The sequence below is a fragment of the Hemitrygon akajei genome, chromosome 27 (genome assembly GCF_048418815.1).
Source record: "Hemitrygon akajei chromosome 27, sHemAka1.3, whole genome shotgun sequence".
Classification (NCBI taxonomy): domain Eukaryota; kingdom Metazoa; phylum Chordata; class Chondrichthyes; order Myliobatiformes; family Dasyatidae; genus Hemitrygon; species Hemitrygon akajei.
In genome coordinates, this window is record NC_133150.1 from 8,547,043 (window position 1) to 8,664,161 (window position 117,119).

The 117,119-nt window shown below is 41.6% G+C and overlaps 1 protein-coding gene across 2 annotated transcripts; it reads left to right on the plus strand.

Moving 5' to 3' along the window:
* Positions 1–8,066: 8,066 nt before the first annotated feature.
* On the plus strand, positions 8,067–111,099 carry LOC140717108 (zinc finger protein 76-like). 2 transcript variants are annotated; one of them, XM_073030337.1, is made up of 15 exons: positions 8,067–8,194; positions 53,592–53,677; positions 55,052–55,132; positions 56,715–56,795; positions 72,692–72,891; positions 74,539–74,613; positions 76,826–76,942; positions 82,305–82,380; positions 83,270–83,395; positions 89,139–89,318; positions 91,637–91,870; positions 94,477–94,628; positions 95,028–95,192; positions 96,767–96,901; positions 110,506–111,099. In XM_073030337.1, the coding sequence occupies exons 2-15, from the start codon at positions 53,602–53,604 to the stop codon at positions 110,608–110,610; spliced, it is 1,803 nt and encodes a 600-aa protein (XP_072886438.1). In that variant the 5' UTR covers positions 8,067–8,194; positions 53,592–53,601; the 3' UTR covers positions 110,611–111,099. The 2 variants fall into 2 exon arrangements, with proteins under 2 accessions (XP_072886438.1, XP_072886439.1); XM_073030338.1 differs by lacking the exon at positions 74,539–74,613.
* The last annotated feature ends 6,020 nt before the right edge of the window (positions 111,100–117,119 follow it).

Below are 117,119 nucleotides of genomic sequence, written 5' to 3' on the forward strand. Positions count from 1 at the left end.
GAATTATATTTTGCACTTGGTGCCTTGGGGAATACCTGCAATATGTTGTAGGGCTGTGATGCTTGAGGTCCAATAACCATAAATATCTACTTTTATGCATCAAAAAACCCTGGAAATGCTGGTCAGGGGCATCAAGGGGAAAACACTCTATGGTTGACTTCAGTGGTTGGTGAGTCAAGGTGCTGTACGTGAGGCTGCTAAACAAGATAAGATCCCATGGTATTATATGAAAGGTACTAGCATTGATGTAAGATTAGCTGACTAGCAGAAAGCAAAGACTGCATACTCTCTGCTTCCATAATATGACCTATCCCTCCATCTATCTTCCTATCATCCACAAATTTGGCCACAAAGTCAACATTTCCCTCATCCAAATCACTGACATATAATGTGAAAAGAAGTCCCAACACTGACCACTGTGGGACATCACTAGTCATCAGCAGCCAACCAGAATAGGCCCCCTTTTCCCCACTCTTTGTCTCCTGCCAGTCAGACAAGAAAGAAAGAAAGAAGGAAAAGATCTTTCCTATCTATTATAGTTAAGGTACAAGCATGGATAATAGATTGGCTGAAGGGCAGGAGGTAAAGAGTGGGAATAAAGCACTGAAGAAGAAATCTGATTAGACAGCCTCTCCTATCAGATTTCTTCTTCTTCTTCAGTCCTTTACCTTTTTCCACTATCACTTCATCTCCCCTCCCGCACCTACATACCTTCCCCCTCACCCAACTTCACTTATCACCTGCCAGCTTGTACTCCTACCTTCTTATTCTGGCTATTTCTCACTTCCTTTCCAGAGGGTGCACAGTAGCTTGGTGGTTAGCACAATACTTTATAGCACCAGCGACCTGGGTTCAATTCCCGCTGCTGTCTGTAAGGAGTTTGTATGTTCTCCCCATGACTGTGTGAGTTTCCTCCGCATGCTTCTGGTTCCTCCTACAGTCCAAAGAAGTACTGGTTGGAAGGGTAATTGCTCGTTGTCAAATGTCCCGTGATTAGGGTAGGGTTAAACCAGGGGTTGTTGGGCAGCGTGGCTCACGGGGCTGGAAGGGCCTATTTCATGTTGTATGTTAATAAACAGATAAATGAATAAATGGATAAATGAATGAATGAATGAATGAATAAGAAGGGTCCCAGTCCAAAGTGTTGGCAGCTTATTCCCCTCCATAGATGCTGCCTAATCTGTTGAGTTCCAGCATTTCATGTTTGTTACTTAGGTACTGAAAAAGCTGTGCCAACCAACTGCTAGAATATCAAGGACATCTTCAACCTCTCACTGCTGCCGTCTCAGGTTCCCACCTGCTTCAAATGGGCAGCAATCGCTCCAATGCCTCAGAAGAGGAGGGTGAGCTGTCTCAGTAATGACTATCGCCCAGTAGCACTGACATCGATCGTAATGAAGTACTTCAAAAGGCTGTCTAGAATGCTCTCCTGCCTGATGGAGGAGCTGAATCTGCTGCAACTTATCTATGACCACAACAGATCTGCAGCAGACACAATCCCACTAGCTCTCCAGTCTGCTTTGGGCAGTATATGACTGCAAGACATATCTCAGACAGCTTTGTTTAACAATTACAGATCAGCATTCATCACTATCATTCTCTCAACACTAGTAACCAAGCACAAAAACCTAAGCCTCTGTACCTCCCTCTGGAACTGGATCCTCATCTTCCTTACTAGAAGAATAATAATCTGATCTTCCAAAATGGATGACCTTGCATTTACCAACATCGTACTTCATCTGCCAGACCCTTGCGCACTCACTTACCTATCCATATCTCTCTGCAGACTCTCTGTATCTTCTGCACAATTTGCTTTTCCACTCAGTTTAGTATCATCAGCAAACTTAGATACACTGCAATCAGTCCCCTCTTCCAGATTGTTAATGTATATGGTGAATAGTTGCAGGCCTAGCAACAACCTGTGGCACACCACTCATCACTGATTGCCAACCAGAGTAACACCCATGTATCCCAACTCTCTGCTTTCTATTAATTAACCAATCCTCTATCCATGCTAATACATCACCCCTAACTCTATGCATCCTTATCTTATGGATAAGTCTTTTATGTGGCACCTTATCGAATGCATTCTGAAAATTCAAGTAAATAACGTTCCACTTTATCCATTGCACTCATCATATCCTCAAAGAACTCCAGTAAGTTTATCAAACAGGATCTGCCTTTGCTGAATCCATGCTTCATCTGCCTGCTGGATCAATTTCTTTCCAGATGCCTCTCTATTTCTTCTTTAATGATAGCTTCAAGCATTTTCCCATCTACAGATGTTAAACTAACTGGCCTGTAGTTACTTGCCTTTTGCCTACATCTTGTTTTGAACAGTGGCTTGACATTCACCTCTTCCAATCTGCCGGGACCTGCCCAGAGTCCAGAGAATTTTGGTAAGTCATCAGCAAAGCCTCTACTATAATTTCTGCCATTTCTTTCAGCACCCTGGAATGCATTCCATCAGGACCAGGGGACTAGTCTATCTTCAGAGTGGTGTTGCAACAGCAACCTCACACTCAATGTCAGCAAGATCAAAGAATTGATTGTGGACTTCATGGTGGGGAAGTCAGGAGCACACACACCAGTCCTCACGCTGGGGATAATAAGAAGGCTGTGCAGTTTAAAGTTCACAGAGGCTCTACCCTGATCCAACATATCAATGCAATCCTGAAGAAGGCATATCTGTAGATCTCCTTCATTAGGAGTCTGGGGAGATATCGTATACATCAAAGACTCTTACAGATTTCTATTGATGTACAATGGAGAGCATCCTGACTGTTGCATCACAGCCTGATGTGAAGGCTCCAGTGCACAGGATCAAAGAAACTGCAAGAGAGTTGTAAACTCAGGCAGCTCTATCATCGCACAGCCTTCCCAAAATTGAGGACATCTTCAAGATTCAGTGTCTCAAGAAGGTGGCATTTATCACTAAGGAGCCTCGCCATCTGGGACATGCCATCTTCTCATCACTATCATCATGGAGATGAGCTTGAAGGCCCACAATCAACAACTCAGAAAGAGCTTCTCCCCCTCTGCCTTCTGAATGACCCATGAACACTACCTCATTATTTCTTCTTTTTTACACTACTTTTTTTTTAGAGATTTTTGTCTTTGCACTGTATTGAAGCACAAAACAGCAAGTTTCATGCTACATCAGGTACTATGTCTTTGTGGGTAGAACTCAAAATTAAGAAAAGTGCAATCACCCTGATGAGATTATACCAATGACAATCCCCCGCCCCCCGCCCCCCCACTCCACCACACGAATAGGTACTGGGACGATGAGAAACAGTTATGCAGGCAGATGAGCATTGTTGTAAAGGATGACTCCAAATCTCCTTATCTAGTTTGGGACCGACTTAGTGCAAGAGGTTTCATTAATTCACTCAACTTCCCTTGCCCCAGCACTGAACTGCTCCCACAACTATAGACTCACTTTCAAGGACACTTCATCTCATGTTCTCAATATTTATTATTACTATTATTTTTATTCTTAATCAGCTTAAACTGGTAAAACCTGAGGTACAGGTATAGCTAAACACACTCATTTCTCAATTGCTAGGAAATTTCGGACTACTCTAGTGGCGTTTAGTAATGTGGTTTTCTGGAGATTTACATAAATATTGTTGTGTAGGTCTAATTGTTTAATGCTATTGCGTAATGACTTTGGGATGATACCAGTTATAGATAGTACTATTGGGACAATTTATAACCTGCTCATGTTCCATAATCTTTCAATTTCCTCTTTTAATTCAGCATATTTCTGGTGTTTTTCACTTACTGACTTCTGTACGTTATGTGTGTTTGGACTGGCTACATCTGTTAAGTAAGTTGTTCTTGCTTGGTACATGGAGCTTAGAAAAACAGAGTGCTATGGGTAAGTCTAGGTAGTTGTAAGGTAAAGACAGGTTTGGCACAGCTTTGTGGGCCGAAGGGCCTGTAGAGTGCTGTAGGGTTTCTATGTTTCTGTATCTTGTGATATTATATCCAGGCCCTATCTGTTGTATCATTTTTAGGACTCTGACTCTAAAATTGGATCAGGCTTGTATGGTTGTAAGGTACACAGGAGGAAATCTGCAGATGCTGGAAATTCAAGCAACAACACACAAAATGCTGGTGGAACGCAGCAGGCCAGGCAGCATCTACAGGGAGAAGCGCTGTCGATGTCTCGGCCCGAAACGTCGACAGCCATTCTCCCTATAGATGCTGCCTGACCTGCTGTGTTCCACCAGCATTTTGTGTGTGTTGCTTGTAAGGTGTTTTTTTTAATGAGTTTGTATTTTAAAGCAAGATTTTAGTGAATGATGTTTGCCAATTAATTGTCCCTGTGTAAGTAATCAGATTGAGTTAAACTGCTGCGAGATTCTGAAATGTGTTGCATTGTTCTGGTTTCTCCTGGCATTTTGTGTTATATGTATCTTTGATTTTTTTTGTGTGTTAACCACCTGGTCCTGTATTGCCACAAGGAGTCCCTCTGTTTCTGGGAAGAGGTCTCCAACTCTGAGCCAGTCAGTCGGCACTTCCTTGTCAACATCTAGTCTGCTCAGATTGTGGGATGTCTTCCATGGAGGGTCATGATCTTCCATTGGTTAACTTTTTCTTCTATAGTGACAATTTCTTCATTTTTCTGAGTTGTGCTTTCATTTAAGTTTAGTGGTGTGTACTTAGCAGAAGCTGGCTTGGATTGGGAAGATATTATGCCAAAAAATACATTAATATAAGTATAGTGAAAAGTGTTTACGGCCTTTGTTATGTTTTAACAATTGAGTTCTGTTTGGCAGATTTTCTTAAGCCTTGAATTCAATTCTGTCAAAAGTATTCCCTTCATCACACTATGATCTATTGTCTTTGCTTGTTGATATCCCAGATTCGTATGTGTTTCGTATTCATCCATCAGCAGTATTGTATCCTGCTGCTCTGGTTTATATTCTACTAGATCTATTGCACCTTTCGTTATGCTTAATGTTCTGCACTTATCTAATCAAAATTTCATGTTTCTATCTTTAGAAAATAGCTCTACTATTTGAAATAGTTGCTTTATCTTTACTGATGGAGCATGTAATTTTAAATTGACAATATATTGGCGTGTCAAGGGATAATTCATTTAATTGTGTCTTAGTTGACACACTATTTTTCTCTGATAGCTGTTATTGGCCAGATCAAAGGTGATGATGAATTGGCATATAGGAAGGAAATTGAAAATCTGGTTGAATGGTGCCACAACAACCTCTCACTCATGTCGGCAAAACCAAAGAGCTGATTATTGACTACAGGAAGAATAAACCGGAGGTCCAAGAGCCAGTCCACATTAGGGGATCGGAAGTGGAGAGCTTATTGGAGTTAGCGTCTCAGAGGATCTATCCTGGGACTAGCACAAAACTGCCATTACAAAGAACGCATGGCAGAGCCTCTACTTTTAGAAATTTGCACAGATTTGCCATTTCATCTAAAACTTTGACGAACTTCTATCCATGCACATTGGAGAGTATCCTGACCAGCTGCATCACTGTCTGATATGGAAACACCAATACCTTTAAACAGTAAAGCTTACAAAAACCCCATCCACCACACGCAAAGCCCTCCCCTCCATTGAGAACATCTACAAGGTGTGCTGTAAAGAGACTTAACAATGTTGATGATTAGAGGGATATTGGGGTCCACGTTCATAGCCACACAGGTTGAATGGGTGGTAAAGAAGGCATAGGGAATGCTTGCCCTTATTATTGAGGTACCAAATTCAAGAGTTGGGAAATTATCTTGCAGCTTTTAAAACTCTGGAAAATTGCATTCATTTCTGGTCGCCCCTTATAGGAAGGATGCAAGGCTTTGGAGAGGGTGCAGAAGAGGTTTACCAGAATGCTGTCCGAATTAGAGGGCATGTGCTGTAAGGAGAGGTTGTACAAACGTGGGTTTTCTCTAGAATGGCTGAGGCTGAAAGATCTGATAGGGGTTTATATGATAATGTGAGGCATAGACAGACAGCCAGTAACTTTTCCCATGGATGAAATGTCTACTAGAGGGCATGAAATGTTGGTGAGAGGGGGTAAGTTCAAAGGAAATGTGCTGGTGGAGGAAATACAATAGAGGTGTTTAAGAGGCTCGTAGGCACAGTAAATGAATATACAGAAATGGAAGCATATTGGAATTGTTTAGGCAGAATGGTTTAGTTTATTGGGTATCTGACTACTAGTTTTCTTAAGTTTGGCACAGGATTGAGGGCCAAAGGGCTTGTTTTGGTGCTGTAGTGGTCTATATTCTATGTTCCTTCTATCAGTCAGTGATGATAATCTGATTTTGAACTGCCTTGACTCCTTCCTTCAGCCTCTTGCTCACACTGATCCAGTCAGAGGCTCTCTACAAGCTTTAACCCAGTATGGTGTGATATCACTCACCTTCTTTCACTGACCCCCAGAGTCCATCAGGGGCACAGACATAAATCAAGACCAACTCTGACTGGAAGATACTACCAAGGGGATGTTCTGTCTTCAGTTCAGTCAGGAGCAAGAAAGAAAGTCTGGGAGGCAAATTGTTATGATGACGATGGAGAAGAAATGAAGGCAAGAGCAGGAAGGCTGAAAGCAGCAGCAAGGGGAGAAGAGGTCCTCTGCTCCAGCTCACCGCTCTCCGTAACAGCTGTGATTACACACTCCAGTGCAAGGGGCAATCACCTACTTCTAGAGGAAACTTTCCTCCTGCCTTTCTGACAAAGGTTCAGAATCTGCAACCTGCTCCTGTCCCATCTGCTTAAAACCGGCAGAGACTGAATAGAATTGACTACAATGGGAAGTTATCACCCAGAACAATCTTGTTCCTTGTGCATTGATACATCCTCCCTCTCTGAAACTTTCTAGCAAACTACCTGAACAAACTAAATAAACTCAGAGACTTTGACACTTCGTCTTAATACATTTTAAAAGTCAAGGAAAAGATAACATATAGATTAAGAAAAATCCTTGTGAAAGCGTTAAAGGAGCATGCGTCATCTGATACAATGTCTTTATTTAAAAGGAAGATCAAAAAACCAAGGAATTGATAACCTGTTCAAGTCCACATGTAGGACACCATATATTTCTTGGATAACGCAATTAACTTATTGCTGAAGATTTAAAACTTAAGATTCATGCTAAGATCACCATCAAGATTACTAAAATTTAGACTCAGAATCCACATCAGCCACTTTAATTCCGTAAATTTCAGTCCTAACGCTGACCCTGCAATTAAATTTCCCACAACAGTATTTAGCAAAGGAATCAAATGGCTTGAGGAAGAACAGTGATTATGAAAGGCACTCTGGAAACTCAGGTGTACAAAAACGAATTACTACACGACGGAAATCTGAACACAAAACATGAGGTTGAAAAATTACTCAGCAGGTCAGGCAGAATCTGTGTGGAAAGGTTTGTTTCAATCTTAAACTCCATCGATGTAACCTACCCTGCCGTGGTTTCCCAGCATTTTCTATTCTATGTATCTGTAGTGTTATTATTACTAATGCGAACAGTTACTTTTTAAATAAAATGGGGGGAAAAGCGAAAAGCCACCGGTTAGTAAGACGTCCGACCAGGGAGCTACATTATGATTCTGCCCAGGCCCAGCTGCCAGCAATGCACACCTTCGGAGTAACAGCAGCAGCCTGTTTCTCACTAGGCCGACGTTGTATTTCCACCCGTTCCCGAGTCCGCAAATATGGCATAATTCCTACACAACCGAACATTTCATTCAACATGTTAATTCGCGTTCAGAAGAAAACTTTGTCCTGGACCCTGATTGACATACGTGAACTCAGTTCGGTTACTAATTTATCTATACAGGTTCAGAGGCGATTCGTCGGCTTTGTGACCGGTTAGCTGCCCAGGAATCTGAATAGGTCAATCTCTTCTCTCGCCAATGCAACTAGTACGAGTTCAAAGTGCTAGGTTAGGGGCACACCCAAAAGGCGGTCGGGACCCCAGGCGCTGAATGTGCCAATCGTTTTGTCCGCCCTGTTGCGCGTGAAGCATTTGGAACGCGACTAGACGCCGGGGCGGGGCAGCCAGTGTCAGCCCGGGACTCTGAATTAACGCATCACCAGGCTTTGCCGCGGTGTGGATGACAGCGGTCGATGCTTGTTCGGGGGCCGGCGATTCCCGCCACAGCGCTTCCTGCCCTGGTGCATGGCGGTCGCACGGAGGAATTGTTGGAAAAAAAGGTTAGTAAAAATTTTTCCCAGTCTGCGTTGCAGCAGCCGCTGGCTCGGAGAGGCAAAGGGATGGAAGGCGGGCGAGACGCGGCCGGCCCAGGCAGCCCCACCTCCCGCTGCCCTTCACATTCAAATCCCCAGCTGACTCGGGCCTACCTCAGGCCAGTCCACGCGGCTCTCCCCGCTGCCCTGCGCTAATGGATCAAATCTTGTGGGAGAAACTCCCACTCCCCCCCCCCCCGCCCGTTGTGAGTAATGTAAAACCCCGCGTCGTTGGGCCGATGGCGACGGCGATACTGAGGCCAGGTCGGACAGTGGTGGCAGGCGAGTGTGCCGGTGACTGACCCGGCACGTCGGTACGAGGTGAACACACGGGACTGTCGGGGATACACTGCAGGCCGCTCAGTAGCTACGGAGAGGGAGCAAGCGCCTTCATGTGTGGAGGGTGCAGCCTGCGCAAGGGAATGGGTGCTCATAAACCATTTTACTGATTGCTGCCTTCAGACAATTGCTTTTAGTTTTCAATTTACTGAACACGGTGTTGACTCTCAGCTTTGCCCTTTATCACCAGTCACTAGGAGTTAACGAGGTTGGGGTGTCTTTCATATTAGAAATGCATGAGGATGGTCATCTAATGAGTTTTATAATACGCTTATTTGTACCGATCCAGTTCTAGCTTGGGCATGCTTTATTTCCCCATTTCTAGCTTCAAATTTTCAGCTTTGTCCAAAGTAGTGATGTAAATTTCTTGCAATGCTGTGCAAAATTAAAAATTGAAAGTGCATTCTAACCAATGTGCCAATGCAAATTTACAATAAAGTTCAAATACCTATACATTTTTGTGTAGTCTTCTATAGATTTTAATATTGGCACTTCTATTTGTGACCTGATTATCCTGTGAATAATATTTGGCATTTATTAGTTGTGTTTTTTACTAAGTTATGTTAGTTGATAATTATATTTAAAAATTGTAATATTTTTACTTGGTATTCCTGCATCCTTTGATTCTTATAGATGGTAGAAACTGGAGTATTTAGTATACAAAGTCTGATTAGGTCTTTTCACCAATTTAAACATTAGAATCTTTGTACAGTGAATCCTTCAATACAGATTTTCTAAGGAATTTTTTCAGATTAAGGATGCAATGTAAAATTACTGCAGGAATGGGTAGCATTAATTGTGCCATCTTTAGCACATCAAAGCACCAAGGCTTTTGTAACCAGATATTTTTTCTGGTTCGTCAGGAGGTAGCACAGTAGCTTTGTAGCTTTGTGATCGGGGTTCGATTCCTGTTGCTGTCTGTGCGGAGTTTGTACATTCTCCCTGTCACTCACTGCATGGGTTTCCTCCCACATTCCAAAGACCTAGGGGTTAGTAAGTTGTGGCCATGCGATGTTGGTAGTGAAAGCATGCCGACACTTGTGGGCAGCCCCTAGCACATCCTAGGATTGTATTGGTTGTCGATGCAGGCAGTGTGTTTATGTTTCGATGTACATGGGACCAATAAAACTGATTTTTTAAAACTATCTTTAATTTTTAGGGAGCAATATACACTGATTTCGGTAGGTGAAGTGCAGTATATTAAAGTTGGTCATTTGCATGTATTGTTCGTAGGTATTTACCTTTTAACTTTTTAGGGTTATAAGGGTTAAATGGGATTTAAGAAAAATTGTACTTTAAAGTCTGCATTGGGGCCAGTAGTTAATTGTATTTACATATAGCCTACAATGTTGAGTAAAGATAAGAATAAATATGGTGCAGGAAGCGAGTATATTTTGTTCATGTTTTACCTGTAGGAATTAACATAGGATGGTGGTGAATGCTGGTAGTTCGGGTTGAGGTGTGTGATGTTGCGGTGTGTGATGTTGCGGTGTGTGCCGAGCTTGGCAATTAGCATCAAGTGTTTTGTCGCCAGTGCGCAGTTGGTGTTTCTTTCTGGGAGAGCTCATGTTTGCCTTGTCTGTTGTCTTTAATGGTACCTTGGTTCTTGAGACAAGCTTTCTTAAAGTTGCTGTTAGTTTGTGTGCAATTGTGATGTTTGAGCTGTCATTTCTTGATGCAAGGTTGTGCGTTTCATTGCATGTTGAGTACGGTCTGCGAGACCTTAAAAACAATCAACAAAATCAATGTGGTGTACAGGATCACCTATGGATATTGCAATAAGACCTACGTAGGCCAGACAGGATGTAAGCTCTCAACTTGTTTATGGGAACACAAACTGGCAGTAAAGAGATATAGTCCATTGTCACTGATCTCTACTTTAAGACCAAGAAGTATGCTACTTGAACTGGGACAATGCAGAAGTTCTGGTGCAGGCAAGCATGAGAATTCTTAGAGTTGTGGTTCTCTTCTGATAACTCTGTAAACAAACATAACAAAATTGGCGTCATCTATGAACCCCTAAGAGCCAAAGAAACGTGAGCCAATAGAACTCGGAGGGCAACTGAAGGAGTAGCCAATCAGGACTGAGGCAAGCGAACGGGGTGCTGTATAAACACGAGCACTCCCAGATAGAAACACCAGCAACTGCGCACTGAGGATGTCATGTCTCCAGGCTTGGTGAACACTGCAACATCATAAGAGGAGCTACTGGAAATAATTGAAGCTGTGGCTGAATTACAAGACTTTTTGAATTTGGGGAGAGATCAGATGTCGAGGATGCGGGGGTATATTGAGAGATTAGCAAATAAGCTTAAAGATGGACATCTGGAGAAGGGTGCAACAGTATGGAAGGTAGTGTAAAAGATTGCAGATTCAAAGATTGAATTGCAGCAGGCCAGTGTACGTAATTGATAATTTGTAAGCAGGTTAATAAAGAACAAAAGTGGTACAATGGATTGTCATGTAGGAGTTAGCATAACGAGCTAAATGAGCCAGTTAGCGGGTGACAAGTACTGAGGTTATAAATAAGATTTTCTGTGGGACGGATGGAAGACAGTTAAATTCGTATTAGATGGTCTTGATTATGGATTACAAATTGGAGATCAACAAAATGTGTCATGGTACATTGAACAGGACTGGGGTTGAACTGAGGAATATAAGTGCATAGAAAACTTCAAATACACAGTCAGTGAGTAAAACTTTAAGGCTAACGTGATCTCGAATTATCAACAATACAAGAAGTGTTAATTTATTACAAGATACTGGTTGCTGGTGCTGAAACTATTATAAGCAGTTCAAAGTTACACTAGCTAAATGTAGGTAGGTCATGGCAAACTTTTGTTGCATTTTACATTTGTCCACATAAATTTCCTATCTTAACGCCACAGTAGTGTTGCGGTTTGCACAACGTTATTACAGCTGGGGGCATCGAGTTCAATTCTGACACAACCTCTGAGGAGTCTATACGTCCACCCTGTGGAGTGTGTGGGTTTTCTCCAGGTGCTGTGGTTTCCTCCCACAGTCCAAATATGTACAGGTTAGTAGGTTAATTGGTCATTGTAAATTGTCCTGTGATTAGGCTGTGTGAAATTGGGGGTTGCTGGTTGGTGCAGCTGGATGGGTCATTTCCAGTCTGTATCTCAATAAAAAAGTGAATAGGCTTTCATTGGCAGACAACAAACTGACTGGAGGAAGTTTTGCAGCTTTAAGTAACTAGTTGCAGAATAACATTGCTAAATGCCAGGTGGTTGTTTGTGTCATTCAAGGATGATGAGCAAAACGGAGCAATGGAATAATTAAAGGCAAGAGAAAAGTAATCTTCCCTGTCCAAGCAAACTGATGTTCCAAGCAATAGACGGGTTCTTGACCAAACAGACAAAGCCTTGCTCCTCGTTTCAGTGCCATTCTTGGGTCTTTAGAAAAACTATTGTACATGAGTCCATTTAATACATATACTGGCTAAAAATATATATTCATCTAAACTCAGTTTTAGAACCATTGTCTCGCATTAATAGCACATCAAATGCTCAAATATAAATCGAAAAATATGAAATTGGGAAATCAAACAGTTCCCACGGGAGAAAAATTAACAATTCAGCTTCTGTTACTGATTGGGTGAATACGATACTCTCCATTGCACTTCTACTCAATAGTCAGGGGGGTTTTAACATCTTTTCCTGTCAATGCATGAATTAAACTACAGAATGATCTGTTGAATGCAAAAGCTGGTAGGATGGAAGATGTTGTCCAGGGAATCTCAATGTCTTCATTCTATCCCAGAGATAAGAGCAGAGGTATGGGAAATGAGTGAGATGCAGTGAAGAGCTTTTAGTGCAGTTCTGAACTGAAAGTGTCGAGCAATCTAAAAGGGATGGCTGTGGTGCCATCCCTTTTTCCATAGCATCTGGGCGGGTTATTACCAGGAATAACTTTGGGAAATGCTTGGGTAAAAGGTGTACATGACCAGGAGGCCATGTGGAATGTGGCCATGGATAGGCATTCAAAAGACTGGGATGCTGCAGGTTCACCAAGTGGACTCTACTGTTACCGGCATATTCACTGCTGTGGTCACAAGCCAGTATTATTTGGGATTGACAAGAGAATGAATTTTTCACTTTTTGGTCACAATATGCATGAATAGTTTAGTGTGATTTCATCAAGGCTGCAGCACCTTTCTGAGTAATTCCTGAGGCAGGTCCTGCAAATTCTCAGATAAACATTTAATTCAGATATGACGAAGAAGCTGTCAATGATTGGCCAGTTGTGCAAGAAGGACATCAATTCAGGGAACTGAGCTCAATTGTTGTCAGCAAAAAAACCTTGATGCCTTTCGGCCAAAATGAGTTGTATGTTAGAACAAGAGAGGATACTAGTGAAGGTTTGATACCTGAAAATAACAGATTGATAATGACGGTTATCTTTTTCTTTGAAGCTAGATTTTAGAATGTTAAAGATCTTGCAGTGCAGTTTTATTTTCTGTAATTGTATTGTAGCTATAATATAGCACAGGGAAAACTGGTCCTTTGTTCACAACATTAAGATCCACATCTAAGCTAGTCACATTTGTTTGTATTTTACTTGTATACCACTAAATCTTTCATGTCTATGTACCTGTCCAAGTTAAATAATGTTACAGTAACTGCCTTAACCACTTCCTCTGGCAACTTGTTCCAGCTCTGCACCACCACCTAGGTGAAAAGTTGTCCTTCAAACCCCTTTTAAATCTTACCCCCTCTAATGTAAACATATGCCCTCTAGTTTTTGATTCCCTTTCTTGAGGGAAAAGACTGCGCTCAAAATATACAGTGTATTCTGATTAATTTGGACCAGTACATTTTGGCCCAATTGAGTCGCTGTCCCAATTAGCCAAAGTTTCATGGAAATAGTTAGTATTCTTTTTAACTGAGTAACAAATTATCTATTAAATGAAATGCAGAACAAATTTTTAGCAATATCAGTACTACTACAGGACTATAAAACTATTAATTCCTAATAATTATCGATGGAAGAATTAATCCAGTGTACGCTGCCATGTTACTTTGGCTGTAAATGAACAAATTCAGGACAGACACCTAGTGCAGATAATGAACTGCTTTCGACAATTGCATCCTCTGAATCTTCATTGTAACATTCAGGATGATTGTTGATACCTTCAAATTTTTTTCTGAAGTTCCTAATTTGTTGAAGTAGTGATATCATTTCATTTTCATTCATGAGCATGTCTTGCATCTCCAAGCCTGAATGCTTGAAACTGCAATGAGCAAAACAGTTCTGAATTGTCTTATTGCTTGTTTCTCGCCAACTATCAATGACAAAAATCGCTGCATTTTGAAAACGAGCATGTGCAACTGATACTATTTAAAAGCTGAGCAACACACATAAAATGCTGGAGGGACTCAGCAAGCCAGGCAGCATCTATGGAAATCTTCCAAAGCTGTTTGCTGTAAGCAGGGTGTAGTGTCTAATGACCACGCAAATGCACTTGACTAATGCTAATTAGAAACTTTGATAAATCTCCTGTTCCAATTAAGTGGCATAGTGTTCCAAGTAAATGAAGCGAATCCTGACTGTTCTCGACTAATTTTTGTTCCTAAGGGTTGTCCCAAATAAGCGGCCTCCCCAATTAACTAGAGTCCACTGTAAATACCTTGAGCACTTGATCAATTTTGTAGTATATAGTTCTGAAATGTTTAAGTTCCATTTAACTTAAATTGAAGAAATACATTTTAAAAGCTCAAATAGATTTCAGCCATATTGAATCAGGCTGACATTACCCTTGCTAGTTTTTCATTTTAAGTATTTAATTCAAAATGTATTTCTAATTTTTGTGATATGTTAACATCTATAGAATAAGGTTAAATTGAGTTTTATCAGATTTTGTGCAGTACAGTTCATAATTTATCAGATTCAGTGACAAGACTAGTATTAATGAAGTTTTTTTTCGACTAATTGGGTGGCAGAACCATGAATATCTTTCTGCTCCTATTGTTTTCCACTCCGTTCAAGTCAGGGGAAAAAGATACAGTAATTTTATCCCTAAACATGATTGCTTATAAGGGCAGCATAGTGATGAAAATCTTCCTTTTAAGTTTTTGAGTGGAATAAAACATTTGTTTTTCCAAAACCGTTGCTTGTTTTCTTTCTGTTAGCATTCAAAGGATCCAAATTACAATCCAACTAAATTTATATTTGTACTTAGTTTTTCTCATTAAAGAATTTTATCTCAAAGAAGTTTTAACAGATCATGTAATTTCAGTTGTAGAGTACATATAAATTGTGCAAAGTATATGGTCTCTTAACAAAATATTGTTCAGAATATCCACCATTTTTAATTTGGGTACAGTACTCTACAGTTGCCACTTTAAATGTGTATAATGATTGATAACAGAAAAAAACTGATCATTTCAAAAATGTGGAAGTTAAGAAATTTCATTAATGACAATGACAACCACTTTCTACACAGTGACCCAGACAGACAGACATACTTTATTGATCCCGAGGGAAATTGGGTTTTGTTACAGCCGCACCAACCAAGAATAGTGTAGAAATATAGCAATATAAAACCTTAAATAATAATAAGTCATGCCAAGTGGAAATAAGTCCAGGACCAGCCTATTGGCTCAGGGTGTCTGACACTCCGAGGGAGGAGTTGTAAAGTTTGATGACCACAGGCAGGAATGACTTCCTATGATGCTCAGTATTACATCTCGGTGGAATGAGTCTCTGGCTGAATGTACTCCTGTGCCTAACCAGTACATTATGGAGTGGATGGGAAACATTGTCCAAGATTGCAAGCAACTTGGACAGCATCCTCTTTTCAGACACCACTGTCAGAGAGTCCAGTTCCATCCCCACAACATCACTGGCCTTACGAATCAGTTTGTTGATTCTGTTGGTGTCTGCTGCCCCAGCACACAACAGCAAACATGATAGCACTGGCCACCACAGACTCATAGAACATCCTCAGCATCGTCCGGCAGATGTTAAAGGACCTCAGTCTCCTCAGGAAATAGAGACTGCTCTGACCCTTCTTGTAGACAGCCTCAGTGTTCTTTGACCAGTTCAGTTTATTGTCAATTCATATCCCCAGGTATTTGTAACCCTCCACCATGTCCACACTGACCCCGTGGATGGAAACAGGGGTCACCGGTGCCTTAGCCCTCCTCAGGTCCACCACCAGCTCCTTAGTCTTTTTCACATTAAGCTGCAGATGATTCTGCTCACACCATGTGACAAGGTTTCCCACCGTAGCCCTGTACTCAGCCTCATCTCCCTTGCTGATGCATCCAACTATGGCAGAGTCATCAGAAAACTTCTGAAGATGGCAAGACTCTGTGCAGTAGTTGAAGTCCGAGGTGTAGATGGTGAAGAGAAAGGGAGACAGGACAGTCCCCTGTGGAGCCCAGTGCTGCTGACCACTCTGTCTGACACACTGTGTTGCAAGTGCACATACTGTGGTCTGCCAGTCAGGTAATCAATAATCCATGACACCAGGGAAGCATCCACCTGCATCACTGTCAGCTTCTCACCCAGCAGAGCAGGGCGGATGGTGTTGAACGCACTGGAGAAGTCAAAAAACATGACCCTCACAGTGCTCGCCGGCTTGTCCAGGTGGGCGTAGACATGGTTCAGCAGGTAGACGATGGCATCCTCAACTCCTAGTCGGGGCTGATAGGGGAACTGGAGGGGGTCTAAGTGTGGCCTAACCATAGGCCGGAGGTGCTCTAGAACAAGTCTCTCCAGAGTCTTCATGATGTGGGAGGTCAATGCCACTGGCCTATAGTCATTGGAGCCACTGGGACGCAGCGTCTTCGGTACAGAAATGAGGTATGATATCTTCCACAGTACAGGAACCCTCTGGAGACTCAGGCTCAGGTTGAAGACATGGTGAAGCATCATAGGATTACCCTTTTGGTATTGGAGTACAGCTGCCACAATTAGTACTAGAGAAAATATATTTTTCATATTAAATTTACGTAAATCTAACCAGGGTACTTTGTTATCGTAAACTTCATTTACCTGATAACCTTTTTAATAACTGTACAGTTAGAATAATTAAGCCACTGTTTATTCCCTAGAGAAAGTTTCTTTGGGAGTAAACAAGTATTCATACACTTATTTCTTATAGCAAGGGTTGATTTTCTCAATGGATAAAAGGCAGCACAAGCCATCATATTGAATATGTAGCAATCTTTATATGAAACCCTATTTCCTGTTGGGGTTGAGGCCTCCCGTCCCATGATCCTTTCCCTTCTCCAGCTCTGTATCACTTTCGCCAATCACCTTTCCAGCTCTTAGCTTCATCCCACCCCCTTCGGTCTTCTATCATTTTGCATTTCCCCCTCCCCCCACTACTTTCAAATCTCTTACTATCTTTCCTTTCAGTTAGTCCTGACGAAGGGTTTCGGCCCAAAACGTCGACAGTGCTTCTCCTTACAGATGCTGCCTGGCCTGCTGTGTTCCACCAGCATTTTGTGTGTGTTGTTTGAATTTCCAGCATCTGCAGGTTTGCTCGTGTTTCCTGTCAGGGACCAGTTTTACTGCATATTTTAACAACTGATGTGCATTGATTCAATAACGCATTTTTTTCAGATTTCAGGATGATTAAAAACAATGTAATTCCCAACAGACTGCCATTCTATAGGCATGGAAATAATTGGCAAATTTTCATATGCCCCTAGGATCAGGAAATTAGGAAGTACATTGTAGTCTCCTTCCCAGTTAGAAGTGATGTCATATCAGATGCACAGAACCATTCAAAAGAGATGAAATAATTACCTTGAGCCACAGGCAAGTCAGTTTCTAATTTGATTTCATCTGTAGCACAGTGCTATGGTACTAATTTTGTTACTTTTACTGCTTAATAAATATGCAAAATATATTCAGTGGCTGGTTAAAATATTGTGCAAACTTTGAAGTGGATATCATAGTTCTTTTAAGTGAATATTTGAATTGTTTTCTGCAATAAATAAACATGATTAGAAAAGATGCATTGTGGAAAGCACCATTGTAATCCAAGAGGGCTAAATGGCTAGTTCCAACTAGCCAACGTGAAAAGACAATAGATGGGGAAACTCACTAACTAATAGAAAACTTACTAAATTTTCTTCCCAGTACCAGAAACTATTCTAGTTACAATGTGCATGCTTCACCTGGGCAGCCAGTTACTTTGATCCTGTTGCAGTTGAAGTATCAGTAAAGTAATTCTGGCAGTATAGAATCTTACTGCAAATTACATAGAAGTGTGTTGGATATACAGCACAGTAAAAGATGTTTGGCTAAATGAGACTTCATCATTATTCCTATTCCCCCTGCTTCATCTAACACTGTTTAGTCTTAGTTTAGTGTTACATAACTTTTATAAGATGTCAAGGACATTTGCCTTGAATGCTCAATGTGGTAATAAATTCTCTAGTTTGATAACAGGAAAAGGTTCTTCCTTATTGGCTTTATATGACTGCTCTATAATTACAATGACTTGTTTGGACTCCATTCAAGTGAAAACATCTCTTAATTTAGCCTCTCAATGCCATTTATAAATTTGTATGTTGTTGATGTAGCCAATTTAACCCTCTCTGGATAAAAATAAATTTACAACCCAACAGTATTTCCTGCTGTAAATTTTTTTTTGTGTTTTTACCTGTACCTCAATATCCTTTTCATTACCAGAATAAAACTGTTCAGTTGATCAATATTGTCTAATCAAAATCTTTTACATGATTCTTTTAAAGTGTGCCCTCTCACAGTAGACTTGTAATGAGTTGGCTATTACTGTAGCTCAACAATGCATGGGAATAACAATGAAAGGTTCACTTCCAGTAATAAACACGTCAAGGGTAAATATGATTCTGGTAAACACAAAGAAGTTTGAATATTCCTTCTACGGGAAAATAAAGCCAATTACTTGTTTGAATATTAGCACCCATAGAAATTTATTGTTTGCTGTGAAATAATAATATAACTCAGTATGGTATAAACTTAGATTGAAATTATAGATAGATACTTTATTGATCCCAAAGGAAATTACAGTATCACAATAACATTACAAGTACACAGATACAAAAAGTAAGTTACCTCAAACAGTCTAACAGTGGGGGGGTGGGGGGGGCATCACTTTGCTAGCTATAAGTTGACTCATAGAGTTTAGTGGCTGAGGGTAAGAATGCCCTCATATAGCGCTCTTCGAAGCAGCACAGTTGTCTCAGTCTATTGCTATAAGTGCTCCACTGTTCAGCCAAGGTGGCATGCAGAGAGTGAGAAACACTGTCCAGAATTGCTAGGATTTTTATAGGATTCTTTGTACTACCACAGCCTCCAGTGTGTCCAGTTTGACTCCTATAACAGAGCCACCCAGCCTTTCTAATCAGTTTATTGAGCCTGTTGGCATCACCTGTGTTGATGCCATTGCCCCAGCACACCACCGCATAGAAGCTTGTACTGGTGAGAACAGATTGGTAGAACATGTGAAGGAGAGGTCTCCATACTTCAAAGGACCTCAGTCCCCTCAGGAAGCAGAGGTGAATCTGGCCTTTCTTGTACACAGCCTCTGTGTTGGTGCTGCACTCAAGTCTGTCATCCAGGTGCATCCCCAGGTACTTGGAGGTCCTCCCCACATCTTCACCATCAATAGTAACAGAGAGCAGTGTAGATTTAGTCTTGACAAAAGTATATTAACAAAAAATTTTAAACTATGACGAGCACAATAATGCTATATAGTACAGAATAAAGAAAATGCTCATCGTATACAATGGCATTCAAAAGTTTGGGCACCCCTGTTCAAAATTTCTGTTACTGTGAATAGTTAAGTGAGTAGAAGATGAATTGATCTCCAAAAGTCATAAAAATAAAGATGAAATATTCTTTTCAACATTTTAAGCAAGATTAGTGTTTTATTTTTGTTTTGTACAATTTTGGAGTGAGATAAAGGAAAGGAGCACCGTGCAGAGGTTTGGGCACCCCAAGAGATTTGAGCTCTCAAATAACTTTTACCATGGTCTCAGACCTTAATTAGCTTGTTCGGGCAATGGCTTGTTCACAGTTGTCGTTAGGAAAGGTCAGGTGATGCAAATTTCAAAGCTTTATAAATACCCTGACTCCTCAAACCTTGTCCCAACAATCAGCAGCCATGGGCTCCTCTAAGTAGCTGTCTAACACTCTGAAAATTAAAATAAATGATGCCACAAGGCAGGAGAAGGCTATAAGAAGATAGCAAAGCATTTTCAGTTGGCCGTTTCCTCAGTTCGTAATGTAATTAAGAAATGGCAGTTAACAGGAACGGTGGAGTTTAAGTTGAGGTCTGGAAGACAAGAAAACTTTCAGAGAGAACTGCTCGTAGGTTTGCTAGAAAGACAGATCAAAACCCCCATTTGACTGCAAAAGACCTTCAGGAAGATTTAGCAGACTGGAGTGGCGGTGTACTGTTCTACTGTGCAGTGAAACCTGCACAAATATGACCTTCATGAAAGAGTCATCAGAAGAAAATCTTTCCTGCATCCTCACTGCAAAATTCAGCATCAGAAGTTTGCAAAGGAACATCTAAACAAGTCTGATGCGTATTGGAAACAAGTCCTGTGGACTGATGAAGTTAAAATAGAACTTTTTGGCCACAATGAGCAAAGGTATGTTTGGAGAAAAAAGGGTGCAGAATTTCATGAAAAGAACACCTCTCCAAGTGTTAAGCATGGGGGTGGATCGATCATGCTTTGGGCTTGTGTTGCAGCCAGTGGCACAGAGAACATTTCACTGGTAGAGGGAAGAAAGAATTCAATTAAATACCAGCAAATTCTGGAAGCAAACATCACACCGTCTGTAAAAAAAAAAGCTGAAGATGAAAAGAGGATGGCTTCTACAACAGGATAATGATCCTAAACACACCTCAAAATCCACAATGGACTACCTGAAGAGGCACAAGCTGAAGGTTTTGCCATGGCCCTCACAGTCCCCCGACCTAAACATCATTGAAAATTTGTGGGTAGACCTCAAAAGAGCAGTGCATGCAAGACAGCCCAAGAATCTCACAGAACTAAAAGCCTTTTGCAAGGAAGAATGGGTGAAAATTCCCCCAGACAAGAATTGAAAGACTTAGCTGGCTACAGAAAGTGTTTACAAGCTGTGATACTTGCCAAAGGGGATTTTACTAAGTAATAACCATGCAGGGTGCCCAAACTTTTGCATGCCGCTGTATGTAAATATTAGTCTATATTGTGCATGTAATGTTGGAGCTCATTGTTGTGTAATTAATTCAGTTTACTTCACTGTGCTTTCTTATGGCTTGAAAAGGTTTTGTACTGAAGGAAACAACAAATATTCTTGGAATTTCCAAGGGAAAAACAGTCTAACTTTCTTCAACGTCATGTTCTGACAGGTTAACTAAAAGCTATCTGCACATTTTCCATGAGACATTCCGTGAAGATTTTCCAACAGAAGTATCTGTCCTTCCAAATGGGTTCTTCGATCCCACGCTTCCTCCAAAAACAAAACATTAACACAAAATCCGCTTTGGCTAATTCAATATGCCTAACTTATCAATTACATCTTTTATTTTAAACAGCAAAAATGAAATGCTCAATTATATAATGTAACTAAAGAAACATTCTTTACATTTTCAGAAAACAAAATATGTAACAGCATAACTATCAATAAAATAAAGCATGGTCTTAAACCAGGGTGTTGCATTCTCTCCCACCAAAATAGGCACGTCCTCGTGACTTTGTAAACCTGTGATACTTATCAAACATTATTAATAACGGAACACATACTCAGTAACAATAGCAGTTTTGTTCATATGTCTATGGAGGTTCTCAGTCATCCAGGTCATTGTATATCAAGCAGTAGTAAATCAAGGCAACTGGACTTGCTGCGTTGTCTAGAAGATGTTTTGCCACTCATCCGAGAGGTTATTGATCAGTCCCTGCATCTGTGCAGTTCTCAATGTAATGATAATGTATATCGTTGAGTCAAAACACCCACTTCACAAATGGATGGCCCAACACAGGTCAAGATTCAGTTGTATATCAACACCTAAAGGATAAGGGACACTCCTTTGATAATAATGTGCACATTTTGGACAGGTGGTTTGAAAGAGGAGTTAAAAATGCCATCTTTGTCAAACTGTCCCTGGCCAGAGGGGTGGGGTACTAAAACACCTATCAATTACTTACAATGCAGTCCTAACATCTTTACCTTGGCATCTCCACAACAGTTTACACCTCCATTCACGCAAAGATAAGAATCAGAATCAGGTTTATTATCACCGGTATGTGTGAAATTTGGTAACTTAGCAGCAGTTCAATGCAATAAATAATCTAGCACAGAGAGAAAAAATAATACTAATAAATAAAATAAAACATAATAAATAAACAAGTAAATCAATTATATATATTGAATAGATTTTTTAAAATGTGCAAAAACAGAAATACTGTATTAAAAAAAGTGAGGTTGCGTCCAAAGCTTCAATGTCCATTTAGGAATCGGATGGCAGAGGGGAAGAAGCTGTTCCTGAATTGCTGAGTGTGTGCCTTCAGGCTTCTGTATCTCCTACCTGATGGTATCAGTGAGAAGAGGGCGTGCCCTGGGTGCTGGAGGTCCTTAATAATGGACGCTGCTTTTCTGAGACACCACTCCCTGAAGATGTCCTGGGTACTTAGTAGGCTAGTGCCCAAGATGGAGCTGACTAGGTTTACAACCTTCTGCAGCTTCTTTCGGTCCTGTGCAGTAGCCCCCATACCCGACAGCGATGCAGCCTGTCAGAATGCTCTCCACAGTACAACTATAGAAGTTATTGAGTGTGTTTGTTGAACTCCTAATGAAATATAGCCGCTGCCTTGCCTTCTTTATGACTATATTGCTCACTCTCTCCACTTTTGATCCCTCTATGAAGATTGGTATGTGTTTCTTCGTCTTACCCTCCTGAAGTCCACAATCAGCTCTTTCATCTTACTGACGCTGAGTGCCAGGTTGTTGCTGCAGCACCATTCCACTAGTTGGCATATCTCACTCCTGTACTCCCTCTTGTCATCACCTGAGATTCTACCAACAATGGTTGTGCCATCAGGAAATTTGTAGATGGTATTTGAGCTATGCCTAGCCACACAGTCAAGTGTATATAGAGAGTAGAGCAGTGGGCTAAGCACACACCCCATGGTATTCCACACCTGTGAAGTCTGATCACCTAGTTGTACTTCTGTTCCCTGAGACTGAAGACTGCAGTGCCAGTAGTGAGGACCAAGAAGGTTTGGATAAGAGAAGCACAGGAGCGCCTCCAGGACTGCTTTGAATCGGTGGATTGGACTGTATTCAGGGATTCATCTTTGAATTTGGACGAATATGCTGCAGTTAATTAAAACCTGTGTGGATGAGTGTGTGCCTACAAAGATTTACTGTACATTCCCAAACCAAAAGCCGTGGATGAACTAGGAGGTATGTCATCCACTGAAGGCTAAATCTATGGTATTCAAGTCTGGCAACCTAGGCCTGTACCAGAAAACCAGGTATGATTTGCAGAAGGCTATTTCAAGGGTGAAGAGACAATTTCGAACGAGGTTGGAGGTGATATCAGATGCACGTCAACTCTGGCAGGGTCTGCAAGACATTATTTCCTACAAAGCAAAACCCAATAGCATGAATGGCAGCAATGCTTCACTACCAGATGAACTGAACATCTTCTCTGCATGCTTTCAAAGGGAGAACCCTCACATTACCTCTATGACTCTTAACGACCCTCATGGGATTACTATACCGTTAAACAACTCTCAGGGAAGCTACCCACCAAGGATTAAAACTGAAGGAGCCTCTTGGATGAGTGGCAAAGCATCTAGACAACACAGCAAGTCCAGTTGCCTTGATTTACCACTGCTGGAGATGGTTGTGTTTATACTTACGTTGTGACAGTATTCAGTCATATGGCTTACAGAATTCAAATAAATTGATTACAGAATCTCCAATCCATTTGTAAATAGAAGTAACATATCTGACCATTGGGATTGACAGAACAATGCGTTTGCTCCAGGATGTCAGGCAGTTCCTTTACTGAGTCCCTCTGTTATTTCCCATCTTTTTCTTTTTGATTAACCATTGGATTACTTTTTGAAGATTTTCCTGTCCCTCACAATCGCATTTGAAATGTCCAAGGTCTCCACATTTGTAACAGAAAATACCAGGCCTATCCTCAGTCAAGAAACCCTCGGCAGCAGCATTCCTCTGCTTTCTGATTTTCACAGGTGGGTCGGGTTGTCCAGTGGATGTGTCACGTTTAGCCGCAACGTTAGCAGGCATCAGCTGGATTGTTTTTGACCTCATTTCTCAAAAGTTCTACTTCAGTGGCATCAGGGGTCACTTTAGCAACAGAGGCTACAACTGAAGACATTACTCGGCTTTTGGAAACATTTCACTCCTCAATCATATTTTTCTCCTGTCATGTAACCCGTGACCGGGTTAAAGAACCAGCAAAAATGGAGAATACACTGGAGTCTGGTATTGCTATAAACTAATAGTGTTTATTAGTAAACTACCCAATACAGTACTATAAATGCAAATATCTTAAACAGGTTAGCAATGATATATCTGTACATAAGTGTGGAAATAGGAACAAAACTAGGCTCTTTCAAATACGATGATGAAGTGAATTCAGATCAGTTCGAGGTAGTTATTTGAGTAGTGTTGGGGGGAGAGAGAGAGAGAGAGGAGTGCTGATGCTGTTGATCTTCCCGTTGTTTTCTGAAGTCCTGTTGTGGTCACTGACTATGACCATGATACGTACGACCGTTCTTTAGTGGTGGAATTATCACCCAGGTGAGGGTGGACACACAAATAATTCCCCACCGGTCGCACCTGTTCACACTGTGAGAGCAACTGATCAATTTCCCCAAATCGATCCTCCAAAAACCCCACCTTCCTGTGGGTGCAACTAAGCCCATTCGGTGTCCGAAACTGCGTGTCTGTCTGTGCATGAGCAGACCTGGTTTTATCTCCACATGTTGGACACTGGCTGTCCATCAACCTGCTCCGTCCTCCTCTCTCTGCAGGAACTTTTACAAGCAGGCAAGTGTCCTTGTGGAAAGGTAAACAACTTGCAGAGGAACCATAACATCAATCTTTCAAGCAGTTTCTGTCTGTCTCTCTCTCTCTCATTGCATTGGATGCCTCCCTCGCTCTCTCTTTGTAACAGCTCAAATAGTGTCCAAAAGCCAGTCTGATTCTCTGGACTGATTGTCCACAGAAAACATGAACCCTAGGGGTACATAACACTCAAACTTCTCTTGGTAACGCAGCAAAAGGTGGGGATCACACATCTGTGGGTCATTCAAATAGGTAGAGCAACCATATCTTATGACAGTGGACCCTTTACAACTTGCTCCTCTCGCGCGGTTTATCTCAGACAGTTCAATGCCCCGTTTGCAGCACAGGCAATGCGGTAGTTTATCCAACCGACCGGAGGAGGAAAGCAGAGAGCTGCTCTTCTTCCTCCTGGAATACGAGTCTGAATTTCACTGTGAGATAAGCTGAACTTTCAGTAGTGCCAGAAGTATTTTCCAGAGCTAGCTAATGTGACTAAAGGATTTTCTGCCTTCAAGAACCTCATCATACAGTGACAGGATCTTTAAATTTTCTACCAGTCTCTACTTCTTTGTATTGTCTGAGCACTGCCATAAATCCAGTAAATGAGAAGTCTGCTCAGCCCAAGCCTCATACTTAATGTTGCAGCTATACAGGACCCTGGTCAGACCCCACTTGCAGTACTGTGCTCAGTTCTGGTCACCTCTGGTCACTACAAGTAGGATGTGGAAACAATAGAAAGGGTGCAGAGAAGATTTACAAGGATGTTGCCTGGATTGGGGAACATGCCTTATGAGAATTAGTTGAGTGAACTTGGCCTTTTCTCCTTGGAGCGACCTGATTGAGGTATATAAGATGATGAGAGGTATTGATCGTGTGGATAGTCAGAGGCTTTTTCCCAGGGCTGAAATGACTAACAAGAAAGGGCACAATTTTAAGGTACTTGGAAGCAGGTACAGAGGAGATGTCGGGTAAGTTTTTTTACGCAGAGAGTGGTAAGTGCGTGGAATGGACTGCCAGCGACGGTGGTGGAGGTGGATACAATAGGGTCATTTAAGAGATTCTTGGATAGGTACATGGAGCTTAGAAAAATAGATAGCTATGGGTAACCCTAGGTAATTTCTAGAGTGAGTACATGTTCGGCACAGTATTGTGGGCCGAAGGGCCTGTATTGTGCTGTAGGTTTTCTTATGTTTCTATATTCTTCTCCATTTGGTGTGGGCTTGACTCCAGAGAACATTCTCAGCTTACAATAACCTTGGATCTCAGCAGCTACAACATCAGTTAGACTTACCCTTCATTATGATGCCCTTTAAATTGCACAAAAAAGACACTAGTGTAACGCTGGCTTGATCACAAATAAACAGACTATCCAATCCTTATACAGGCACAGAAATGCATTCATACAGCATTCATCGAGGACGATGACCCCAAAATGTTTTCTTGTAATGAGTTAGCTATTACTGTGAACTCAATCTAGCAACAACATAACTCAGCAATGCATGGGAATGACAATGAAAAGGTAATTTGCAGTAAATAAACATATCTAGGGTAAATATGATTCTGGTAAACACAAACAATGAATACTAACACAACCATGCAAATTTACTTCTCATCTGGAAACAATTTAACTCACACCAGTATAAACTTGGATCAAAATTGTATTGACAAAAAATTTTAAACTATAACAAACACAATAGTATATAACAAAATAAAGAAAATGCCATCATATATACATATTAGTCTATAATGTGCATGCAATGTTGGAGCACTTTGTTGTGTGATCAATTCAGTTTACTTCACTTTGTTTACTCACAACATGAAATGGCTTTGTGCTGAAGAACCTGCCCCATGAAACAAATAGTCACGGAAAAAACTTAGGGAACAAGTAGTGGAACTTTCTTCAGCATTGTGTTCTAAATAGCTAACCAAAAGTTACCTGCACATTCTCTTTGAGACAACTGTCTGTATGAAGATTTTCCAACATCAGTATCTGCCATTCCAAATGAGTTCTGTGAGTGTTTCACTGTTCTCCAATGTCCATTGTCCATTTCCGTTCTCCTTCTCCCTCCTTCAACCCCGCACTGTCTGGAAAATGGCTTCCATTTCTACTATGTAACCTGAAATTCTATGTAACTGTTTCTCGGATCCGGGTTAGGCAACAGCTAACACTAGTGTCAAAAAGTACAGCACATAAACAGGCCCTTTGGCCCATCTAGTCCATGCCAAACCATTTAAACTGCCTGGTCCCATCAAACTGCACAAGGACAATAGCCATCCATCCCTTACTTTCCACCTGCTTATCCAAACTTATCTTAAACATTGAAACTGAGCTCGCACTCACCATTTGCACTGACAGCTAGATGACACAACTCCGAGTTTGAACTTTCCTCTCATGTTTCCCCTTAAACTTCCCACCTTTCACCCTTAACCTGTGACCTCTTGTAGTCCCACCCAATCTCAATGGAAACTGCCTGCTTGCACTTATCCTATCTATACCCCTCATAACTTTGTGTATCAAATCTCTCCACAGTCTTTGACATTCTAGGGAATAAAGTTCTAACCTATTCAATCTCTCCTTATAACTCGGGTCCTCCAGTCTCTGTAACATCCTTACATAATTTTCTTTGTACTCTTTCAATCTTGTTTACATCTTGCCTGTAGGTAGTAACCAAAACTGCACACAATACTCCAAACTGGTCTACACAAACTTCCTATACAATTTTGACATGACATTCCATTTCCTGTACTTAATACTTTGAATTGTGAAGGCCAATGTGCCAAAAGCTTTCTTTAGAACTCTATCTACCTGTGATGCCACTTTCAATGAAGTACGGACCTATAGTCCCAGATCCCTTTGTACTACCACACTCCTCAGTGCCCTACCATTCACTGTGTAAGATGTACCCTGGTGGCTGGTCCTCTCAAAGTGAAGCACCTAGCACTTGTCCGCATTAAATTCCATTTGCCCTTTCTCAGCCCATTTTTCAAACTGGTTGAGATCCTACTGCAAACTGATAGTTTTTCTTCCTGTCAAATACAGCCCCCAATCTTGGTGTCATCCACAAATTTGCTGACCAGTTAACCACATTACCATCCAGATGATTGCTATAGGTGACAAACAACAGTGGATCCAGCACCGACCCTTGAGGCACACCATAGTCACAGGCTTTAGTCAGAGGGCAACCATCTACTACCACTTTCTAGCTTCTCCCACAAAGCCAATCTCTAACCTAATTTACTACCTTTATCTTGAATGCCAAGCACTGGACCTTCCTGACCAACCTCCCATGTGGGACTTTGTCAAATGCCTTGCCAAAGTCCATGTAGACAACATCCACTGCCATGCCTTCAATCAACTTTTCTGCCAACTTCTTTGAAAAATTCTATAAGATTGGTTGGACACGTGCAAAGCCATGCTGATTATCCCCAATCACTCCTTGTCTGTCCAAGTATGTTCCATTCCAATTTGTAGATAAATGTTAATCTCACTTCTATAGACTCTGTGTCCATCTCCCGAGTCAATACAGGTGCAAAAAGTCCATTTAATATATTCTTCCATCTCTTTTGGTTCTACACATAGATTACCATTCTGGTCTTCCAGAAGACCAATTTTGTCCCATGCAATCCTTTTGCTCTTAACATATCTGTAGAATTAGGATTTTCTTTTACCTTGTCTGCTAGGGCAACTTAATGCCTTCGTTGAGCCCTCCTGAATTTTTTCTCAAGTGTTCTCTTGCATTTCTCATTCCCCATAAGTTCCTACTTGCCTATACCTGCTATGCACCTTTTTTTTTCTTAACCAGGGCCTCAATATCTCTTGAAAACCAAGGTTTCCTAAACCTCAGTCCATGGCCTCTTCTACTGCTGTGATGAGGCCGTGCTGAGAATGGAGGAATAACATCTTGTATTCTGTCTGAGTAGCTTCCAACCTGATGGCATGAACACAAATTTTTCAAACTTCTGGCTCCCCCTTCACCGATCCCACTCCCATTTCCCTTTCTTACCTTAACCTTTGTACTCTCAAAATTTCACTCTTGAAGGCCTCCAACTTACCAAGTATACCCTTGGCAGAAAGCAGCCTGCCCTAATCCACACTTGCCACATCCTTTTTGATATAATCAAAATTGGCCTTTCTCCTATTTAGAATCTCAACTTGTGGACTAGACTTATCCTATTCCATATTTAGTTTGAAACTAATGGCATTATGATCACTTTATGATGCTGTGTTCTCCGACACAAACGTCTATCACCTGCCCTGTCTCACTCCCTAATAGCAGAGAAAGTACCGCAGTCTCTCGTTGGGATGATTAAGGAAACTTGAACATATTTGACAAACTCTATCCCAACTACTCCTTTTACAGTATGAGAGTTCCAGTCAATGTGTAGAAAATTAAAATCACCTACTATAACAACTTTATATTGCTCCCAACAGTCTGCAATCTCTCTGCAGATTTGTTCCTCTTAAACCTGTGGACTGTTGGGTTGTCTATAATATAGCTTCATTAATACCTTTCTTATTCCTCACTTCCATCCATAAAACCTCACTAGATGAGTTCTCCAGCCTGGCCAGACTGAGCACTGCTGTGACATTTTCCTTGACCGGTAATGCATCCCTCGCCGTTTAATCCCTCCTGCTCTGTCACATCTAAAACAACAGATCCCCAGAACCACTCCCCCTCCCCCCAGTGCAGCTCTAGCAAACTTTCTTGCTAGATATTAGTCCCCCTCCAGTTCAGGTGCAAACCATCTCTTCTGTACAGGTCCCACCTCTCCTGGAAGGGAACCCAATGATATCTGACGCCTTCCCTCCTACACCAAAGTTCAAAGTACATTTATTATCAAAGTATATATGCATTTTACAACCTTGAGATTTGCCAAAACAAGGAAACCTAGAGGAACCCCTTTTTTAAAAAAAAAGACGACTATCAAACACCCAATGTGCAGAGAGAAAAAGAATTGTGCAAATAATAAAAAATAATAAAAGTAAACAAGCAGCATTCAGAACGGAAGTGAGTCCACAGACATAAAATCAGGCATCACTGTAGCCAAAGCTTCCACAGCCTCAGTTCAGTGCAGATCCGAGTAAAATTTGTGGGGCAGTGAGCAGAACCAGCCTGAATCTTGCCTGTGGTCCTAACACCCTGCCTTTGCAGTGTTTAAATCGTCCAAACATTGGGTCATGCCTCACTCTAGGACCTGGTATCTGTCACTTTGATATACTTCGGCCATGTATTAACCTACCCTCACTAGCAATCTTGAGATCACAACCCTGGAGGTCCTGTCCTTTAACTTAACACCTAACTCCCTGAACTCTGAAGAAACTCATTCCTTTTCCTACCTATGTCATTGGTATCTATATGGACCACGACCTCTAGCTGTTCACCTTCCCATTCAGGACTTGATCTGAGATGTCCCAGACCCTGGGACCCTGGCACCCTGGAAGCAACATACCATCTGAGCATCTCATTCTCAACCACAGAGCCTCCTTGCTGTTCCCCTAATGAATGAATCTCTTATAGGAGGTTCTGATACAGCTCGCCTCTTCTCCCTCCTTCCCTTCTGAACCACAGAGCCAGACTCAATGTCAGAGGTTTGACCAATGTGACTTACCTCTGATAGGTCATCCTCCCCACCCAACAGTATCCAAAATGGTATCCCTGTTTTTGAGGGGGATGGCCGCAGTGGTATTCCGCACTAGCTGATTCACCTCTTTCATCCTCCTGACTGTCACACAGTTTCCTGTGATGTGCACCTTGGGTGTAACTACCTCTCTATGCATCATCCCCCTAGCCTCCCGAATGATGCGGAGTTCATCCAGTTCCAGCTCTAGCTCCTTAACGTGGAGCATTAGAAGCTGTAGTTGGATGCACCTCTTGTCAGGTGAAATTGTCAGGGACACTGGACTTCCCATATCCCACAAGAGGAGCGAGCATTCAACTATCCTTCCTGGCATCCCTACTGTTCTAATTGTGCAAGTATAAAGAAGTAAAACAATAAATAATCTTGGGGGAGGGGGAAATTACCTGCAACTCTTTTACCTTAACCCACTCAAGCCTCTCCTCTCCTATTCCAACACTATCCACTCCAGCAACGGCCACTCTACTTGCTCTTGCCTTACTTTAATTTGTTCTTGCCATTGAATCCCGATCACTGCCGTGAATCGATGCCTCATACTCAGTTGGCAAACCTGACTGAGCTATGTCTTCTCACGTTTCGGATCACTGATTGCTGCCACTAGAAACACCGAATTGCTGTGGATCGACACCTTATGAATCGGCGAACCTGAGTGAGCCACGTCCTCACACTCTTCAGATCACCGACTGGCCAGTGCTCAAATACTAATTCTACAGTTTTCCATGTGGCTCTTGCACATGTATAACATGCTTATTTATAGAGGCAAACATGCACAGGAAATAGCATTCATTGCAAGTCTAGATGGCAATTCCATAAATGTCATTCATATACGTACTGTATGATGGATTCATGCAGCAACCATGTCCATAAGGTGCACAAAATGTGCTTTGGTGGGAAATATTGATAAACTGAACAAGTGTTGTTCTTTTAAATACAACTTGAACCTCATGAGCAATAGAAATTTGCATCTGTAAGCTGTCACAAAATAATTATATTGGCCCACTGTGTGTTGCATTTCTAGTGTGTCATTCCAGATGTCAAAGAATTTGGATGTCAGTGTCTTTGTCTATGACCTGTATAGTTAATAGATACAATAATGTAGCAGTGTGCAATATTCAGTAGATTTTTTCATAATAACTTCTTATATTTAAGCGTACATGTGCATTTTAAGTACAAGGAATTTAATTGTTCGAGTTTGTTTCTCCTTTATGAGGTCCATGGAAGAATTCTTGTTTAATGTTGAGATAATTTAAAGGAAACATGAAAAGCATGAGAATTATCTTCTTTAACATAGGAGGAGAAAAACAGTTCAAATTGCTCATCAATATTATTCAAAATATTACTTAGTACATCAATATTTTGATAGACTGGGTATTCATGATTATATTGATATTTTTTGTTCTGGACATCACCAGCAAGACCAGCATATGTCCTTGAAAACATGCTGGTGAGTTATCCTTTTGAATCTCTGCAGTCACTTATATACCATTATAATATATTCATACTGCACAATATAGCAGCAGTGAATAATGCATAATTATCAACGATTTGGAAAATAAATGGATATTTTAACAAATGCAGAACATTGTTTTGCAAGCTCTTTAAAAGCAGTTTTCTTTACTGTTGAAAAGGTGTTGCCAACTAAGAATTGTGTAGTGTGGATATTTATGAAGATCGGTGCTGAAAAATAAATATTGTAATAAGCAACTTGAGCTACTGTTAAAGTAAGTGGTTTTCTGACTAGATACATTTCAGGATATCTAGAATAATGCATTTTAAGGGATTTTAATAATTTCTAGCATACATATATGTATCATCAAACTATTGATAAGAACTTGTTTTTGCTTGATGCCTTGCGTATAGTGGTCTGGTGTATGACATTTTGAGAAAAGGTTTTCAGTATTAAGTAATGAACATATAGAAGGAGCCGTGTTTTCATCAGATACTTGTTTAATTCTGATTATTTTAATCTGAGGTTCTTTAGGAAGTAAGGAATGGGGCATAAAACTTGTTGCTTCATGATTGTTTTATTAATAGCTATAGAATAAAGGAATTGAGAAAGGGGAGTAGCAATAAAGATGATGTTGGCAGGAAATAGCAAAGAAGGAAAAAATCTGGTGAGCCAACGTGCTCTGTCCTTATGACAGATGTTCCATTCTAATTTGTAGATAAATGTTAACCAATCAAATTGCTCCTATTCAAGTAATGTGATACCATGAACTGTAACACTAGGGATACATTAAATAATTTCATATCCATAGGTAATTATATAAAATACAAACAGACATAAGAAATTCAAGCTACAAAGAAAGCAATAATTATACAATCTAATCCAACATTCTCCCATTTGGTTCTAAATCACACACTTAGAATAATTACATCTGAAAATTCAGAGGCAGAAAACTATATTAAGTATAAGATAATTAAAAAACTACCTAAGTTATGGAAATATCAAAGGGTATTCATAGGAGGTTTCTTAAGGATGTTATAGCCAGGGGTGATAGTGGGGATAAGCTCCCACTACCTATTAAATGCTACATGTGTATCATACCCTCTGACAACCAAGTCCAGCTCCTCTTTGCTTTCATGTGTGACTTAGCTACTGATCCCCACGGAACCATTTCTACTAACAACAGAAAGGGCAAAGGTGAGTTACCAGTGCCTCAAAGCCAGTTGCTTTGGTCAGATGGGGCTCACTGTCTGTGGTTGACAGCTCACCTAGGAGATGGAAGACTAGGATTTCAAACCTCTGCTATCTTTCCACTTATGGGGATGATTTCAGGACTAAACCTCCAAGGAAATATTTGGAGCTGGAATCCCTGAGGCAGTCCCACATCGAGTTCAACACTGACTGGCAACTCCTGTGATGCTGCTGGTGCCAGACGGTGTCAATCTCTGCTGTTCCTGTGGATTCATCAGCTGCCTGGAGAGGGGGAGCCTCCTACATAGACAACAGCCTGCTCTCCATGTCTTACTGCCCTGGGTTGGGTACCAGGGACACAGCCGGGACACGACATCCATGGGTTACCTCAAAAAACGGAGGACAGCATTCATGAGATTATGTTATTGTTATTACACTTACCTGAGTTTGAACTACATTATTAATGATCACCCATATACAAATAAAAAATGTAAGTTATGATAAAGCATATCAGGACAAATATTATGATCCATAATATTGAGTAACTACAGACTTAGATGAATCCAGTCAAAAAAAAATCTCATCCATCTGACTGATGTATTTTAGCTGCTTCTATATAAATAAGATCAGCCAAATTAGTTCTGTCTTCAGATTTGTCAGGTATGTAAGTACAACATTCCGTGTATTTAACTGCATATGTTGCCCCGTCAACTGCTAAGAGAAGATCTAATGCCATGTGATTTTGAAGAACTATCTTATGCATGGCAACTATTTCTGGTGTTTCTTTCTCCAAGGCATCACCCATGTAATGTTTACCCTTTCTTAAAGCTGCAGCAACATTTTTAATCTCCTGTACTCTTTGCAACACCAACAAAATGGGAATACAGTGGATGCAAAATAAGCTCCCCTGGGTCTAATAGCAGGAAACCCATACCCCAACTAACAAGTTCCTAACCAATTACATGGAAACCCCATTCCTACACACACATCAAATACGTATTGTTTCATGAACTTAGACCATTCTTATTATTTGGCAGGAACCTTGTTGGTCTGTAGTACTTTTCTGATGGTTATCATCAACAAATGTTGCAGTCATTACCCCATTTAGGACAATGTAAACTTTAGGACAATTGCATGAACTATGCCCTACTGGAATGGTATCTTCTGAACTCAAGCAGAAGTTAGTTTTTATAGTGAACACACAAAAAGATTTAATAGCTTGTCATGGACATTAGTTGCAGCTATAGAGATATCATGGGATAAGGCGTGAATTGGGTCAGGTTTAGCATGATTCCCTAAATCATGCTGAGTATATCTTTGCAATGCCCTGGTTAAGAACATGTTTTATTGTATTGCTACTGTTAGGTATTGTTACGAACCCCGTAACTGGGTGACTTACCAGCAAAGATAGAAGTATCAGTTGAAGTCTGATGATACTATTTTTAACAGTATTTATTAGTAAAAATACACAAAAATAATATCAATGCAAATATACAGATAATATACGTCATCAATACTAAACCTAAAAGTGCGGGTATAATAATCATCAATAAGAAATAAGCTCTATCGTTGTCTAGGGGATAATGAATTGTCCGATGGAAATATAAAGTTCAGTTCAGTTCATACAGGCTGCAGTCGTTGCTGATCACCGTGTGGCAATTGTTGGAGAGAGAGAGAGAGAGAGAGAGAGAGAGAGAAAAAAACTTGCTGACTTTCCCTGTTACGATCTTGATCCGTATCCGTCCTTTAGCTAGACCATTCCGTGGAGGACTCGTCACCCAGGCAAGGGTAGACACACACACAAGCCCCCACCGGTCTCGTAGCGTCTCTCCTGGTGCGTCCGAGGGGTGTTTCCCCAGACCCTACTTTTATCCCCACTCACAGGGTCTCAGGTGTCAATCAGGTTGGGATGATGCAATCCCTCAACCAGACCACTCTGGCTGCCCCCTGAGGGGTTTCAATGAATAGTACAATACTCAATACACAATTCCTTCTCCAAGAGACAATAGCAGTAATCAGTGGTTCCGTTCCGCTTTTGTTAGAAGGAGACATTCCACTTTTTGTGTATTCCTGCGTTGTCAATAACAACTGCCTTTTCTGTTATCCTGTGTCTGTCTCTCATTACTGACATGATGTGTATCTCTCTCATTTCCTGGGTATCAGACCCGAAATAATAGCGATCTTGCGATTCTCAAAAAGTGGGGGGGGGGGGGCGGGCATTGGCGATTCTGTACCCTTCTGCCCATCAGATTTGCTCCTCCTTCATTACAGTATTTTGTTTTAGCAGCTTTTCTGCAAATGCAGTGTGTTCTGTTAGTAAAGCTTCATGGACTGGTGTTTTGGCTTCGGCTAAGATAAGGAGCTGTTTGCTCAGTTTAGGAATGTTGTGTCAGCCAGTCAGGTTTGTCTTGGTAATGTTCTGTAACATTCTGTCTGGTGGGATGGCATGGGACATCCAAGAGAGCTGGGTGGGATCAGACTTCTGAGGGACAGTGTTCTGGGTTTGGATCTTTTGTCGGAAGGTGTTGGAAGAGAAGGACATGTGGAACCAAGCACCAGGGAAGATGTTCGCAGAATCCCATCTGAAGGAAAGACCTTGATGTAAGAAGTGCTTTGTGCAAACGACTGGTTCCAAAGAGGAAGTGCCAATACTCTGAGTTAGCTAGTTTGTTTGAAATAGTCTTTGAGGGAAGTTTGAACTGTGGCTGGTGCCTTTCATGCAGAACGTGGGCTCAGTGTGTGAGTAATTAAAGTGAAGCGCCCGACTACTCCAGAAATGAGCTTCAACATTATGTGCACATTTAGACTGGTTTACCTGTACCAGATCCTTTTCTTTTTTTACTATTAACCATATGCTAAAGTTGAGATATCTGTAAATATGCTTCTGCTTTAAGATTATGCTAGTTTAAGGTCTGTTATTTTCTGGCAAGCAATAACTTTGCATGGGGCAGCAGCGTTCACTGTAATTTCCGTTCCTTCATCAGAACATTCCAACTTACCTGTTTAACTTTGCATGGAGCAGCATTTATACAGCATTCACTACATTTTTTGTTTCCCCATTGGAACATTCCAATATTCCTGTTTAGTTGAACCTGAATCATCCCGACCCTAGACGTGTGTTGCTTATTGAGGGTGGCCATCTCGCTGTTAATCATCTGATGCTGAGCCGTCTGCCTGTTAGCCAGAGATAGTCAACAAGCCTGCTTTATATGAGCCACGATGAGAGAGCTAAATCTGCATACAAATCCATTTCAAGACGGTATGAAGTGGGCATGATCATCGTGTATTTTTGTCTCCCTTCTGAATAATAAGAACATAATTTCAATATCATTCTTGCTGGATTGTGATAATGAACTTAAGAAAGAGGACGGAAGTTTATTTTGGATCTGCAGGAATGCCTAGCATTGGTGAATATTTTGAATTTGAAGCATTCAACAGCTAGAGGCATTAACAGCATCGGCAAGTTCATTTGATATTGGCAAGTATACATTATGATTCATCTCAATTGTCATATTGTGAGTAAGGAAAATTGGCCAAAATATAACAAGTAATATTAGCATAAATTTCATAATGTCCAGTAGCTGTCGACTCTGCTTGAATTCTTCTGGCTGGTTAGCAATTTGCTCACTGTAGCCCAGCAGCATAGGCACTGAGTCAAGGGTTCCCATCATCATCGGCAGCTGTCGATCATAGGTTTGCGTCTCTGGTGGACTGTGTCCTCTCCAGGGCGCAAGCCTGGGTGGGAAGATTTGAAGAACCGGCTGATGTCCATGCAGTGGGTTCCCGCTCTCCACGTCACTGATGTAGGCAAAGGGAAGGGCAAGTGCCGATACAGCTTGGCACCAGTGTCATTGTAGAGATTGCCAGAATGAAGTTGCAAACAACATCAAACTGCCTTAGGGACCCAAGCACCAGATTTCTTCTTTGGGGTTTACTCCTGAAGCCTTTCCCATGGGTGGGTATGGCTGCAAGGCAGCGGAGGTTTAAGATCAGAGTCTTCCTTCTCCCAGGCGGGCTGTCATCCAAGGCTGATGAACCCCACCTGCCCGGAACAGCTGGTTTTGAGGCAGCAGTGGTCCGCCTTTACCACTTCTCTTGTCAGTAGAAACAGTTCCGGTGGGTCTAGTAGCTAAGCCACACGTGAAGGCCAAGAGTTGGACCTGGTTGTCAGAGGCTGTGAGAGACACATGCCATTTGGAGCACTTTATAGGTAGTGGGAGCTTATCCCCACTACCACCCCTGGCTGTGACAACCTTAGGTACCGAGTCAGGGGTTACTAGCACATTAACTTCAATGCTTGCTGTCCTTGTCGGGTACCTCTTTAGCTCGCCTGCATTGGCTAGCAAGTATCCACTTACTTTCACTGCCGAGTTAGTAATTAACAGCACTTGATAAGGACCTTCCCACTGAGCTCTCAGTAGGTTTTTAATCAGGACCTATTCATAGGTATTGGGGTGTGTCCTCCTCCTGTTGCATCAGTCCAGGCAGCAGAAACCTGCTGAGAAGCAGACTGTACAGCTTGGGGTAATTCAAATAGTTCCATTTATTATCAGAGAATGTATACAGTATACACCTTAAATTAAGTTAGAACTCCAATGCCCCCTTTCCCTCCCACCCACTTCAGCAGAAAGCATAAGATAATATTTAACTGAACGGTCTGTGACAGACAGTGGGAGTGTTATGGCGCCCTTCTTTTAGTCTCATCCACTATTATTGTTGACCATCAACTGTTAAGACCAACCAAGGTTGACGACATTCAGACACAGACCAGAATCTATTTGCCACTTGGGGGATGGCTTCAGGGTGTTGAAAATAGTTGATAGATCTGCCAGTAGAGGGGTTAGCTTGTCAATGCATTGATTAGCAACCCAGTAATCCATTGCCAATTTCCTTTCATAGGTTCCATTTTCTGTGTGTCTTCACTTCCTTAGTATTTATTGGAGCAAGCTGTGCTCCAATTTACACTACACGCTGCATCCGCTAAGCAAACAGCATTATGAAGGACCCCACGCACCCCTCGTACAAACTCTTCTCCCTCCTGCCGTCTGGGAAAAGGCACCGAAGCATTCGGGCTCTCACGACCAGACTATGTAATAGTTTCTTCCCCCAAGCTATCAGACTCTTCAATACCCAGAGTCTGGATTGACACCTTAATGCCCTATTGTCTTGTTTATTATTGATTGTAATGCCTGCACTGTTTTGTGCACTTTATGCAGTCCTGGGTAGGTCTGCAGTCTACTGTAGTTTATAAATTGTAAATATGTTGTTTGATTAATAATTATTTGTTTCATTAATTCATTATGAGTATTATGTAAAAGTATGTGAATGGCATACATCATCATGCCGCCATGTCATATATGCGCTCTCCACTTACGTAAATCAAAGTACATACGCATCTCTCAGCTCTGTGTTTTTCTTTCAATTAGCTTTATGTTTTGGAGCCACCATACACAACAGTGATGACTACTTAACTATGGAAGTGTAGCAAGATATTCAAGTTGAAAAAAAAGCACAGTAAGATGTTCAAGTTTAAAGAAGAGCACAACATGTTTGTTTCTTTGCAAGAGGAAAAGAAAGATGGGCGAGTTTAAAAAAAAGGCTGAAAATGGACATTCACTGGCTCATAAACAGTGAGTGCTGGGTGATAATTATAAATTTTTTTAAAAAGTAGAAATGGCTGGCTACATTGGACAGATGTGTTCAATTTCACAAGAGATAACTGGATATTGTACACTGTACAAATTGATCATTATTTTAAAGCAAATGGAATAACCATTGAGAAACAAGTGCAGCATGCATTGGATGGAAAGGCATATAGTTTCCTTAGAAACTATTCTTAGAAGTTTGACTGCTCCAACTAAACCAGCTGAAATGCACTTTGCTGATATCATGAAAGGTATGCAGGAACATTTAGAACCAAAACCATTGTTGATTGCAGAATACTTTAGGTTTCATAAGCGGAATCATAAGGAAGGGGAGGCAATTTCAGTGTATGGCTGAAGGAATTGCTGGTTCAGTAATGGGCTTACGGATGCTCTGAAAGATAGTTTAGTTTGTGGAATCTTACTAGAAAGCATTCAAAAATGGCTCCTAACTGAAGCTCAACTCACATTTAAAAAAGCAGTTGAAGTTGCTGTATCAATAGGAACCTCAGACAGAGATGCAATTGAGTTGCAGTCAGGAATGAAAGTGAGCACGAACAAAATTGCAATGGCTAAACAGAAACCAGCCTGGCCGAATAAATTGTGTTGCATTTGTGGCAGGGGCTCATGTACACCAGACCAATGGAGGTTTAAAGGCAAAACTTGCAGAAAATGTAGGGTAAATACAAAAATAAGTGGACTGCACAGGGAAGAGAAAAAAGATAAAAAGTCAAGTAGCAGTTTCAAAATGAGCACTGCTGTTGATGAAATATCTGATAATTTTGAGAGTGACACAGGACTGGGATCTGCAATGTGAAAACTAACAAGAGAGAAGCACTATGACTTACACCAGAAGGGAATGGCAAATTAATTAAAATGATATTGGACAGTCATTCCATAAAATGAATTTGAATGGCATTTCAAAGATACTGAACTGAAGCCTGTGGATATCCAGCTAAAAAGTTATAGTGGAGAAAAGGTAACTACCGTGGATGCCATTTGTAACAGTAGAATACAGCAACCATCAAGCCACATTGTGTGGTTATGTTTGGCTGAGACAACTTGCACTCCCTGCAATAGAATCAACTCAAGTGAATTAAGGAAGTTAGTGGATGGTGCCACAGCAGTGTTCAAGGATGGCATTGGAAAACTCAAACATATCAAGGGTAAAATAGCTTTAAATGAAAATGCCACACTCAAGTTTTACAAAGCCTATCTAGTTCCTTATACCATCTGTACTAAAGTAGCCAGTGAGCTAGATGACATGGAAGCTGAAGGAATTCTTTCCAAGGTTGACTGGAGGCCATGGGCAACGCCAGTGGTCCCAGTAGCCTGTAGTTTCTCAGCATCTGTGGTGATTTCAAGGTCACCATTAACCCAGTACTGAAAGTAAGGCTATGGACCAGGGGCTGCAAGACTGCCCAAGCACTCAGTGTTACCTAGATGCATACTGGTGAGGATGATAAGGAACATGCCCAAAATCTCAAAACAGTGTTAAAGAGATTAGACCATTATACGCTCAGAGCATGAAAGCAACAAATGTGAATTTTTAAAAACCAAGCATCGCTTACTGTGGTTACACCATTGATGCACAAGGCTTACTCAAGTATGTTGAGAAATTTCAAGCAGTAGTGAGTGCCGCAAAGCCAAAGGACATGTCACAATTGCAGTACGTTTTAAAATTTATCAACTTCTATAGCAGGTTCCTGCCAAACCTTGCCACTGTGCTCCACCCCTTGAAATCATTACCACAGATCGGGAAGAAATGGCAATGGACAAAGCCGTGTGAGGTGGCTTTCCAACAAATAAGGCCAAAAAACATGAGAGCAAAATTAGGCCATTCAGCCCGTCGAGTCTGCTCTGCACACTCAACCCTATTCTCCTGCCTTCTCCCCATAACCTTTCACACCCTGACTAATCAAGAGCCTATCAACCTTCACCTTGAGTACACCCAGTGACCTGGCCTTCACAGCTGCCTGTGGCAATGAATTCCAGAGATTCACCATCCTCTGGCTAAAGAAATTCCTCCTCATGGATGTCCCTCTATTTTGAGTCTGCGCCCTCTGGTCCTAAACTCCCCCACCAAAGGAAGCATCCTATTCACACCCACTCTATCTAGGCATTTCAGCAGTTGATAGGTTTCAATGAGATTTCACCCCCCCCCCCCCCCACACATTCTTCTCAATTCCTAGAGTCTTCTCAGGCCTAGAATCTTCAATCACTGCTCATATGATAACCCTTTCATTCCTGGAATCATTCTCATGAACTTCCTGTGAACTCTTTACAATGTCAGCGCATCCTTTCTTAAATAAGGGGCCAAAAACTGTTCACAGTACTCTAAGTGAGGCCTCATTAGAACCTTAGCATTGCATTCGCCTTCCTCACCACTGATTCAACCTGCAAATTAACCTTTAGGGAATCTTACTTGGGGACTCTCAAATCCCTTTGCACCTCGGAGTTTTCTCCTCATTTAGAAAATAGTCTAAGCTTTTATGCATTTTACCTAAATGCATGACAATACACTTCCCTACACTATATTTCATCTACCACTTTTTTTGCCCATTCTCCTAATCTGTCTTAAGTCCTTCTGCAACTTCTTTGCTTCAACACTACCTGCCCTTCCAGCTGTCTTTGTATCGTCTGTAAACTTGGTCACAAAGCCATCAATTTCATCATCCAAATTGTTGGCATACAACTTGAAAAGAAGCAGTCCCCAGACAGCCCCCATGGAGCACCACCAGTCATTGGCAGACAACCCGAAAAGGATCCCTTTATTCCCAACCTTTGCCTCCTGCCAATCAGCCAATGTTCTATCCATGCTAATATCTCGCCTGTAATACCCTGGGCTCTTACCTTGTTCAGTAGCCTCATGTGCAGCACCCTTTCAAAGGCCTTCTGAAAATGCAAGTACACACCATCCACCAATTCTCCTTTGTCTCTCCTGCTTGTTATTTCTTCAAAGGATAAAGGAAATGGTGATGTCAGATTCTGTACTCACGCATTATGTTCCACATTGTCCAGTGACGCTTGCCTGTGAAGCCTTGCGTTGTGGTCTAGGTGCAGTCGTGGCACATGTTATGAGTGGTGGAAATGAATGCCCCATAGCCTTTGCATCACGTTCTCCTACTACTGCAGAGAAAAATTACGCACAAAGAGGGCTTGAGTCTGGTTTGAGGTGCAAAGCGTTTTTGTACTTGTATGGGAGAGACTTCATCCTCATTACTGATCATCAACCATGAGGGTCCATTTTCAATCCACAGAAGGGTGTTCCACTACTGGCAGTAACACAAATGCAGATAATGGCTCTTTTTCTTGGAGGCCACAATTCTAAGATCGAATGCAAGAGGACAACTCATGGAAATGCTGATGGATTATCCCATTCACCCTTGGAAAATGAAATACCTGAAGAAATTTACAAAAGAGGATACTCCTCTTGATATATTCCCTTCTATGCAAATTAGAAGTCTCCCTAGTACAGCGTAGGTGATCCAGAGGGAAACCAGACAAGGTCCCCTTCTGTCTCAGTGGTACATAGCAACCCAAAATGGCTGGAATGTGCAGCAGAAATTCCAGTTTACTCATTTTTACCATCGGCAGGATGAACTTGCCCTTCACGGGTGTTGCTTTTATGTGGGGTTTGAGAGTTGTTGTACCATCCAAGCTGAGAGCTAAAGTGTTGGAGGAGCTACATGCTGGTCATCTAGGCATGGTTAAAGTGAAGGTGTTGGCTCAAAGTGGTCCGGTGGGCTGGGATACAACACCAGCTCGAGTGACTTGCCATGCATTTTTCAGGATGCTAACATAGCTAGAAGATGCCAAAAGCAGTACCTCTCCATCTCTGGGATTGCCCTAACAGAGGATTCATGTAGATTTTGCTGGACCAGTCATGGACACAAATGTCTTGGTAGTAGTAGGTACAGCGAGAGTGGCCAGAAGTGTTCCCAATAGCCTCCACTACACTCTCAAACACTGTTGACGTGTTGAGAAGCCTCTTCTCCAGGATTGGTGTTTCAGAAGGCTTGATTAGTGATAATGGACCACGGTTTGTTGTGGAGCAGTTTCAGTCATTCCTGAATGGTATAAGACATTACATCTGCACAGTACCACCCAGCTACAAATGGCTTGGCAGAAAGGTTTGTTCAGGTTCTAAAGAATGCACTGAGAGCAATGTCAGCAGAACACATTACGCAGACACTGAATCAGAATCTCGACAATTTCCTCCTCGCATATGGCAATGCAGTTCACTCCACAACTAACAACTCACCAGCTATGAGTCATGGGTCATTCCTTGCGCTCACACTTAGATCTGCTGAAACGCAATGTCAGAAGCAATGTGCAGGACAAATAGCTGAGACAAGTTGAGGGCTCCCCCCCCCCCCCAACAAGAAATTTCAATGTTTCATTCCTGGAAAAGCGAGGGGCTACAGAGATGATCGAAAGTGGGTACTTAGAAAGATTAAGGACAGAGATGGACCACTTTCTTACACAGTGGAGATTGTGTCTGATGTCAGCTGGAGACGTCACATCAATCATTTGAGGAGAGCAGACTCAATTGTTAGAGAAGAACACTTTCAGAACCATTTCCTTTAGTCCCAGAGTAATCTACAACCACCACAGAGAAGGCCCCAGAACAGCAATTAAATCCTTAGGCCTGAATAGGGCAATTTAAAATTTATTATGATGTGGATATCTATATAGTAGATTTATTATAATACATATTTATTTTTTGTTATAATATATATTTATTTTTTTGTTTTGTGTTTGTGTATCTATGTGAGTGTATATGTGTATAAGTTGAGATGCATTCTGAGTTGGAATTTATGGCTAAGTAGGCAGGAGTGTCCTGCATTTCAAAATTCTGTAATATTTGTGTAATATTGTATTTGTATTGTTTGATTAAGCATCCATTGTTTAAATAATTAATCATGGGTTATAAGTAAAAATATGTGAATGGCATACGTCATTATGCCACCGTGTCATAAATGCGCTCCTTACTCAAGTAAACCAAGGTACACTTGCTTCTCCTGACTCCGTGTTTTTATTTCAATTAGTTTTATGTTATGGAGTTATATAACATAACAAGCCCGTATTCAAGTAATGTTATATGCAAAAAGCTTCCAGAATAATACAAAGAATTGTATCCACTAAAGGATGCACTGAACAATTGCATACACAAAGGTAATTATATAAAATACAAGCAGGCATACGAAATTCAAACTACAAAGAAAACAATTAAACTGTCTAATCAACATAATATTCAATTAAAGTTGTTTGTAAATGGAAGGAGCCATGATATCTTACATCTGTAATGCACCTCATCTTATAGATACAGAATGGCTTTAAATAGTAAAGGTTTGCTTTAAGTAGGCCTACCAAATCACCACATAAGACCCCCTGTTGAGTGGCCAATGTAATTGGGTGAAGTATTTCATTGTAAAACAGTTCAACAATGTATTAAGCTGAACATTGTGACAAAGTATTACAATTAATATTTTATAGTATAAATATTGTTGAAGAACAATTGCCAGTGAACTGGACTGCACTTAAATGTGACTGCTAATCCTGAACATCCAATTCATTTTAGTATAGATTGGCTGTGAGATTCCATCATGATCAATTAGCAAATGACCAGGTGTTTTTTGGCATGCCAAAGCTGTCTGAAGCAATCGTTGCAAGTCTTGACATCATCACTAATGCAATTGAGTGCCTTCATATACTACACTAATTGAGCGCAGAGCTTCGGCATCTGTTAAAGAACACTCTTCATTAACAAATGGCATTGCCAGAAGTGTAAGTGTTGACCTTGTCTCTGGTGACAACTGCTGGAGAGGTTTGCAGTACAAGGGAGCATGTTTCATGTTTCTTAGAGGTGAAACTCGACATCCTGATGGATCAGGCAAAGCACAGGAGACATGGTGTATGTGCTAGGAATAACAGGAGAAAACCTAGAATAGAATTAAAAAGTGGCAGCAGAGGTGCGTTCCATGGATAATTCACACTGCAATTAGGAGCACTTTTGCAAGAAATTCTGTGACCTTTGAAGGTAAAACCCTGACTGAATTGCATCTTTCTCGTTCCTTTCAGACCTCAGCTCACACACGTCTTTAACACAATGAGTAGCTATTGCTTTAGCTGCCCTCTAGCATCTTTCAGTAGTAATCTCAGCAACACAGGTATATGCACTTAGAAAAAAAAACTTTCCCTCTTGTTTTCAGGCTAAAGTTGCCCATCACAGGAAGGAGATCCCACCAATTACAAAAAAAAACTCAAGGATCCCCTGCTAGATAGAGAATCAATGTGACGGAGGTTGTAATTATTGGCATAGCTGTAGACGTGATGGATATACCAGTTATGCAAAGATCTGCACCTTGACCACGTCCATCTTTCTAAGCACCAATTTTATGCATCTTCCAATGAGGTGGCCACTTTGCCCGTCAATGCCATGTGTCACCAAAGTTTATATTTGCCGTTTCAATTTGTAATTGGTCAGTAAGGAAAAACACTCACTTACCATGTCTGGCACTCTTATACTTTTTAGACCATTCTTGGGACTTGGTAAGATCTATGAAGGGAGAACATACATGGAAAAGCTGATGCAGATCCATGTTGAAATACTTGCTGCCTTCTCGAACTGTCAGACAGTATGTAAAATAATTCAAGTAGTTTGAGTGATCTGTCGCCAATCTCTTGCAAAGCTTCATCTGGAACCAGGAATATTTTTTCCAGCATACTTGGATATGTAGCATCAACTATGTATACTGACTCAGTAAGGAGAACCTTATCATGATGGTGTTCTCTGGGCAGAGCTTTCCAGTTACTAATGCTTGATTGTAGATCTGCCTGCAGACAGTCACAATTCTCTAATTAATAATGGGAGCATGACTCTCAAACATTACAGGAGAGTACAGTCTGAAGATTTAAGCTCTTCTTTCCCTGCTCCTTTGAGTTACTGGTATACCTGTCTAGCCTTCTCATGCCTAGGCTGACTCTCCAGCTAGTCCAGTGCATCAAAACAGACAACACTGAGGCAAAATGCCAGTACAACTCTTATGCTGTGGCTTTAGAGCATAAGACCATAAGTCATAGGACCATAATTAGACTACTTACATTCTGTCATTCTCATACCGCTCTGTCATTCCATTATGTCTGATTTATTATCTCTCTAAACCCCCTTCTCCTGCATTCTCCCCATAAGCTTTGATGCCCTTATTAATCAAGAGCCTATCAGCCTTTGTTTTAAATATATCTAATGACTTGGCCACCATAGCTGTCTGTGGCAATGAATTCCAGTGAATTTTAGACAACCCCCTCTGAATCACCAGCTCTATTCTAGAATTCTTTGTAGAAATTCTTTGTGAACATAAGAAACAAGCAAAAGTAGACCATCCAGACCCTCATTTAATGAGATGATAGCTAATCTTTTATCTCCATATAACCATATAACAATCACAGCACGGAAACAGGCCATTCCGGCCCTCCTAGTCCGTGCCGAACTCTTAATCTCACCTAGTCCCACCTACCCGCACTCAGCCCATAACCCTCCACTCCTTTCCTGTCCATATACCTATCCAATTTTACCTTAAATGACACAACTGAACTGGCCTCTACTACTTCTACAGGAAGCTCATTCCACACAGCTATCACTCTCTGAGTAAAGAAATACCCCCTCGTGTTTCCCTTAAACTTTTGCCCCCTAACTCTCAAATCATGTCCTCTCGTTTGAATCTCCCCTACTCTCAATGGAAACAGCCTATTTACGTCAACTCTATCTATCCCTCTCAACATTTTAAATACCTCGATCAAATCCCCCCTCAACCTTCTACGCTCCAATGAATAGAGACCTAACTTGTTCAACCTTTCTCTGTAACTTAAGTGCTGAAACCCAGGTAACATCCTAGTAAATCGTCTCTGCACTCTCTCTAATTTATTGATATCTTTCCTATAATTCAGTGACCAGAACTGTACACAATATTCCAAATTTGGCCTTACCAATGCCTTGTACAATTTTAACATTACATCCCAACTTCTGTACTCAATGCTCTGATTTATAAAGGCCAGCGTTCCAAAAGCCTTCTTCACCACCCTATCTACATGAGACTCCACCTTCAGGGAACTATGCACTGTTATTCCTAGATCTCTCTGTTCCACTGCATTCCTCAATGCCCTACCATTTACCCTGTATGTTCTATTTGGATAATTCCTGCCAAAATGTAGAACCTCACACTTCTCAGCATTAAACTCCATCTGCCAACGTTCAGCCCATTCTTCTAACCGGCATAAATCTCCCTGCAAGCTTTGAAAACCCACCTCATTATCCACAACACCTCCTACCTTAGTATCATCAGCATACTTACTAATCCAATTTACCACCCCATCATCCAGATCATTTATGTATATTACAAACAACATTGGGCCCAAAACAGATCCCTGAGGCACCCCGCTAGTCACCGGCCTCCATCCCGATAAACAATTATCCACCACTACTCTCTGGCATCTCCCATCTAGCCACTGTTGAATCCATTTTATTACTCCAGCATTAATACCTAACGACTGAACCTTCTTAACTAACCTTCCATGTGGAGCTTTGTCAAAGGCCTTGCTGAAGTCCATATAGACTACATCCACTGCCTTACCCTCGTCAACATTCCTCGTAACTACTTCAAAAAATTCAATAAGGTTTGTCAAACATGACCTTCCACGCACAAATCCATGCTGGCTACTCCTAATCAGATCCTGTCCAGCCAGATAATTATAAATACTATCTCTAAGAATACTTTCCATTAATTTACCCACCACTGATGTCAAACTGACAGGTCTATAATTGCCAGGCTTACTTCTGGAACCCTTTTTAAACAATGGAACCACATGAGCAATACGCCAATCCTCCGGCACAATCCCCGTTTCTAATGACATCTGAAAGATCTCCGTCAGAGCTCCTGCTATCTCTACACAAACTTCCCTCAAGGTCCTGGGGAATATCCGGTCAGGACCCGGAGATTTATCCACTTTTAAATTTCTTAAAAACGCCAGTACTTCCACCTCTTTAATTGTCATAGGTTCCATAACTTCCTTACTTGTTTCCCACACCTTACACCATTCAATATCCTTCTCCTTAGTGAATACCGAAGAGAAGAAATCGTTCAAAATCTCTCCCATCTCCCTCGGCTCCACACATAGCTGACCACCCTGATTCTCTAAGGGACCAATTTTATCCCTCACTATCCTCTTGCTTTTAATATAACTGTAGAAGCCTTTCGGATTTACTTCCACCTTATTTGCCAAACCAAACTCGTAACTTCTTTTAGCTTTTCTAATCTCTTAAGTTTCCTTTTACATTCTTTATATTCCTCGAGCAATTCCTTTACTCCATGCTGCCTATATCTATTGTAGACATCCCTCTTTTTTCGAACCAAGTTTCTAATATCCCTTGAAAAACTACTCTGTAGTACTTTCCCTGCCCTAGCCCCATGACCCAATGATTTCTTTAGTATATAAAAAAAATCAGTCTGTGTCCAAATTTCCCTTTAAATTATGCAGTTGCAGTTAAAGGAGTACGATGAAGACATTCTTCACAATCGGTGAATATTGATTTGTTTAGAACAAATAAAAGTGGCCAAATTTCAACTGGTAGTTTTTCAAACATAAATTGCATTAATGTTGCATTAAAATTTACGTCAATCTTCATGCATCCAAAGTGTTAGACATCTGAAGCACGTTGGTGTGTAACACGGCTGATCATCTTGATATGGGCCAAATTTCTCCAACTTCAGTTTTGTAATTTACTCTGAAAAGCAATGATTTTCATTTGTGGAGGCTAAAAAAAAATAGCACTGCATCAGTGGGTGTTTGTTTCTTAACTGTGGGGTCGGGGGTGAAAGAGGGAGAAGCTGTATTAATAACTAAAGCATTCAAGCCAGACAAATCGAGCAGAGGATGTGGGAAGTAAAAAAGACAGAAACTACCGTACTATAAATTCATAAGTAGTTGCAAATGAAAAGCAATTTATGAGAAAAACATTTAATTACTTTTGATGGACCATATTAAATTAATTATTCCAGTTTAATAAGTGTGAACAGAAATGTAAAAAAAAAGGCTAGGAAAGTTTAATTCCCAATCAGAGGAAATTTGGACACATAATTTCACTTTTTTTCTGCACCATGCCTCTGAAAATAGATTGCTTCCCAAACTGCAAAGCAATTGCAAACACTTTTTTGGCTAAACCAAATCACTGGATTTGATTCATGACCATTGACTTGATGTATTTTTGTATATCAGAACAATTAGTAGCCCTGATGTCTAACTACCTGTACCTCTGTATGATGAGCCACTTGCCTGATCTGTGCCACCCACCAACTGCAAAATCTCGCCATGTAACCTAATCCCTGTCCCTGCTCAACTGGTCTTCAATCTAAGCACTTTCCTGAAAATGTACAATGATAAGAGCTTCAGTAGCTACTCAGTCCTGCTGCACTATACGGTTTGATACAGTTTCTTCAAATCCACATCCCTGCCATCTCCCGGTAACCCTCAATTCCCTTACTATTTGAAAATCTATATATATCACAGTTTTAAATCATTTAAGGATTCAGCATTTCTCAGCTTTCTGGGGCTCCAAGTATTCACAACCCTTTGAGAGAAGAATCTTTTCCAATTTATAGTCTTAAATGGTTGTAATCATAATCTGAACTATAACAGAGTGCAGAATAAAGTGTTTCCTTACAATGAAAGTGCAGTGTAGATAAACAGTAAAGGTGCAAGATCACAATGAGGTAGATTGTGAGGTCAGGAATCCACCTTTTTTTTTACTAGGGGATCTTATAACAGCAGGATGGAAACTATCTTTGAGCCTGTTGGTATGGACTCTCAGGCCTTTATCTTCTGCCCAATGGGAGGGTGGAGAAGAAAGAATGTCCTGGGTGGGTGGGATTGTTGCCTGCTTTATTGAGGCAGTGAGAAGTGTAGTTCACCAAAGGGAAGCTGATCGCCGTGAAATGCTGAGCTGTGTCCACAACTCTCTGCAGCTTCTTGCCTTCACATGTGGAGCACTTGCCTTACCAAACCATGCTGCATTCAGCTCAGATGGTTTCTATGGAGCATCAATAAAAATTGGTGAGGATCAAATGGGACATGCAAATTTCTTTAGCCTCCTAAGGAAATAGAATTGTGAGCGAGGTTCCTTGACTGTAACTTCAATGTGGTTGGACCACAAGAGACTATTAGTGATGCTCACTCCTATGAACTTGAAACTTCAACACTCTCAATCTCAACACTTGATGTAAACAAGAGCATGCACACCACAAACCCTTCCTGACGTCAATGATCAGTTCTTTTGTCTTGCTAACATTACGGGAAAGATTGTTGTCATGGCACCATATCACTAATCTCTGTCTCCTTCCTGTGCGCTGACTCATTGCTATTTAATAGACAGCTCACTACACAGCCTTGTGGGATGCTAGTGTTGAGGGTAATTGTAGTAGGGGTGTTGCTTGCCTATCGATACTCTTTGTGGTCTGTAGGTCAGGAAGTCAGGGATCCAGTTACAAAAGGAGGTGTTGAGTTCCAGGTTTAGGAGATTGGAGATGAGTTTGGATGGCTTTATAGTATTGAAGATGGAGCTTTAGTCTAATGTAGGTGTCTTCACTGTCCAGAGATGTAGGGCTAGGGAGATGATGTCCACTGGACACCTGATTCAGCGCAAGGCAAATTGCAGTAGTTCGAGGTTCTCTAGGAGGTTGGAGATAATGCATGCCATGACTAGCCTCTCAAAGCTCTTCATGATGATGGATGTCAGAGCTGGTGGGCAGTGGTTCTTAAGGCATATTACTTGTTTTTCTTGGGTACTAGAATGATAGTAGTCTTCTTAAAGCAGGAGAGAATTTCAGAACAAAGCAGTGGGAACCTCAAACTGAAGCAGGAAGTAAAAAATACCTGCATATGATCTAATGTCATGGCTAGGTATATAAGCTGGGCCAGATGCTTTAACAGATTCACTCTCTGGAAGACTGATCTTATTTCCACATTGGTGACTGTGGTTCAGGTGTGTTGCTGGTGACATTTCAATCCCCTTCTGTTCAAAATGAGCATAGAAATCATTAAGCTCATTGGGAATGGGATGTGCAATTGTCAGTGATGTTGCCTGATTTTGTTTGTAGCCCGTTATAGTATCTAAGTACTGTTCTAACTGATGGCTGGTCTGGGACTATATTTTGGACTTGTGTTGTCTCTTAGCATCCTTGATAGCTTTACAGAGGTGATATTTCAATTTCTCGTAAAGGTCAAGGTCACCTGATTTGAACACTGCAGTGCTAGACTTAAGTGGAATTTCTGGTTCAAAGTAAGTTCATTACTTTGTGCGTATATGTCACCATAAACAAGCCTGATACTCGTTTTCTTGCAGGCATACACAGTAAATCCAAGAAACACGATAGAATCAATGAAAGACTGCACCCAACAGAATGGACAAACAACCAATGTGCAAAAGACAACAAACTGTACAAATACAAAAGGGAAAAAAATTATTAATAAATAAGCAATAAATATCGAGAGCATGAGGTGAAGAGTCATTGAAAATGAGTCCATAGATTGAGGGAACAGTTTAGTGGTGGGGTTAGTGAAGTTATCCTCTTTGGGGGTTCAAGATCCTGATGATTAAGCGGTAATAACTGTTCCTGACCCTGGAGGTGTGGATCCTGAGGCTCTTGTACCTTCTTCCTGATGGCAGCAGCGAGAAGAGAGCATGGCCTGGGTGTTGGGTGACCTTGATGATGGATGCTGCCTTCCTGCTACAGCACTCTATGTAGATGTGCTCACTGGTGGGGAGGGCTTTGTGTACGATATCATTTGTGTCCATCACTTTTTGTAGGCTTTTCTATTTAAGAACATTAATGTTTCCGTACCAGGCCACAATGCAACTCATCAATGTACTCTCCTCTGTACACCTATAGGAGTTCGTCAAAGTTTGAGATGTCATGCTGTGTCATTTAAGTGTGATTCTAGTCTTTGGAGAGTTCTCCCTAATTCCCACTGTATTGTATTTTACTTGTACTTTACAAATTTCTAAGGAAGTAGAGGCGCTGCTGTGCTTTCTTCGTAATTGCATCTACGTGCTGGATGGATCCTCCAAAATGATAACACCGAGGAATGTAAAGTTGCTGACCTTTTTTTCCTCTGGTCCCCCACTGAGGACTGGCTCTTGGACCTCTGTTTTCCTCGTCCTGAGTGAGTAATCAGCTCCTTGGTCTTGCTGACGTTGAGTGAGAGAGAAGTTGTTATAGTCCATCCATCATTTCTGGTTTTGAAACATCTGGATTGTAACACAGACTTGCTGATAAAGTCCGTGATAGTGATGTCGCACTCATGTAGAATCAGAATCAGGTTTATTATCACCGGCATGTGTCGTGAAATTTGATAACTTAGCAGCAGCAAGTCAAAGCAATACATAATATAGAGGATAAAAAAATCAATCAATTACAGTTTGCGTATATTGAATGGATTAAAAATCGTGCAAAAACAGAAATAATATATATTAATAAGTGAGGTAGTGTCCAAGGGTTCAATGTCCATTTAGAAATCGGATGGCAGAGGGGAAGAAGCTGTTCCTGAATCGCTGAGTATGTGCCTTCAGGCTTCTGTACCTCCTACCTGATGGTAACAGTAAGAAAAGGGTGCTGGGGGTCCTTAATAATGGATGCTGCCTTTCTGAGACACCGCTCCTTTAAGATGTAAGCACAAAATACACTGCAGATGCTGGGGTCAAAGCAACACGCACAACATGCTAGACGAACTCAGCAGGTCGGGCAGCATCCATGGAAATGAACAGTCAACGTTTCGGAACACACAACACACTGGGTCTCGGCTCGAAATGTTGACTGTTCATTTCCATGGATGCTGCCCAACCTGCTGAGTTCCTCCAGCGTGTTGTGTGCATTGCTCCTTTAAGATGTCCTGGGTACTTTGTAGGGTAGTACCCAAGATGGAGCCAGCTAAATTTATGACCCTCTGCAGCTTCTTTCAGTCCTGTGCAGTAACCACTACGCCCCCATACCAGACAGTGATGAAGCCTGTCAGAGTGCTCTCCACGGCGCATCTATAGAAATTTTTGAATGTTTTTGTTGACATACCAAATCTCTTCAAACTACAAAAGAAGTATAGTTACTGTCTTGCCTTCTTTATAGCTGTATCGATATGTTAGGACCAGGTTAGGTCCTCAGAGATCTTGGCACCCAGGGATTGAAACTGCTCACTCTCTCCACTTCTGATCCCACTATGAGGACTGGTATGTGTTCCTTCATCTTACCCTTCCTGAAGTTCACAATCAGCTCTTTCGTCTTACTGACGTTGAGTGCAAGGTTGCTGAAGCAACATCACTCCACTAGTTGGTATATCTCGCTCCTGTACACCCACTCTGAGATTCTGTCAACAATGGTTGTATCATCAGCAAGCTTATAGCTGGTATTTGAGCTATGCCTTGCCACACAGTCATGGGCATAGAGAGAGTAGAGCAGTGGGCTAAGCACACACCCCTGCGGTGCACCAGTGTTGATCGTCAGTGAGGAGGAAATGTAGGCTGAGTGCTAAGTCTTTGAGTATGGTCTGGTCTACCAACTCAAAGCAGTGACATAGAACTTTATCTATTTCCAGAGATCAGCATTGTACTGGATCCTCATGTTTCATCTTGTTTGTATGCAGGAAGAAAGAGCACAGCCTGGTGGTCTGAATTTAAGTGCGATTCTAGTCTTTGGAGAGTTCTCCCTAATTCCCACCGAATTGAATTTTACTTGGTACTTTGCTGTACTTCTATGCATTAACTTGCTGTACTTTGTCTTGGTGTTGAGATTATTTACTCCAACCTCAACTCTGAAATTCTGCTCTTTTGTCCAATTTTGAATCAAAGTGGAAATTATAGAAGCTAAACTAAATATTACTGGACAGCTCTTTGGTGATTAAGTGCCACTACATTATATTTCTTGAGGTTTATCTTTTAAAAGCAGTGAACAAGTAAATTGTTCAGAAGTTGTAACTGTTAAAAAAAGTTTTGTGTTTTTGTTTTTAGGTTATACTGAATGATGGAGAGCCTGAGCCTGCAGGCAGTAACCCTTACAGATGGCTCTACAGCCTACATCCAACATACACTGAAAGGTGAGCATCCAATAATGAACTAAAATTAAAAGAAATCGTTCAAGCATGAAGCGCAGAGACATGGCGGGACAGAGTTTTGAATCCTTACTCCACCTAGTTGTTAATGTGAGGCAGTGGGAGACTAGAAAAAATCAGAAGTGTCACTTTTGACCCTTTGGTTAAATTCGAAGAAACTTGGAGACCATTTATTCAATGCTTTCATATGATGTAACTTGACCTTTTCCGAATCCTTTTTATTATCCTTAATTATTTGGACAGAGGAGTGAGTTATTAACATTATTGATCGTATCTGATGTAATATAATAGCCTAGCTTTATTTAGTTTAGTTTTGTTTAGTTTAATTTTTTTTTTGATTTCTAATTTGGGGTTTTTTTTTAATGTTTTTTTTTCTATAATATTTAATCATGTCAAGAGTTTGGGAGGCTTTGTACATTTGTGTTATCTATAGCTTATACTGGTACATACTGTTTACCAGCAATGTATTCCCAATCTCTCTGTGTTACTATTGTTATTATGCCTATGTATTTGAAAATTAATAAAAAGATTTAAAAAGAAAGGATGTACATGGTTAAGGAAACTCACGGAAAGCAGCTTACCGTAAAGCTGATTAGATCAATATTTAATTCCTATCAATAATTAGCTCTTAATCTGAATAGCTTGTTAGATTAGAGATCCATTAAGATTCTGTCACACTAGTGGGTCAATAATGGTGCAAACCATATAAGTAAGGGAAAGTTTTGTAGCCACCTGGTCACCAGAAACTTATCATACCTCTAGAAGTGAAAAATACACACAGAGGAAAACAACATTTACAGTACATGTAAAAGCTATGTATTTTCCAAATACATATCACTAGTTACATTTATGTTGCATTATAGGAAGGAATGGAAGTCTAAAGCAAAGTTTGAAAATGCTGGAAATACTCAGCAGGTCAGGCCTGGTGTGGGGAGAGAATGGGTCTGAAGAATGGATCCCAACATGAAATGTTGATGCTGTTTCTCTTATTGTTAATGAAAGCCTAATCTGCTTATTATTTCCAGCATTTTTTGTTTTTGTTCTACTTACATTGGGGTTTAGAGTCTGGAGACAAGCATTAATCCAAATTCTTACATTTTTGATATGCTTAATCTAAGTGTATCAGCAGGTATTGTATATTATAGGTTACATATAATAAAAACCATATTGTACAATGTTAATTTTATTAGTGAGACTGAAATTATTTCATCTGAAATTCAATAAAGCAGCAATTTCTGTGAAAATAAAAGTGTACATAAACACATTCGGTATTCATGTTGTATAATCTAACTTCAGTGTATCAGTGCTGAGTGCTTCCAGTTTTTTAACATCCTTTTAATTTACAAATATATTTAACAGATGCAAAGTTGGTTGAGGGGCAAACCATTCAGCTGGAGGATGGCACAACAGCCTACATCCAACAAGTTACAGTGCAAAAAGGTAATTATAGACAGGACCTCTGTTAATACTAAATAATAGCCATTCTATCCCCCATGGTTCAGTCCCTTCACACCTGCATCCATGACACTTCACATGCTTTTGATCTTTTCAACAAACTGTCTACTGATATCTTTTATAAGCTTACTAATTCCCACAGCTATCTTGACTATACCTCTTTCCACCCTGTCTCCCATAAAAATGCTAATCTCTTTACTCAATTCCTTCATCTCCACCGCATTTGTTCCTTTTCAGGGCATCAGATATGTCCTCCTCCTCCAAAGAACAGGGTCTACCTTCCTCCATCATTAACGCTACCCTTATCCCCATCTCTCCATTTCCTTGACATCCATCACAAGTATCATGCCACCTTAACAGGTATAAAGTTCCTTTTATCTCACCTACCCCCCAAGCATCTCCACATCAAACACATCATTCACCACAACCTCTGCCATCTTCAATGGGATCCTACCACCAAACCCATCTTTACCTCCCCACCCCCCACTCTCTGCCTTCTGCAGGGATCGCTCCTTCTGTGATTCCCTCGGCAATTTGTTCCTCTCCACCAATCTCCCTCGTATCCCTGCAAGCAACAGAGATGATATACTTGCCCATTCACCTCATCCCTCATCTCCATTCAGGGCTCCAAACAGTCCTTCCAGGTGAGTCAACACTTCACCTGTAAACCTGTACGTCTACTGTATTGGGTGCTCCTGATGCAGCCTCCTCCAGATTGGTGAGACCTGACGTAAAGCAGGGAAATGTTGAGCATCTCCAGTCCATCAGCAAAAAGCAGAATTTCCTGGTAGAAAATCATTTTAATTTCTATCCCCAATGCTGTTCTGACATGTTGGTCCACGGCCTCTTCTTCTACTACAATGAAGCCACTCTCAGGGTGGAGGAACAACATCTCCTATTCCGTCTAGGTAGTCTCTAACCTGATGGCATGAACTTTAGTCTCTCTTTCTGGTAATTTTTTGTCTCTACACTTCCCTCTTCTTCTATCCCTCACTCTGGCCTCTTAACTCATCGCCTCACCTGCCTATTACCTCCCCTGTTTCCCCTCCTCCTTCCCTTTCTTCCATGGTCCACTCTCCTCTCCTATCAAATTCCTCCTTCTCCAGCCCTTTGCCTTTTCTACTATTCACCTCCCAGTTTCTTACTTTGTCCCCCTCCCTCCCCTACTCACCTGGCTTCACCTATCACCTCTTAGCTTGTCTCCTTTCCCTCCTCTCACCTTTTATTCCAGCATCTTTCCCTGTCCTTTTCAGTCTCAGCCCAAAACATAGACTGTTTATCCATTTCCGTGGCTACTGTGTATTGCAGAGGAACAGGCTATCTGCCCAGCCTTTAACTGAAGTCAGGAGATGCAGGGTGACAGTGGAGATTAGAATTGTTCAATTGGTACTTCTGAAACTGTAAGCTAGATGCCAGTTTCAAAGATGTTTAAACTTGAAATTTTTACCTTTTTTCTATATTCAGGTGCTGCCTAACCTTTTGAATACTTCCAGCATCTTGTGTTTTTATTTCAGATTTACAGCAATTTTTTAAATTAATCTTTATTGATTTTGATGTAACATTTCAGGTGACTCTGTCCCATTTGAAGATGGACAGGCTATACAGCTGGAAGATGGCAGCACTGCATACATTCATCACACTCCTAAAGGTCAGTAACATTACAATAGAACACTCATCTCAGTAACATTACAATAAACATTCATCTCAGTAACATTACAGTAAAACACAGAAGAAGATACAGATATGCACATTTACTTATGTAGTTACAAAATTCGGGACTCTGAGAATTAAATAAAGTAGAACCAATGAGGTCTTGCAGTTTCTGATCAGTTATTACAATCAGATAATTGAAGGTTCTGTATTTGATCTCCTTTCTCACAATGAAAGCAGATTACAAAATACTGGAAGTGTAGATAATTAAGAATTCAGCTGTATTTACTTTTGTAGTTTTAATATCTAATTATTGACAAATTATTTGATGTGCATGAAAGGACAGTGGTTCATGAACTTAGACAAACCAAAACAGAAAATGCAGGCAATAATCAATATGTTAAGAGGAAATAATTGATACTCCAGGACTATTTAGAACTGGAATAGAACTCGTATAGACCTTTAGAATTGGTATAATAAGTGGATTTTGCTGATCTTTCATACACATTGAGTGGGTTTTACAATTTGTGATCGTTAGATTTGCAGAGAAGTAAAAGATGAAAAACAGTTATTATAAGAACAAATTCTTCCTTCCACTCTACGCTCTTCTTACCAAAGCATCATCTCATATGTCATTATACAGCTGGTCCCTGGTATGTTGTCATGAGATATAATGGAACATAAAGCACCCCACATTTTTAACGTATTATTAGGAAAGATTGTCATTAGTTTCTTGGCAGTAGAATATTTCATCATCAATTTGTTGGGTTAATAAAAAAACAAGGGCATTTTTAAGTTGGTCTAAAAGAGGCAGTTGATAATTGTTTTCTGTCTATCCAAATTCTGTACTTTTTTACTTAAAGCTATAACACTTGTAAGTTTTGGGGTACTTAGTGATTTTCTCACATTATGACAGTCCCAGTCCCAGCAATATAGAAGTAATTGATTAACTGAATTGTTTTGAGGCATTCTGAAACTGTGAAGGACAGAATGCATGCTTCTGTTTTGTTCAAAGAGTTGATTCTCATATGCACAAGTCCATGTATGCACAGGTGCAAAGACAAACGTACTTGGAGCAGCGTGACAGGCACATAGCATCATATAAGCAGCACTCACAAGAAAAACACAAACATAACTTTTTACTAAAAAGAAATGTAAAAGAACACGTAAGAAGGAAGTCAGGAGGATGAAAAGAAGGTATGAGGGTTCTACATACAGTATAAAGAGCAAATGGATAGCAAAGGACACTACTGTAACGTAGCGGTTAGTGCGACAGTATTACAGCTCGGGTGTTACGAAGTTCGGAGTTCGATTCCGGTGCCATTTTGTAAGGAGTCTCTGTACATCCTCCCTGTGGAATACATGACTTTTCTCTTGGTCCTCAGGTTTCCTCCCACAGTTTTAAGACATACCGGGTAGGTTAACTGGTCAATTTAAATTGTCCTGTGATTAGGTTAGAGTTAAATTGGTTTGTCCAGGGTTGCTAGGGTGGCCTGACTCAAAGGACCGAAAGTGCCTACTCAGTGCTATTTATTTAAATATAAATAAATAAAGGACAAAATTGCTCCTCTTGAAGATCAAAGTGAACTTCCTGCATGGAGCCGGAAGTGATGGGGGATATCTGCATTTGTATTTACTCAGGAGATGGACAGAGAAGCTATAGAAGTGAGTCAAAACAGCAGAGAGGTCATGTTTCGTATACAGATTGCAGACAAACCAATGTTTTCTGTCTTGAGGCAAATTAGTATGGATAAATCACTAGGTCCTAACAGGGTGTTCCTCGAACCTTGTGGGAGGCAAGTACATAAATTGCAGGGGCTCCAACAGAGATATTTAAAATGTGCTGAGCAACAGGTGAGATGCTGGAGGATTGGAGTATTGCTAATGCTGTTCCTTTGTGTAAGCAAGGCTCTAAAAGTAAGCAATAGAATTAACTTGCCCTCTACTGAACCTGACATCAGTAGAAGATAAGATAGTGGAAGGTTTTCTCAGGTATCAGATATATAAGTATTCGGCTAGACAGGGACTGATTAGGGATGGTCAGCATAGCTTTTTGTGTGGTAGGTCATGTTTAAAGAGTGTTTTGAGGAAGTTACCAGGGAAGTTGATGAAGGCAAAGCAGTAGATGTTGTCTACATGGACTTCAGCAATTCCTTTGGCAACATGTCGCACAGGAGGTTGGTCCAGAAGATTCAGTTGCTTGGCGTTCAGGATGAGGTGGTAATTAGATTGGACATTGGCTTTTCGGAAGAAACCAGAGAATATTAGTGGGTGGTTGCCTCTTGACCGGAAACCTGTGACAAGCGGTGTGCTGAAGGAATTGGTGCTGGGTCTGTTGTTGTTTGTCATCTGAATTATAAAAAAGTAAACTAGAACAGCAAATCTGTGGAAGACACCAAGAATGGGGTGTGGTGGACAGGAGGAAGGCTATCAAAGCTTGCAGTGGTATATGGACCAGCTGGAAAATTGGCAGATGGAATTTAATGCTGACACGTGTGAGGAGTTGCACTTTGGGAGGACAATCCAGGGAGTTCTTACACGGTGAGTGGAAAGGGCACAGGGGAGTGCAGTAGAACAGAGGGATATGGGAATACAGGTCCATAATTCTTTGAAAGTGGTGTCATGTTAGATAAGATCGTCAAGAGATTTCGATACATTGGCCTTCATAAATTGAAGTATTTTAACCAGGGCAGTCTGAAAAAATCACTAATCAGCTACCATCAACAGATCACTTACAATAACAGGAAACAACACACCGGACCATTGCTACACCACCATCAAGAATGCCTACCGTGCTATTCCACACCCTCACATTGGGAAGTCTGATCACCTGGCTGTACTTCCACTCCCTGAGTATAGGCAGAGACTGAAGACTGCAGCACCAGTAGTGAGGACCAAGAAGGTTTGGACAAGGGAAGCACAGGAGCGCCTACAGGACTGCTTTGACTGTATTTGACTGGTGGACTGGACTGTATTCAGGGATTCATCTTTGAATCTGGATGAGTATGCTGCAGTTGTTACCAACTTCATTAAAACCCGTGTGAATGAGTGTGTGCCCACAAAGACTTACTGTACATTCCAAAAGCTGTGGATGAACCAAGAGGTACATCGTATACTGAAGGCTAGATCTGTGGCATTCAAGTCTAGCAACCCAGGCCTGTACCAGGAAACCATGTATGACTTGCAGACAGCTATTTCAAGGCTGAAGAGTCAAATTTGAGTGAGGTTGGAGGCGACATGGTATGCATGGCAACTCTGGCAGGGTCTGCAAGACATTACTTCCAACAAAGCAAAACCCAATAGCATGAATGGCAGCAGTACTTCACTACCAGATGTACTCAATGTCTTCTATGCATACTTTGAAAGGGAGAACACAATAACAGCTGTGAAGATCCCTACTGCACCTGATGACCCTATGATCTCCATCTCAGAGGCCGTTGTTAGGCTGTCTTTAAAGAGAGTGAACCCTTACAAGGCAGAAGGTCCCGATGGAATACCTGGTAAGGCTCTGAAAACCTGTGACAACCAACTAGTGGGAGTATTCAGGGACATTTTCAACCCCTCACTGTTACGGGCTGAAGTTCCCATTTGCTTCAAAAAGGCAACAGTTATACCAGTGCCCAAGAAGAATAATGTGGGCTGCCTTAATGACTATTGCCCGGTAGCACTCACATCAACAGTGATGAAATATTTTGAGAGATTGGTTATGACTAGACTGAACTCTTGCCTCAGCAAGGACCTGGATGCATTGCAATTTGCCTTTTGCCACAATAGGTCAACAGTAGATACAATCTCAATGGCCCGCCATACAGCCTTAGACCACCTGGACAACACAAACACCTATGTCAAGATGCTGTTCATCGACATTTAATACCATCATTCCCACAATCCTGATTGAGAAGTTGCAGAACCTGGGCCTCTGTACCTCTCTCTGCAACTGGATCTTCGATTTCCTAAACAGAAGACCACAATCTGTGCGGATTGGTGATAACATATCCTCCTCGCTGATGATCAACACTGGTGCACCTCAGGGATGTGTGCTTAGCCCACTGCTCTACTCTCTGTATACCCACGACTGTGTGGCTAGGCAGAGCTTAAATACCATCTATAAATTTGCAGACGATACGACCATTGTTGGTAGAATCTCAGGTGATGATGAGAGGGAGTACAGGAGTGAGATAGGCCAACTAGTGGAGTGGTGCTGCAGCAACAACCTGGCACTCAATGTCAGTAAGATGAAAGAGCTGATTGTAGACTTCAGGAAGGGTAAGATGAAGGAACACATACCAATCCTCATAGAGGGATCAGAAGTGGAGAGAGTGAACAGTTTCAAGTTCCTGCGTGTCAAGATCTCTGAGGACCTAGCCTGGTCCCAATATATCAATGTAGTTATAAAGAAGGCAAGACAGCGGCTATTCTTTATTAGGAGTCTGAAGAGATTTGGTATGTCAACAAATACACTCAAAAACTTCTATAGATGTACCTTGGAGAGCATTCTGACAGGCTGCATCACTGTCTGGTATGGAGGGGCTACTGCACAGGACTGAAAGAAGCTGCAGAGGGTTGTAAATTTAGTCAGCTCCATCTTGGGTATTAGCCTAGAAAGCACCCAAGGCATCTTCAGGGAGCAGTGTCTCAGAAAGGCAGTGTCCATTATTAAGGGCCTAGGGCATGCCCTTTTCTCACTGTTACCATCAGGTAGGAGGTACAGAAGCTTGAAGGCACACACTCAGCGATTCAGGAACAGCTTCTTCCCCTGTGCTATCCGATTCCTAAATGGACATTGAATCTTTGGACACTACCTCAGTTTTTAAAAAAATATATGGTGTTTCTATTTTGCACATTTTTTAATCTATTCAATATATGTAATTGATTTACTTGTTTATTTATTATTATTCTTATTTTATTTATTTATTTTTTCTCTGCTAGATTGTGTATTGCATTGAAGTACTGCTGCTATGTTAACTAGTTTCCCGTCACATGCCGGTGATAATAAACCTGATTCTGATTCTTCTGAATTCAGGAGTTGGGATGTTATGTTGAAGTTGTATAAGATTTTTTTTCCTTTTTTTTTCTCGGCAGCTCATGCGAGAGGAGTGTGTATTGGGTCAGAACCCCACGGAAGTCAGGAGAAGAAATAAAAGGAGCAGATTCAGAGAAGGCCAGTCATTTTGGACTGCACAGGCATGGGAATTTTTGGCAACAGAGGCCTAACCTCAGTTGCAAGTAAAAGGAGAGAAGGCTTAACTAGAGCAGTCATTGTCGGAGAGTGCTAGTGATAGAGTGTGAAGGCTTTCGCTTAACAGGCTTCAGCAAGAACAGGTGAAAGCACAGTTAAGAAGAGGCAAGCCTTTTTCTTTATTTGGTATAGTTAGGATGGAGTGCTCCTCCTGTCAGATGTAGGAATTCAGGATGATTTCCTTGATGGATACAGCTGTGGAACGTGCACCCAACTTCAGCGTCTGGCTGACCGGGTCAGGGAATTGTAACTGGAGTTGAATGTACTCAGAGCCATTCGGGAATTGTAGATGAGACTTTTGAAGAGGAAGTCATACCCAGAGTACAGGCTTTGGACAGTAGATGGGTGAGAAGGATTCGGTGCAGGGTTCCCCTGTGGCTATTCCCCTCAGCAATAAGTATACTCCATTGGATACTGCTCGGGAGGATGACGCACTAGATCACAGTAGCAGCAGCCATTCTGATGGCACTGTGGCAGCTCTCAGCCTCGGCAGGGAAGGGTAAAGTCAGGCAAGTGCGGTAGTTATAGGGTAACAGAGAGGAGATTCTGTGGCTGCAAAAAGGGACACCAGGGTGGTGTGTTGCCTCCTGGATACTAGGGTCCTTGATGTACCAGAGGGGCTGCAGGAGATCTCAAGGGGGAGGGTGAATAGCCAGAGGTCATGGTGCATATTGGCACCAATGACTTAGGCAGAAAAGGGAAAGAGGTCCTATACAGTGAGTATATAGAGATACAGGCACTGTTATCAGAGAAATACCAACTGTTCAGAGCACACCAGAACGATCCCACATCACAAGCAAAGATAGATGCCTTCGCCAGTGCAAGACGGAAAGTGCAGAAGAAACTCCATGAGATGCAGGATGTCTGGTTCAGCAATAAGGCCGATGAGATCCAGGGCTACGCAGACAGTCATGACACCAAGCGTTTCTACGGCGCTTTGAAGGCTATGTATGGACCTCAGTCCTCTAGCTCCTCCCCCCTCCACAGTGCAGATGGGACTCGGCTGCTGACAGAGAAAAAGCAGATTTTGGAGAGATGGGCTGAACACTTCAACCAGGTCCTCAACTGCCCTGCCGAAATCAATGATGAGGCCGTTGCTCGCCTACCTCAGGTGGAGATCAACCTGAACCTTGACAACCTCCCCACAGAAGAAGTCAGAAAAGCCATCAGGCAACTTTCTTGTAGCAAAGCACCAGGATCAGATGCAATCCCTGCTGAAGTCTACAAAGCAGGAGGCCCATTCACAATGCAGAAGCTGACTGAGCTCTTCCAGTCTACGTGGAACGAAGGAAAGGTCCCGCAACAGTTGGAAGATGCCAGCATAGTCCACATCTACAAGAGGAAAGGCAACAGCCAGTCTTGTGACAATCACCGAGGCATCTCCCCCCTGTCCATAGCTGGGAAGATCTTGGCTCGCGTCCTGCTTAATCGCCTTCTCCAACACCTTGAGCAAGGTCTCCTCCCAGAAAGCCAGTGTGGCTTCCGTGCAGAGCATGGAACTGTCGACATGATATCTGCTGCACGCCAACTCCAGGAAAAATGTCAAGAGCAGCACAGCGACCTCTTTATGACCTTCGTCGATCTGACCAAGGCATTTGATACGGTCAGCAGAGATGGCTTATGGAAGATAATGGAGAAGTTTGGCTGCCCTAGCAGGTTCATCACGATTGTTCAGCAGTTCCACGATGGCATGATGGTGAAAGTTTTGGATGATGGTGAGAAGTCAGAAGCCTTCCTAGTGACGAATGGTGTGAAGCAAGGATGCGTTCTCACCCCTACACTCTTTAGCATGGTCTTCTTTGCTATGCTGAATGATGCCTTCAGCGATTGTCAAGATGGTATACACGTCAGATACAGGACTGGCGGTGGGCTATTCAACCTCCGGCGTCTACAGGCTGTTACAAAGGTAAAGGAGACCATCATCAGAGACCTCTTATTCACTGATGATTGCACCCTCAACGCCAGCACAGAGCAGAAGATGCAGTGAGAAATGGACTGCCTCTCACGAGCCTGTGACAACTTTGGACTTACAATCAGCACCAAAAAGACCGAAATTATGTACCAGCCCGCACCCGGAAAGCCCTACTAGGAACCACACATCACAGTAAAGGGGCAGAAGCTACTGGCAGTCGACAGCTTTACTTATCTGGGCAGTACTCTATCACGAGCGGTGAACATAGATGCAGAGATCAACAACAGAGTTGCCAAAGCCAGTGCCGCCTTTGGGAGACTCCATGAGAATGTATGGGAGCAGAGAGGACTCAGCCTTACTACCAAGCTGAAGGTCTACCGAGCAGTGGTTCTCACCACCCTCCTCTGTGCCAGCAAGACCTGGACTGTCTACAGCAGACACGCTAAACAGCTCAACCACTTCCACTTGAGCTGCCTCCGCAGACTTCTCCACGTACGATGGCAGGACAAAGTCCCAGACACGGAGATCCTGGAGCGGGCTAGCACCCACAGCGTCTACACCCTCCTACAGAAAGCTCAAGCCAGATGGGCTGGCCGTGTCGTCAGGATGTCTGACAGTCGGCTACCAAAACAGCTGCTGTATGGAGAGCTGAGCCAGGGCAAGCGCTCAGTTGGAGGGCAGAAGAAACGTTTCAAAGACTGCCTCAAAGTGTCCCTCAAAGAGCTCAACATCAATCCCAGTAGCTGGGAATCACTTGCTCTGGACCGCCCAACCTGGTGGAGCAGGACCACTAAAGGAGCGAATGCAGCAGAAATCAGACGCACCGCAGAGGCTCAGAGGAAATGCGCCGCGTGCAAGGCTCGAACTACCTCCACTTCCACTGCAGCACCTACCCTCATGTGTCCCACATGTGGGTGAGCTTTCAGGGCCCGGATTGGCCTCACCAGTCACCTCCGGACCCACAGTCACAAACCCTCCACCTGACAGAAGTCGTGGTCGTCTTCGACTCCGAAGGATGAACAACAACATACAGAGTTAGGAAAGAGGCTGAAAAGAAGGGCATCCAAGGTAGTAAATTCCGAAAAACTCCCTGTGCCACGGGATAGTGCAGGTAGAAATGCACGGATGAATGAGTGACTGTGGAGATGTTGCAGGGGGCAGGGTTTCAAGTTCTTGGATCATTGGAATCTTTCCTGAGGAAGGGGTGACCTGTATAACAGGGACTGGTTGTATCTGAACTGGAGAAGAAACAATATCCTCGCCGGGAGGTTTGCAAAAGCTACTTGGGAGAGTTTAAACTAGTAAGGAAAGGATCGGACTGGAAGGTAGATGTCAGGGAAAGTATTGAAAGGCAAAATCAAAATAATTGGTCTGATGGATCAGATAGTTTGAAGTGTGTATATTTTAATGCCAGGAATATTATGGGTAAGGGTGATGAACTTAGAGCAAGTCCATGGAACTACGATGTTGTAGCCATTACTGAAACTTGGTTGAGAGAGGGGCTGGGATGGGTGATTAATATACCAGGTTTCTGAAGTTTTAGAAAAGATAGAGGAGGTAAAAGAGGGGTGTGGGAGGTATACTAACAATCAGGGACAATATGACAGCTGCACTCAGAGGAGACATAACAGAAGGGTCAGATACCGAGTCCATTTGGGTGGAACTCAGGAAGAGGAAGGTGCAATCACACTGATCAGTATGTCAGACCCGCCCAGTAACCACTGGGACATTGAGAAACAGATATGTTATCAGATTAAGGAAATGTGTAAAAATAATAGGGTTGTTGTCCTGGGAGATTTCAACTTCCCTAATATAAACTGGGACCTTCTTAGGGTAAGGGGTTTAGATGGGGTTGAATTTGTTAATGTATTCAGGAGGGTTTCTTGAATCAGTATGTGGATGGTCCAATGTGAGGAGGGACCTGCAGTTGGGTCATGAGCCTGGCCAGGTGACTGACCTTTCAGTGGATGAACAGTGACACAGCTCCTTAACTTTCAGGATAGCTACTGATGAGGATAGGCATGGTCTTTGTGGGAGAGTTTTAAATTGGAGTCGGGCAAATTATGAGGGCATTAGGCAGGACCTAAGAAGCATTAATTGGGAACAGCATTTCTCTTGCAAGTCCACATCAGACATGTGGAGGGTGTTAAAGATCAATTGCACAGAGCACAGGAAAGGTATCTTCCTGTTAGAAGGAAAGACGGGGAAGGAAAGATAAGAGAACCTTGGATGTCCAGAGAGGTGATGAATTTAATCAAGAAGAAAAAAGTAAAGTATGTTTAGCTTCGGAAGCCAGAGTCAAACAGAGCACAATGAGGAGTCCAAAGAAGCCAGAAAATAATTAAAGAAGGGAATTAGGAAAACCAGATGGGCCATGAAAAGTCCTTGGCAAGTAGGGTTAAGGTGAATCCCAAGGCATTCTATAGAGCAGGAGGATAACTAGGGAGAGGGTGCAACCTCTCAACGATAAAGGGGGTAACATTTGTTTGGATGCAGAGAATGTGAGTGAGTACTTTGCTGCAGTATTCACCAAGGAAAAGGATATGGAGGACCAGGAAATCATAAATACATTAGGACATTTGGAGGTCAAGGAGCAGGAAGTGTTGGGCCTCCTAAGGATAAGGTGGATAAGTCTCTAGGACCTGATAGGATTTATCCCAGTGCATTGAAGGCAAGAGATGAGATTGCTGGGCCCTTGAGCAGCAAGGCATCTTTGTGTCCTCTCTAGCCACAGGCCAGGTACTAGAGGACTGGTGAGTGGCTAGTGTTGGACTTCTATTTGAGAAGGGAACAAGAGGAAAATCCTGGGAACTCAAGTCAGTTGTAGGAAGATTGCTGGAGAAAATTCTCAGGGATAGGATATATAAGCATGGTCTATTTAGGGAGAGCCTGGATGGCTTTGTATGTGCCAGGTTGTGTCTTACCGACTTGATTGAGTTTTTTGACAAGGTGACAAAAGAATTTGATGAGGGTAGGGCAGTGGGTGCTGTCTGCATGGATTTTAGTAAAGTGTTTGACAAAGTCCCTCATGTGGATACATGGGATCCATGGCGAATTGGCTGTTTGGATTCAGAACTAGCTTGCACATAAAAGACAGAGGATAATGCTTGAAGGGACTTATTCAAACTGGAGGTCTGTAATTAGTGGAGTTCTGCAGGGATCTGTGCCGTGAGCTCTGCTATTTGTAATGTGTATAAATGACCTGAATGAAAATGTAGATGGGTGAGTTAGTAAATTGATGCCAAGATTGGGTGATAGCAAACACGAGGAAATCTGCAGATGCTGGAAATTCAAGAAACACACACAAAATGCTGGTGGAACGCAGCAGGCCAGGCAGCATCTATAGGAAGAAGCACTGTCGACGTTTCGGGCCGAGACCCTTTGTCAGGACTAACTTCGTTAACTTAGATAAATGTGAGGTGTTGCACTTTGTCAAGGCAAATGCAAGGAGACAGTACACTGTTCAGGGCAAGGTCTTTAACGGTGTTGCTGAGCAGAGAGATCTTAGGGTCCAAGTTCACAGCTCCTTGCAAGTGGCTACACAGGTCAATAAGGTGGTTAAAAAGTCAGGAGGTTATGCTTCAACTTTATAAAACTCTGTTTAGGCCACATCTGGAGTATTGTGTACAGGTCTGGTCACCCAACTATAGGAAGGATCTTGAGGCTTTGGAGAGGATGCAAGAGAGGATTACCAGGATGCTACCTGGTTTAGAGGGCATGTGTTATCACAAGAAGCTGGATAAACTTGTGTTGTTTTCTCTGGACTGTCAGAGGCTGAGGGGATATGTGATAGCCATTTACATAATTATGTGAGGCATAGGTAGAGTGGACAGAGAGTATCTATTTCCCAGGGTTGAAATGTCTAATACCAGAGGGCATGCATTGAAAGTGAGAGGGTTTTTGTTTAAGGGAGATGTCAGAGAGTCATAGATGGCTGGAATATGGTGATAGAAGCAAATACATTAGAGGCTTTTAAGAGATGTTTGGACAGGCACATGTATATAAGGAGGATGGAGGGATATGGTCGTGGTGTAGGTAGGATGGATTAGTGTTTGGGTGGTTATGATTTGCTTTTTAGTTGGTTTAGCACAATATTGTGGGCTGAATGGCCTGCTGTACTCTTCTATGTTTTATGTTGGTGAGGCCTAAATTGGAATATTGTCTGCGGTTCTAGACACCCACCTACAGGAAAGATATCAATAAGATTGAAAGCATACAGAGAAAATTTACAAGGATGTTGCCGTGACTTGAGGACCTGAGTTATAGGGAAAGGTTAGGATTTTATTCCCTAGAGAGTAGGAGAATGAGGTGTATTGATAGGGTAAATGCAAGGCAGGGTTGTCCCAGAGGTTGGGTGAGACTGGAACTAGAGGTCATGGATCAAGGTTGAAAGGCGAAATATTTGAGAGGAACATGGGGGAGATCTTCTTCTCTTAGAGGGTGTGAGCGTATGGAATGAGCTTCCAGCTGAAGTGGTGGATCCGGGTTTGATTTCAGCACTTAAGAGAAATTTGGATAGGTACATGGTCGGGATGGGTATGGAGGATGCGGGTCGATGGCACTCGGCTGATTAATAGTTCAGCATGGACTAGGTGGGCCAAAGGGCCTGCTTCTGTGCTGTAGTGTTCTGTGACTGTATAACACAATTAGAACAACAAATCAAATCCCATTTTAATGCAGAATGATCAAAATAGTCATTCTGTTGCTAAACCCCAGTGTGTAGGCTTCTGCCAGTTGGTTCAAAATACAAGTGGTTAAAGGAAGGTAACCATTCTTGAACCTGGCTCTATACTTCCTGCCATTTAATTACAGATAATCATTTTTTTTATTAAACTAGAGTGATATCTGAGTCCAATAATGCATGCCCTTTGCATTTTAATGTCTCTTTTCCCCTTGTGTTAAAATGAAAGGATTTTAATTAAATTTAAGTTATTAGCAGAGGTAGCACAGAATTCATGCCAGCCATCAAGCACCCATTTTTAAATTAATTGTTCCCTGGCACATTTTATTATTTATTTAGAGATACAGCGCAAAATAGGCCCTCCTGGCCTTTCAAGCTGTGCTGCCCAGCAATTCCTGAGTTAACCCTAGCCTAGTCGTGGGTTTATGCATGTACAGTGACCGATTAACTTACTAACCAGTGCACCTTTAGACTGCGAGGCAACCGGAACACCCAGAGGAAACCCACACATTCTGTACAAACTCATCACAGAGGACACTGGGATTGGACTCTGCGCTCTGTAATCGTGTTTTGTGAACGCTATGCTACCGTTGTGCTCCATATTTCCATCAAATCCCACCATCTTTGCTGTCTAGATTTTACTGTGCACCTGCACACTAGGGGCAATTTACCTACCATCCTGTACACTTTTGAAATACGGAAGGAAACCAGAGCACTCAGAAGACAGGGACAGGGAGAATCTACAATTCCTCACCGTCTGCACTGACCATCAGGGACTGAACCTGGGTTAACTGCAGATTTTTGTTACCATGCTGAAATGGTGACTCTTAATATGCTATCAACATGATGAAAAAATGTGCTAATTTCTGCGTTGATTTAATCTTTGCTTAATGCATTTGTTGATGCAATTTTCCTTAAATCACTGCGTAGAGTTGAAATTGCAGGATTTTGTTTGAAGACAGAAAGACTGGGCTATCAACAGTGGAGAAAGAATTGCTCTGATACCAATGTATAGTACAACTGTAAAGGACCTGGTATCTGCACAGTTTCACCCTTGGGAGAATCCTACAGCAATCACGCAAAGTTGGATGTGGCCAAATATACCAGTCATAGCAATGTTAAGATTTGCATGGAAAGTGAGCATTCATTGTCACTGTGAGTTCATCATTGAGTGGGGAGGAGACAACTCTACGAGTCTATTATTTCCTTACCCTAGCACTTGGGCCTAGTCCTAATAAAATGTCCTTGGACCCTACAAGAAGCAAGTGCCGAAATTGTCAGGGCCCTAGCAGAGATACTTAAATCGACAGGGAAGGTACCAAAGGATTAGAGGATAACCAGTGTTGTTCTGCTGTTTAAGAAGGGCTCTAAACATAAACCAGGAAATAATAGGCCAGTGAGTCTGACAGCAGTTGTGGGAAAGTTAGTGGAAGGAATTCTGAAGGACTGAATAGTCAGGATAGTCAGCATGGCTCTGTGCGTGGTGGGTCATGTCTAACCAATTTTAAAGAGTTTTTTGAGGAAGTTACCAAGAAAGTGGATGAAGACAAGGCAATGGATGTTGCCTACATGGACTTGAGTAAGGCATTTGACAAGGTCCTGCATGGGAGGCTGTCGAGAAGGTTCAGTCTTCAGCATTCAGGATGAGGTAGTAACTCAAATTAGACATTGGCTTTGTGGGAGGAGCCAGAGGGTGATAGTAGAGGGTTGCCCCTCTGACTGGAGGCCTGTGACTAGTGGAGTGCTACAGGGATTGGTGCTGGGTCCCTTGTTATTTGTCATTTATATCAATGATCTGGATGATAATGTGGTGAACTAGATCAGCAAAATTGTGAATGACACCAAGATTGGGGGTGTAGTGGACAGTGAGAGAGGCTATCATGGCTTGTAGAGGGATCTGCATCAGCTGGAAAAAGGCAGATGGAATTTAATGCAGACAAGTGTGAGATTTTGCACTTTGGTAGGACCAACCAGGGTAGTTCATACACCGTGAACAGTAGGGCACTAGCAAGTGTGGGAGAACAAAGGGATCTGAGAATACAGGTCCATAATTAATTGAAAGTGGCGTCACAAGTAGGCAGGGACATAAAGAAAGCCTTTGGCACATCGGCCTTCGTAAATTATTATATTGAGTACAGGAGATGGGATTTTATGTTGAAGTTGTACAAGATGTTGGTGAGGCCCAACTTGGAGTATTGTGTGCAGTTTTGGTCACCTACCTATAAGAAAGATAAACAAGGTTGAAAGAGTACAGAGAAAATTTACAAGGCTGTTGCCGGGTCTGGAGGACCTGAGTTATAAGTCAAGATTGAATAGGTTAGAACTGTATTCTTTGGAACTTAGAAGATTGAAAGGAGATTTGATAGAGGTATACGAAATTCTGAGGGGTATAGATAGGGTAAATGCAAGCAGGCTTTCTCCATTCAGGTTGGGTGGGACTACAACCAGAGGTCATGGTTTAACGGTGAAAGGTGAGAAATTTAAGGGGAACATGAGAGGAAACTTCACTCAGAAGGTCATGAGGATGCGGGGTGAGCTGCCTGCACAAGTGGTATACGTGAGCTTGATTTCAACATTTAAGAGAAGTACATGGATAGTAGGGCTATAGAAAGCTATAGTGCCAGTGCAGGTCGATAGGAGTAGGCAGCTTAAATTGTTTCGGCATGGACTAGATGTACTTCTCTATGACTTCATGACTCTGACTGTAAAGGTAAATCCAAGCTGTGGCAATAGTGATGTGATAAGTTGTTGCAAACAAGAGAAAATCTCCAGATGCTGGAAATCCGAGCAACACATACAAAATGCTGGAGGAACTCAGCAGGCCAGGCAACATCTAGGAAAAGAGTACAGTTAGCGTTTCGGGCTGAAACCCTTTGGCAGAACTGGAGAAAAAATGGTGAGGAGTAGATTTAAAAGGTGGGGGGAGTGGAGAGAGAAACACAGGGGATCGATGAAACCTGAAGGGGGAGGGATGAAATGAAGAGCTGAATGAGTTAATGGTGAACCAGGTGAAAAACACCTTGTGAAGCAAAGAAGAGTAAAGCAAAGATTAGCTTCATTTGGTACACGTACAGTACATCAAAACATACAGTGTCTTGATGTACATGTAAAAATGCATTTTTTGAATCAAATCGTCACAGGGATTGTGTTGAAGGCAGCTCACAAGTGATGCCATGCTTCAGACGCCAAAATAGCATGTCCTCAACTCACTCACCCCAACTGTACACCTTTGAAATGTGGCAGGAAAGTCACATGGTCCACAGCTCCTTATAATCAGCAATGGGAATTAAACCCTGATTGGTGATCGCTGGTGCTGCAATCTGTTGTGCTAACTGAAGCTATTGGTATTGGTTTACTATTGACACGTAGCAAGGTACGGTGAAAAGCTTGTCTTGTGTATTGTTCATACAGATCAAGTTGTTATGCAGAGCATTGTGGGAGAACAAGATAAAACAATAACAATGCAAAATAAAATAAAAACTACAGGGAAAGTGCACTTCAGGTAAACAAAGTACAAGATCGTAACAAGGTAGATTGTGAGGTCAAGAGTCCATCTTATCATATAAGGGGTCCGTTTAAGAGTCTGATAACAGCAGGATAGAAGTTGATCTTGAGCCTGGTAGCACACGCTTTCAGGCTTTTGTATCTTCTGCCCAATGGAAGAGGGGGAAAGGGGGAATATCCAGGGTGGGTGTGGTCGTTTATTATGCTGGTTGTTGCTTTACTGAGGCAGCAAGAAGTGTAGACAGAGTCCATAGAAGGGAGGCCGTTTCTGTGATGAGCTCAGCTGTGTCCAGAACTGCAGAATCACTCCCTATATTACATAAGTTGATCCTAAACTAGTGGTACTGAATCTAGGACAAAATCCATATCATTGGACTGAGGTTATACATCATGATTGCAGATAAATATAACCATCAATAATGGTTCATTTTTGAATTTTATGGGATGTCATGTTTTTGTGCTTGCCTGTGAAGTGGTTGTACAAACCACAGATACACAAATGCAGTTACAAACCTGGTAATTGATATATCGTGACTACTGCTACATTTTCCCCCGCAGATGACTTTGACTCAGATGCAGTACAAGCAGTACAACTAGAAGATGGCACAACAGCTTTTATCCATCACCCAGTCTCCATGCAAGGTCCCAACACCATCTTGGCGGTGCAGACAGAAGCAGGTTTGGAAGCTCTGCACGCAACAACAGATGACGCCGTTGATCATCAGACCATCAGTGCTCTTGAACATTACGCCAACAAGGTATGCCTCCTGTGAGCTGCTGTAGTCTTTGGCCTCTTCAATTAAAAACTTGCTCCCTCGTTGTAACTCATCGGTCTTCAGACATGCAAACCAATTCTGCTGGAAGTCAATATTACATCATAGTGACTAATTGACCATATTTCATAGGAAGAGTTCAATAAAAGGTCTGGCTTTAAGAATCTAAATTGTTTGTGTTTCAACTCTTTTAGATAAATATTTCAAAATATAATTTTAACATCTCAATATTTACTTCAGACATTTTCAGCTTGTATCTCATCACTTGTGCATGTTCCAGGTTCTCCAAAGCATCTTACTGATTACTAAAAGTTGTATTCTTATTTCCTGGTTTATCTCTGAAAATTTGTCAGTGTGCTTTGGCTGCAAAGCAAGCTGAATAATTTCAAAGTTGCTGTACATGTAGATGGGGAAATTCATACATCAGGTCATTTATGAATGGCTTACTTTCTTTTGAGGCCAGTACCAAGTGTAGCATCAAGGTCTATATAACAAATTCTTGGCCTTTTTGCAATAAAGACCATAAGACACAGGAGCAGAATTAAGCTATTCAAGTCTGTTCCACCAATTCATCATGGCTGGTTTATTATTCCCTCTCAACCCTATTCTCTTGCCTTCTCCCCTTAACCTTTGATGCACTGACTAATCAAGAACATATAACTTCCACTTTAAATATACAGAATAATTTGGCTTCCAGCCGTCTGTGGCAATGAGGTCCACAGATTCACTACCCTCTGGCTAAAGAAATTCCTCCTCATCTCTGTTCTGAATAATTGTCCCTCTATTCTGAGGCTGTGCCCTCTGGTTCTAGTCTCCCCCACAATAGGATACATCCTCTCTACATCCATTCTTATCTAGGCCTTTCAATATCCAATAGGTTTCAATGAGATCCATCTCTCATTCTTCTGAACCCGAGGGAGTACAGGCCCAGAGCCATTAAACACTCCTCATCCATTAACCCTATTGTTCTGGAATCATTCTTGTGAACCTCCTCTGGACCCTCTCCAATGCCAGCACATCTTTTCTTAGATAAGGGACCCAAAACTGCACACAGGACTCTGTGCAGTCTGACCAATGCCTTATAAAGCCTCAGCATTTATATTCTACTTTTCTTTAAATTAATGCTAACGTTGCATTTGCCTTCTTTATCACTGACCTAACCAGCAAGTTAATCTTTAAGAAATTCTGCAGGAAGACTCCCAAGTCGCTTTGCACCTCTGATTTCTGAATTTTCTGCCCGTTTAGAAAATAGTGTACACCTTTGATTATTTTTCAGGCGTGGCTCAGAGGTGCCCACAACGTCATACCTACCAATCTCTAACTGTGCCTCAAGATCATCTACCTTATCTGTATACTGCCTTCAGTCCTGTGTTCATCACCCTTTTTGATTTTGCCCCAATATTACACTTCAGCTCATCCCACTGACTGCAATTTTGCCCCATCGTGTGCCTGTCCTTCCTCACAGTCTTACACACTGCATCTACTGGTACACCAACTGCCCCATCCTCAGCCCTATCACTGTGGTTCCCATCACCCTGCCAAGTTAATTTAAACCCTCCCCAACAGCTCGAGCAAGGATATTGGTTCCCCTTCAGGTTCTGTGGCAGTAGTTACATACATCTATTTTGTCAGGTGTCTGAGGAAGATGAAGGAGTCAGCAGTACCACTGGACTGCCCTCTGATACGAAAAAGGACAAACCTATGCAGGTATTACTTTATTATGCTTTTAAATATTCATCAATGAACTGCCAGTGGGAGACTCCTTAAGATGCATGGGTAATATCCAAACACGTAATAAAGGCGCAACTTCTTGACATAGTTTTAACAAAACAGGTATTTTGCAGTGGGTATTGTAACAAGGCTAATGGCAGCTGAATGTTCCATTAACTACATGGTGGGAGCTGAGATGTAATTTTGATTGAAGGTTTATCTGCAATATCAAGGTACCTTCAGTCTTATTTAGTGTCATAGAGAAGTACAGCACACCACAGGCCCTTCAGCCTATCTAGTCCATGTCGAACCATTTAAACTATCTGCTCCCATCAACCTGCCCAGGGACCATAGCCCTCCATACCCCTCCCATCCATGTACCTTTCCAAACTGCTTAAACTTTGAAATCGAGCTCACATGCACCATTTGTGCTGGCAGCTCATTCCACCCTCTGTGTGAAGAAGTTTCCCCTTATGTTCCCTTTAAACTTTTCACTTTTACCCTTAACCCATGACATCTGGTTGTAGTTCTACCCAACCTCAGTGGGAAAAGCCTGCTTGCATCCCCCCTTATCTATACCCCTCCTAATTTTGTATACCTCTATCAAATCTCCTCTCAATCTTCTGTGTTCTAAGGAATAAAGTCCTAACCTATTCAATCTTTCCTTATAACTCAGGTCCTCCAGACCCGGCAACATCCTTGTAAATTTTCCCTGTACTCTTTCAACCTTATTTACATCTTTCCTGCAGGTAGGTGACCAAAACTGCATACAATACTCCAAATTAGTCCTCACCAGCACATTGTACAACTTCTCCCGTACTCAGTACATTTATTTATGAAGCTAACGTGCCATAAGCTTTCTTTATGACCCTATTTACCTGTGATGCCACATTCAATGAATTATGGACCTGTATTCCCAGATCCCTTTGTTCTACCACACTCGTCAGTGCTCTACCATACACTGCGTAAGACCTACCCTCATTTCTCCTACCGAAGTGTTTGTTTGCATTTAATCTCCTTCTGCCATTTTTGCAACTCATTTTTCCAGCTGATGCAGATTCCTCTGTAAGCCATGACAGCCTTCTTCACTGTTCACTGCACCCCCAGTCTTGGTGACATCTGCAAATTTGCTGATCCAGTTAACCACATTATCATTCAAACCACTGATATAGGTGACAAACAACAACGGACCCAGCGCTGATCTCTGCGGCACACCACTAGTCACAGGCCTCCTGTCAGAGAGGCAACCATCTACTACCACTCTCTGGCTTCTCCCACAAAGCGAATGTCTAATCCATCTTGAATGCTGAGTGACTGAACCTTCTTGACCAACCTCCCATGAAAGTCCACATAGATAACATCCACTACCTTGCCTTCATCCACTTTCCTGGTAGCTTCCTCGAACAGCTCTACAAAATTGGTTAGACATGACCTACCACGCACAAATTTCTTCGACTGTTAGTTTTATTTGTTCATTCTTATGAGGGAAATCTGGCATCAATGTCTGGTGCACATACAAGTGCAATTAAAATAGAAATTAAGCAATTTAATTAATTTAGGCATCTGCCCTTGCGGCTAATACATTCTTTTGCTGCTTCTCCAAGTAATCTACATAAATTGAACTGCTGAGATATTTATAATCAATGCGGGAGAAATTATGAGAAAATTTTTATTTTGAGTTTTTAAGTGTGTCATAGTTATTGCTTAACAGCCTCTCTCACCTCAAATCTACGATTATACTGTATGCATAGGTTCTAATATCTTAAGCCAGTGGACCCCAACCTCCGGGCTGCGGACCGATACCGGGCCGTGAAGCACGCAGGGGTGCGGCGGTAGGCAGAACGCACCCAACGCGTCTTTAAGAAAAAAGCCGATATAAACAAGCTAGTTAATTAGGTGCCGCCCGGCATGTAAATGTCAGCCCAGATCTGTTATTTCGGCTTTTTTCTTAAAGATGTGCTGGGCACATTCCGGCTACCGCTGCACCCCTGCATGCTCCGCGGCTGGAGGTTGGGGACCACTGCCTTAAGAGAAATCTCCCAAAACAGCATAGCATGAAAACTAATTCTTGAAATGATTTGTACTTTTTAAACATTTATAATATTTTAACTTAATCTCTCATGAAATTCCAGGTATGCGTGGGTGCCGTACTTTCAAAATTGATTTAATAAATTTAAAAATACTTTTCCCCCTTCTTATTCCTAAACAGCTGGTGATTGATGGTGAAGTTCGAGTCAGTGCAAAAGGCCAGCAAGTAGGGGAGAAGGCATTCCGCTGTGGGTTTGAGGGCTGTGGGCGGCTCTACACAACTGCACATCATTTAAAGGTAAAGACACGTCTTATGTTCATGGTCTTACTTCTGGGGAGTGCTTAGCCTTCACCCATAATAACAGAAAAGAGCAGTACAATTTCTTTTAATCTTTGAGATCTGTTTGATAGGATACAATGTAACAGACCCTAATTAGCAGCGTCATTGAGATTAGCCTCTAACAGAGAATGGGATGTTATGTTGAAGTTGTGTAAGATGTTGATGAGGCCTAATTTGGAGTATTGTGTGCAGTTTTACTCACCTACCTACAGGAAGGATATAAGTAAGTTTGAAAGAGTACAGAGAAAATTTACAAGGATGTTGCTGGGTCTGGAGGATCTGAGTTATAAGGAAAGATTGAAAAGGTTAGAACTTTATTCCATAGAATGTAAACGTTTGAGGGGAGATTTGATAGAGGAGTACAAAATTGAGGGGTATAGATAGGGTAAATGAATGCAAGCAGGATTTTTCCTCTGAGGTTGGGTGAGACTAAAGCTACCCAAGGTCATGGGCTAAGAGAGAAAGGTGAAATGTTTAAGGAGAACGTGAGGTGAAATATCTTCACTCAGAATGTGGAATGAACTGCCAGCATCACTGGTGAATGTGATTTCAAGTTCAGTGTTCAGGGGAAGTTTGGATAATTAAACAGATGGGAGGGGTGTGGAGGCCTACGGTCCTGGTGCAGGTCGATGGGACTAGATAGTTTAAGTGGTTGGGCATGGACTAGATGGGCTGAAGGGCCTGTTTCTGTGCTGTACTTTTCTATAACTCTTTATAGAGACATAAAATTGATTATTCAGGACAATAGAGGGAGGTTTTTATTTCTTGCATTTGCTTAATGCCGGAGTGAAGTATAAATAATTAAGCTGAATTCCAATCCCATTGACACCCCTCCTTTTCACATGCACTATAAAAATCTTATACTGTAATCCATCTTTCTGAAACCCATAATTAGTACATGGCTACGTAAGTAGATGAATATACTCTGGTAACAGAGCACACTAGCTCTCTGCCATTGGAAATTATTTGTAAGAAATGAAATTGTCCTCCAGCTCTTGAAATGCTATGAATATACAACGGTATGAAAATCTAATTTTATAGACATCAGTTCTCTTTTCATTTTCCATTTCTGTTACAACTATTCTATTGATTCTTTACTATATATCATTTTGTTATATCGTTTTACAAAACTATCAATGGAATTATGTGATCCAAAAGGTAACAGTCAAAGGAAGGTAAATTTTCTTTAGAATAATAATTTTAAACATCTAACTTTTCATTCATAAAATACATATTGTAAGAACAAATTTAATAATTATAACAATCCTTGCTAAGTTTGTAATTTATTAAAACCTACCTGCTCTTGATTTTGACAATATTGTTGCCGTTGACACTTCAGTTGGAGCTCTGATTTTAAGACAGACCGTGTTGGATATGCACAGAAGGCAGCATCCATGCAAAGAGAAACAAAGTTTATGTTTCAAGTTGATGATCTTCCATCAGAATGGAGAAAACGTGGGGATTCAACATTGTATAAATAAATGAAAATCCAGACAAAATAACTTGTAGAGTGAGAGCTGAAAATGTCAAAAATCTAAAAGGTTAAGTTAAAATGATCAGTTTTTTAAAATTCATATCAGGGGAATGCAAATGCAGTTCTGCTAATTAGCTGAATGGTTGGGGCTGATTATATTACAGTGTAACGTAACATTACCAACATAATTAACTCTATCACATTGTTAGAGCTGCTGAGTGCTTATAAAATACTTACTAATAGTCTGACCTCAATACATAAAATTATATGACTTATTAGTGATTTTAATCACTTTGCAAAATAATAATGGGAATCACTTGCTGAGAGAGAGTGGGACATACAAGGATTATTTAAATACCCAGTTCACAATGGCAGAGCATACACAAAGCTCCTGAGTCCATGGAAACCTCTCTGGATTTAACAAGATCCAGAGATCCTACTTAGCGTTTACTGCTTCTGCCTATTTCAGACGAAAGGCAAGTATGGCTTGAATAAACAAATGGTACAAAGTTCTTCTTTCAGCTTTTCATTTGACTTTTCTTTATTTTCTAGTGCAAATTATAATGCGGGGTATTAAAATTAGCACAGAAGCCTAGAGTTATAGTGATAAGTGAATCAGATATGTGTTTGAACTTAACATTCACACCACTTGAAATGTGCCATGAGATTATCTCAAAAGCATGAAGCAAGTGCTCATTACTGTCTAATGGAGAACATTATTAATTGTGCATATAATTTTTTTGCACTTAGAATGCAAGAAAAACAAATGGTAACAGGTTGTCCCCGTGCCTGCTGTGCCACTCAATATGGGTCAGAGCTAATCTTTTAGCTCAGTGCCACTTTCCTACAACAGCCACATAACTTGTGATTCTCTTTGTTTATCTTTGTAAGTTATGAAAGGAATGAGCAGTTTCCTTGTAAAAAAAAAATACATCTCTGTAAGAGAAAGGAAAAGGTTAAGGTTTTATGTGGTAATAGTCTTGCATGTGACGGGATTCTTCATACAATGTGCAGAGGAATATCTAGAATACTGTGTCTATCACTTTTTCCAAGAAGTCGACAAGGTAAGGTCAAATAAAAATTTCAAAGCTGAGATTGATTGTTTTTATTTTAGTTATTGGTGTAACGGGGTATAGAACCAAAATAGATAGATGAAAATTATCCACCATCTGAATGGAAGAATATTTTGTGGGAGTATTGGAGAAGGCGGGTGGAGAATAAGCTAAATGGATTTCTGATGTGATAATCTACTACCCAATGGTTTGGCATCTGACTCACCAGGTTCCCCACTCCTTTTAACATACTTTGCTTCCAGCTTTCCCATTTAGGTTACTAGTGGGTGGTGATGGGAACCTGAGATGAATACAATGGATTGGGAAGGAAGTGGTATAAAAAGGAATGCTTGATGGTTGGCATGGATTTTGTAAGCTATGATTCTTTGACTCTATAATTGATTCATTTGTCTCCCTGGAGGCTAAAGCACAATTTCACCTCTGATTATTATCCAGCAACACATGCTGTCTGCTGTATTTTGATAACACTAGCTGGGGTAAAAAATAGACCCTCATTTGATTGAAGTGCTTGCTAATGACACAATGAGAGCATCTTCCCTACATACTTACAGCAGTTCGAGAAATAATATCTATTAATTTCCACCATTATCTTCTGTTATCTCCACTATTATTTTCTCAACTTCATTTATGGGTGGTAAATAAGTGCCAACCTTGTCAGTGAATCTCACATGGTACTGGACCAGAACAGCAGGTTGATGCTTTCAGAGAATCTGGAAACATTCAGCAGGTCAGGTAACATCTAAGGAAAGAGAAATGGAGTTAACGTTTCAAGCCGCTGTCTGGCACAGTTCCTCATACACTCTCTTCACCTGTATCAATGCTGCTGATGGCAAAGGCATTGCGACTTTTAGCAGTAACTCTTATTTCTCTTTCCATAAATGCTGGTTGATGTGCTAATCCTTTCCAGCATTTTCATGCTTTATTTCAAATTTCCACTATCACTTTATGTTGGTGCTTACTATGCATTATAGGTTCACTGGCACTGTCAAAATCATTTCATGAGTAATCGCCAGATCATGGATTTGTGACGTAGGAGCCAAGGAAGGAGGAGACGCAATAGCAGAAGAGAAAATCGAGGAATTTTAATAAAAGTACAGTTGGCCTAGCTTATCCGCGAGGGATTGGTTCCAGGACCCCCTGCGGATACCAAAAAACGCGGGTGCTCAAGTCCCTTATTTAACCTGCTCAGAGCGGTGGTCTTTAGGACCCAGCGGAACCCCGGACCTTATTTAACCTGCTCAGAGCGGTGGTCTTTAGGACCCAGCGGAACCCCGGACCTTATTTAACCTGCTCAGAGCGGTGGTCTTTAGGACCCAGCGGAACCCCGGACCTTATTTAACCTGCTCAGAGCGGTGGTCTTTAGGACCCAGCGGAACCCCGGACCTTATTTAACCTGCTCAGAGCGGTGGTCTTTAGGACCCAGCGGAACCCCGGACCTTACTTAACCTGCTCAGAGCGGTGGTCTTTAGGACCCAGCGGAACCCCGGACCTTATTTAACCTGCTCAGAGCGGTGGTCTTTAGGACCCAGCGGAACCCCGGACCTTATTTAACCTGCTCAGAGCGGTGGTCTTTAGGACCCAGCGGAACCCCGGACCTTATTTAACCTGCTCAGAGCGGTGGTCTTTAGGACCCAGCGGAACCCCGGACCTTATTTAACCTGCTCAGAGCGGTGGTCTTTAGGACCCAGCGGAACCCCGGACCTTATTTAACCTGCTCAGAGCGGTGGTCTTTAGGACCCAGCGGAACCCCGGACCTTATTTAACCTGCTCAGAGCGGTGGTCTTTAGAACCCAGCGGAACCCCGGACCTTATTTAACCTGCTCAGAGCGGTAGTCTTTAGGACCCGGCGCAGCTCTGAATCCGCAGTGTTTCTGTTCACGAAAATAATCACGATCATGATTGAAAATAAAGTTGAAGTAATAAAGCTATCGGAAAGAGGAGAAACGCTATCGGTCATTGGAAAAGCATTAGGCTACAGTCGGTCAATGATCGGAACAATTTTAATAGAGCATGTGAAAGGCCCTCCTCTGATGAAAGCTACAATTATTTCTAAGCAATGCAGTGGTTTAGTTATTGAAATATATACGTTTCTTAAGTGTTTTATATGCATAGAAAGGTCAAATATATACCATTTAATAAGACAAACGTTTGACTAACTGACGCTGAATAATACTGGATCTACCTGTTCCGACTCCAAATCCGACTTAAAGACGGACTCAGGAATGGAACTTGCTCATAACCCAGGAACTGCCTGTACTTTTAAATCATCTCTAGATTACTTATAATACCTAATACAATGTAAATACTATGTAAATAGTTGGTATTGTTTAGGGAATAATGACAAGAAAAAATAGTATGTACATGCTCTAACAACGAGTGCTGGAGAGAGAACTTCTGGGTTTTCCCAATCCGAGGTTGGTTGAATCCGCGCATGCGGAACCCGCGGATAAGGAGGGCCGACTGAATACAGCTACCCATGGAGAGTCACTTGGACCAACATCAGATGTGGATAGTGAACCTAAGTGTGGCTGATGTTCAGTAAGCTGTTGAATTCTTAATTCAAAGAACAGCATCTTATTAACGTCAGTTCAGATTAGTGCTTGTTCAAAACCTGCTTTACTATTTACAATGGGACATTGGAAAAAATGTTGAATTTCCCCATGGGGATGAATAAAGTATCTATCTATCTATCTATCTATCTATCTTATAGCATTGTGACAGATACGTGAAGGAGTGATGAGCTTTAAAGCACTTTACTTTCTCAACTTTGCAGGTTCATGAACGGGCGCATACAGGAGATCGGCCGTACCGATGTGAGCAACCAGGCTGTGGAAAAGCATTTGCCACAGGTAATGTCAGAGGCATTTCCTTAGCAGAAAGTGAAGTTTCATTTGCAGAGAAAGTGAAATAAATGCACTGGAAAAGATGTGTTGGATTAGTCGAGTTGTAAAATATATTTTTGGTTTTGAATATAAGGAAATTGGGGTGTAAGTCTTAATCTACTGTGAAAATAGGTGGTTCCAGACTTTATATTTAGTTAATTTATCTAGCTGCAACCAGACCATCCAGATAAAGAAGAATGTTATTTTGTCGAATTCCCACAAAATGACTTTCAACATGGCGATGTTAGGTTGCTATGAACAGCCTTGATGGAAGATGGTCAAGATGTGGAAGAGTGGCTTGTATCCACGCAAATGTTCCTGACTAAGGAGATCAGGAAACTGATTTAAAGTCAGAAAGAAATTAAATTGGTGGGATATTCTAAATCTGCATGCATTTCTTTCATCTTTCATGAGGAATATTTTGAGTGTATTTTCTGGTTGTCCTACCACATGATGGCTAAATTCCTCTCTAGTCTGAAGTTTTTGTTGCTCGTGAGCTTCATGTTTGTAGTGTATTTCACACGTGATGTGATGTTAAGTTTTGCACACTGTTTGCTGTCACTGCACGCAATTAGCTGTCTCAATAAAGTTAGGCATCACACACACAGAAGACCTGGCTCAAAAAAATTGGAAAGATGTTACCAGGGCATAAAGTGCTCAGCTGGGACTTTTTTTAAATTCCTTCACTTAGCTGATTAAAAATGTTGTGCATGTGGTATAATTTCTAGGCCATTCCCTTTTTAATTTGAGCTTTATTTTTAAATCATCCTTGTATATTTTAATGGTAATTTAATCCAGTTGCAAGAAGTATTCAATAAAATGTAAACAAAATTATGGTTTCTTTGTTTAATTGCAGGTTATGGATTGAAAAGCCATACGAGAACACATACAGGAGAAAAACCATATAAATGCCCTGAAGACACATGTAATAAAGCTTTCAAAACATCAGGAGACTTACAAAAACATATTAGGACTCACACAGGTAATCTAATGACCCTACGGCACCTTCCTGGAGTATTGTGGATTATAACGGTTTATATTTGTTGTTTTAATATCAGCTGAAACATTTAATCTGTTACAATTGTCCGTAGTATGCCAAGTCTGGACTGTGGATCCTCAGTCCTGATCTTCCCACAAACCAAGTGAACAAAATCAACACCACAAGAGAGATCAGGGTCTAGGTTGATAGTCAGGCTCCTATTGATGAAAAGCTGACCAAAATTCAAATGTACGTAATAACAAGTTAGTGAGCGGGTTGAGTTTAGGAATTCTGTCAATTATTATCTTGTGGAGAATTGGGGCTAAAGATGGATGAACCCCAGCACCTGATGGGCTGTAGACAGATGGTTTTAAGAACGTGGCTGCAAAGATGCAAACCCCACTGGTTGAAAAATTTGAAAACCTGCTGTATTCTGGGAGGGTACCAGATTAGAAAAACAGGCAATATGATTCCTTGCTCACAAAGGGAGGAAGACTAAAGGCAAGGAACTATGTCAGATTAATATCTATTGTTGGCAAGATGCTGGAGTCAATAATCAAAGGTGAAATAATGAAGCGGCCATTGGGTGAGTGGACCAGTGTTAGAGTGGGGAAGCTTTGGTTCATCAGGCTTCGGAGAGAACAGGTTTGGGCAAGGAACATATCTGGTAAGTTTCTTCTTCAATCTTTATTCTTCGTCTGTTAGTACATGGTTGGAGCAGTGACAATGGCTCCAGGGGCTGTGTTCTGTTCTCTGTGTGAGACGTGGGAATTCTGGGAGGCTACAGCCTCCCGGATAACCACCTCTGCATCAGATGCACTGAGCTGCAGCTCTTCAGAGAAGGTGTGAAAGAACTGGAGCTGCAGCTCCATGACCTTCAGCTCATATGGGAGACTGATGAAGTGATAGATAGGAGCTACAGGAAGGTAGTCACCCCTAAGTTGCAGGAGGCAGAAACCCGGGTGACGGTCAGGAGAGGAAAAGGGAATTACCAGCCAGTGCAGAGTACCCCTGTGGCCGTTCCCCTCAGAAATAAGGAAACCGCTTTGGATACTGTTTGGGGTTGGGGGGACCTACCAGGCAGAAGCTGCAGTGACCAGGTCTCTGGCACAGACCCTGGTGCTGTGGCTTGGAAGAGAAGAGGACTACAGTAGTGATAGGGGATTGTAGATGTGAGATTCTATGGATGTGATAGAGACACCCAGGTGGTATATTGCCTCCCAGGTGCCAGGATCAGGGACGTCTCAGATTAGGTCCAAGGCATTCCAAATGGGGAGGGTGTGCAGCCAGAAGTCTTGGTACGTACTAGCACCAATGACATGGGTAGGAAAATGGAGGAGGTCCTGAAGAGAGAATTTAGGTTGCTAGGTAGAAAGCTAGGGTAATAATCCCTGGATTGCTGTAAGAATAGGATGTTTGGGCAGAGGCAGGCTTTCACATTTCAGGATCATTGGGATCTCTTCTGGGTAAGGTATGACCTGTACAAAAGGATGGGTTACATCTGAACCTGATGGGGACCAATATCCTTGCCGGCAGGTTTGCTACAGCTGTTGGTGAGGGTTTAAACAAGTTTAGCAGGGGGAGGGTGGGAACCGGAGTGATAGGCTGAGGATGGGGTAGTTGGTATTTAAGCAGATGCAGTGTGTAATGAATCTGTTAGGGGGGACAGGCAGATAGGTGTTAGGGAAATATAGCAGCCAGTGGCATGAGTTGCAGTGTAACATGGGAACAAAATTGAAAAAGGTGACAAATACAGGTGTTATATTTGAATGCACGCAGTATATGAAATAAGTTAGATGATCTTGTAGCACAGTTAGAGATTGGTAGGCATGACGTTCTGGGCATCGCTGAGTCATGGTTGAAAGCTTATAGTTGGGAGCTTAACATCCAAGGATACACATTATATTGAAAGGACAGGCAGGTAGGCAAAGCGAGTGGTGTTAGTTAAAAAATAGTAGCCGGAATGTGGGCTACAAATTACAATGGGAGATAGAAAGGGCATGTCAAAAGGGCAATGTTAGGATGGTCATTGGGGGATTTCAATATGCAGGAAGATTGGAAAAATAAGGTTGGTGCTGGTTCCCAAGGGAGAGAATTGGTAGAATGCCCACAAGATGGTTATTTGAACAACTTGTGGATTAGCTCATAAGGGTAGAGGCTATTCTGGATTGGGTGTTGGTTAAAGAACCATATTTGATTAGTGAGCTTAAGGTAAAGATCCCTCAAGAGGCAGTGATCATAGTATAAAATTCATCCTGCAGTTTGAGAGGGAGAGGCTAAAGTCAGATGTATCATCATTACAGTGGTGTAAAGGGAATTATAGAGACAGAGAGAGGAGCTGGCCAAAGTTGATTGGACGTGGACACTAGCAGAGATGATAGCTGAACAGTAATATCTGGAGTTTCTGCAACTGTGGCTGACAAGGAAAGTCAAAGGCAACAAAATAGCAAAAGAGGTGGCATATAGTAGAACAAAAATTAGTGGGAAATTAGAGGATTGGAAAACTTTTAAAAACCAATAGAAGGCAATTTAAAAAAATGCCATAAGGAGCAGAAAAATGTAATGTGATGGTAAGCTAGCCAATAATATCAAACAGGAGCCAGAAGATTTTTCAGATATATGAAGAATAAAAGAGAAGTGAGAGTAGATATCAGACTGCTGGGAGATTACACTGGAGAGATCGTAATGGGATACAAGGAAATGGCAGACAAACTGATTAAGTATTTTCAATAGTTCCATTTAATATCAGAGAATGTATACAATATACAACCTGAAATTCTTACTCTCCATAGACATCCTCAAAACAGAAGAAACCCCCCCAAACAATGAATGACAGAAAAAAGACATAAAAATCCCGAAGCCCCCTGCCCCCTCCCACACACAAGCAGCATCAACCTTCCTCCCTCCCCCTTCCCCAAATTATTCTTACATAAAGCATGAGCATTCAAACCTCCCACCATGCAAGCAACAGCAAAGCCCCTAAAGACAGATCATGGTCTACAGTCCATCAAAAGCTAGCTGTTCACTCCAACATTTTGACATCCCACAGATTCTCTCTGTCACTGACAAGGGAGAGACAGCTGTCACTCCTTCCACAGCAACAAGGGAGATAACAATTGCTATTTCAATGTTACAGTCAAACTGAAGCATTGCTTTTTTAATTCGAGTTCCCCGACTCGAGAATAGGCAAGTCAATTACTGAGTGCAGAGCCCTCTGACAACCACTCTCGCTGTCTTCGATGTTCTGGCTCAGTATGTGAGACTGGCGAGAATTTGTGTCCACAGGGCCACTCAGGTCCCAAAGTTGCCCAACTTCAGGCTAAATCCGGACATGCTGAAACGTAGCTGATTGCCGAGCTTCAGGAAAGACAACACTGTAGATCAAAAATTCTGATAGGACCCCAGCCACCCAGAAAAGGAAAATAGAGACATTAGATCAGGAAGAATTTAACTGTTTTGCTGATGAGCTGGGAGAGAGAAGTCACCCTTTGGTGCTCCAGTCTTTACTGTGGAAGCCACTAGCAGTATGCCAGAAGTTTGAGAGTGTCGGAGACAGAAGTGGGTGCAGTTGCTATTACTAGGAAAAAGGTGCTTTCGAAGCTGAAAAGTCTGAAGGTAGATAAGTCACCTGGTCCAGATGGACTAAACCCGGGTTCTGAAAGAAACAGCTGAAGAGAATGTGGAGGCATTTTAATGATCTTTCAAGAGGACTGGAAAATTGTAAATGTCACGCCACTCTTTAAGAAGGGAGAGGGCAGAAGAAGGGGAATTATAAGCCAGTTCGTCTGCCCTCAGTAGTTAGCATGATGCTGGAGTCAATTGTTAAGAATTGGGTCTCGGTGGGGGTGGTGGGGGGGGAGAGTTGATGCTGTTTGTGTGTGGGAGGGTGCAGGGGGCTTTGGGGTTCTTGCGTCTTTTCTCTGTCATTCGTTCTTTGGGGGTTTTCTTCTGTTTCGAGGATGTCTGTGGAGAGACACATAATAAAATAGGCTAAAGTCAGCATTTTTCCTTATGGGAAAATCTTGCCTGACGAATCTGTTGGAATTCTTCGAGGAAATACTTTTTAAAAGCTATTATTAATGCTTTTTGAGTTAGTGATTTAGATGCATATCATATTTTTTACTGAGTTAAGTATTGTATGTAATTAGTTTTGCTACAACAAGTGTATGGGACTGGAAAAAAGTTGAATTTCCCCATGGGGATGAATAAAGTATCTATCTATCTATCTATCTATCTAAATAACAAGCAAGATAGTCAGAGGGGAACTGGTGGATGTTGTGGTCTTGAATTTTCAGAAGGCTTTTGACAAGGTACTATACATGAGGCTGCTTAACAAGATAGGAGCCCATGGCATTACTGAAAGATACTAGCATGAATAGAGGATTGGTGATTGGCAGGAGGCAAAGAGTGGGAATAAAGGGAGCCTTTCCTGGCGGGCTGCCGATATCTCATGGTCTTTATGGATGGGTCAGCATTAGGACTGCTTTTTTTTTTACATTGTATGTCAATGAATTGGATAACGGAATTGATGGCTTTGTGGACAAGTTTTCAGCTGATATGAAGATATGTGGAGGTGTTGATCGTGTTGAGGAACCAGGGTGTCTACGGAAGGACTCGAACAGATTGGGGGAATGGGCAAAGAAGTGGCAAAGATGGAATACAATATTGAGATGTGTATGGTCATCCACTTTGGTAGAAGGAATTAAAAGGTAGACTATTTTCTAAACAGTGAAAAAAATTCAAAAATCGGAGGTGCAAATGGACTTGAGAATCCTTGTGCAGAATTCCCTAAAGGTTAACTAGCAAGTCGAATTGGTGGTGAGTGAGGCAAATGCAGTGTTGGCATTCATTTCATGAGGACTAGAATGTAAAAGCAAGAATATAATGCTGAGACTTTATAAGGCACAGGTGAGGCCTCACTTGGAGTATTGTGAACAGTTTTGGGCCCCTTATCTAAGAAATAATGTGTGGACATTGGAGAGGATTCAGAGGAGATTCACAAGAATCATTTCAGGAATGAAAGGCTTATGGAATGAGGAGTATTTGATGGCTCTGGGCTATACTCACTGGAATTTAGAAGAGTAAGGGGAGGTCTCATTGAAACCTACTGAATGTTGAAAGGCCTAAATAAAGTGGATGTGGAGAAGATGTTTCCTATAGTGGTGGTGGGGGGTGGGGGGGGAGTCTATGACCAGAGGATGCAGCCTCAGAATAGAGAGATGTCCATTTAGAATGGAGATGAGGAGGAATTTCTTAAGCCAGAGGTTGGTAAATCTGTGGAATTCATTACCACAGGTGCCTGTGGAGGACAGGTCACTGGGTGTATTTAAGGTGGAGTTTGATAGGTTCTTGATTAGCTAGGGCTTGAAAGATAACAGAGAGAAGACAGGATGATGAGGTTGAGAGGGAAAATGGATCAGCTGTGATGAAATGGCAGAGAATCCTTGATGGGCCAAATGGCCTCATCCTGCTCCTGTGTTGTATGGTCTTGAATTTAGGGTAGAAATTGAGGATTATGGAAAACTGGTATATTAGAGGAGTTGAAGCCAACAGAGATCAGCCATGATCATATTGAATAATAGGGCAGGCTTATGTCATATTGAATAAGGGGCCTGCTGGTCTGTTTTCTTGTTTTCTCGTGATTTGATTTGTGACTTTGCTCATTGAATCAAGGATGTGGGGCAATATTCAAAAGGTCTAGCTTTAAATTTCTTTTCTGAGTAATACTGTGTCTGCTTTTCAATAGGCGAAAGACCTTTCAAGTGTCCATTTGAGGGATGTGGCCGTTCTTTTACTACTTCAAATATACGTAAAGTTCACATCAGAACACATACAGGAGAGAGGCCGTACATCTGCTGTGAACCAGGCTGTGGTCGAGGGTTTGCCAGCGCTACTAATTACAAGAACCACATGAGAATTCACACAGGTAATTTGCAAAGTTGAGCACAAGTAAATGAAGCTAAAGTAATATATTATATACCCTGAGGCTGCATCCTCTGGTGATAGACTCTTCCCCCACCCCCAACTATAGGAAACGTTTGGTAGATTTCAATGAAATCTCCCCTTATGCTTCTAAGTTCCAATGAGTTCAGGCCCAGAGCCATCAAGCCAGCAAACGATCTCATACACTATATATATGAATGAAATTTCAGAAGTTGCTGTGACATTTGAGACTAGAACTAGGGACATAGCCTCAAGATTCAAGGGAATAGATTTATGGCAGATAAGGGGAAACTGCTTTTCCCAGAGTAGTGAATCTGTGGAGTTCCTTGCCCAGGGAAGCTACCTCATTAATATATCTAAGGCACGGTTAGATAGATTTTTGAATCGCAGGGGAATTAAGGGTAAGGGGAAAGGACAGGTAGATGGAGCTGAGTCCCTGGCCAGCTCAACCATGATCTCATTAAATGACGGAGCAAACTCAAGGGGCCAGATGGCCGACTCCTGCTCCTATTCCTATGTTCTTAATATACATCGTATAAACGTATTTTTATATTACACTCCTCTGCTATTTTCATGGAACCTATTGTAAAATGGTTTTGCAGTTTACTAGAACTAGCAGAGAAAATTCTGGGACATATACTGACATGTTTAAATCCTAATTTTGCACAACACAGTGTCTTAGCCCAAAAAGGTTTTTGAGGGATATTTTGTATCCTTGTTTCATGTGAAAAGACAATGCATTTTGATTCAATATGAATATAATATTTTTAAAGATATCATGGATCAGATTTTGTGGTCAGCGATAAAGAACAAAAGCTTGTTGATAAGTTCTCTTACATGTTCAAATTCCGTATTGAGAATTTCTTTAAGAATAAAGCTGGTGAATATCAGGACCTACAAATCCTGTGATCTGACAGAATGTGCAGGAAATGGGATTGAGAAGGGGCAGAATAAATCCTGCCTATGAAACAGCCAAAATATTCATAATCTATTGAGCTTTGTTCCCTCCTGTTTAGCTGACATTGAATAAACTAACATTCACCAGCTGTCAAAAAATTATTAGAGCAACTTTTTGAATAAAATTGAATTTTAAAAAAGCCACAGACATTTAAATAACTTTAAACAAATACAATGAATCTAAATCAACTGATACCCGCTATTCGTCATCTGATGAATGAATGCCTCTCTGCTGGTCTATCTGGCATGAATGACAAGGTCAGAATTTCTGGATTAAGTTCAACATGTAAAAATATTGATTGCCATCATGGATATTCACAGAAACTTTGTTCTGGTAATGAGCATATTGTTAATTGACTATTATTTAAATATGAGGGCATTTTATAGGTCTATTGTGCAAACACAAACACTTGCCACTGAAGCCAGAGCAAATGTTCGAGATGTAAACAATATTGCACTTTCAACCAAATAATGTAAGTAGTCCAGATTCAGAATCAGGTTTGTTATTGTCTTGTATGATATGAAATTTGTTGTTTTGTGGCAGCAGTGCAGTGCACAGACATAAACAATAAATTTACAAAATAAATAGTGCAAAAAGAAAGGAAAAATGAGGTAGTGTTTAGGAGCCATGTTTCCTCCTCTTTTTGAGATAGTCTAATCCCATTACTCTCATTCCAGTGTCAGACATAAATTGGTTATGTATGATTTCCAATAATATCCAGAACCAATACCAGGTGTGTGATTTCTTCCTTTTGGCTTCAGTGCTGAAAGCAGTTTAATGATTTCACAAGTTCATATAAATTCAGTGATGCTTTCAATTACCTTCTATGTATTACACCAGCAACCTCAATCTACCCTTTCAACTCTACTCCAAACCCTCAAACACCCTTTTCCTTGTAGTTGCAACTATCTCTTTCTGCCTATACATTTCCTAACTTCCATATCTGTAGTCACTACTCCTATTCAATCACAACCTTATGTGTTTTTGTCCCTCGCCCTCAGTGTTACCATAAACAAAAGATTCTTTTGAAATATTCATTCTATATCCTGACTGTGGCTTAAAGTTTTCTTTGATACCACAGTGCAGTAATGAGCAGGATCTTGAGAGGACAGAAAGCTGGATGCAATATTTTCAGTGTAACTTGGAGGGTCTTGGCAATGAACATTCATTTTTCAAGACTAATAATTAAAATAAATGCAGTTTGCTTTTATTCTGTAACAATGATATGAGCAATTTGACATATTACAATATATAATAATAGAAATGTGGTTTAGTTGTAAGAAAGATAGAAATAAAGAGTCTTGATTGTGGTATGGAAAATTGTCTGATTGATTTATCCACAGGAGAGAAGCCTTATGTTTGTACAGTACCAGGCTGTGGGAAATGTTTCACAGAATACTCAAGCCTATATAAGCACCATGTGGTCCACACACATTCCAAACCATATAACTGCAACCACTGTGGAAAGACATACCGACAGACTTCTACGCTAGCTACGCACAAACGTACTGCACATGGTGACATGGAAGCAACAGAGGAAAGTGAGCAGGCCTTGTTTGAGCAGCAACAGCAGCAAGGTAAGTTCCTGAGGCAGAGTGTAGGCAGTCTCTTTGGTAGTAGGTTTATCTTTTCAGAGATCTTCCTTTGAAGTGGTTTATTAGTTCTAATGATGAGTTGTCTTATAATCCGTTCCACAATCTTTGACCTCCCACTGTCAGGCTGAAGGTACTGCAGTGTAAGAACAAAGACTATTAAACTGGGTAACAGCTTCTTTCCCTCAGCTGTAGAACTTCTGAACACCTCCCTTACTTAGTAAACGCCGTTGGTGTTTAGGGCAGCAATGAAGGTCCTTTATCTCCGGCGGTGTTTAGGGCTTCCTTCATTGTGCAAGTAGATTCCTCTCAGTTTTCACTTCTGTCGGTCATGCAAGTCCTGGATATCATCGCAGTCAGAGGTAGAAGAATTCTTCATTGCAGTTTTCATAGCAGTTTTGTTTTACCAGTCAGTGTTGTTAGCCTTGAGCTGAGCCCCCGAACCTGGAGTGGATCACTCTTAGTCTGGCCTCTACCCTTTGATCTGTTTAGCCCTGCCAAGGGACGAAGCTTAAAGCCCTGACTCCAGTCAACATAGCTCTCCGGGTCATTGAGGCACACAAGACTCCAAACCACGACAAGGTTATGGTCCTCTTGGAGATGCTACCACCCAGTACACATTATTTATGACAGCACCAGTAGCAGTATACAAAGTAAAGTACTTCTTTAAATCTGTTAAAAGTATTTTAATATGATATATATTTTTATCATGTTAATATTTTATGTGCTGTATGTAATATTTCTATTGTGTTGCGCACCGTGGTCCTTGAGGAATGTTGTTTCATTTAGCCGTATACATGTGTACAATTACATGACATTAAGGTTGAACTTGAATTTGAGTGTTAAGCACTTCTGAAATATCTAGAATTGTGTTATACATACATTTATGGTGAATATGAATATTCCCAATGGTTGTTACCTGGGAGACCGGTACTTGGATCTGATGAGGGATTGTCAGTGTTAGGAGTGTAGTGGTGCAGCAGTCTTGTAGCTCCAGTCTACCAGTTTCATTACCGATCTCTGGTGCTCATCTGGAGTGAGTTTTCACTGTACAGCTGCCACAAGACAACAGATTTCACAAAATCTGATTGGACAAAACAGTGATAATAAACCTGACTCTGATCCTGAATATTCTCCACTTTCCTACATGAGTCTCCTGCAGATGCTTCCATATATGTTAGGTGTGGGTGTTAATAAGTTAATTGGCCACTGTATGTGTCTCTTGTCTAGGTGAGTAGTAGAATTTGGAGGGATCAATTGGAATTTGAGGAGAATAAATTGGGGTTAGTGTAGGATTAGTGTGAATGGGTACATGGTCAGTGTAGATTTGGTGGGCCAACACCATGGTCCTGAAAAAACATTGTTTCATTTTTACTAGGTACTGTAGCAGCAGTACAGTCAAAATGACAATAAAAAATGACTTGACTTGACAAAGAACATGTTTCTTTGTTCTATAATGTGTTTGAAGGATTATACCTTGTCTGTGATAACAGTGAATGGCTGTACATAAGTGTGCTGTAAGGCTTTTGAAATTGTTTAGAAAGTGTAATCATTTCCAGGCTTGAGGCACCAAGTGGTGTTGTGGATAAAATTCCACCTTTCTTGCAGGCACATGCATGCACAACAGAGACGGAGAGATGGGGAAAAGGCCAGGAGAGTTGGGAAAGAGATAAACAGTTCAACATGGAAAAGCTTTGGAGATCAGTCATGGAGGTTGCAGAGGCTGCCAGAAATCTGGGATCATGAGACATTGCCCAAGAAATTGAAAGTATAGAGAGATGTAAATCCTAGGGATTTGCACACTTGTATTTTCAGAAATTTTCAACAAGGCATTGCACATAATTGAAAGAGAGATTGAAGAATAGACTTCTATGTTGTTTAAAACTGATGACCTTCAAAGCGGAAAGTTGATATTAATAGAAGTGGTCCTGCATGGTGTTGTTTCTGGGATCAGGTTAGGACTGCTGCTATTCATTACCTTCACTGTTTTAGATAATATGGATGGCATAATTTCAGATCCGGCTTAAGGAAGATGCAATGGGAAATGAACCTGCAGCTGGCAGTTATCATTTAATGGAATCAAATGTGATGTAGTGTAATGTCATGTGTAAGGCTAATGTTGGCCAGGTAAATCACACATAGGGCAAATCTGTAGAGCATAACAGAGAAGAATAACAATGCTGAGAAGTCTTTTGAAGAAAAGGTGAAAATTATCCATTTTAAAGCTAATATAACTAATTTGCTTAGTACCAGCCCCTAGTTATGTCTCGTCTAAGATAATGATGTTGGGTCCTCGGTCATTTCTAATAAAATATTGTACTCAGCTCCTGAAATTTGGTTCCATTCAAATAAAAAGATCAAACTCTGTGAAGGAAAATGAAAGTATCTGATCAAATATATAAAATTTACATTCTTTAGTGTAGACACACATCTCAATTGGCATGGACAAGTCAGGCCAAAGAGTTTGTTTCCATGCTCGATGGCTCTAGCCATGATCTTTAAGTACATGTTTTGAATGTATGCCCTCATGAGATGTGCTTTATTTGGATTTGTGCTGAATGTCGCTCTAATCCTGTATATTTCATTCTTAGCCACTGTTGTAGAACCTCCTTTGAAAAGGTCGCGTATTGCATACCTGTCGGGTGTGGAAGGTGATGGTGGAATTCCTACCCAGGTTACCATGGTAACCCAGGATGGTTTGGGATCTCAGGTAGCACTTATATCACAGGATGGAACTCAGCAGGTAGGAGAAAGCTTTCAGCTTTAATATCACAAACAAGAGAAAATATGCAGATGCTGGAAATCCAAGCAACACACACAAATGCTGGAGGAACTCAGCAGGTCAGAAGGGACTTGGCCTGAAATGTCGATTGTACTCTTTCCCATAAATGCTGCCTGACTTGCTGAGTTCCTCCAGCATTTTGTGTGTGTTAGTAGATTAATTTGTCATAATCAATATGGAAGACAAATGAATTTTTAAATACCCTTTCTGTTGTTATCAATCCTCTGAATACCCAGTGATTAATCCTACTTTATGGAATCATTGTAAACCCATTTGTTTTTTTTTTTATTTGGATTTTTTTTATTACTATACAGTAACCAATCCCAGATTTTCCTAAAAGAATAACATTGTTAATTGCAGGTTAGTCTATCGCATGAAGACTTGCAGGCTCTGGGAACAGCTATCACCATGGTAACTCAGGATGGTACTACAATTGCTGTACCCACACATGAAGGTGACCTCACAGGATCACCAGGTGCTCATACAGTTACCATGGTGACAGCAGATGGTACTGAAACACAGCAGGTATGTCATCCATTACATCATCCATTAAAATACTGATAATCAAAAATGTTCAAAATATATTTTGTAATTAAATACATCATCAACAATAATTCCTAATACTGTCCCTGGAGCTGCTTGATTCCACTCCTGTGTCAATTTGTCTGTTGCTGAAATAATCATTCACCTTTCTTACTTCCAGGCTTGCCAATTCCAATGCTTCCTAGTTTGAATGTTTCTTTCAATTCTTTGTAAACTTGAAATCATCAATAACTTGCAGCATCCCATGAACTTGTCCACTTGGTCCTTCCTGTTAAACAACCACTTGATTTTAATATTCTTAATCCAAACAAAGTGCTGGAGATACTCAGCAGATCAGCCAGGATCTGTGGTGAGAGAAATATAGTCAGTATTTTAAGTTAACAACTCACCAAGAGAATTACTTTTGCCCTTGTTTTCAGATTCTTCTATGGTCTTGTCCCCTTGTATCTCTGAATACACCTCAAAGGGTACAATCCTCAAAAATATGAGCTCACCTCTATTTGTAGTCTTTAGGTCGTCCTCAGATTTATTCACTGCTGTGGAGGCTGTGCCTTTAGGTAATAAAGCCCTAAGTTCTGAAATTTCTTCTCTCTATACTTTCAACATTTTTCTTTCCTGTTTTGCAACATTCACTAGAAACTTTCAACTTCATTTTTTGCTTAATGTGCTTCTACTTTTTTCCCCATTAGAGTTGAAAAAATTGTCAATATTTATAATCAATTTAAAAACTTCAAATGATTTTGGATTAACATTTTAGTGAAGCAACATGAAAGCAAAAACATGTTGATACAAAGAAATTTTACAGAAAGTTGTATGAAAGGGATTGTCACTAATGTTAGTCTCAGAAAGATTTAACTTCTTAGAATCAAAATAATTTGTTGCTAACAGATTTGTAATTTTCTAAATTGTCATTAACATTTAAATTAGCAAAATAATGTATCAGCAGGAAAAGGTATTGCTATTTTCCTCAGAAGGCTCAATACCAATTGCCAGAGTTGCAGGATTGCAGAATTGCAGGATAGCTCAACCCAGGTTAGGGTCCTACTATCAAATTGACCCCAGTGTTAAATTTTTCCCATGTCTGACCTGACATGCAAAATGGGAGGAGTGCACTGTTGATAGAACAAATGAGTGGTTCACTCTACATCTGGGTGGGAATAGCTGGTGGATTTTCTGGTGAAAACTCTTTGTCCTACCGTTAGCAAAGAGGTTTAAAGGTGTTGCGATCGAATGATAAGGAACATTACCTAAACTAAATAGGGGTATTTCATGCTCAGCTCTTACAGCACTGACATGCTATTCGTGGATAGCACTGCATGCTTATTTGCTGTACTGCTTAAATAAATAAATACATAAATAAGGAAAGAAGTATGGGAGTGAACCCAGGAAGGACAATGTCACAACACAATATTTTCCTCTTTACATATTAATTATTTATAATTGGTTTTAAGATTCTACAATAAAATTCTACAAGATGAAATGAAACTAGTGGTTTGATAATGTTTATATATAAGCCAGCCTGCACTTACTTTCATTTTTAAACTTTGTTTTGCCAGGTTGCCATAGTGACATCAGATGGGATGGTAACCGGAGACTCGGCTTTGGCAGCTCTTCATGCGGCAGAAGTGGTGCAGCACCATCAGCAGGTAGCATTAGTAGCTACTGCCAATGGCACCCAGATAGCAGTACAGGTGGGTAACTTCAATGTTTCAACCTGGATGTGGTTTCTGTATTCAAGACCAAAAACACATGTGGGGAAAAAAAACAAATAAAGGCTTTGGAAGCTTATTTTATCCAGTTAGTTCATTGCTGAGGCCATGTATTTTTAGTACTGTTGTGATGCTCTCCAAGGTTTTGCCTTTGTTCGACTGTGTTTGTTCATATTTAATAGGAAAGTTCCAAGAAAAGTTTGTTCCTTCACCCCAGGACTAATGGTGACTGATGTTAGAGCATAGAGCAGTACAGGCTCTTCGGCCCCTAAAGTTGTGCCGACCTTTTAACCTACTCTAAGATCAATCTAACTCTTCTCTCCCACCTTTTAACCTACTCCAAGATCAATCTAACTCTTCCCTCCCACCTTTTAACCTACTCCAAGATCAATCTAACTCTTCCCTCCCACCTTTTAACCTACTCCAAGATCAATCTAACTCTTCCCTCCCACCTTTTAACCTACTCCAAGATCAATCTAACTCTTCCCTCCCACCTTTTAACCTACTCCAAGATCAATCTAACTCTTCCCTCCCACCTTTTAACCTACTCCAAGATCAATCTAACTCTTCCCTCCCACCTTTTAACCTACTCCAAGATCAATCTAACTCTTCCCTCCCACCTTTTAACCTACTCCAAGATCAATCTAACTCTTCCCTCCCACCTTTTAACCTACTCCAAGATCAATCTAACTCTTCCCTCCCACCTTTTAACCTACTCCAAGATCAATCTAACTCTTCCCTCCCACCTTTTAACCTACTCCAAGATCAATCTAACTCTTCCCTCCCACCTTTTAACCTACTCCAAGATCAATCTAACTCTTCCCTCCCACCTTTTAACCTACTCCAAGATCAATCTAACTCTTCCCTCCCACCTATTAACCTACTCCAAGATCAATCTAACTCTTCCCTCCCACCTTTTAACCTACTCCAAGATCAATCTAACTCTTCCCTCCCACCTTTTAACCTACTCCAAGATCAATCTAACTCTTCCCTCCCACCTTTTAACCTACTCCAAGATCAATCTAACTCTTCCCTCCCACCTTTTAACCTACTCCAAGATCAATCTAACTCTTCCCTCCCACCTTTTAACCTACTCCAAGATCAATCTAACTCTTCCCTCCCACCTTTTAACCTACTCCAAGATCAATCTAACTCTTCCCTCCCACCTTTTAACCTACTCCAAGATCAATCTAACTCTTCCCTCCCACCTTTTAACCTACTCCAAGATCAATCTAACTCTTCCCTCCCACCTTTTAACCTACTCCAAGATCAATCTAACTCTTCCCTCCCACCTTTTAACCTACTCCAAGATCAATCTAACTCTTCCCTCCCACCTTTTAACCTACTCCAAGATCAATCTAACTCTTCCCTCCCACCTATTAACCTACTCCAAGATCAATCTAACTCTTCTCTCCCACTTAGCCCACCACTTTCTTTCATCCTGTGCCTATCTAAGAGTCTCTTAAATGTGCCTAATGTGTCTGTCTCTACCACCACCACTGGCAGTGCGTTCCTTGCACTTACCACTCTTGGTGTTAAACAAACCTACTCCTGATATCTCCCCTATACTCCCTCCAGTTCCTTAAAACGATGCCTTCTTGTATTATCCATTGGCACCCTGAGAAAAGGTGCTGGGCACCCACTCTATCTATGCCTCTTATCATCTTACGCAGCTCTGTCAGGTCACCTCTCATCCTCTAATGCTTTAAAGAGAAAAGCCCCATCTTGCTGAACCTCTCCTCATAGGACATGCGTTCTCTAAACCAGGCAGCACTGAGATAAATGTCCTCTGCACTCTAAAGTCTCCACAGCTTTTCTGTAATGAGGCAATCGGAACTGAACTACCTTAAGTGTGGTTTTATAGAACTGCAACATTACCTCATGGCTCTTGAACAAGTCCCCCAACTAATGAAGGCTAACACACGATACACCTCTTAAAAACCCTATCAACTTGTGTGGCATCTTTAAGGGATCTTTGCTGTGGATGCCTCTGTCCTTCCACACTGCTAAGAATCCTGTCATTAACCCTGTACTCTGCTTTCAGATTCCACCTTCCACATGTATTTCTTTACAATTTTTGAGATTGAACTCCATCTACCACTTCTTAGCCCAGCTCTGCATCCTGTCCTAGAGTCATTCTACCATAGGAAAGTGCGCACGGAAACAGGCCTTTCGGCCCATCTAGTCCACGCTGAACCATTTAAGCTGCCTACTCCCATTGACCTGCATTGGGACCATAGCCCTCCTTATCCTTACCGTCTATGTATCTATCCAAACTTCTCTTTAGCATTGAAATTGATCTTGCATGCACCTTGTGCTGGCAGCTCGTTCCACATACTCACAACCCTCATGTTCCCCTTAAGCTTTTCACCTTTCACCCACTGTTTGTAGTTCCACCCAACCTCAATGCTAGCATTTACCCTGTTTATATCCCTCATAATTTTATATACCTCTATCAATTTTCCTCTCAGTCTTCTACATTCCAAAGAATACAGTCCGAACCTATTCAATCTTCCCTTATAACTCAGGTCCTTCAGACCTGGCAGCATCCTTGTAAATTTTCTCCGTACTCTTTCGATCTTATTTACATCTGTTCTGTAGATAGGTGACCAAAACTGCATGCAAATTCTAAATTAGGCCTCACCAATGTCTTATACAACTTCAATATAAAATCCCATCTCCTGTACTTAGTACTTAGATTTACAAATTCCAACCTGAATTCCCACATTGCTTTGTTCTACCACACTCCTCAGTGCCCTACCATTCACTGTGTAATTCCTACCCTGGTTGGTCCTATGGAAATGTACTTGTCTGCATTAAATTCCATCTGCCATTTTTCCAGCTGGTCCAGATTTCACTACAAGGTATAATAGTCTTCCTCACTGTCCACTGCATTCCCAACCTTGCTGTCGTCCGCAAATTTGCTGATCCAGTTAACCACATTATCACTGAGATCATTGATATAGTTGACAAACAGCAAAGGACACAGCACCAATCCCTGCGACACACCACTAGTCACAGGCCTCCAGTCAGAGAGGCAACCCTCTACTACCACTGTTATGCTTCTCCCACAAAGCCAATGTCTAATCCAATTTACTACCTCATTGTGAATGTTGAGTGACAACCTTCTTGACCAGCTTCCAATGTGGGACCTTGTCAAATGCCTTGCTGAAGTCCATCTAGACAACATCCACTGCCTTGCCTTCATCAACTTGCCTGATAACTTCATTGAAAAACTCTATAAGATTGGTTAGGCACAAACTATCACGCACAAAGCCATGCTGACTGTTCTTAATCAGACCCTGTCTATCCAAATACTTATATATCCAGTCCCTCAGAATACCTTCCAATAACTTTCCCGCTACTGATGTCAGGCTCACCGGGCTATAATTTCCTGGTTTATTTTTAGAGCCTAGGGCTCCAGCAATTTCCTGGTGCCATTCAGGGCCCTAAACAATCCTTCTAGGTGAGACGACACTTCACCTGTGAGTCTGTTAGGGTCATTTATGGTGTGTGGTGCACCGTGTGTGGCCTCCCGTATACTGGTGAGACTTGACGTAGATTGGGAGACCGCTTTGCTGAGCATCTACGCTCCGTCCACCAGAACAGTCACCGTCCCAGTGGTCACCCATTTAATTCCACTTCCCATTTCCATTCCGATATGTCCATCCATGGCCTCCTCCATTGTTGTGATGAGGCCACACTTAGGTCAATTTCTCAGACTTCTGGTAATGCCCCCCCCTTCACATCCCCTTTTCCCTCCCTCACCTTATCTCCTTGCCCATCCATCACCCCCTTTTCTTTCTTCCATGGCCTTCTGTCTCTTTAACTAATCAACTTCACAGCTCTTTACTTCATCCCTCCCCCTCCAGGTTTCACCTATCACCGGGTGCTTTGAAGGGTTTCGGCCTGAAACGTCAACTGTACTTTTTTCCATGCCTGGCCTGCTGAGTTCCTCCAGCATTTTGTGTGTGTTGCTCAGATATCCAGCATATGCAGATTTTATCTTGTTTCTGAACCCACACAGCCAAGTTTCCTTTGATGCCATGCCTCCTCACTCTGAATGAACCTACCATGGGGAACCCTATTGAATGCTTTACTAGAATCCATATTCACCACATCCACTGTTCTATCTTCATTTTGTTTTGCCACTTCCTTGAAGAATTCAATCACTCTGTCTCTCACAAAGCCATGCTGACCATTCCAAATCACACTATGCTTCTCCAAATGCTCATTCCTGTCTCTAAGAATCCTCTCTAATAATTTGACCACCACTAATGTAAAACTCACCAGTCTATAATTCCTAGGATTATGCCTGTTACCTTTCTTGAATAAAGGAATAATATATACCATCTCCAGTCTTCTGGTACTACCCCTGTGACCAGTGAGGACGAAAAGATCATCGCCAAAGACATATCAATCTCTTCCCACATTTTACTTAGTAACCTGCGGTATATCCCATCTAGTCCCAGGAACCTATCTATCCTAATGTATTTCAAATGTTCCTACACATCTTTTTTCTTAAGCTTGACATGTTCCAGCATGTTCTACACCGACCTCACATTCCTCCAGGTTCTTCTCGCTGGTAAATACTGACACAATATATGCATTAAGGACCTCTCCTACCTCCTCCGACTCCAGGCATGTTTCCTGAGCAGCCTTATCCTCACTCTAATCATTCTCCTGTTCTACACCTATGTGTAGAATGACTTGGAATTTTCCTTAACCCTACTCGCCAAGGTTTTCTCACGTCCCCCTGTAGCTCTCCTAAGCTCCCTCCTCACTTCCTTATAAATTTCAAGAGCCTTGCTTGATCCTTCCTTTGTAAACATTCAATATGATTTTCTACTAGGTGATCCACATCTCATGGTTCCTTCACTTTCCCTGCCTCAAAGGGACAAACCTATCCAGAACCCCATGCTAGTGCTCCCTAAACAACCTCCACATTTCCATTGTGCATTTCCCTGAGAACATCTTTTCCCCGTTTACACTCCCAAATTCCTGCCCAGTAGCATCATAGTTCAATCTCCCCCAGTTAAACTTCCCTGTACTCTCTGCTCCTATCCTTGTCCAAAGGTCAGTGAGTTGTGGTCATTACCTCTGAAATGCTCACCCACTGAGAGATCTGTCACCTGATCAGGTTCAGTTCTTAGTACTAGATCCAGTTAGTTGGCCAGTCCTTGTATTGAGTCAGGAATCCTTCCTGGACACACCTAACAAATTCTGCCCCATATAAACCTTTTGCACTGAGGAGGTGCCAATCAGGGAAGTTGAAGTCACCATGATTTATTTTAAGAAACCCATGATGATTAATAATCCTGTTATTTTTGCACCTTTCTAAAATCTGCCCACTGATCTGCTTCTCAGTGTCTTTACTGCTGTTGGGAGGTCTATAGAATTCTCCCAATAGAGTCCCTGTTCCCTTCCTGTTTCTGACTTCCACATACACTGGATCCAACAAGGAGGCAGCACAGGAGCCTGAAGACACTCACTCAATGTTTCAGGAACAGCTTCTTCCCCTCCACCATCAGATTTCCAAATGGCCAATGAACCCACGTGCACTGCCTCACAACTTATTTCTTTTTTTTAACCCTCTTTTTGCACAATTAATTTAATTTTTATATATAGTTTATATTATTATGCACTGCACCCACAAAACAACAAATTTCATGACATATGCCAGTGATATTCAGTCTGCTTCTGATTCTGATCTCTACACAACATCCTCCCTTTCTGCAGCTATGATACTATCCCTAATTAGCAATGCCACTCCCCTCCTCTTTTACCTCCCTTCCAGTCCCTTTAGAACATCCAGCAGCCTCTCCTGCCCTTGTGACAGCTGAATCTCTGTAGTGGCCACAACATCGTAATTCTGTGTAATGATCCATGCTCTAAGTTTATCACCCTTCTTCCTGATACTTTGCGCATTAAAGTAGACATATTTTAACCCATCCAACTGACTGTATTAATTCCCTATCCACTTCCTCAGAGTCTGTCTATATGCTGCATCTACCTTTACACCAAGTGCTCCATCCTCCGGCTTACCTCTCTGGTTCTCATCCCCCTGCAGCTTACTTTGAACCATCCCCAGCTGCTCTCCCACACCTGCACACGGGGTATTGGTCCCTTTCATGTTCAGATGTAACCCATCCCTTCTGTCCAGGCAATGATCCACAGCTTTGAAACCCTGTACCAATTTTTCAGCCGCACATTCACCTAGCAAATCATCCTATTCTTACTCTCACTGCCATGTAGAATAGGCAGCAATCTAGAGATTACTATCCTTGAGTTCCCGCTTTTTAGCTTCCTACCTAGCTCCCTATATTTGCTCTTCAGGACCTCATCCTTTTTGCTAGCTATGTCATTGGTATCAATATGTACAGACAGTCCCCGGGTTACGTACAAGTTCCATTCCTGAGTCCGTCTTTAAGTCGGATTTGTATGTAAGTCGAAACAAGTATTATTTACGGTATTATTTAACGTCAGTTCATCAAACGTTTGTCTTAATATATAGTATATATTTTTCCTTTCCATGCATATAAAACGTATGTACTCCAATAATTAAACCACTGTGTTGCTTAGTAATAATTGTAACTTTCATTGGGGCAGGGTCTTTCACATGCTCTATTATTCTCACTTTATCCATTATCCTTTAAAATTGTTCCGATCGTTGACTGACTGTAGCCTACTGCTTTTCCAATGACTGATAGCGTTTCACCTCTTTCCAAACGCTTTATTATTTCCACTTTATTTTCAATCGCGATCGCATCCCGTCAATGGAACAGAAACTCTGTGGGTGGAGGGTCCCGAGCTGTACCGGCTCCCGAGGTCCGCTGGGTCCTAACGACCACCGCACTGAAACAGGCTAAATGGGACAAGTGGGGGCTGTGCTGGGTTTGGGCATTTGATCCTCCACAATATTCCGCGTGGGTATTTAAACTGGAGGTGGCAGTGTTTTTTTTTACGAGGTCGAGTTGCGAGCTCGACAACAACCCGGCACGGATGGTACGGGAGTCACTGGATCGACATCAACCTGGCACGGGAGCGGACTGTCACTGGATCGAACCTCCATTCTCGAGCCCAGTGCTGATCTCACTGCACCACCATCCGACCGGAACGGGGGGTGGGGGTCAGGATGAATCTTACTAAGAAAAATTTAAGCCAAATACAAAGTTAAACACTCAACACAGTGTCAATGGCAACGACTTAAAATGGCGTACAGCTTCGCAGTCTGACTTAAAATGGCGTACGGCTTTGCAGTCCGACTTAAAATGGCGGAGGGCGTCGCAATCTGACTTAAAATGGCAGACGGCGTTCTCCTTCCTCGGTTCGCAAGTACGAGTTGTCCGTAAGTCGGACGTTTGTAACTCGGGGACTACCTGTACTGCAACTTCTGGCTACTCACCCTCCCTGTTAAGAATACTGTGGACCTGATCTGAGACATCCCTGACCCTGTCACCCGGGACGCAACATACCATCTGGGTGTCTCTTTCACGTAAACGGAATCTCGTGTCTGTTCCGTAACTATTGAATCTCCTATCACCACTGCTCTCCTCTTCCTCCCCACCCTTCCCTTTCGAGCCGCAAAGCCAAACTCAGAGCGAGAGACCTGGTCACTGACTTAGAGTTTTTGTATCAATTGATTTATGTTGACCATTGCGAGTCTGACTCTTGCATATAAGGACTAACTATTTTGAGAACATCTCAAGTATGCTTCAGTGAGATTTGATAACAAAGCCCAGTAGATGTAAGCTCCATTTGAAATTATAGTGGAGCTACATTCAAAGCCAATAGTGTTTAACAATCCGGTTGCATCATGACTCAATTGCATTCACACTCGTCGAGTTTGCTCCAAGCAGGAAAATGAAACTACATCAACTACTGTTACTACTCTGAGTTGGGTGAATGTAAGATGAGGCAAATCAATCAGAAGAGAGAAGTTATAGGGACATAAGAAATAGAACAGGAGTAGAACATCTGGCCTGTCACGCCTGCTCCACCATTCAGTAAGGTCATGGCTGCCGTGGCTGTGAACTCTGCTCCATTTACCTGCCTGTTTCCCCAGTGTTCTAATTCACCTACTCTGCAAAAGTCTGTCTAACTGTGTTTTAAGTATATTTAATATGCTCGTCTCTCCTCCTTCCCTGGGCAGAGAATTTTACAGATTCACCACTCTCTGGTATAAGCAGTTCCCTCCTCATCTCCATTCTAAATCTACTCCCTTATCTAGTGGCTCTCTCCCCCTATTCCATTCTCACCTCCCAGTAGAAACAACTTTCTTGTCTCTACCTTATCTTGCCCTTTCATGATTTTTTTTTAGATTTATTTATGATACCCTTTCACTCTTCTGAATTCCAGTGAGTTTGGTCCCAGGCAAAGTAAGGAGACCAGAACTGCATGCAGTACTTCAGATGCAGCCTCACCAGTATCATAAGACATCAGAGCAAGCGGGATGGTTATGCCACAACTGCACAGTATCCTGGACAGTTACAGCGTAATCTCCCTCTTCTTAAAAACAATCCCTCTAGAAATGAACCCCACAAAGGAGCACCAGGCCGTTTCTCCCACGCCATCACCAACCTTATTAACTCTGGGGTTCTCCCATCCACCACCACCAACCTCATAGTTCCCACATGCTGCACCTCCCATTGCTATCTCCTACCCAAGATCCACAAACCCGCTTGTCCAGGTGGACCCATTGTCTCAGCTTGTTCCTGTCCCACTTAACTCATATCAGCCTACCTCGACTCTGTTTTATCCCCTAGTTCATTCCCTTTCTGCCTACATCCCTGACACTTCACACGGTCTTGATCTTTTCAATGATTTCAATTCTCTGGCCCCCATCATCTTATTTTCACTATGGATGTCCAGTCCCTATACAGCTCCATCCCCCACCAGGAAGCCCTCAAAGCTCTCCGTTTCTTTCTGGACACCAGGCCCAACCAGTTCCTCTCCACCACCACTCTCCTCCGCCTTGTGGAACTAGTCCTCACTCTAAATAATTTCTCCTTTGGCTCCTCCCACTTCCTTCAGACAGAAAGGGTAGCGATGGGCACTCGCATGGGTCCCAGCTGTGCCAGCCACCTGGAACAGTCTGTGTTCCAAGCCTACACCGGTGACCATCCTGCACTTTTCCTACGCTACGTCAACATCTGCATTGGTGCTGCTTCCTGCACCCATGCTGAACTTATCAACTTCATCCACCTTGCCTCCAACTTCCACCCTGCCCTCAAATTCACCTGGTCCATTTCCGACACCTCCCTCCCCTTTCTCAATCTCACTGTCTCTATCTCTGGAGACAACTTATCCACGGATATCTATTGCAAACCCACATACTCTCACAGCTACCTCAACTACACCTCGTCCCAGCCTACTTCTTGTAGGCTGAGGCTTTTCATTCTAGAATGAAGGAGATGTCCTCCTTTTTCAAAGAAAGGGGCTTCCACCATCAACACTGCCCTCAACTGCATCTCTTCCATTTCACGCACGTCTGCTCTTACCCCATCTTCCCAACACCCCACTAGGCTCCGTGTTCAGCACATAATTCTCCAAAATTTCCGCCACCTCCAGCTGGACCCCACCACCAAACACATCTTTCCCTCCTCCCAACTTTCTGCTATCTGCAGGGATCACTCCCTACGTGACACCCTTGTCCATTCATCATTCCCCACTGATCTCCCTTCTGGCACTTATCCTTGCAAGCGGAACAAGTGCTACACCTGCTCCTACACCTCCTCACTACCATCCAGGGCCCTGAACAGTCCTTCCAGGTGAGGTGACACTTCACCCGTGAGTCTGTTGTGGTCGTATACTGTGTCTGGTGCTCCTAGTGTGGCCTCCTGTACATCAGTGAGACCCGACGTAGTTTGGAGATCACTTCGCCAAGCATCTACACTTCGTCCACCAGAACAAGCGGGATCTCCCTGTGGCCACCCATTTTAATTCCATTTCCTATTCACATTCCAATATGTCCATCCATGGCCTCTTCCACTGTCATGATGAGACTACACTTAGTTTGGAGGAACAACACCTTCTGTTCCATTTGGGTAGCCTCCAGCCTGATGATATGAATATTGATTTCGCAAGCTTCCAGTAATGCCCCTCAAACCCCCCCCCCCTTCTCCATTTCCCATCCCTTATTCCCTCTCTCACCTCATCTCATGCTTCTGGTGCTCCTTCCCCCTTTCTCTTTCTTCCATGGCTTTCGTCTCTTTCCCCAATCAACTTCTCAGCTCTTTACTTCATCCCTCCCCCTCCGGGTTTCACTTATCACCTTGTATTTCTCTTTCCCCTCACCCCCCACCTTTTAAATCTACTTTTCTTTTAAATTCTACTAAACCTTTTCTTTCTCCAGTCCTACTGAAGGGTTTTGGCCCAAAACGTTAACTATACGTACTTTTTTCCATAGATACTGCCTGGCCCGCTGAGTTCCTCCAGCATTTTGTGTGTGTTGAATAAAGGACAGCACTGTATTTGTCTTCTTGATAATCTGTTACACTTGCAAACCAACCTTTTGCGATCCATGCACAACTACTAAGTCCCTCTGAACAGTAGCACAGTGCAATCTTTCACCATTTAAATAATAATCTGATCTTCTATTTTTCCTTCCAAAGTGGACAGCATTGAACTCCATCTGCCATCGCTTGTCCACTCACTTAACTATATCTCTACAGACTCTCCTAACTTAACTATACCTTCCTACAGACTCTCCTAACTTAACTATACCTTCCTACAGACTTAACTTTCTCTCTCTACACGCACTCAACTTCCTTTGCATAATTTGCTTTTCCACTCAATTTAGCATATTTGGCAAACTTCGATGCACTGCACCCGGTTCCCTTTTCCAAATGGTTAATATATATTGTGAATATTTGTGGGTCCAGCACTGATCCCTGCTGCACTCTGCTCACTACTGATTCCCAAACATTTATCCAAATTCTCTGCCTTCATTTAGTTAACCAATCTCCTATCCATGCTGGTACATTATCCCAACTCCATAAACACAAGGGATTTTACACATGTTGGAATTCTTAAGCACCACACACACTGGAGGAACTCAGCAAGTCAGGCAGCGTCTGTGGAGGGGATTAAACGGTTGACGTTTTGAGCTGAGTCCTTTCATCGGGACTGAATGAAGGGCTTTGGCCCGAAACGTGATTTGTGCCTTCCCCTCCATCAATGCTGCCTGACTTGCTGATCTCCTACAACGTTTTGAGTGTGTTGAGCAGCAACTTCATGCATCCTTATCTTATGGATATGCCTTTTATGCAGCACCTTATTGAATGCTTTCTGGAAATATCCACCATCTGCCTGTCCCCCTCTAATTACGGCACTTTTTAGATTCTGGTAAACTTGTCAAACAGGGCTTGCCCTTCCTGAATCCATGCTATGCCTGCCTAATGAAACAACTTCGATCCAGATGTCTCGAAATTCTTGCCTAAGAGATAGTTTCAAGCATTTTCCTGACTAGAGACATTAATTTAACTGGGCTATGGTTACCTGCCTTTTGCCTACATGCTTTCTTAAATAGAGGTGAGACATTTACTGTCTTCCAATCTGCCAGGACTTGATCAGAGTCCAGATAATTTTGGTAAATTATCACAAACGCCTTCTCTATAACATCATTACTTCCAGTCTCCTGGAATGCTTTCCCTAAGGACCAGGAGACTTGTTTACCTTTAGGTCTGCTGGTTCTCTCGGCAATACCTCTTTAATGACAGCAATTGTATCGAAGCTCTCAACTCACACCGCATCCATAACATCTCTCTTTGACAAGTTAGATGTGCCCTTCACACAACAACAAAAATTGATATTCAAAGCGTTGGCCTTTTGTGGAATATTAATTCTCCTTTTTCACTTTTCCAAGGGATCTCTGATCACTTTAGCCACCCTTTTCTGCTTTATATGATTATAAATACTTTTACTTCTTGTTTTCAGATTTTGTGCAAATTTACTTTCATAATCTGTCTTCCATATTGCTTCCTTAGTGGTTCTGTTGCTTTTTAAGTTTTCCCAATCTTCTGGTTTCCCACTAACCTGCCAACTTTTAGTTTGATGCCTTCCTTTATTTCCCTTGTTAACCAAGACTAGCTCTCCACACCCTTATGTCCTTGCTGTTAACTGGATTCTATTTTTGTTGAGCACTGTGAAAAGTCTCTTTGTAAGTCTTCTACTGTTCTTCAACTGTTTTGCCGTATAGTCTGTGTCCCCAGTCTACAATAGCCAACTCTTCCCTCATTCAGTTGTAGTCTCCTTTGTTTAGGCATAATACACTGCTTTTAAATCAAACTATTGCATGAGAAGTTCTCATTTGTATGAGAAGTTCAATCATACTGTGATCACTCTTTCCAAGAGGATCCCTAATACAAGATTATTAATTTTACCTGTTTCGTTGTACAGAACCAGACCTAAGATAGCATGTTTCCTTGCATGTTCCTCTCTCCCCTTTGTCTCTATTTTATCCATTTCCCATTCTGGTTATCCTTTCATCCCTTCTCTTTTTCTCACCTACCTCTGCTGCCTTCCTCCTTCCATTTCTTCCATGTTCCATTCTCCCCTCCTTTCAGGAATTGATATTTTTCAGACATCCAGCACTCATTTAGTGTTTTTATTTGGATCAATTCTTTGCTAATCCTTCCACTGATGGTCTTTTCAGTTTACAAACCTTCTCGTATCTTTTGTGCATTTAAACCCTCCATCAGTGTTTGTTGCAAAGAGAAAAGCCCCATAAATCTCCTTGGGATTCTTTCTCTGGTGATATCTCTTTTTGATGTGGTGTCACAGATCTCTAGCTGAGGTCATTTTTAACATTCTGATTGCACTGCTTGGGTAATCTACACTCAGTGGCTACTTCATTAGGTGCCTCCTGTGCTTATAAAGTGATCACTAGGTGTTTCTGCTTCTGTAGCCCATTCACTTCAAGTTCGACGTGTCGTTCTTTCAGAGAAACTCTTTGGCACACCACGGTTGTAACGTGTGGTTATTTGAGTTACTGTCGCCTTCCTGTCAGCTTGAACCAGTCTGGCCATTCTCCTCTGACCTCTCACTAACAGGCACTTTCACCCACAGGACTGCCACTCACTGGATGTTTTTGTTCTTCACACCATTCCCTGTAAACTCTAGAGACAGTCGGGCAGGAAAATCCCAAGAGATCAGCGGTTTCTGAGATAATCAAATCATCCCGTCTGGCACCAACAATTATTTCACTGTCAAAACCACTTGGGTCGCATTACTTCCCCGTTCTGATGTTTCATCTCAATCCTTTGACCATGTCTGCATGCTTTTATGCATTGTTGCTACATGATTGGTTGATTAGATAGTTGCATGAATGTGCAGATGTGCAGCTGTTCCTAATAAAGTGACCACTGAGTGTATGTGTTGCTACCTAGTCTTGTCCAGTAAAATCTTGGGGGCCAAACACAAGCTACTAACATGTTAAATCAGTCTATTCGTAGGAATAATAATTTGCTGTGTCTATCATCACTTTGGTTGTGATTTTAAACAGTATGGTACTATTTAAATCACCAGAAACTAACTCCCTTATCTCACCTGATTTTTGTGATCATCCTGTCTTTCTTTGTCTCTAGCTGGAGGAACAGCAGACTTTGGAGGAAGCTATTGGCATGGCAACAGCAGCAATTCAACATGAGGGAATTACACAAGATACAGTGATGACTGATAATGGCCAATAGCAGTGAGGACCAGGAAACAAGTGCCACACACAGGAACGTACAAACTGTGATTTGGTATCTAGTCTTGTCCAGTAAAATCCTGGGAGCCAAACATAAACTACTCACAGACTATATCAGTCTATTCTCAGGACTAATAATTTACTGTGCGTACGTTGATCTCAACTCAGGTGATTTTACACAATATGGTAAGGGTTTTATGATCTAAAGGAATTTTAGAGCTGCTGTGCTGACTGATAAGCTTTCAGATTCACTTGTACAGTATAAAGTATAGTTTTATTGAAATTTCCATAGTTTTGCTTTTTATTGAAGATAAAATGTTTACTGAAACTGGTGTAGGGTTGGTTTCCATGCAAAGTTGGGACTGGCATCAGGCTGGACCTAGTAATGGCAATCAGTGACATTTTTGGAATGTGTACGCTGCATTTTGAAATCTAAGATGATGCTATATGAATCTGTATATGTGTAAATGAAAATAAATTTCAAAAACTGCTTTGTTGTTGCTTATAATTTAAATGTTGGTTTTTAACCATGTGTTAAGTAACATGTAGTGAATTGTTATTGGCTTTGATTAGATATCTGCTGCTATAAGTTCTCATTCATTAAATTTTCTTGCCTGTAATAATGCCATTGTCCACACCAGTGTGCCAATTCTAGCAGTAGGGTTTTGGTGACTCAGAAGTCTTTGTTTTGCATGAATTGCACCCACACTTCTGATGTACAATCAGGAAACGATTAAATCACCAATCAAGGGCACATCTGCTTGAAGGGCAAGTTGCCATTGTGTAAGAAAAGGTGTTGGACCAGTGCTTACACATCTTCAAAGTTATTGCCGTGAGCTAAAAGAAATGAGATGCAACCTCTTGTGCTAAAGTCAAAAGGGATAAAAACAATAGACCACAATTGACCATTGCAGATTATCTGTGAAATGCTTTTGCAAGACAAGCGAACACAAGAGATTCTACAGATGCTGGAAATACAAAGCAACACACACACAAAATTCAGCAGGTCAGGCAGCATCTATAGAAATGAATAAACAGTTGATGTTTCAGGATTGGAAAGAAAGGGGGAAGAAGCCAGAATGAAAAAGTGGGGGAGAGGGAAAGGAGAACAAGGTAGAAGACGATGGTTGAAGCAAGGTTGGTGGGAGCAGGGAGATGAAGAAGGAAGCTGGGAGGCTATAGGTGGCAAAGTCGAAGGGCCGAAGAAGGAATCTGATAGGAGAGGAGAGTGGGCCATGGGAGAAAGGGGAGGCAACAGGGGTGGGTGATAGGCAGGAGAGGAGAAGAGGAAAGAGGCCAGAGTGGGGAATAGAGGGAAAGGGGAAGAGAAAATCTACCAGAGGTTGGTGAAATTGATGTTTAGGCCATCAGGCTAGAGGCTACCCGGACCAAATATGAGGTGCTACTCCTCCAACTAAGAGTGGCCTAATCATGGCAAAAGAGGAGGCCATGGACTGACATGTCAGAATGGAAATCAGGTTAAGAATTAAAATGGTTGGCCAGAAAGTTCCACTTCTTGAGTATGGAGTGGAGGTGCTCGACAAACTGGTTCCCCAATTTTTTATCAGTTCTCACCACTGTAGAGGAGGCTGCATTGGAAACTCCAGATACAGTAGACAGCCCCAACAGATTCACAGGTGAAGTGTTGGCTCACCTGGAATGGACTTGAGGGAGGAAGTGAATGGACAGGTGCACCATTTTTCTCGCCTGCAGGGGTATGTGCTAGGGAAGGAGATTAGTGGGGAGGGATGAATGGACAAGGGAATCAGAGCGAGCGATCCCTCAAGAAAGTGCAGAGTGGTGAGGAGATAAAGATGTGCTTAGTGATAGGGTCCGATTGAAGATGGCGGAAGTTGTGGAGAATGATATGTTGGATGCAGAGTCTCATGAGATGATAGGTAATATCTGTATATAAACAAGTAGGGAAATAATTTCCAGAAGGGAGCATTCTGGAAATGAAAGGGAAGGACCATTTCAGTTTGGGTTTTTTATTACACTTTATCTTAATGTGAAAATAAATGTTTTAGAATGTCTGTAGAGAACTTCAATAAAGAAGCCATTTTTCTGTTTTTCATAGCCAGATGGTTATGTCTGTATATTCACGAGATATTGTGGAAGATGGGAAATTATTCTGAGAATTGTTCATAGTTGGATAAAATAAGTGATTATGCTAACCAAAATGTCACAGCAAGTTGACCAGTTCTTGAGAAGTGGTTATTGCAGCATCGAACTGGTACAAACCTTCAGCTGCACAAAGGAAAATGTTAATTTTGAACCTGAGTCATTTTGCAACAGACAGGAAAAACATGCCCTCAGTCCTCACATCATATACCTATACTTCATTAAAATCAGGATTAGGGAGACTTCCGGTAAGATGGCGATTGTTTAGCTGCTCCGAACTTTTGTTCCGTTACTGTCGCTATCTTTGCACTAAATGTCTCCATTTTTTAAACCTTAGTTAGGAATTATTTCGGTATCTCTTACTTGCCTGTGAATATATCTAACTTACAATGTCTAGCAAGAGTTCTAAACCCGGGAGAAAAGAAGCTATGACCCCGTCGGACGAGACGATGGTTGCGCTTGGAAAGCTCCGAGACAAAATCTTAAAGGAATTTAAAACCACTTTCAAACAGAAGACAAACTGGATCGGATCAACGATAAAGTGGACAAACATGCTGAACACTTATCTCGCATCGATTCGACTTCTGAAGATTTAGAAAGTCGTGTTCGATACTTGGAGACTCTCTGTTCCAGCTTAGAGGAAAAATCTAACAAACTTCTTTCCAAAATGGTGGATCTCGAAAATCGCAACAGACGCTGTAATATCAGAATTCTTGGATTGCCAGAGGCGACCGAAAAGGGATCAACCGTGAAGTTTTTCACCGAGTTTCTCTGTGAGATATTCGGGAAAGATTTGCTTCCGAAGTCGCCCGAGCTTGAACGGGCACACAGAGTTTACGTTCCCCCCGGAATTCTGGGCTCCCGCCCGCGACCAGTAATCTTGTGTTTCCATCAATACCAGGTAAAACACAGTCTGATTGTGGAGGCGCGTCGCAGGGGGTCTTTTCCTTTCCAGGATACAACCATTCGCTTTGTGGAGGATTTTGCACCCCAGACCTTAAAGATGCACGCTGAGTTTAAAGGCGCAATGAAAGTGCTTTTTGATCGTGGTTTCAAATCTTCCCTTCTTAACCCTGCCGATCTACGAATCAAGCTTAATACCGGGAAATACAAGTGGTTCAAATCAGCGAAGGAAGCTGAAGCGTTTGTGGCGAGTCTTCCGGCTATCCAGTCATCTTCGGAACCCGATTGGATCTCCTAAAATGGTGGATAAGTACTCCTCGTAGTAGAATTACTTTTTCTGGACTCGGAATTCACCTGAATCACTCAGACATTATTCATTGAAACTTTAAGGGCTGTTGACAATCTCTCCCAGGATTTGGTGTGTGTGTAATCTATTTTTATTCTTGTATAACTTTACCTACAGAGTTCTACAACTAACTAACTTGTTTTGGAGGTTCGAAGTCTTTAGTGAAGGCCTCCCTGTTTGTCGGTTCACAGTTCAATTGCTGGTTTATTTTTCCTTTGTTTTAAATATTTATTTATTTTATCTTTTTTTTTCTTTTCTTCACCCCTTTTTTCTAACCTCTGAATTTTTTTCTTCCTTCTCTGTAAATGGTTGATAAATGCTCGTCTTGAATTTATAATTTCCCCTTCCTCTTCTTTTTTCTTTTTCTTTCTTACCTTTTTTCCCCTTTCTCTTACTTTATTCTTCTATAATTTTTCGCGGGTAGGTTAGTTTTGGTTTTCTTCCGATTTTCTCTGTATTAAGTTTTATATTTCTGCAGAAGGTGTTCTAATCTGTAGTTATGTTTTCTAGTGCATAAACTAGTTACTATTTGCTATAGTATTTATACGGAACTGTTGTTAATGACACAGATCTGGAAGTTGTATTTGGGTTAATTTTTTCGGTAGAGCTAGCTACTTGATTTGGTAGCCATCTAGTTTTGGGTTGTGCGGGTGGGGTGGGTTTTCCAGTTCCAACATCTCTTTATTGCTTAGGACATGTTTATATTTTGACCTTACGAATCTATGTTTACATCTCTGCTCCAAGACTGCTATTGTACTGCTTGACTTTTTATATGCCTGCTGCCTTTTATGCATTAGTAATTGATAATGGCTAGTGCACTTAAATTCGTGTGCTGGAATGTAAAGGGATTGAACCACCCTGTTAAAAGGAGGAAGGTATTCTCACATATCAAACAACACAAAGCTGACATTGCTTTCCTCCAAGAAACTCATATTCGTTGTTTTGATAACTCCCGGCTTCTGTCAAGGTGGGCGGGTCAGCATTTTCATTCATCCTTTGCCGCTAAAGCTAGGGGAGTTTCCATTCTTATTAACTCAAATATTCCTTTTGAACTCCATAATAAAATATCTGATACAAATGGCCGTTTTATTATTGTTTCTGGTAAACTATATAACACTAAAGTTGCACTAGCAAACCTGTATGCCCCCAACTTTGATGATGTTAACTTTTTTGAACGGTTTTTTTCCTCACTACCAGACTTAAACTCATACTCTCTTATACTGGGTGGTGACTTCAACTGTTGGTTGGATCCTAAACTGGACCGATCGTCCTCTGTTACCAGATCACCTACTAAATCTGCCTTAGCTATTCAATCGTTTCTCTCTAATTTTGGTATCTCTGATATATGGCGTTTCCTCCATCCTACGGAGAGAGATTATTCTTTTTTCTCACATGTTCACCATACCTTCACTAGAATTGACTATTTCTTACTCGATAACCAACTTATCCCATTTGCCCACTCTTGTGACTATCAGAGTATACTGATTTCTGACCATGCCCCAATTACCCTCTCTCTGAACTTTCCTGGTCTCCCTCAGAGGAATAAACACTGGCTCGATTCAACTTTATTATCGGATGATGATTTCGTAAAATTTATTAAGGATCAGATAACCTTTTATTTTAACACTAATACATCACCTGAAGTGCCATCCCAGACTGTCTGGGATGCCATGAAAGCATATCTGAGGGGTCAAATAATCTCTTACACAGCAAATCTCAATAGAAGATCCCATGCAGATTGAGCAGACCTCATTAACCAGATTAAAGATTTGGATCAAATATATGCCCAAACTAAGAACCCTGAATTATACAAGAAGCGCGTTGAACTCCAAACTAAATTTAACCTTCTGTCCACTCAACCTGTCGAACGCCAACTTCTCGAAAGCAAGAGCCGCTTTTACATTCATGGGGATAAGTCTGGTAAATTCCTAGCCAATCAGCTGAGGCGTTCCAAAGCCAAACAACATATTACAAAGATCCGGAAGGAGAACGGAGACTTTACATCGGATCATTTAGAAATTAATGATGCATTTAAAAATTTTTATTCTCAGCTTTATTCCTCTGAATCTCTGAATGACAATATCTCTGTGGATCAATTTTTGCAGAATCTGAATATCCCCTCACTTTCATCTGATTTCAAAGCCAAACTCAATGCGCCTATATCACCAGAAGAAATACCTTTTGCAATTTCTGCACTGTCCTCGGGGAAATCTCCTGGACCTGATGGGTTCCCTGTGGAATTTTATAAATCATTCTCTTCACTTCTTTCTCCTCAGTTACTTTCAGTATTATCTGACTCGTTTAATTACGGCAAATTGCCACCCTCTTTCAATGAGGCATCTATTATTCTTCTTTTAAAAAAGGGCAAAGACCCAACAGAGTGTTCCTCGTACAGGCCGATCTCTCTGCTCAATGTTGATGTAAAGATCTTAGCTAAAATGTTGGCTCATAGATTAGAAACCATTATTCCCTCCATTATCTCTGATGACCAAACAGGCTTTATTAAAAACTGTCTCCCTTTTTTTAATATTCGGCGTCTATTTAATATTTTATACTCAGTTCCAACTGGCACTCCTGAATGTGTTATCTCCCTTGATGCGGAGAAAGCATTTGATCGTATAGAGTGGAACTACCTTTTTGCAGTCTTAGAAAAATTTGACCTCGGCCAAAGTTTCATCTCTTGGATCCAATTGCTGTACCTGTGTCCTACTGCTTCTGTTCTAACTAATTTTCAGAAATCCCAAGTATTTAATCTCAAACGTGGCACCCATCAGGGATGCCCCTTAAGTCCCTTTCTCTTTGATTTGGCTATATAACCTCTGGCGATAGCATTTCGAAATTGTCCTGAATTGACCGGGATTTGGAGAGGGGGTGTTGAGCATAAAGTTTCTCTCTATGCTGATGACTTATTACTCTTTCTCTCAAATCCGTCTACATCCTTACCTCTAATGTTTTCACTTCTTGACCAGTTTAGCCAGATCTCTGGCTATAAACTCAACTTACATGAGAGTGAACTTTTCCCAATTAATAAAGAAGCACAAGAACTAATATTTTGTGATCTCCCTTTTAAAGTAGTCCATAATCAATTTACTTATCTTGGAATTACAGTCACAAGGAAGTTTAAAGATCTCTTTCGTGAA

Bases quoted from the DNA above. Each gene is read 5' to 3' on its own strand.
- LOC140717108 (XM_073030337.1), top strand. From the start codon at position 53,602: ATGATGGAGAGCCTGAGCCTGCAGGCAGTAACCCTTACAGATGGCTCT. The intron at 74,614-76,825 runs GTATTACTTTAT...ATTCCTAAACAG, and splicing joins AAAAGGACAAACCTATGCAG to CTGGTGATTGATGGTGAAGT. The intron at 82,381-83,269 runs GTAATGTCAGAG...GTTTAATTGCAG, and splicing joins TGGAAAAGCATTTGCCACAG to GTTATGGATTGAAAAGCCAT.